A 122819-nucleotide genomic window follows, 5' to 3' on the forward strand; every position below is an offset into this window, starting at 1 on the left:
AGAATTCAGATTCCTGCACAATCTCTCCTGAAATGGGGGCACTAATACTTTCTCTACTCTTCTGGTCAGGACTCCTCATACCTCCAATGGTCCACCATAAACGAGTGCGACTCCGGTTTAGTGTTGGAGCTCTCCCTTATATATACGTTCCTGTTGGGAATGTAACATATCTTTTATTCTGTCTTTTTTACAGGTTCATTCTCTATGATAGTTTGATTATGGTGGGATCGGCCTGACTCACTTATGTGTCTCTGTAACTCCATGGTGGTCTTTAAAAGAAGGTCTCCATTACCTCTTCCCAATGCCGAGGTCTAAATTTAAGACCCCTCATCTCTGCACTATTATAAAAAGTTCTACTTCAATATCTAATATTTCTTCTTGAATTTATCTGACATAAAATATTGTCCCTTACGATAGTTTAGATGATGAAGAGCCACCGAGCCCCAGACTCTAATTACCCCAGAGAGGTTTCTCCACTAGTTACTCACTATTTACTGAGAAGACTGTTCAGTTTGGTCATTTCAGTAGATGTGTTGTTGTCTATACTCACAGTTTTTGACTTCAGTAATCCTCTGATTTAACCCCTTCCCGCAGACAGTTTTTTGTTCCTAATCAGGTTCCATTTTTCAAATCTGACGTGTGTCACTTTATATGGTGATAACTTTTGGAATTCTTCTCAAAGGATAATAGGAAACAAATGGACCTTAAAAATTATTTCCAACTACTCTTGAATGTGACAATCCCCTATATATGGTTGTACACTACTGTCTGGGCACATGGCAGGGTAAGAAGGGAAGGAGCGCCATTTAGCCTTTTGAATGCAGATCTTGCCGATCCCAGAGGAGATGAGACACAACATTTGCAGAAACCTTTATATGACAAAATGGCAGAAAACCAGTGCAGTAGAAATCACCATAAAGTGACTCCATTTTGGAAATTTTAACCCTCAGTGAATTAATCTATAGGAGTAGTGACTATTTTGACTCCACAGCCACTTTCTGGACATTAGCTCGCAGTCGATGTTGGAGAGTAAAAATTACACATTGGCCATTTTATTACCCAACACATAGTGCCCAGATTGTGCTCTAGGAGACGCACACCGTAAATGAAGAGGGTTCTTCTCACTATAGTAATGCCAAATACATGGATGATAAATGTGGTTTGGACGCACTGCAAGGCTCAGAAGAGAGGGGGAGATCTGACTGTGGGAGAGCGGATATTGCTGGATTGGTTTATGGATGAGTAGAAGTTTTTATTGGTATCATTTTCATCTACATAACATTGTTTGGTGGCTTCTTATTCCATATTTTGGAGGCAGAATGCACAAACAGTTGAACACTATGCTCCATTGGTTCATCCTATGAAGTTTTCTATTAGACTGTGAATTGTCATTCACTGTCATTCTGTCAATAAGTTGTCATTTCTACAGACATTTTAAGTAGAAATGTTCAAAAATATAAATTTCAAGGATGTTTTATTCAAAATTAATAATTGTTTTTTTTCTTGGCAGATGACTGTACCAGGAGATCAGAGGGACAGGAGATTTTTATATCAGATGAGCTTGAGATCCCACAGGATACAATTGAAGTGAATGCCATTACTCCAGATATCCCATCATCCCTTCACAGCAAAGATCTGTCATCTGATCCTATGATACAGGTCCTGTCTTCTGATTCATTACCGACTACTAAGGAAAGTCAAAATAAAAAAAAAAGAATTGAAAAACGAACTGCTCCTAAATCAAAGAAGTCATTTTCACTTTCAGAAAATGTAAATAGTTTTACCCTCGAAAAGTCTATAAGTCAAAAAATACACACAGTGGACAATAGATTTTCTTGTTCCAAATGTGGGAGATGTTTTAATTGTAAATCAGCTTTGGTTATTCACCAGAGAACTCACACAGGGGAGAAGCCTTTTTCATGTTCAGAATGTGGGAAATGTTTTAACCGGAAATTCGATCTTGTTAGACATCAGATAATTCACACAGGGGAGAAGCCTTTTTCTTGTCCAGAATGTGGGAAATGTTTTTACCAGAAATCAGCTTTGGTTATTCACCAGAGATCTCACACAGGGGAGAAGAAGCCTTTTTCATGTTCAGAATGTGGGAAATGTTTTTACCATAAGTCAGCTTTGGTTAAGCACCACAGAACTCACACAGGGGAGAAGCCATTTTCCTGTTCTGAATGTGGGAAATGTTTTTACCATAAATCAGCTTTGGTTAAGCACCAGAGAACTCACACAGGGGAGAAGCCTTTTTCATGCTCAGAATGTGGGAAATGTTTTTACCATAAATCAGCTTTGGTTAAGCACCAGAAAACTCACACAGGGGAGAAGCCTTTTTCATGTTCAGAATGTGGGAAATGTTTTTACCATAAATTAGCTTTGGTTAAGCACCAGAGAACCCACACAGGGGAGAAGCCTTTCTCATGTTCAGAATGTGGGAAATGTTTTTACCAGAAATCAGCTTTGGTTAAGCACCAGAGAACTCACACAGGGGAGAAGCCTTTTTCATGTTCAGAATGTGGGAAATGTTTTTACCATAAATCAGCTTTGGGTAAGCACCAGAGAACTCACACAGGGGAAAGGCCTTTTTCATGTTCAGAATGTGGGAAATGTTTTTACCATAAATCAGCTTTGGTTAAGCACCAGATAATTCACACAGGGGAGAAGCCATTTTCCTGTTCTGAATGTGAGAAATGTTTTAACCAGAAATCAGATCTTGTTAGACACCAGAGAATTCACACAGGGGAGAAGCCTTTTTCCTGTTCTGAATGTGGGAAATGTTTTAACAATAAATCAGCTTTGGTTACGCACTGGAGAATTCACACAGGGGAGAAGCCTTTTTCCTGTTCTGAATGTGGGAAATGATTTAACCTTAAATCAGCTTTGGTTACGCACTGGAGAACCCACAGAGGGTAGAAGCCTTTTTCCTATTCTTTTTTTTTTTAATCCAGTAAATTTTAGATTTTTTTTTCATTAGTTTTTTTTTACAAAACAAGAAACCAGTACATATGTCAGGAATATTAGAAAATATTAATATCCGGAAAATGTCCTTCCATCTGCGTGACACACATGTTCACCCCCTCCCTCACCCACTCCTTCTTCCAGCACAAAGCCCCAATTAACGCACCACTGATAAATAGTTATTCACACACGGCCAGGGAAGAAGTGTTAAAACTTCGTTAGGGAACCAAGCCTCTTGTCTTTGAGAGAGCAGGGGGTAATTACAACCGCAGGCTTGCACTCATTTACGTGTACTTGTGAAGACTAGTTCCCGAGCCTTAAAGGAAAGTTTGTAGACGAACTGACTCCGATATTAGTTATGAAATAATATGAGTTCTATAGGTCTGACAGTAACGGGACCCATATGTGTAGTGACCAAATCAGCCCCGGATTATGTAGGTCGCTTTCTAGGGCCGTAACCAACATTGGGGGGCCGTAGTGCAAGAACCCCGGAATAGCTGACTGAAGCGATGTGATGCGTGATGTCAAAATAAAGATAAAATCATGAGGGAAAATATGGCGTAGTTTGCGAGCTTCTGCGATTAACGGGCGATGAGTTATCGCCAAAGTCAGCATTTCTAATAAAAATCTACAGGCTGAAGACCGGCCCACATGATGTCACCGCAAGGGGCGTGTGGCCAGGTCTCTCCTTAGTTATAAAGTAATCTAGGGGGAAGACAGAAGCACTCATTGCTGGGGGGTATAAGAATTCTATGCAACGGGTCCTGTTCAATAACAGCATAATTTGGAGAGCCCCTCCTCCACCTATATCGAGTCGTCTCCGCGATCGTATAGTGTAAGTAATTTATCTTCTCTTTCCTCCTGTTTATTTTATGTAACTGTTTATGTATTTTAATGTCCCCTTTGTAACATCCTTGTATATATTTTTCCTAAACACTGCCTCCCTTTTTGGATTAAATATAAAATTTAATAGTTCTCTTTCTTTTGTTCTGTAATCGTTCTCCTCCCCGAAGCCATAAACGCCACCGGGTTGGTTCCTGACCCGATATCAGTCTTTTAACGGACTTGTATCAAACGAGGACTGGTGGCAGCATACCATCTGGGGGATTTGAGGAAGGTTGGCAGTGATGGTTGGAGGTGTGGATATATATTACTGGCGCGGCCAGGGAAATATATATATACCGCCCTCACTGCAGAGGGCCTCAAATACCTAGTGGGCTACAGGACGGCCTCTCCGGCGACCACTCGCTCTAGGTGCAGTACCTTGACTGACCTGAGAGGCAAGGGGTCGCCAGAGAGCTGTGCCCGTATCGTGGCGTCACGGATTAGTGACGTGTAAGGGACAACACACACCCCACAGTGTCTTCCCCCGCTGGTGGCAGCTTCCTGGCACTACTTACTCTAGGTGCAGTACCTTGACTGACCTGAGAGGTAAGGGGGCGCCAGAGATCGGCACCCACCGGCCGGCAAGTTTTCCTGACAACATACAATAATAAAATAACATACATGCATCTCTCCTATATATCCTTTCAGCTTGCCCATTACCGTCTGATAACTTGCAGTTACTATATCTTACAATTAACATTCCACATTCTTGAAATCTCTTATATAAGCATAATATTGTAATAAACATTATAATCCTATACACATATAGGTGTGCTATATCACCCAGACCACATGTTAAGGAATTCCAATACACAATGAAACATTAGACCTCGTCAATGACTCCCTTCCTCCATAAGTCAAATTGTCTCTCCAGCAATAACCCCCTTGATGGCATTCCAGGTGTATCCAACCATAAGCCTCATATTTTCTCAAATTTATTCATTGAGTTTCATTTTTTATATACCCCTTTTTCTAATCTGATAATATTATTTATCCTATTTTTGAGTTCACTAATTTCTGGGGGTGAGGGGTTAATCCATTTGGATGCAATATGTTTCCTAGTTTGAAATAAAATACGTGAAATCCCTATTAAAATTGGGTCAAATTCCATATAATCTTCTAATATACCTAATAGGCATTTTTTGGGTCTGGTTGAATATCTATTTTATATACCCTCTTTATAATAGACAGAACTCCTTTCCAGCATTTACCTGACTCCCGGCATTCCCATAGCGTATGTAATAGGCCCGCATCATCCATTTTACATCGTGGACATTCAGCATCAGTCCGGTCTCCTATGTTACATAGGAATCTTAGTATTTCCCTTCTCTAATACCAACTTAACAAAAGTATTATTTTTTACCCAAAAGGGAGTCCATTTTGATTGTGCATTAAATGAACGCCGAAACTGTAAATATCTATAGAATTGTTTGTCAACCCAAATCCCCCCTTTAATTGATCAAAGCACTTAAGTATCCCTCAGACAATTTGTTTTATATTGTATATACCCAGTGGCGTACCGCCAATGGCGGCAGACCACGCGACTGCTATGGGGCCTGTGAGCCGGGGGGGCCCTATAGCAGTCCAGGGGTGGACATACCGCCACCGGTGCAACTGCGCTGGGTCCCCACCATGCAGCTGCACCAAGGGGCCCGCAAGGTGCAGCTGCTCCCTGCACGCGGCGGTCAGGGAGCGATCCCTGCAGCTCCGCTGTTGTCAGGAGGAGAATAGCAGCGGAGCTGGAGGATTCGTCCTCTGCTTCCTCCCTGACCCAGGCGCGCGCAGCTTGATGACGTCATCATGCAGCGCGCGCCTGGGTCCGGAAGAAAGCTGCCGGCAACCAGGAGGATGCTGCAGGGGAGCGAGCTGAGGTAAGTTGTTTTTTTTTTTTTTTACTGAAATGCTGGGGAGGTGAGGTGGGGATGGTAGGGCTGGGTGGAGGAATGATGGGGCTGGGAAGAGCAATAATGGGGCTGATGGGACTGGGGAGAGCTATGATGGGGGTGGGGAGAGAAATATTGGGGCTGGGGAGAGGAATAATGGGGTTGATGGGGCTGGGGAGAGCAATAATGGGGCTGGGGAGCGGAATAATGGGGTTGATGGAGCTGGGGAGAGCAATGATGGGGCTGGGGAGAGGAATGATGGGGCTTGGGATAGGAATAATGGGACTAATGGGGCTGGGAAGAGCAATAATGGAGCTGGGGAGAGGAGTGATGGGACTGGGGAAAGGAATAATGGGGTTGATGGGGCTGAGGAGAGGAATAATGGGATGGTGGGGCTAGGGAGAGCAATGATGGGGCTGGGGAGAGCAATGATGGGGCTGGGGAGAGCAATAATGGGGACGGTGGGGCTGGGGAGAGCAATGATGGGATGTTGGGGCTGGGGTGAGCAATGATGGGGCTGGGGAGAGGAATAATGGAGTTGATGGGGCTGGGGAGAGGGATGATGGGGCTGGGGAGAGCAATGTTGGGGCTGGGGAGAGGAATGTTGGGGCTGGGAAGAGCAATAATGGGGCTGGGAAGAGCAATAATGGGGCTGGGGAGAGGAATGATGGGGCTGGGAAGAGCAATAATGGGGCTGATAGGGCTGGGGAGAGGAATGATGGGGCTGGGAAGAGCAATAATGGGGCTGATAGGGCTGGGGAGAGAAATGATGGGGATGGTGGGGAAGGGGAGAGCAATGATGGGGGTGCTGGGAGAGAGCAATGATGGGGGGCTGGGAGAGAGCAATGATGTGGGGCTGGGACAGAGTGATGATGGGGGTGCTGGGACAGAGTAATGATGGGGGTGCTGGGACAGAGCAATGACGGGGGTGCTGGGAGAGAGTAATGATGGGGGTGCTGAGAGAGCAATAATGGAGGTGGTGGGAGAGAGCAATGATGGGGGTGCTGGGAGAGAGCAATTATGGGGGTTTCGCTTTGCTTGTACTGTGAAGCCTTGTATATTTTCTGTGTGTACATAGCCTTACAGTTAATTGGGGAGAGTCACAGAGACTAAATTATTTATATTATTTGCCGGTGGAGATTATAGTTAATGGGGGGCACAGTGCTGCTTATCACTTTATATTTTGATTACTAAGTTGCTAATAGTATATTAATGGGGGGGTTACATATCTGTATTCGAGGACGCAGAGCGGGGGAGACACATGTATACATACAATATGTGACCTTGTTATTTTCTAGGCTGGGCATCATCGTGACGAGTCTTGGCTGGGAGATGTCGACATGAAGGTCTGACCAGATGGAGAAGAAGCAGCAGAAACCCGCTCTGATCAATGAGACGTCAGCGGTAAGTGCCTGGATGTAAATATTATTCTGTATCTGCACTGTGTGACTTGGAGTGATAATGTTATCTGTAAAATCCCTTAGGCCACATTCTCACATTTGTGTGAAATGTCCGTGTGCTGCCAGATTTTTTTATCGGATGGTCCACGGACTCGTAGAGTTTTATAGATCCATTCACACATCCATGAAAATCACAGATCTGGGAATGAGATCTGTGAGGGTCAGAGAATGTCCTGTTCTGATCCGATTTTGAGGATTATAATAGGATATGCTCAATGCGTCAGTAAAACAGGGCAGCACACCGACACTGCACACAGATGCAGAAATGTAGCCTTATTATGTATAGCACAGTCCCTTAGTATATAGTGTACTCACTTATTATGTATAGCGCCATCCTTAGTTTCCTCTTTTATTATGTATAACACCCTCCCTTATTATGTACCATCCTCTCTAGCTCTAGCGGCTCACAGTTGGGGGATCATACTGTGTTGGGGTCAGCATACTTTACCCTGGGAGTTGAGGTGGGGTACAGTAGGGTCATTATACTGTGCATGTGGAGGAATTCACCATGGGGGTTTCATACTGTGTTTGGGGGGCCCTTTTATTGGCATCACACTTTATGGGGCTATGAAAGAGAGATCTAGGACGTCAGCAGGAGGAAAATTACTATGTAAAGGATGGAAAGTTGTGAGATCTGGTGGGGGCAATTAGAGCTTCTGCTATGGGGCCCCATGATTCCTATGTACGCCCCTGTATATACCGTATTTTTCGGACTATAAGATGCACCTTTTGCCTCCAAAATTTTGGAAGAAAGTAGGGGGGTGCGTCTTACAGTCCGAATGTGACATATATATATATATATATATATATATATATATATATATATATATATATAAATAATACTCTGGCTGGTTGGGGAGCGGGGCACAGGAGGCAGGAGCCGCCTTCTGCAGCCTACACTGTGCTCGGTGCTAATGAAAATGACTATTCACTGCTCCCCACGCCCATTGGGGTGAATATTCATGGTCTTTAATAGCGGGCACACGCGATCGCTCAGCAGCAGTAGCCGTGCTGTGGCTACACTGTGTGCTGGCTATTAAGGATAATGAAGTCACTGCTCCCCACACACACAGTTCCGGTGTGGGGAGCAGTGACTATTCCCGCAGCTCATCTCACCTTGTGAGGGCGCATAGCAGTGAGATCAGCTGCTGGTAGACAGGATTCAGCGATGGAGCAGCGGGGAGGAAGGTGAGTAAAAGTGTTTTTTGTTTTCTTTTTGCAGCGTGATGGAGATAGGGGTTGTCATGCATACCAGAAAGAGGGACGAGCGGTGCCATGCTTACCAGGAAGAGGAATGAGGGGTGCCATGCATACCAAGAAGAGGAATGAGGGGTGCCATGCATACCAAGAAGAGGGATGGGGGGCCATGCATACCAGGAAGAGGGATGAGGGGGGTCATGCATACCAGGAAGAGGGATGAGGGGGGCCATGTATACAAGGATAAGGATGAGGGGGGCCTTGCATACCAGGATAGGGATGAGGGGTGCCATGCATACAAGGATAGGGATGAGGGGGCCATTCATACCAGGAAGGGGGATGAGGGGTGCCATGCATACCAGGAAAGGGGATGAGGGGTGCCATGCATACCAGGAAGAGGAACGAGGTGGGGGCCTTGCATACCAGGATAGGGATGATGGGTGCCATGCATACCAGGATAGGGATGAGGGGGCCATGCACACCAGGAAGGAGGATGAGGGGTTCCATGCATAGCAGGAAGAGGGACAAGGGGTGCCATGCATACCAGGAAGAGAAGCGAGGGGGGTCTTGCATACCAGGATAGGGATGAGGGGTGCCATGCATACCAGGATTGGGATGAGGGAGCCATGCATGCCAGGAAGGAGGATGAGAGGTGCCATGCATACCAGGAAGAGGGACAAGGGGTGCCATGCATACCAGGAAGAGGGACAAGGGGTGCCATGCATACCAAGAAGAGGGACGAGGGGTGCCATGCATACCAGGAAGAGGGACGAGGGGTGCCATGCTTACCAGGAAGAGGGATGAGGGGGGCCATGCATACCAGGAAGAGGGATGAGGGGGGCCTTGCATACAAGGATAGGGATGAGGGGGGCCTTGCATACAAGGATAGGGATGAGGGGGGCCTTGCATACAAGGATAGGGATGAGGGGGGCCTTGCATACAAGGATAGGGATGAGGGGGGCCTTGCATACAAGGATAGGGATGAGGGGGGCCTTGCATACAAGGATAGGGATGAGGGGGGCCTTGCATACAAGGATAGGGATGAGGGGGGCCTTGCATACAAGGATAGGCATGAGGGGTGCCATGCATACAAGGATAGGGATGAGGGGTGCCATGCATACGAGGATAGAGATGAGGGGTGCCATGCATACGAAGATAGGGATGAGGGGGCCATGCATACCAGGAAGGGGGATGAGGGGTGCCATGTTTACCTGAATAGGGATGAGGGGTGCCATGCATACCAGTATAGTGATGAGGGGGTCCATGCATACCAGGATGGGGATGAGGGGTGCCATGCTTACCAGGAAGAGGGATGAGGGGTGCTATGTATACCAGGAAGGGGGATGAGGGCTGCCATGCATACCAGGAAGAGGGATGAGGGGTGCCATGCTTACCAGGAAGAGGGATGAGGGGTGCCATGCTTACCAGGAAGAGGGATGAGGGGTGCCATGCTTACCAGGATAGGGATGATGGGGGCCATGCATACTAGGACGGGGATGAGGGGTGCCATGCATACCAAGAAGGGGGATGAGGGGTGCTATGTATATCAGGAAGGGGGATGAGGGCTGCCATGCATACCAGGAAGAGGGATGAGGGGTGCCATGCTTACCAGGAAGAGGGATGAGGGGTGCCATGCTTACCAGGAAGAGGGATGAGGGGTGCCATGCTTACCAGGAAGAGGGATGAGGGGTGCCATGCTTACCAGGAAGAGGGATGAGCGGGGCCATGCATAACAGGAAGAGGGATGAGCGGGGCCATGCATAACAGGAAGAGGGATGAGGGGGGCCTTGCATACAAGGATAGGGATGAGGGTGGCCTTGCATACAAGGATAGGGATGAGAAGGACCTTGCATACCAGGATAGGATGAGGCATGCCATGCATACCAGGATAGGGATGAGGGGGCCATGCATACCAGGAAGGGGGATGAGGCATGCCATGCATACCAGGATAGGGATAAGGGGGGCCATGCATACCAGGATTGTGATGAGGGGGGCCATGCATACCAGGATGGGGATGAGGGGTGGCATGCATACCAGGAAGAAGGATGCCATGGATACCAGGATAGGGATGATGGGGGCCATGCATACTAGGATGGGGATGAGGGGTGCCATACATACCAGGGTGAGGAGTGTCATGCATACCAAGATGGAGGATGTCATACATACGAGGATGAGGGGTGATTTGCATAGCAGGATGGAGATCAGGGGTGCCATGCATACCAAGGTTGTGGAGTTGGTAAGCCAAACCTCCGACTACGACTCCTCAATTTCCATGACACCGACTCCACGACTCAGACTCCCTTATACACAGCTCATGTTTAAGTGATGAATTTACTGCAGCACAGATTCATCTCAGCTAAAAGTCCAGACCCTTAGATCAGGAATAGGACAGACATTTATAGGACATTTCATAACTTTCCCAAATTCTTATGAAAAAATATTCCCCACAAACTGCATTGAACTACTGTACCCAATTTATTATATATCGGGTCCATTTTATTCCGACTCCACCAAAATGGGCTCCGACTCCACAGCCCTGATGCATACCAGGATGGAGGGGTGCCATGCATACCAGGATAGGGGATTGGGGTGTCACGCATAATAGGAAGGGGGCCATATACAGTATACCAGGATGGGTGATATTAACAGAATTGGGGGACATTACCGCTATAACATTGTCAGCAGCAGACCCCCTCCCCCATAACAGTGCATCATGACCACATTTTTTGCTTACATTTTATTTCTATTTTCCTCCTCGAAAACCTAGGTGCGTCTTATAGTCCGAAAAATACGGTATACCTTTATCCATCCAACTGCGAAATCCCTCTAATTTATAGGACTCAGCTTATTTATTATTAAACCATATAGCTGTATATTCACTGCAGTCTCCTATTTCCATTATATGGTTACCCCTATTCCAGACCTTGTAGAGTAGAGCAAGTGTAGGGTATATTGATTTCTTGTGCGCGAGGTCATTCAGCTCAACTATATGAATAGGAATATTCCACGGCGTTCCTGAGGTAATTAACCCCTTAATATTGTTTGGGCTTGCAGCGCTATGCCACCCACCCAAATGTTGCAGTTGCGCTGCAGTATAATATATTAGTGCATTAGGAATCGCCAATCCACCAGATTCCTTGTCACTTTGTAGATATTCACATTTTATCCTAGCCGATTTATTTTTCCACATAAGAGAATGAAACTTGCTATGAATTTTCTGAAAATCGGAATTATGGATCCAAATAGGGGCATTATGCAGAATGTATAAGAGTTGGGGCATCAATATCATTTTTAATACGTTCCCTCTTCCTACAGCCGATCATGGTAATCTACACCAAGCATCGATTATCTTTATAAACTTTTCCAGAAGAAGAAATAGATTCAGTGCAATGTAATCCTGAGTTCTTTTTGTTATAGTTATACCCGGTATTAGAATTTCTCAACCGTTTGTATTCGTGTATGTTCTAATATGCTCGAATTAGGGATATCATCAAATGGTGGAATAACCGACTTATCCCAATTAATGGACAGTCCTGACCATTCACCAAACTCTCCAATGATGATCGGAATAGGTTCAATAGACTTCTGGATATCACCTACAGTGTATATATATATATCAGTAAATCGTCAGCATAGAGTGAAACTTGTTCATCTAAGTTACCATATTTAAAGCCTACAATATCCCGACTAGCACATAACATACAGGCCAAAGGTTCAATGGCGATCGCGAAAAGGAGGGGAGACAGGGGTCATCCGCGCCGTGTGCCCCTCCCCAACACGATTGAAGCAGATAAGAGACCATTTGTTCTTATTTTAGCCTGAGGTCCAGAGTACAAAACCTGTATGTATGATAGGAATTTGGGACCGACCCCAAACCTTTTAAGAACCTCGCAAAGGTATTTCCATTCTACGCTATCGAATGCTTTAGCCGCATCGAGAGAAAGAATAGCTTTATGCCCCATTATTACATCGGATTTCTGAATATTCAAAAAAAGCCGTAGTAAATGTATTGCTGTGGACCGGTCTGGCATAAAGCCTGATTGATCCTGATGAATAATCTCCGTAATAATGCGAAATTATCTATTTGCCAGGGCCTTTGCAATTATTTTAGTGTCTACCTATAGAAGAGAAATGGGACGATATGACTCGGGGTGCAACGGGTCTTTCCTTGGTTTCAAAAGGGCCACTACAATAGTGTCATTCATAGATTTTGGTATGTGACCTGATTCTAATGCTTGATTAAAAGTATCTACACTGTGTTCCAAATTATTGTGCAAATAATATTTTCTCAGATATTCCCAAATTACCTATATGAATTGCAGTCATTGTAATTTTCCAGTCAAATAACTATTAGAGTACAATTGAAAGGTTTTTGTACAAACTGCCTATGATAACAGTATATTTTTAAAAAAATAAAAAACTCAAACTGCACTCAAAATGCATGTTCCAAATTATTATGCACAGCAGTTTTCAACCTTTTCATTTTAATAAAGAACAAAAAAATGGTCATTTTTGAAATTATAAGCATTAGCAGGTTATTACAAACTGAAATCAAACAGTTTTCAACTCAGAACTTTATTCTAGGTGATGTTCCATTTGCACATAGGACCCCTTGTTCGAAAGGAGCTTCTGAACTCTCTCGTCCATTGAATTTGTCAGGTTTTGGATGGTTTCTGCTTCATTTGTTTTGCATGAGGACAGAATACCCTCCCAGAGCTGTTGCTTAGATGTGAACTGCCTCCCGCCATCATAGACACTCCTTTTGATGATGCTCCAGAGGTTCTCAATGGGGTTGAGGTCAGGGGAGCATGGGTGCCACACCATAAGTTTGTCCCCTTTTATGCCCATAGCAGCCAGAGATGCAGATGTGTTATGTGCAGCATGAGACGGGGCATTATCATGCATGAAATGATCTCGATGGTCCAGATGGATGGAGTGGAGGATGGCTGGTTGATGGACACCCCATACAACACGGCTACGGCGCTAACAAGGAGGAGGTGGAGTAATGTTTTGGGCTGGAATCATGGGGAGAGAGATTGTCGGCCCTTTCAGGATCTCTGAAGGGGTAAAGATGAACTCCATAAAGTATGTGGAGCTTCTCAAACAGCACTTCCTGCCATGGTTCAAGAAGAAGAACCGTGCATTCCGCAGCAAGATCATTTTCATGCATGATAATTCCCCGTCTCATGCTGCACATAACACATCTGCATCTCTGGCTGCTATGGGCATAAAAGGGGACACAAACTTATGGTGTGGCACCCATGCTCCCCTGACCTCAACCCCATTGAGAACCTCTGGATCATCATCAAAAGGAGTGTCTATGATGGCGGGAGGCAGTTCACATCTAAGCAACAGCTCTGGGAGGGTATTCTGTCCTCATGCAAAACAATTAAAGCAGAAACCATCCAAAAGCTGACAAATTCAATGGATGAGAGAGTTCAGAAGCCCCTTTCGAACAAGGGGTCTTATGTGCAAATGTAACATCACCTAGAATAAAGTTTTGAGTTGAAAACTGCTTGATTTCAGTTTGTAATAACCTGCTAATGGTTATAATTTCAAAAATGACCATTTTTTTGATCTTTATTAAAATGAAAAGGTTGAAAACTCTGCTGTGCATAATAATTTGGAACATGCATTTTGAGTGCAGTTTGAGTTTTTTATTTTTTAAAAAATATACTGTTATCATAGGCAGTTTGTACAAAAACCTTTCAATTGTACTCTAATAGTAATTTGACTGGAAAATTACAATGACTGCAATTCATAAAGGTAATTTGGGAAAATCTGAGAAAATATTATTTGCATAATAATTTGGAACACAGTGTAATTTGGAGAAAAACGTTGTAACTGAATTATTTGTGCCTCTAGTGAGAAGTTGAAGTTCTATTTTTACTTTTTCCAACTCTGGGGCTACTTCATTATATTCTTTTTCGTTCTGCTTAAGGGTTAAATCCATCAGATTTTTTGTGTAGTTTAAGTGTATTTTTTTCCCAAGACATCACAAAGTTCTTATTTTTGGGAAATTGAAACATCTCTTTGAAGACTCAGAGCGCCCTAGGGACTCGTTCACGTTCCTGATTAGATTTAAGGGAATTAATCTTCCAAAATAGGCGGTATCTCCTTTTCCGCTAAATGAGTAATTCTTCTTTCCCGAACCTGGATACTGATGACCTGTAACTCATAGTTTAGGTTGCAGTTCATAAAAAACGCACCTGTGTCTGCACATAGTGCCCAGATTGTGCTCCAGGAGACCCACACCGTAAATTAAGTGGGTTCTTCTCACTATAGTAATGCCAAATACATGGATGATAAATGTGTTTTGGGCACACTGCAAGGCTCAGAAGCGAGGGGGAGATTTGACTTTGGGAGAGCGGATATTGCTGGATTGGTTTATGGAAGCCATGTTGCTTTTTAAGAGCCTTTGAGTCACTAATAATGTGGAAATCTCTGTTTTTCCACTAACAGATGATGGACCTGAGTGGGGACTTGATTATTGTGAGATGTGTAGAAGTTTTTATTCTCCTCTCCAGGGCAACAATCCCCACTCCACAAACTTGCATACCCTCGCAGAAATCTCAAACACCTTGACCTACACTCACGCTCTGAATCCCTTCTCCCTCTTACAGACATTAGTTCCTTACATGATGCAGATGTTGCTGCCACTTTATACAACACCACAACAGCTGCAGCTCTCGATTCGGTCGCCCCCCTCACACATACCAAAGCTTGCACAATCAACAGATAACCCTGGCACACCACCCTAACTAAAGAACTGCGAGGGGCCTCCAGGGTTGCTGAGCGTAGATGGAAAAGGTCCCACTCCAATGAGCACTTCATCGCATTCAAACAGTCCCTCACTACCTTCAAGTCCACACTCACTGCAGCAAAACAAACATACTTCGCATCTCTCATATCCTCCCTGTCTCACAACCCCAAACAACTATTCAACACCTTCAATTCTCTTCTCCGTCCTTCAATGCCTCCTCCCTCTCCTCTTATATCAGCTGAAGACTTTGCCTCATTCTTCAAGCAGAAGATTGACACCATCAGACAAAGCTTTTGCCTAAAGCCCCCTCAGCCCCTCCCCACACCTACTCAACCCTCCTCCTCCAAAACCACCTCCACCATTACGGAAGATCAACTTTCCTCTTTACTCTCCAAATCACACCTCACCACCTGTAAACTTGACCCAATCCTGTCCCACCTCATCCCAAATCTTACCACTATCTTCATCCCAGTCCTAGCCCACCTCTTCAACCTGTCATTAACAACTGGTGTCTTCCCCTCATGCTTCAAACATGCCTCAATCACACCCATCCTCAAAAAGCCCTCCCTTGACCCATCCTCTCTGACTAGCTATCGCCCCATATCACTTCTCCCCTATGCCTCAAAACTACTGGAACAACACGTCCATTCTGAGCTGTCCTCCCACCTCTCCTCCTGCTCCCTCTTCGACCGCCTACAATCTGGTTTCCGACCGCACCATTCTACTGAAACTGCCCTTACCAAAGTCACCAACGACCTACTAACCGCCAAATCTAAGCGACACTACTCTGTCCTCCTCCTCCTAGACCTGTCATCTGCCTTCGACACAGTGGACCATTCCCTCTTACTACAAACTCTCTCATCTCTCGGCATCACAGACTTGGCCCTATCCTGGATCTCCTCATACCTAACAGACAGGACATTCAGTGTCTCCCACTCACACACCACCTCCTCATCTCGCCCCCTATCTGTCGGTGTCCCCCAAGGTTCAGTTCTAGGACCCCTGCTCTTCTCCATCTACACCTTCGGCCTGGGACAGCTCATAGAGTCTCATGGCTTTCATTATCACCTCTATGCTGATGACATACAGATCTACCTCTCTGGACCCGATATCACCTCCTTACTAACCAAAATACCACAATGTCTGTCTGCTATTTCATCCTTCTCTGCTAGATTTCTAAAACTTAACATGGACAAAACAGAATTAATCATCTTTCCGCCATCTCATTCACCCCCCCCCCCCAACTGACCTATCTATCATCGTCAATGGCTGTCCACTCTCTCCTGTCCATTCCTTCAAACCACATATCCAAGCCCTTTCCACTTCCTGCCAACTCCAACTCAAAAATATCTCCCGGATCCGCACATTCCTCAACCACGAATCTGCAAAAACACTAGTGCACGTCCTCATCATCTCCCGCCTTGACTACTGCAACCTCCTGCTCTGTGGCCTCCCTTCCAACATTATTGCACCCCTCCAATCCATCCTAAACTCTGCTGCCCGACTAATCCACCTGTCCCCCCGCTATTCCCCGGCCTCTCCTCTCTGTCAATCTCTTCACTGGCTCCCCATTGCTCAGAGACTCCAGTTCAAACCCCTAACCATGACATACAAAACCATTCACAACCTATCTCCTCCATATATCTCTGACCTAGTCTCCCGTTACATACTCGCATGCAACCTCTGATCCTCACAAGATCTCCTTCTCTACTCCCCTCTTATCTCCTCCTCCCACAATCGCATACTAGATTTCTCCTGTGCTTCCCCCTTACTCTGGAACTCTCTAACCCAACACGTCAGACTCTCGCCTACCGTGGAAACCTTCAAAAGGAGCCTGAAGACCAACCTCTTCGACAAGCCTACAACCTGCAGTAACCACTGATCCACCACACCGCTGCACGACCAGCTCTACCCTCACAAACTGTATCCTCACCCATCCCTTGTAGATTGTGAGCCCTCGCGGGCAGGGACCTCGCTCCTCCTGTACCAGTTGCTGTCACATTGTGTTTAAGATTAGTGTAATTGTTCTTGTATGTATACCCCTTTTTCACATGTAAAGTGCCATGGAATAAATGGCGCTATAATAATAAATAATAATTCAATGTTTTTACATAACTTCCCATTTGTACGGATAGTTTAAGTAGAAATGTTCAAAAATATAAATTTCATGGATATTTTGTTCAAAAATAATAATTGTTTTTATTCTTAGCAGATAACTGTACCAGGAGATCAGAGGGAAAGCTGACATCTTCAATTTTTAAATCAGATGATCTTGAGATCCCACAGGGTATAATTGAAATGAATGTCATTACTCCAGATATACCATTGTCCCTTCACAGCAAAGATCAATTATCTGATCCTTTGAAACAGGTCCTGTCTTCTGATTCATTACTGACTACCAAGGAAAATCTAAGTCACAAAATAAGCATTAAAAAACGAATTGCTTCTAAAGCAAAGAAGCCATTTTCCTGTTCAGAATGTGGGAAATGTTTTAACCAGAATTGGATCCTTGTTAATCACCAGAGAATTCACACAGGGGAGAAGCTTTTTTCATGTTCAGAATGTGGGAAATGTTATAACCAGAAATCAGATCTTGTTAATCACCAGAGAACTCACACAGGGGAGAAGCCTTTTTCATGCTCAGAATGTGGGAAATGTTTTAACTACAAATCAGTTCTTGTTAAACACCAGAGAACTCACAGAGGGGAGAAGCCTTTTTCATGTTCAGAATGTGGGAAATGTTTTGTACAGAAATCACAGCTTATCGCACATCAGAAGACTCATACAGTGGAGAAGCCTTTTTCATGTTTAGAATGTGAAAAATGTTTTAAACATAAATCAGTTTGTGTTAATCACCAGAGAACCCACACAGGGGAAAAGCCTTTTTCATGTTCAGAATGTGGGAAATGTTTTGTAGAGAAATCACACCTTAATACACATCAGAGAATTCACACAGGGGAGAAGCCTTTTTCATGTTCAGAATGTGGGAAATGTTTTAAGTACAAATCAGTTCTTGTTAATCATAAGAGAACCCACACAGGGGAGAAACCCTTTTCCTGTTCAGAATGTGAGAAATGTTTTTACAGAAATCACAGCTTATCGCACACCAGAGAACTCACACAGGGGAGAAGCCTTTTTCATGTTCAGAATGTGGGAAATGCTTTAACCAGAAATCAGATTTTGTTAAGCACCAGAGAACTCACACAGGGGAGAAGCCTTTTTCCTGTTCAGAATGTGAAAAATGTTTTAACCAGAAATCAGATCTTGTTAGTCACCAGAAAACTCACACAGGGGAGAAGCCCTTTTTATGTTCAGATTGTGGGACATGTTTTGTGCAGAAATCACACCTTGTTAGACACCAGACACTTCACACAGGGGAGAAGCCGTTTTCTTGTTCTTAATGTGGGAAATATTTTACGAGGATATCAGCTGTTAATAAACATCAGAAAAGTCACACAATGAAGGAGCCTTTTTCCTGTTCAGAAAGTGGGAATTGTTTAACCATAAATTGATTTTTGTTATACACCAAATAACTCACTCGGGAAAAGCATTTTTCGTGTTCAGAATGTGGGAAATGTTTTAACCCCTTTCTGACATTTGTGGTAATAATACGTCATGGTGCCCTGGGCCTATTGGGCCAGTGACGTACTATTACTTCATGTGGTGATCACGCCCACACACAAGCGGTGCGGGTCGATCGCTGCTGACTGTCAGCTATTTGCAGGGAGCGGTCCCGCACCGCTCCCTGCACATTAACCCCTGAAATGCTGCATTCGAAGTCGAGGGCAAGAGGAGGTAAGCACCGATGCTTACCTCCTCTGCCGGTGTCCCACACTATCTGCAGCGGCTCCCGGATGTTATCATGATGATCCGATGTCGTCATGACAATATCTCAGTCACCAGACAGCAGGAAGTTACTTTGGTCACGCGCAGTGCATGACCAAAGTAACTTCTCCCTCTGCAGCTGTGACAGCCTGGATAGCACAGGGATGCTGCTGCATTCCTGTGCTATACAGGCAATCTGAATGTGAAAAGTGAAAGTCCCATAGTGGGACAATGTGTAAAAGTACGAAAAGGCTCAGAAAGTGAAAAAAAAAATTGTAAAAATATTTAAAAAAAAATAAAAATATACTGTACCCATAAATAAATATTATCGTGAAAACAAAAAAAACAGTAAAATTACACATATGTGGTATCACTCCGTCCGGAACGACCTGACCTATAAAACTGTCCCACTAGTTAACCCCTTTAGTGAACACGGTAAAAAAAAACAAAGCAAAAAACGATGCTTTATCATCATACCGCCAATAAAAAATGCAATAAAACGCGATCAAAATGACGAATGCAAAAAAATGGTACCGCTGAAAACATCATCTTGTCCCGCAAAAAACAAGCTGCCTTGCTCCATCAGCCAAAAAATAAAAAAGTTATAGCCCTCAGAATAAAGCGATACAAAAAAAATATTTTTTCTATAAAATAGTTTTTATTGTGTAAAAGCGCCAAAACATAAAAAAAGATATAAATGTGGTACCACTGTAAACGTACTGAACCGAAGAATAATGCTGCCTTATCAATTTTACCAAATGTGGAATGGCATAAAAAAAAAAAAATTCCGGAATTGTTGATTTTTGTTTATTCCGCCTCCCAAAAATCAAAATAGAAAGCGATCAAAAAATGTCACGTGCCTGAAAATGGTACCAATAAAAACGTCAACTTGTCCTGCAAAAAACAAGCCATCACATGACTGTTGGCCAAAATGTGGAAAAATTATAGCTCTCAAAATATGGTGATGCAAAAACTAGCCTTTGCAAAAAAAAAGCGTCTTTTCATGTGACATCTGTCAGTCATAAAAAACTGATATGGATCTGGTAACGCTGTAATCGTACCGACCCGAAGAATAAAGTGTCTTAATCAATTATACCATACGAGGAACGGCATAAAAAATAAACTCTAGGGTTGGGCTAGGGTTAGGTTTGGGTTAGTGTTAGGGTTGGGCTAGGGTTAGAGTTGGGTTAGAGTTGGGTTAGAGTTAGGTTAGAGTTGGGCTAGGGTTAGAGTTGGGCTAGGGTTAGGGTTGGGTTAGAGTTGTGTTAGGGTTGGGCTAGGGTTATGGTTGGGTTAGGGGTGGGCTAGGGTTGGTGTTGGGATTTTTTCAAAAGTAAAGAAAAAAAATGACAACGATATGGTGACTAGTGTTAAGCGCAAGTGCTCGCTACTTGAGTTTGCTTCGGGAGCTTGGGTATGCACTGAGTATAGCGGGTGCTCGAGTGACATGATTGAGTCTCTGCCCCATATGTTTTGCAGCCGTTATACAGCCAAAAAAACCTTCGGAGATTGCCTGCCATGCACGAGCTATCCCCCCATGTTTTTTTTTGGGGTGTCTAATAACCGTGAAACATGTGGGCAGGGACTCGAGCATGTCACTTGAGCACCCGCTATACATGGTGCATACCTGAGTACCCAATGCAATTCAAGTAGCGAGCACTTGCGCTCAAGAGTAATGACAACTTATTCAATATGATGACCAAATGTTATCAAATTCTGTGTCGTACCTCTGGGTTCAAAATGTTCACTATACCCCTTGATAAAATCCTTGAGGGGTCTAGTTTCCAAAATGGGGTCAATTCTTGTGGATTTCCACTATTTAGGCGCATCAGGGGCTCTCCAAAAGCAACATGACGTCCGCTAATTATTCAAGAAAATTTTACATTCAAAAAGTCAAATGGCGCTCCTTCCCTTCCGAACTCTGCTTTGCGCCCAAACAGTGTATTTTCCCCACATATGGGGTATCGGCGTACTCAGGAGAAATTGCACAAGAAATTGCATGGTGCAATTTCTCCTGTTATTCTTATGAAAATGCAAAATTGGAGGCTGAAAAACATTTTTGTTGGAAAAATGTGAAAATTTTATTTTTACGGCTCAATGTTCTAAACTTCTGTGAAGCACCTGGAGGTTCAAGGTGATCACCACACATCTAGATAAGTTCCCTGAGGGGTCTAGTTTCCAAAATGGGGTCACTTGTGGTGGGTTTCCACTGTTTAGGCACATTAGGGGCTCCCTAAACGCAACATGGCATCCCCTAATTGTTCAAGCAAATTTTACATTCAAAAAGTCAAATGGATCTCCTTCCTTTCCGAACCCTGCCGTGCGCCCAGTGGTTTTCCTCTATATACGGGGTATCGGCGTTCTCAGAATGAATTGCACAACAAATTTTGTGGTCCATATTTTCCTGATACCCCTGCGAAAATAAAAAAAATGGGGTCTAAAGTAACATTTTTGTGAAAAAAGTTAAATGCTATTTTTTTTTCCACATTACAAAAATTCCTGTGAAGCACCTGAAGGGTTAATAAACGTATTGAATGTAGTTTTGAGCACCTTGAGGGGTGCAGTTTTTAGAATGGTGTCACTTTTCAGTATTTTCTGTCATAAAGGCCCCTCAAAGTCACTTCAAATGTGACGTGGTCCCTAAAAAAAATGGTTTTGTAAATTTTGTTGTAAAAATGAGAAATCACTCGTCAACTTTTAACCCTTATAACTTCCTAAAAAAAAAATTTTGGTTCTAAAATTATGCTGATGTAAAGTAGACATGTGTGAAATGTTATATATTAACTATTTTGTGTGACATATCTCTCTAATTTAAGGGCATAAAAATTCAAATTTTGAAAATTGCTAATTTTTTGCCAAATTTCATTTTTTTCACAAATAAACGCAAGTGATATTGAAGAAATTTTACCACTATCATGAAGTACAATATGTCACGAAAAAACAGTCTCAGAATCAGGGGGATCTGTTGAAGCGTTCCAGAGTTATTACCTCATAAAGTGACAGTGGTCAGAATTGTAAAAATTGGTCTGGTCATTAACGTGCAAACCACCTTGGGGGTAAAGGGGTTTACCAGAAATTGAATGTTGTTAAGCCCCAGCAAAACCACACATGGTAGAAGAATTTTTCCTCTTCAGAATGTGGAAAATATTTTAACCAGAAATCAGATCATGTTATACACCGGAGAATTCACACAGGGAAGAAGCCTTTTTCCTCTTCAGAATGTAGGAAATGTTTTATCCAGAAATCGCATCTTGATAGCCACCAGAGAACCCACACATGGAAGAAGCCTTTTTCTTGTTAAGAATGTGGGAAATATTTTAGCCATCAATCAGCTTTTGTTAAGCACCAGATAACCCACACAGGGGAGAAGCCTTTTTCCTGTTCAGAATGTAGGAAATGTTATGTGAAGAAATCATCTCTTCTTAATCACCAGAGAATTCACACAGGGGAGAAGCTTTTTTTCATGATCAGAATGTGAGAAAAAAAATATTTTAATCAATAAACTTTATTGAACACCAAATAACATAGTTTACAGCAGAATAATTATTTTACATGTCATCATACAGTACATGTACAGGAATTGTACCTATATAAACCAATTGCTCATTCAATGTCATTCAAATAACGACCATATAGTTCTCCCGTTCCCAACCCAGAAATAACATCCACCCTCCCCACCGTCTCTGACAGTGTGCATTACAGTATAACCATACCCACACTCAAGTAGGTGTTAGTCTTAGACAGTTAGTCAAGTACATCAACCTGCTACCCAGACCGGTGATGATCATAATTTATACGATCAGAAAATTAAATAAGACATCTCTAGCCAGCTCTTCCGAAACCACAGCTGTGCACCTAATCCAGTCTCCCCATACTTTACCCAATGTACCAATCGTCCCCTCTTGATATAAACCTTTTTTTCCATTAAAATAGTAGAGATGAGAGCTTGGACCCCTTCTTCTACACAGGGTTGTCTGGTTGCCAGCTAGTGTTTGGCAATGAATGGATCTTCTAGTCTAGCAGAGTATTTTAGCAATAGCTAACTGTACCTGGGGAGATCCTCCCACCTCCCCCGTTAATCCAAACACACAGGTTTTCGCACTAAGGGTGGTTTGGATATTAAACACTTCTGCTATTAATCTATGTCAGGGTTCCACAGGGACAACACTGGAGAGATCACACAATATCTCACCGCTCTCTTCACTCTGTTAGGATTTCGTCAGGGATCCATAAGCACACGATCCAGACTACTCACTACGCAGCTATCGGCAAGCGTGCAGAAAGCGAATGGTGTCACACCTCCGGATTCCAACACATGGAATATGTGTATTCACCCCTGGACGGTTACTGCCAGCTTCGCGATAGCCCAATTATTATTATTCGTTGCCACCACCGGCCGAGTTTGAAATATAATACAGGCCTGGCCGGACGCCTGTGTTCTGGTAGCATGTGGCTTCGGGTGAGGGAATGATTACAGAGCAAAAGAAACAGAGCTATTAAATTTTATATTTAATCCAAAAGGGAGGCAGTGTTTATGAAAAATATACAAGATTTTACAAAATGGGACAATACAATACATATGGAGTTACACAAATAAAACAGGATTAAAGAAGAAGCTTACTATACGTTCGCAGAGATGACTCAATATAGGTGGAGGGGAGCTCTCCTATGACTTGACCGTTACCGAACGGGATCTGTTGCTTATAATAAATATATACTCCCAGCAATGAATACTACTCCATCCTCCGTGGATTCCTTTATCCACGGCTCAGACCGTCTGCAGAGCTCTGTTGAATTCCCGGGAACTAATCTTCCTTGGCTAGATGTACATTTATCACAAGTCTGTGTCAGAGGAATCTTCCCTCGCATTTTAATTGTGCTGGCAGCACCTAGCATTTGTTTACAAGGCACTTCTCATGTGTGTGTTAATTTTTATACAGACAGATGGTCCAAGTGTCAGCTCTTCTCTTTGAAAAATGGTGGATAAGGGAGGGGTGAGAGGGAAAAGGGGTTTGGGAGAGATTTTTAATATTTTCTCAGTATCTCCATGACACTCTACCTAACACCCCCCCTCCTCTCCCAAGTCACCACCAGTCTCGGGCATGTCCAAAACATTTGCATCAGGTCCGCATATTCTCCCCTGCAACACTGACAACAGCCACACATCATTAGGCCCATTCTATACAATACTTTGAGAATCCTATAAACTCTGTAACAGGTCTGGGAGGCGGAACCTCAGAGCTACTATACAAGGGGGCGGTCCTTGTAAGGGAGCGGGTGGCGACCAGGGAAGACGGGCAGGCAGTCACAGCAGGTGACCGGGACAGTCTCTGGGTGAACGGGCTGGAGGTCACGGCAAGTGACCGGGGCAGTCTCTGGAAGAACGGGCTGGAGGTCACGGCAAGTGACCGGGGCAGTCTCTGGATGAACGGGCTGGAGGTCACGGCAAGTGACCGGGGCAGTCTCTGGGTAAAGGGTAGGTACGACCTGTGATGGCTGAACCTCCAGGTAGGCTAGCAGGCAGATGGAAGATGTATGCTCCCAGGTGAGCAAGCGAGAGTCTCTGGATGAACGGGTGGTCACAGCATGTGACGGCGGATCTTCCAGGTAGGCAAACAGGCAGGTAGCGGAGGAGCGCTCCCAGGTGAGCGGGGAAGAGTCTCTGGAATAGCAGGTGGTCACAGCACGTGACGGCGGAGCCTCCAGGTAGGCAAGCAGGCAGGTAGCGGGGGAGCTCTCCCAGGTGAGCGGGCAGGAGTCTCTGGAATAGCAGGTGGTCACAGCACGTGACGGCGGAGCCTCCAGGTAGGCTAGCAGGCAGGTAGCAGATGTGCGCTCCCAGGTGAGCGGCCAAGCTGGTCCATAGACAGACTGACAGGAGTAGGAAGGCAGACCGTCGGACCTCAGGCTAGCAAGCAGGTAGCAGGAATATCAGGCAGGAAACAGACAGCAAACTGGCAGGACTCTGGCAGGAATCAGGCAGGTAACTGACAGGTAACTGGCAACGGGACCTGAGGGCTGAAGCAGAGTAGTGAACAGTGCAACAACATTGCTCGGGCACCTCCATTTTGGAGGAGGTGCCTTATATATGGTGAAGTCCTCCGGCCATTGGCCGGGGACTCCTTAGGACGGCGCGCGCGGCCCCTTCAAGAGGGAGGGAGCGCGCGCGCCCTAAGCACAGTGGCCGGGAAGGAGCGCGCGCTGCCAGCAGAGCGGGAGGAGGACGCCGGGCTCGGAGCAGAGAGGTGAGGGGAACAGCGTCCCTGCCTAGCAGAGGGCAGGGACGCCGACGCTACAGTACCCCCCCCTTTAGGCCCCCCCTTTTTTAGGCCAGACAGAAATTTAGCAAGGATGAGAGGGGCATGGATGTTCTCCCGGGGCTCCCACGTTCTCTCTTCAGGACCAAACCCCTTCCAATCTACTAGAAAAAAGGTCTTCCCTCTTACCCTTTTGGTGGCCAGAATGTTCTCTACCTCAAATTCGTTTTCAGCGGAAACCGGAGCAGGAGGCGTGCCTGTAGACTTGGAAAAAGAGTTAAGTACCACAGGTTTGAGGAGAGATACATGGAAGGAGTTAGGGATCCGCAAGTTGGCCGGGAGTTTCAATTTATAGGCCACCGGGTTGATCTGACTGATGACCTCCAGAGGACCGATGAACCGAGGCCCTAACTTATAGGAAGGAATCTTGAGCCGGACATACTTGGACGAGAGCCAGACCTTATCCCCTGGATGGAATTGAGGAGGATCCAGACGTTTTTTGTCAGCATGTCTTTTCATACGCTCGGATGACAGAAGGAGTGCGGACCGGGTACTCTCCCATATGGAGGAAAATTTGTTAACAAGAGATTCCGCAGCCGGATTGTCCACCGAGGTGGAGACGGGAAACGGGATCCGAGGATGCTGACCGAAGACTACAAAAAACGGGGATTTGGAGGAAGATTCGCTCTCGTGATTGTTGTACGAGAATTCGGCCCATGGCAGGAGATCCACCCAGTCAGAATGGTGGGCATTAACGAAGTGCCGGAGGTAACTGGTCAGGATCTGACTGATCCGCTCCACTTGACCATTAGACTGTGGGTGGTAAGCGGAGGAGAAGTCCAGGGTGACGTCTAGCAATTTACAAGTGGCTCTCCAGAAACGAGAAGTGAACTGTACCCCACGATCCGACACGATGTGACGGGGCAGGCCATGAAGACGGAAGATGTGGCGGATAAAGTCTTTAGCCAGCTCGGGTGCAGACGGGAGGCCTGGCAGGGGAATGAAGTGAGCCATCTTGGAAAAGCGGTCAGCGACCACCCAAATGACCGTACAACCGGCAGAGACGGGAAGATCAGTTATGAAGTCCATCGCTATATGCTGCCAGGGGGCAGCAGGTACTGGCAGAGGAAGGAGGCGACCGGCTGGCAGGTGTCTCGGAACTTTGTTGCAGGCGCAGGACACACAGGCAGAAACAAAGTCTATTACATCCTTGTGCAGGTTAGGCCACCAGTAGTGCCGGGTAATAAGCTGGAGGGTCTTTTTCTGACCGGCGTGGCCAGCTAGTTTAGACGAATGACCCCAGTGTAGGACCTTCTCCCGATCAGGTACCGATACGAACGTCTTACCGGGAGGGAGACGATTTAGACTCACGGGAGCCACCTGCATTACTCTGGCGGGATCGATGATATGTTTAGGTTCTTCCTCGAGGTCAGATACCAAAAAAGATCGGGACAAGGCGTCCGCTTTGATGTTCTTGTCAGCCCGGCGAAAATGTAGAACAAAATCAAAGCGAGCAAAAAACAAGGACCACCGGGCTTGGCGCGGATTAAGTCTCTGGGCATGCTGGAGATAAGCCAAGTTCTTGTGGTCAGTGTAAATTATTACCGGATGAAGAGCCCCCTCGAGTAGGTAACGCCACTCCTCCAATGCCAGCTTGATGGCCAATAACTCTCGGTCTCCTATGGAATAATTGCGCTCAGAAGAGGAGAAGAGTTTGGAGAAGAAGCCGCAAGTTACCATCCTCCCGGAAGAAGATTTTTGAGTAAGTACAGCTCCGGCTCCAGAGGAGGAGGCGTCAACCTCCAGAAAGAACTGCTTGTTGCCGTCCGGACGATGCAGCACCGGGGCGGAAGAGAAGGCCTGTTTTAAAGAAAGAAAGGCCTCCTCTGCTTCGGACGGCCACTCCTTGGGATTAGTACCCTTACGGGTGAGCGCGGAAATTGGGGCAGTCCGGGAAGAGAAGTGTGGTATGAAGAGGCGGTAGTAGTTGGCGAAGCCCAGGAACCGCTGAATGGCCTTCAACCCCTCCGGTCGGGGCCATTTCTCGATGGCAGACAGTTTCTCTGGATCCATTCGTAGGCCGGTCTGAGAAATAATGTAGCCCAAAAACGGAAGCGAGGTCTGCTCAAAGAGGCACTTCTCATATTTAGCGAAGAGGTGGTTCTGCCTGAGCCTGAGCAGGACCTGACGAACGTCCCTCCGGTGAGTCTGGAGATCTGGAGAGAAGACCAAGATGTCGTCCAGGTACACCACAACGCAGGAGTAGAGAAGGTCCCGGAAGATGTCATTGACCAACTCTTGAAAGACGGCAGGAGCGTTACAGAGACCAAAGGGCATTACCAGATATTCATAGTGGCCGTCCCGGGTGTTGAATGCAGTCTTCCATTCATCCCCTTGATGGATACGGACCAGGTTGTACGCCCCACGGAGGTCCAGTTTGGTGAAGACTCTAGCCCCCCTCAGGCGATCAAATAATTCTGGAATGAGTGGAAGGGGGTACTTATTCTTCACCGTGATCTGGTTAAGGCCTCTATAGTCTATACAGGGACGGAGAGAGCCGTCCTTCTTTTTTACGAAGAAGAAGCCTGCTCCCGCCGGGGAGGTAGATTTCCGGATGAATCCCCTGGCCAAATTCTCCTCAATATATTCGGACATCGACCGGGTCTCAGCAGCGGACAATGGGTAAATACGCCCACGGGGAGGAGTAGTACCGGGTAACAGGTCGATAGGACAGTCGTATGGTCTATGAGGGGGTAATGTCTCTGCCTCCTTTTTATTAAAGACATCAGCAAATGACCAATAGGGAATCGGAAGTCCAGGTAGATTAGTTGGGGTAGGAGAAGGACGGACGGGATGAACAGGAACCAAACAAGTCTTATGACAGTCCTGTCCCCAGCGAAGGACTTCTCCGGTCTGCCAGTCAAGCACGGGTGCATGTCTCTGGAGCCAAGGTAGACCTAGTAAGAGGGCGTGAGAGAGTCCAGGCAGAACATGAAAAGAGATGCTCTCAGAATGCAGCATTCCCACCTGCAGAGTTATGGATTCGGTGATGAGTTGGATGGGACGTGGTAAGAGGCCCCCATCCACAGCAGCGACAGATAATGGTACAGCCAGAGGTTTGGTGGGAATGCGGTATTTTTCTACCAGGGACTGTGAAATAAGATTCCCGGCCGCTCCAGAGTCAAGTTGGGCTAGTTCGAAATAACGATTCTCCCCGCAGATAATAGAGACTGACAGTAGCAGAGATGGAGAGGATTTATTCTTGTCTAGGTCGACCTCTCTGAGCGAACCTAGACACAGGCGTTTCCCGACCTCTCCGGGCAGGTACGGATCCGGTGCTCCTTACTGCCACAGTAGAAGCAGCTCCCTTCGGCACGGCGTAAGTCCTGACGGGTTTTGACCATCTTGGTCTGGTCGACCTGCATAGGCTCAGGAGAGTGTACCTGGGGAGAAACGGAGGGAGTGACGGGTTTCTGAAAAGTAGGAGCTAGACGTGGAAACCTCCTCTCACGGGTGACCTCTTTGGCACGCTCCTGGAACCGTAGGTCAATCCGGGTGGCAAGAGTTATTAGGTCATCGAGAGTGGTAGGAATGTCTCGACCGGCAAGTTCATCTTTAATACGGCCGGACAGACCCTCCCAGAAGACAGACACCAGAGCGTCGTTATCCCAAGCCAGCTCCGAGGCAAGGGTACGGAATCGTATGGCATATTGGCCCACGGTGAGATTTCCCTGGTGGAGGCGTAGCAGAGATGATGCGGATGAGGTCTTCCGTCCGGGTTCGTCGAAGACTTTCCGGAAAGCCGTGAGAAAGGCAGGCAAGTCGGACACCAGGGGGTCTCCTCTCTCCCATAGAGGATTTAGCCAGGCCAGGGCCTCCCCGGTGAGATGGGACATGATGAAGGCAATTTTGGCCCGGTCGGAGTTAAACTGGTGGGACAGGAGTTCAAAGTGCAGGGTGCACTGATTTATGAAGCCCCGAGCCTGAGCGGAGTCGCCTCCGAAGCGAGGAGGTGCAGAAAGCCGGGGTCCGGGGTAGGATACCATGGTATTGGTGGGCAGCGGAGCTGCCGGGTTGCGAGTCATGGCACTGGCGGTGGTTGCTGGTGTAGCAGTCAGAGTGTCCAGGCGAGAATTGACATTCCGCAGGTGACCCAGGATGGACTCCTGTTGGGACCTCTGACGGGACAGTTCATGACAGAGGTCCGAGAGCGAGGGAGCTTGGGTGCCACCGGGTTCCATGGCCCGAGCAAACTGTAACGGGTCTGGGAGGCGGAACCTCAGAGCTACTATACAAGGGGGCGGTCCTTGTAAGGGAGCGGGTGGCGACCAGGGAAGACGGGCAGGCAGTCACAGCAGGTGACCGGGACAGTCTCTGGGTGAACGGGCAGGAGGTCACGGCAAATGACCGGGGCAGTCTCTGGATGAACGGGCTGGAGGTCACGGCAAGTGACCGGGGCAGTCTCTGGAAGAACGGGCTGGAGGTCACGGCAAGTGACCGGGGCAGTCTCTGGGTAAAGGGTAGGTACGACCTGTGATGGCTGAACCTCCAGGTAGGCTAGCAGGCAGATGGAAGATGTATGCTCCCAGGCGAGCAAGCGAGAGTCTCTGGATGAACAGGTGGTCACAGCATGTGACGGCGGATCTTCCAGGTAGGCAAACAGGCAGGTAGCGGAGGAGCGCTCCCAGGTGAGCGGGCAAGAGTCTCTGGAATAGCAGGTGGTCACAGCACGTGACGGCGGAGCCTCCAGGTAGGCAAGCAGGCAGGTAGCGGGGGAGCGCTCCCAGGTGAGCGGGCAGGAGTCTCTGGAATAGCAGGTGGTCACAACACGTGACGGCGGAGCCTCCAGGTAGGCTAGCAGGCAGGTAGCAGATGTGCGCTCCCAGGTGAGCGGCCAAGCTGGTCCATAGACAGACTGACAGGAGTAGGAAGGCAGACCGTCGGACCTCAGGCTAGCAAGCAGGTAGCAGGAATATCAGGCAGGAAACAGACAGCAAACTGGCAGGACTCTGGCAGGAATCAGGCAGGTAACTGACAGGTAACTGGCAACGGGACCTGAGGGCTGAAGCAGAGTAGTGAACAGTGCAACAACATTGCTCGGGCACCTCCATTTTGGAGGAGGTGCCTTATATATGGTGAAGTCCTCCGGCCATTGGCCGGGGACTCCTTAGGACGGCGCGCGCGGCCCCTTTAAGAGGGAGGGAGCGCGCGCGCGCGCACCCTAAGCACGGTGGCCGGGAAGGAGCGCGCGCTGCCAGCAGAGCGGGAGGAGGACGCCGGGCTCGGAGCAGAGAGGTGAGGGGAACAGCGTCCCTGCCTAGCAGAGGGCAGGGACGCCGACGCTACAAACTCTATGAACTATAAACAGTTGAGACCTTCTTTGCGGTGTAATTATTGAAAGCAACTCTGGAGATTCCAGCACCTTGTTCCATTCCTCTGTAGAAATGCTACCCACAACTTCCTCCCAATTACTCCGAACCTGAGCCATGGGGTCACCCAATTCAGATTCACGCAAATCAAATTAAACTCCTGTTTCAGCAGTTTGAACTACTGATGGTTATCCGAGTATAGCTGATGCACAAATTTCAATCCCTGATTTTTCCATTCTCCAAATCCCTCCAATCTCCGCAACTCCTCTAGAGTAAAGTTATACCACATAGGCATGTACTTTGAGCAGGTATGTCATTCCAAACAGCCTTTTACGTGTCCACCAAATTTATGTATCAGTTACTGGGTAGGTTATATACTCGAGCTACCTACAAATTTGTGGGATTCCAGTATCTCCAGTAAATTCTTCCTCCCCTCCCCAAGTATTTTAATATACGCGATCCTGCTTCCTGGGCCACCTTCAGTGTCTAGCCTTAAAAGTGCTGAAATTGGGAAGCTAAGTAGTACCCCCATACAGTGGGTACAGAAAGTATTCAGACCCCTTTAAATTTTTCTCTCTTTGTTTCATTGCAGCCATTTGGTAAATTTTAAAAAGTTCATTTTTTTAACCCCTTACTTACCGGGGACGTATTAGTACGCATATTTGCGTACCCTCCGTTCAGTGAGGGCTGCTGCGCTGAGCCCTCACTGAACGGAGCACATGTCAGCTGATTCTTACAGCTGACATGTGCCCGCAACAGCCGCGGGTGGAATCGCGATCCACCCGCGGCTGTTAACCAGTTAAATGCTGCTGTCAATCTCTGACAGCAGCATTTAACGCGCGCTTCCGGGTAGCGCGTCATAAGCCCCGCCCACCGGCGACCCCGTCACGTGATCGCGGGTCGCCGATGGGCGTGCATGACAACCCAGGGTCTGCAGCAGACGCCTGTGGTTGTCATGATCTTGTCGCTATGAGCGCCACCTAGTGGTCGGCGCTCATAGCACAGGACCATTTCTGCTGCATGCAGGGGACCTGCTCGTCCCCTGTATGTAGCAGAGGCGATCGGATAGTTGCTGCTTCTAGTCTCCTATGGAGACTATAGAAGCATGCAAAAAGTAAAAAAAAAAAAGTTTTTAAAAATATAAAAAAAAATAAAAAAATATAAAAGTTTAAATCACCCCCCTTTCGCCCCATTCAAAATAAAATATATAAAAAAAAAACCCACATACACATATTTGGTATCGCCGCGTTCAGAATCGCCCGATCTATCAATATAAAAAAAAAATTATTCCGATATGTAAACGGCGTAGCGAGAAAAAAATTCTAAACGCCAGAATTACGTTTTTTGGTCGCCGCAAAATTGCAATAAAATGCAATAACGGGCGATCAAAACATCGGATCTACCCCAAATGTTATCAATAAAAACGTCAGCCTGGCATGCAAAAAATAAGCCATCAACCAGCCCCACATCACGAAAAATGGAGACGCTACGGGTCTTAGAAAATGGCGCTATTTTTTTATTTTTTTTTTTACCAAATTTTGGAATTTTTTTTCACCACTTAAATATAAAAGAACCTATACATGTTTGGTGTCTATGAACTCGTAATGACCTGTAGAATAAGAAGGGCAGGTCAGTTTTAGCATTCAGTGAACATGGTAAAAAAAATAAATAAAAAACAACTGTGGTATTGCACTTTTTTTGCAATTTTACCGCACTTGGAATTTTTTTCCTGTTTTCCCGTACAGGATACGATAAAACTAGTAATGGCGTTGAAAAGTACAACTCGTCCCGCAAAAAATAAGCCCTCACATGGCCATATTGACCAAAAAATAAAAACGCTATGGCTCTGGGAACAAGGGGAGCAAAAACAAAAATGCAAAAACGAAAAATGCTCCGGGGCTTAAGGGGTTAAAGTACACTCTGCACCCCATCTTGACTGAAAAAAAAAACAGAAATATAGCAATTTTTGCAAATTCAAAAGGAGCAGATTTAGACGAGTTTATTGTCAGCAGGGTCGCCATCAGGGCATTACTGCCCTTACTGGCGTATGGGGCCCGGTGAGTAGAGGGGCCCAGAAGGGCCCCTCCATCTGCTCACTGGGCCCCAGCGAACTGAACTTGCATCCTCAGACGCAGGTTCACTTTAAATCTATTGCCGTGTGGGAGTCTACCCGCACCGCAATAGTTAAGTCGCCAGCCAATCACAGGCCGGTAGCTGATGTCAGTGTGCACGTTGCTGGTGTAGGATGTCACTGCCGGCCTGTGACTGGCTAACGTCCGTGCTTCAAATCAACGAAGGAGCATCGCTGCTGGAGCAGCAGCAAGGTGAGGAGGAACTTTTTTTTTTTTGAGACATGGAGGCTGAATGGGAGATGACACATGGGGGTGGAATGGAGAGATATGGGGCAGAATGGGAGATGAGACATGGGGGCAGAATGAAGAAACATGGGGGCAGAATGGGAGAAATGACATGGGGTAGAATGAGAGATGAGACATGGGGGGGCAAATTGGGAGATGACACATGGGGGCAGAATTGAGAGACATGGGGCAGAATGAGAGATGAGACATGGGGGCAAATTGGGAGATGCTACATGGGGGCAGAATGGAGAGACATGGGGGCAGAATGGGAGATGACACAGGGGGGAGGGGCCCTACTACTGTGTAGGGTGACACTGTCGCTTTTTTTTCTTCATCTGGTGTAGTGTAGAAATAGATGTGTTGTTTTCTGCAGAGACGAGTCTTGGCTAGAAGTGATGGCAGTCTGTGTTGGATGAACAAGAAAAGCTAAGATGAAGGACTTCAACTAGAGACGGCACTGGTGAGTCAGTGTGTTACCTGTACACTGACACTATACACTACATACTATACTGTCACGCCATATGTGGGAAAGACTTAGTGCTACACAAAGGGAAGAGGGAAACGGAGCCCAGACTCTAGGGAAAAAAGGGGGAAGTGGAGACCTCCTAGTCTGGTTTAGTGTCACCCCGTCTCAACTACTGACCCTATATTGGCTCTTCACCAATCGCAGCACGCGTGCCTCGCCCTGACTTTCCTTGTTTAGGAATTGAAGCACAGGTCCCAACAAAATGTCACTTTTTCCCACAAAAAAAACATGCCTTTTTTTTGCGAATCTCCGGGGAGATGTATGATGCAGAGACACCCCCTAACTGCATGGGTTCCTCCACCTCCCCCAGTACTGGTTCTCCCCCAGACCGCTCCTCTGACAGAGGTACACAACCTTGACAAGTAGGCCCTGGAGAAGGTAGTCTAAACCGTCTATCCGGAAGGCATCTATTCAAGACGTATGGCCAATGACATGACAGCCTCCAAGGACTGAGGGGTTTCAAATACTGCCAAGGCATCTTTCAACCTTTCACTAAGCCCCTCACAAAACTTACTTCTAAGGGCTGAGTCATTCCATTTGGAATCCGTTGCCCATCTATGGAATTCCGAACTGTATGTTTCCACTGACCGATTCCCCTGCTGAAGGCAACGTAGCCTAGACTCAGCCAAGGCGACTCAGTCAGGGTCATCGTAGATGAGGGCCAGAGCCCCATAAAATCCCTTCACAGACTGGAGACAAACAGGGTCCTGCGGTAAAGAAAATGTCTAGGATTGAGGATCTCCCTGCAGTAGAAAGATTACAATTCCAACCCGTTGCTCCTCATTTCTGGAGGAATAGGGACGAAGTTTAACATACAGTTTACAGGCCTCCTTGAATACACAAAAACTTGTCTCTACCTCCAGAAAACCTGTCCAGGAGGGCAACCTTGGGTTCAGGCTGGGCAGGCCTACCTGCCATATTGGCGACCTGCAGCTGCTGATGCTGCTGTTGAACCTCACAGCGGAGGTCATTCACCTCCTGAGACAGAGAGCAAAACATACCAAGGGAGGAAGGAAAAAAAAAATGGTCCACACCCAAGAACACACAGAGAAAAAAAAACAAAATGTCAGTTTTTTTTTCACTTTTCAAAATGTGCTCGGCCAGTGATAATGTCACTCCAGGTGTGGGAAAGACTTAATGCTACACAAATGGAAGAGGGAAAGGGAGCCAGACTCTAGGGAAAAAAGGTGGAAGTGGAGACCTCCTAGTCTGGTCTAGTATCACCCTGTCTCAACTACCGACCCTATATTGTCTCTTCAGCAATCGCTGCAAGCGTTCCTCGCCCTGGCATATGGCTAAAGCTAGGGAAGGGAGGAGATGAGCACTAGTCGATCTCTACTAAACTCTATAGACAACAAGGGTAGACAAATGGGGAGATTGCTTAGCTTTAGACGACTTCCAGACAAATGCGAACATGGCCTCAAGCTCCAGAGAGGACGAAGTACTACTCTTGCTAAAGCCTCACAGGTAGTAATGAATATTGCCGGCACCTTCCTTTCAGACACACCAGGTATTTATACACCCAGGCAAGGGAGCGAATTAGCCAGAGGGAGGTAGCCGCTGGGTCCTAAAGACAGCCTGTAGCCTCTAAGAAGTCTGTAATGCCAAATGTAGAGATCTCCTGCAACTAAGTGCAGGGCGACTGTCTGTCGCCTGTGATACACCCATGACATATACACAGGGTTCCTGCGTATAATGTCATTGGTGATCCCTGTATTACCCGTACACTGACACTATATACAGAGCTCCTGTGTATAATGTCACTGGTGATCCCTGTATTACCTTACCTGTACACTGACACTATATACAGAGCTCTTGTGTATAATGTCACTGGTGATCACTGTATTACCTATACACTTACACTATACACTGTATATTATGTGCAGAGCTCCTGTGTATCATGGCACTTATGGTAATATTAGCATTGTGTTTTTTTTTATTAATGATCAGTATTGTAGTAGTCAGTCACTATGTCATGGTAATATGTGGCCATCCATGGTGTGGCAGTATTTGTTCCTTGTATGTGGTATTATTTGGTCAATATGTGATGGTAATTGTCACACCCCTGGCGGCGTGCTGGCATGGCTTACCATTTCCCATCATGCATGACCGCCAACTTACCTACCAGTCCAGGCTGTGCACTATGCTCTTCTACTTGCTGTGTGCATGTCTCTTGTCTGCTAGCTTAGGGTGGCAGCGCTGGAACTTCCTGATTCTTAAAGTTACAGTGTGCGCAGTCCTAATGCATCCCCAGCCTATTGCTGTGAGTCACTGGATACTTAAACCTCCTCTGCCCAGTAGGAGGGGCCTGAGCAACACTTTCTTACAGTGTGTACTGTGCAAATGTGAGTTGCCAGGTCCTGTCATGAATCTTGCCTGTTTCCGCCACCCTGGGGGCTGAGTACCCAGGTCCCTTACCTGTATCTGTGACTTCTACTCTATTTCCGCCACCCTGGGGGCTGAGTACCCAGGCCCGTTACCTGTATTTGTGACTTCAAGTCTATTTCTGCCACACTGGGGGCTGAATGCCCAGGTTCGTTCCTGTATCTCGTTCCTGTGTCAGTTCCTGTCTGAACTGTGTCCTAGCCCGTTACCTGTTTGTGTCTATGTCTGATCCTTCCCTTTTCCTGCAGTGTCTGAACCAGTACCTAACTCCTACTCGTTGTCTTTGTACTTCTGTTTGTGAGTTTTGTGTTCACTCGCTACTTCATAGCAAGTACCTTGTGTGTATCTGGTTCTGCTTGTCCCGTTTCCCTGCCTCCGTATCTACCTCCTGTGTTCTAGCTATCTTCCTGTGTTTCCCAGTCTGTTCCATGTGAACAGAGCCCTGTCCTGTCTGCCCGCACCTGTGGCTCTGCTCTGCCCTCCTCCTCTTGTCCTCTGCACCTGTGGCTCTGCTTGTTAGAAACTTGCTCTTAGGTTTTTTCCTTTGCTGGTCACATGACCTTGTTGGCCTATTTAATCCTGCTCCGCCCTTCTGGCTTTGCTGGACTTCATTGTATAACTACTTTCTAGCTAGCCTGTGCTCTGTATCTAACTCTGTTAGTTTGCTTGGTCTACGGACCTCTGTGTTCTTTATATTTTGTTTGTTCGTCTGTCTGCTACTATTTCTGTTAGGAGGTGTCCCATTTTCCTCCCAGTCCTTAGTACTTGTAGGGATTCCTTCCCCACATCTATAGGTCTCCGTACAGACTAGCTTAGGACTTTAGCAGGTCTGATCGCAGGATCAGGTCCCCTGTTACATCGTAGGGATTAAGCTGAGTTCTATCGTAGGGACAGATCTCCTCTCTTTCCTTAGCTCTGGTAGCAGAACATAACAGTAAGTCCAGCCTGCAAATTCTCTAAGGAAAGATTTTTCTGTTCCATCATGGTGTCGGTTCAGGATTTGGCTCATCGCCTGCAGCGACTCTCTCTGGAGGTGGCCGAGCTCCGTCAGCACGTGAGTAACTGTCCTGGAGCACATTTCTTGGAGCCTATGGTATGTTTGCCGGATTTATTTTTTGGTGAACACCGAGAATTTTTTTCATTTAAAAATGCTTGCTTATTGTATTTTCGTTTGAGACCCAAGTCCTCTGGGGATGAATCCCAGCGCATAGGGTTCATAATGTCACTTTTGCGCAAAGAGCCTCAGGAGTGGGCCTTTTCTTTGCAACCTAGTGATACATGCTTCAGATCAGTGGATAGCTTTTTTTCTGCTTTGGGGCTATTATATGATGATCCTGACCGTGTCTCATCAGCTGAGACTGAGTTAAGACGTTTGAGACAGGGATCAGGTAATGTGGAAAAATATTGTACTCATTTCCGTCGTTGGTCTACTCAAACAGGGTGGAACGATTCTGCTCTGAAAAGTCTATTTCTTGCTGGGCTCAATGAAAGGGTTAAAGACCTGCTAATTGCTTATCCTACACCTGAAGATTTGCAACAGGCTATGCAATTAGCTATACGGGTGGATAGGAGACTGCGTGCAAGGGTTAATGAGAGCAAATCCTCTGCTATGTCAGTTTCTGGTTATGAGAATGTGTGTACTAACAGTGGTGAACCGATGGAGATTGGATCGGTGGCACCTCGCTCTCAAGAAAAAGACCGTAGATTTTCTGAAGGCTTGTGTTTCTATTGCGGAAAATCTGGTCATTTGATTAAAGGCTGTGAGCTTCGTATGAAGAAAGAAAAAAAAATGGTCAGTCATGCCCGTATTGCCTGTTTAAATTCCAAGGGTGTATTTTTAGCTGCTTCCACGATTGCTCAGGAAAAATTAATGGAATTTCGGGTGTTTGTTGATTGTGGGTCTACTCTGAATGTAATTGATGGGGGATTCTTGGAAAGACTCAATTTAAAACCCGAACCTTTATCATCCCCCATTGCTGTGGTTTCTGTGGATGGTTCCCCTTTGAAGAATATTACTCTCAAGGTCTGTGAATTTCCTCTCACTATTAATGGTGTTCACCATGAGAAATTGGATTTGGTAGTTTTGAATAACTTGCCTTCTCCAGTAATATTGGGATTGCCCTGGTTAAAATTTCACAATCCTGTACTGGATTAGTCTACCAATGAAATTAAATCCTGGAGCCATAAATGTTATGACAAGTGTTGTAACGGGCGTATTGCAGCTTTGGATAGGGGAGAATTGCCTGTTCCTATTCAGGATTTTTGGAGAGTTTTTTCTGAGAAGGAATCGCAGGTTTTGCCTCCTCATAGAGACTATGATTGTTCTATTGAATTTGTCCCTGGAGCGACTCTTCCTAAAAGTCGTTTATTTAACCTTACTATTCCTGAGAGGAAGGCTTTGGAGGAATACATACAGACAAGTTTGGCCGCCGGTCACATTAGGCCCTCTAAGTCTCCTGTGGCGGTTGGATTTTTTTTTGTAAAAAAAAAGGACGGCGGTTTACGTCCTTGTCTGGATTTTCGTGAGATTAACAAAATTACTGTACGCAATCCTTACCCACTGCCATTGATTCCTGATCTGTTTAACCAGTTAATGGGGGCCAAGTGGTTCTCTAAAATTGACCTTAAGGGGGCATACAATCTGTTGCGCATGAAGGAGGGTGACGAATGGAAGACTGCTTTTAACACTCCTGTGGGTCATTTTGAGAATCTGGTTATGCCTTTTGGTCTTACTAATGCTCCTGCATTTTTTCAGAATCTTATTAATGACATCCTTAGACCTTTGATCAGCAAAAATGTGGTTGTGTATTTGGATGACATTTTGATTTATTCGCCGGATCTGGAGTCTCATTGGCGGAGCGTACGTGAGGTATTACAGTTATTAATGGACAATTCGCTTTTTGCTAAGCTGGAGAAATGTGAGTTCGCTGTACAGAGAACTAGTTTTTTGGGTTACATTATCTCCAGCGAAGGTTTTGAGATGGACCCGGTTAAAGTTCAAGCTGTACAGGAATGGCCTAGGCCTATTGGTTTGAAATCGATACAGAGGTTTTTAGGTTTCGCCAATTATTACAGAAAATTCATAAAAAATTTTTCTAGTATTGTCAAACCTCTGACCGATCTCACCAGGAAAGGTGCTGATGCGGTTCAGTGGTCTTCTGAGGCCATTGAAGCTTTTGTGTATCTCAAGGAGAGGTTCACCTCTGCTCCCATCCTTATGCAGCTTGATGTGACTAAGCCGTTTTTGGTTGAGGTTGATGCTTCCTCTGTGGGGGTTGGCGCAGTATTGTCTCAGGATAACGGGGATGGATTACATCCCTGTGCCTTTTTTTCAAAAAAATTTTCGTAGACTGAACTGAATTACGATATTGGTAATCGGGAATTATTGGCTATTAAACTCGCATTTGAACACTGGCGCCACTTCTTGGAAGGTGCGGAATTTCCCGTTCAGGTTCTTATGGATCATAAAAATCTGATATATCTTGATGCTGCCAAGCGCCTGAATGCCCGTCAGGCTAGGTGGGCACTGTTTTTCTCGCGGTTTAATTTCTCCGTTACTTACATCCCTGGTACTAAGAATGTTAAGGCGGATGCCTTGTCTCGCAGTTTTTCTCCCATAGTCGGTGCTGAGAAAGAGGAGAACATTTTACAAGAAGGTGTTGTGATAGCTGCTTTGGACTCCGTTTTGGAAGATGAGATTCTTAAAGTACAGGAGAATGCCCCATCTAACACTCCTCATGGGAGGTTGTTTGTGCCTGGGACCTTTAGGAGAGATTTGTTTGTTGAGTGTCACGAATCTCGGTTGGCAGGTCATCCCGGAATCTCTGAGACCAAGAGACTGGTGGGTCGCAGTTTTTGGTGGCCTGGATGGCAGAAGGAAGTCATTAAGTGGGTGCGTCAATGTACTATATGTGCTAGATCTAAGTCCTCACATACTCCTGCTGCGGGGTTGCTTTGTCCTTTGGAGGTTCCCAGTGCTCCTTGGACACATTTGGCTATGGACTTTATAACTGACCTTCCCCCCTCTGAGGGTTTTACTGTCATCTGGGTGGTCGTGGACCGTTTTAGCAAGATGTGTCACTTGGTTCCCTTCATCAAACTGCCCTGTGCTAAAACTCTCGCTAAGGCCTTTGTCAAGGAAATTGTCAGACTTCATGGCGTTCCTACTGACATTGTTTCTGATAGGGGTCCTCAGTTCGTGGCTCATTTTTGGCGTGCCTTTTGTGACAGGTTGGGAGTTCATTTGTCGTTCTCGTCCGGATATCATCCTGAATCTAATGGCCAGACAGAAAGGAAAAACCAGGATGTTGAGCAGTTCTTGCGTTGTTTTGTGGCAGACAATCAAGAGGGGTGGTCTGAGTTTCTGCCACTTGCTGAATTTGCTCTGAACAATCATACATCTTCTTCTGCTGGTTGTTCGCCTTTTTTTTGTTGTTCTGGGAGACATCCGTCGTTTGGGTCGTTCTCCAAGTTGGGATCTGCCGTGCCTGAGGAGGAGAATTTTTCCGGTGATTTGGAGAGAGTTTGGACGGATGTGCGTGGTAATCTTCAGGAGGCCAACAGAAAATCTAAAGACTACTTTGATAGGAAACGACAGGAGGTTTTGTTCGCTGTTGGTGACATGGTTTGGTTGTCCTCTAGGAATCTGCGGTTGAGGATTCCTTCTAAGAAATTGGGTCCCAAGTTTGTAGGGCCCTTTAAGGTGCTTCAGGTTGTCAACCAATCTGCTGTTAGGTTGGAGGTTCCTACCTCCTGGAGAATTAATCCGGTATTTCATGTCTCTCTGTTGAAAAAAGCTGTTGTATCGGATTGTGACGCCTCTGCCTCTGTTCCTCCGGTGGTGGAGGACGGGGAATATGAAATTTCTCGCATCCTTAACTCTAGACCGTGTAGAGGTAGTTTGCAGTATCTTGTGGCCTGGAAAGGTTTCGGACCCGAGGATAACTCTTGGGTGAGGTCGGATGATGTTTCCGCGTCCAGACTTATCAGAGCGTTTCACAGGAGATTTCCTGATAAGCCTGGTCCTAGGGGATCCGGAGGATCCTCTTAGAAGGGGGGGTACTGTTAGAACCTTGTTCTTAGGTTTTTACCTTTGCTGGTCACATGACCTTGTTGGCCTATTTAATCCTGCTCCGCCCTTCTGGCTTTGCTGGACTTCATTGTATAACTACTTTCTAGCTAGCCTGTGCTCTGTATCTAACTCTGTTAGTTTGCTTGGTCTACGGACCTCTGTGTTCTTTATATTTTGTTTGTTCGTCTGTCTGCTACTATTTCTGTTAGGAGGTGTCCCATTTTCCTCCCAGTCCTTAGTACTTGTAGGGATTCCTTCCCCACATCTATAGGTCTCCGTACAGACTAGCTTAGGACTTTAGCAGGTCTGATCGCAGGATCAGGTCCCCTGTTACATCGTAGGGATTAAGCTGAGTTCTATCGTAGGGACAGATCTCCTCTCTTTCTTTAGCTCTGGTAGCAGAACATAACACTGCTCTGCCCTGCTCCGCTTGTCCTCCACACCTGCGGCTCTGCTCTGCTCCGCTTGTCCTCCGCACCTGAGGCTCTGCTCTGCCCTGCTCCGCTTGTCCACTGCAACTGTGATTCTGCTCTGCCCTGCTCCGCTTGTCCTCCGCACCTGCGGCTCTGCTCTGCTCTGCCCTGCTCTGCTTATCCTCTGCACCTGTGGCTCTGCTTTGCCCTGCTCCGCTTGTCCTCTGCACCTGCGGCTCGGCTCTGTTCTGCTCCACTTGCCCTCCGCACCTGCAGCTCTGCTCTGCCCTGCTCCGCTTGCCCTCCGCACCTGCAGCTCTGCCCTGCTCCGCTTGCCCTCTGCACCTGCGGCTCTGCTCTGCTCCGCTTGCCCTCCGCACCTTTGGCTCTGCTCTGCTCCACTTGCCCTCCACACCTGCGGCTCTGCTCTGCCCTGCTCCGCTTGTCCTCCGCACCTTTGGCTCTGCTCTGCCCTGATCCGCTTCCCCTCCGCACCTGCGGATCTGTTCCTCTATCCCAGTCTGTACTGTTCCCTTTCCAGCCATGCCTGCCAGTACCTGCCTGTCTGTATACCAGCCGTGCTTGCCACTACCTGCCTGTCTGCATACCAGCCGTGCCTGCCAGTACCCGCCTGTCTGCACACCAGCCATGCCTGCCAGTACCCGCCAGTCTGCATACCAGCCAAACCTGCCCATTCCTGCATTCCCCAGTGTGGGTCAACACCTGTGTGACTGGGGTCTGACCTGGAGTAGCACCTGGGCCACCTCCCACGTCCCTCCTCAGACCATTAAGCCACCATGCTTCCGTGGTAAGATCTGGCGAGGCCCCTAGTCACGCCCCTACAGGCACTCCTCGGTTCGTGGCCCAGTGGGACCACTAATTAAACTCACGCCAAACAGTCCGGGCGTGAGCTTAACAGCTTGCTCAGGCCATGGTCCCCGTTGAGTCCCACGGCCCTTTGCTCTCTGAGACATTTGAAGCCTTGTCTGGCGAATACATGCACCAAGAAATTTTTTTCCCCAAGCTGAGGTCCAGGCGATTTACGCACCAGCCCAAATGGAGCTATCAGCACTCGTTCCTGCGGATCCACCACGGTACTATGGGGATCCAAAACAAAGTCGTGCATTTGTGGAGCAATGCATGCTGCATTTCAAATTCTATGCTCACTATTTTCCCACCGATCGGGTTAAAGTAGCATTTCTGATGTCCTACCTGGTGGGTGATGCCTTGAATTGGATCACCCCCCTATGGGAAGCAAGGGATCCTATCATCTCTGACCTGCAGGCCTTCCTGGTGGCCTTTCTAATGGTCTTCGATGACCCTAACCCTGAATCTTCTGATAAAGCTTCCCTTCCTAATATCCTGGAGCAGTCCAGATGGGTGATGCGTGTAGGTAGCCCACCAGTTCCCCAGCCTGAAGAGGCTGCTGCCCACGCAGAATCCACAGAGGATGACAATGATCCGCAGAATACTTCCCTTCCCAACCTCAAGAGGCAGTCCAGACGAGCAAGGCGTAGAGGTAAACCATCACGTCAGGTTCTGTCCTCCCAAAGATCTCCTGTTCCCCAGCCTGTAGAGGCAGCTACCCACACAGAATCCATGAAGGTTGACGATGTTCGTCAGGCAAAGCAGAGGCCAGAACTCAGTCGTAAAATCGGATTGCCGACCCGCTGCAGTTGTTTGGAACACCCTGACAGTCTTTGTCCAGCGAAGGTTGGAGAGTCCCAAGACATTAGGCCTGTAGGAGAGGCTGCCATTGGCGTTAGTGTTTCCTCTCCACAGATGACCGTGACTGTCTCCGTGGAAAGTGAAGTCCTCGGATTAACCGGAAGTTTCGGGCTGAAAGCTGTGAAGAGTCAGTGTCTGATCCAAGTCCGACAACTCCAGAATCTGGTTTGGGCATTGTCAGTGGTAGGACGAGCCCTACTCAGAAACAGTCAAAATATGTCTGTACAAATTAAGATCCAGATTGGAGCATTACACATGAAGAAGTTCACATTCCAGGTCCTGTCTGGTTTACCCACAGGTCGTCCAGAGCAGAGAGCTCTAGTGCCCGCTCAGGTCTGGAGATCCTGCATGGTGTTTCCTGGGGGACTGCTGAGGTACAAGGGGTGTCCAGTCCCCATATCTTCAGGACAGTCAGCAATATCTTCTTCTTCTTCACCAGATCTGCTAGTCACTGACTCGCTGTGCGCTGAGGTCTCCGAAGGAAGGGAAGCAGAGGCGATGTCCCCACACAGTCTCGACGATTGTACCAATGATATGGCTTCAGGTACTGCCGTGCCTCGTAGACTTGTCATGTCAGAGACCAGACTGAAGATGGTCCCGAAGCAAGGATCTTCCATCTCTAATAAATCTGGCAATAAGTCCATCAAGGCGGTGGCTACCCCAAAGTCTCTGCACCTCTCCTACCAGGTGGAAGATCTCCAGTTGTCCCTTGAATTCTTTGGGGTGCTACCCGATAATAAAAAATGGAGAGAGACTTTCCTATGTCCTGTTCCTGGTACTTCGTCCACTTCATCTGATGCGGAGGATGGCTCGATTGGAGGAAGCATCCTAGTCACCAAGATGGAGAGACCTTTCTCGTTCCCTCTAGTGCACAGAAGAGGTAGTCTTTTTGAAGAGAAGTCTTGTGAGTCCATTGAGAAGGATTGGCCTCCAACTTCTCTGTAGAAAATCCTTGCGGGCTTTAAGAAGAGGGGGCGTAATGTGGGGTACTGTAACATCCCTGGCGGCGTGCTGGCATGGCTTACCATCTCCCACCATGCAAGACCGCCAACTTACCTACCAGTCCAGGCTGTGCACTATGCTCTTCTACTTGCTGTGTGCATGTCTCTTGTCTGCTGGCTTAGGGCGGTGGCGCTGGAACTTCCTGATTCCTAAAGTTACAGTGTGCGCAGTGCTAATGTGTCCCCAGCCTATTGCTGTGAGTCACTGGATACTTAAACCTCCTCCACCCAGTAGGAGGGGCCTGAGCAACACTTTTTTTACAGTGTGTTCTTTGCAACTGTGAGTTGCCAGGTCCTGTCCTGAACCTTGCCTGTTTCCACCACCCTGGGGGCTGAGTACCCAGGGCCGTTACCTGTATCTGTGACTTCTAGTCTGTTTCCGCCACCCTGGGGGCTGAATGCCCAATCTCATTCCTGTGTCAGTTCCTGTCTGAACTGTGATCTAGCCCGTTACCTGTTTGTCTCTATGTCTGATCCTTCCCTTTTCCTGCAGTGTCTGAACCAGTACCTAACTCCTACTCGTTGTCTCTGTACTTCTGTTTGTGAGTTTTGTGTCCACTCGCTACTTCATAGCAAGTACCTTGTGTGTATCTGGTTCTGCTTGTCCAGTTTCCCTGCATCTGTATCTACCTCCTGTGTTCTAGCTATCTTCCTGTGTTTCCCAGTCTGTTCCATGTGAACAGAGCTCTGTCCTGTCTGCCCGCACCTGCGGCTCTGCTCAGCCCTGCTCCGCTTGTCCTCCGCACCTGTGGTTCTGCTTCTCCTCTGCACCTGCGGCTCTACTCTGCTTCTTCTCTGCGCCTGCGGCTCTGCTCTCCTCCGATTGTCCTGCACACCTGCGGCTCTGCTCTGCCTTGCTCCGCTTGTCCTCGGCATCTGCGGCTCTGCTCTTCTCTGCCCTGCTCCGCTTGCCCTCCACACCTGTGGCTCTGCTCTGCTTGTCCTCCGCACCTGCGGCTCTGCTCCGCTTGCCCTCTGCACCTGCGTCTCTGCTATGCTCCGCTTGCCCTCCGCACCTGCGGCTCTGCTCTGCCCTGCTCCGCTTGTCCTCCGCACCTGCGGCTCTGCTCTGCTTGCCCTCCGCACCTGTGGCTCTGCCCTGCTCCGCTTCCCCTCTGCACCTGCGGATCTGTTCCTGTATCCCAGTCTGTACTGGTCCCTATCCAGCCGTGCCTGCCACTACCCGCCTGTCTGCATACCAGACAAACCTGTCCGTTCCTGCATTCCCTGGTGTGGGTTAACAGCTGTGTGACCGGGGTCTGACCTGGAGTAGCACCTGGGCCACCTCCCACATCCCTCCTCGGACCATGGAGTGGATTAAGCTATCAAGTCGGATCTGGTGAGGCCCCTAGTCACGCCCCTCCAGGCACTCCTCGGTTCGTGGCCCAGTGGGACCACTAATCACGCTCATGCTAAACAGTCCAGGTGTGAGCGTAACAGTAATATGTGGTATGGTCATGGTATGACTGTATTTGTCCCTTGTATGGGGCATTATTCGCTCACTATGTGGTGGTAATATATGGTCTGGTCATGGTGTGTCTGTATTTGTCCCTTGTATGTGACATTATTAGGTCACTATGTGGTGATAATATGTGGTCTGGTCATGGTGTGGCGGTATTTGTTCCTTGTATGTGACATTATTCACTCACTATGTGGTGGTAATATGTGGTCTGGTTATGGTGTGGTGGTATTATTCGGTCACTATGTGGTGGTAATGTGGCAGTATTTGTCCCTTGTATGTGGTATTATTGGTAATTTTTAAAAAATGCATGTGACACATTCCCTTAAAGAATAATATACTTAGAATGCGTATTGGGTATTATAATAAATGTTTAATAGGTTAAAGTAGAGTACGGCCCGGCCAGAAGAGTCTACCTTGTCCTGATGGCGGCCTAAAAATCTTTTGGCCAAAACAAAAGCTGATAGCTATGTACAGGTGCATCTCACTAAATCTGAATATCATCAAAAAGGTAATTTATTTCAGTTCTTCAATACAAAGAGTGAAACTCCTATATTATATAGAGTCATTACACACAGAGTGATCTATTTCACGTGTTTATTTCTGTTAATGTTGATTATTATGGCTTGCAGCCAATGAAAATACAAAAGTCATTATCTCAGTAAATTAGAATACTTTATAACAACAGCTTGAAAAATGATTTTAAAATCTGAAATGTCGGCCTACTGAAATGTATGTTCAGTAAATGCCCTCAATACTTGGTCGGGCTCCTTTTGCATCAATTACTGCATCAATGCGGCAATGTGGCATGGAGGCGATCAGCATGTGGCAATGCTGAGGTGTTATGGAAGTCCAGGTGGCTTTGATAGCAGCCTTCAGCTCGTCTGCATTGTTGGGTCTGGTGTCTCTCATCTTCCTCTTGACAATACCCCATAGATTCTCTATAATAGATTCTCTATGGGGTTAAGGTCAGGCGAGTTTGCTGCCAATCAAGCACAGTGATACTGTTGTGTGTAAACCAGGTATTGGTACTTTTGGCCGTGTGGACAGGGGCCAAGTCCTGCTGGAGAGTGAAATTTCCATCTCCAAAAAGCTTGTCGGCAGAGGGAAGCATGAAGTGCTCTAAAATTTCCTGGTAGACGGCTGCGCTGACTTTGGTCTTGATAAAACACAGTGGATCTACACCAGCAGATGACATGGCTCCCCAAACCATCACTGATTGTGGAAACTTCACACTAGACCTCAAGCAGCTTGGATTGTGGCCTCTCCACTCTTCCTCGAGACTCCGGGACCTTGATTTCCAAATGAAAATTGGAACTCTGGGACCTTGTGCAGTGTGTCAATGACTGCCTTCTGGACATCTGTGTTTTTTGTTAATTATTCTAATTTACTGAGATAATGACTTTTGTGTTTTCATTGGCTGTAAACCATAATCATCAACATTAACAAAAATAAACACGCAAAATAGATCACTCTGTCTGTAATAACTCTATATAATATATGAGTTTCACTTTTTATATTGAAGAACTAAAATAAATTAACTTTTTGATGATATTCTAATTTAGTGAGATGCACCTGTATGTGATGTGGTGTTTGATGGGAACTGTTAATGTGTGATTGGTGAGGATGTGGTGCAGAAGTGGAGTTTTTCCAAGAGTGGGCGGTGGGACTATGGAAGGTTTGACAGGTGGACGCGAAGCTGGAGTGGAGCCTGGGGCGGAGTCTCAGGGGGGCCCAAAAATTTTTCCAGCATGGGGCCCTGAAATTCCTGGTGGCAGCCCTGATTGTCAGACTCGAAAAGGTCCCAAAACTCTCAATTGCGTCCATTGTTTGGAACAGAGTTATCCGAGTCATTAATGAATATTAATAGATCATCAGCAATCTTTTCTTCTTTGTTCCCATAATTAACCCCTTTACCCCAAAGACTGTTTGCACGTTAATGACCAGACCAATTTTTACAATTCTGACCACTGTCACTTTATGAGGTAATTACTCTGGAACGCTTCAACGGATCCCCCTGATTCTGACATTGTTTTTTTGTGACATATTGTACTTCATGATAGTGGTAAAATTTATTTGATATGACTTGTGTTTATTTGTGAAAAAATCAGAAATTTGGCAAAAATGTTGCAATTTTCAAACTTTGAATTATTATGCCCTTAAATCAGAGAGATATGTCACACAAAATAGTTAATAAATAACATTTCCCACATGTCTACTTTACATCAGCATAATTTTGGAACCAAATTTTTTTTTATTGGGGAGCTATAAGGGTTAAAAGTTGACCAGCGATTTCTCATTTTTCCAACAAAATTTACAAAACCATTTCTTTTAGGGACCACATCACATTTGAAGTCACTTTGAGAGGTCTTTATGACAGAAAATACCCAAAAGTGACACCATTCTAAAAACTGCACCCCTCAAGGTGCTCAAAACCACATTCAAGAACTTTATTAACCCTTCAGGTGCTTCACAGGGATTTTTGGAATGTGGAAGAAAAAAAATGAACATTTAACTTTTTTCACAAAAATGTTACTTTAGACCCAATTTTTTTTTTATTTTCGCAGGGGTAATAGGAAAAAATGGATCCCAAAATTTGTTGTGCAATTTCCCCTGAGCACGCAGATACCCCATATGTGGGGGAAAACTACTGTTCGGGCGCACGGCAGGGCTCGGAAGGGAAGGAGCGCCATTTGACTTTTTGATTGTAAAATTTGCTTGAATAATTAGTGGACACCATATTGCATTTGGAGAGCCCCTGATGTGCCTAAACAATGGAAATCCCCCACAAGTGACACTACTTTGTAAACTAGACCCCTCAGGGAACTTATCTAGATGTGTGGTGAGCACCTTGAACCCCCAGGTGCTTCACAGAAGTTTATAACATTGAGCCGTAAAAATAAAATTTTCACATTTTTCCCACGAAAATGTTTTTCAGCCCCCAATTTTGCATTTTCATAGGGGTAACAGGAGAAATTGCACCATCCAGTTTGTTGTACGATTTCTACTGAGTAAGCCGATACCCATATGTGGAGGAAAACCACTGCTTGGGCATACGGCAAGGTTCGGAAGGGAAGGAGCACCATTTGACTTTTTGAATGTAAAATTTGCTTGTATAATTAGCGGATGTGCCCCTGATGTGCCTAAACAGTGGAAACCCCCATTTTGGAAACTAGACCCCTCAGGGAACTTATCTAGATGTGTGGTGAGCACCCTGAACCCCCAAGTGTTTTACAGAAGTTTATAACATGGAGCCGTGAAAATAAAAAAAATCAAACTTTTTCCACAAAAATTATGTTTTAGCCCCAATTATTTTATTTTCACAGGGGTAAGAGGAGAAAATGGACTCCAAAAACTTTTGTGCAATTTCTCCTGAGTACGCCAATACCCCATATGTGGGGAAAATACAGTGTTTGGGCGCACGGCAGAGTTCAGAAGGGAAGGAGCATTGTGTGACTTTTTGAACGCAAAATTGGCTGGAATCAAGAGCGGACGCCATTTTGCGTTTGAAGAGCTCCTGATGTGCCTAAATAGTGGAAACCCCTCACAAGTGACCCCATTTTGGAAACTACACCCCTCAAGGATTTTATCAAGGGGTATAGTGAACATTTTGAACACAGAGGTACGACACAGAATTTGATAACATTAGGTCATCATATTGAATAAGCTGTCATTAGTCTCGAGATCAAGTGCTCGCTACTTGAGTTTGCATCGGGTACTCAGGTATGCACCATGTACTGCGTGTGCTCGAGTGACATGCTTGACTCCCCGCCCGCATGTTTCTCGGTTATTAGACACCCCAAAAAAAACATGCGGGGATCGCTCGTGCATGGCAGGCAATCCCCGTGAGGTTTTTTTGGCCACAAAGCATATGGGGCGCAGACTCGAGCATGTCATTCGAGCACCCGCGATACTTAGTGCATACCCGGGTACCCGATGCAAACTCAAGTAGCGAGCACTTGCGCTCAACACTAGTCGCCATATCGTCATCTTTTTTTTTTTTTTTTTTACTTTTGAAAAAAAACCCAACCCTAACCCTAGCCTAACCCTAAACCTAGCCCAATCTTAGCCCTACCCTAACCCTAGCCCAACCCTAACCCCAACCCTAGCCCAACCCTAACCCTAGAGTTTATTTTTTACGCCGTTCCTCGTGTGGTATAAGTGATTAGACGACTTTATTCTTCGGGTCGGTGCGATTACAGAGATACCAGAATCATATCGGGTTTTTATGATTGACAGCTGTCACACACTAAAAGATGCTTTTTTTGTAAAATCTAGTTTTTGCATCGTCATATTTTGAGAGCTATAATTTTTCCATATTTTGGCCGACAGAGTCATGTGATGGCTTGTTTTTTGCGGGACGAGCTGACATTTTTATTGGTGCCATTTTCAGGTACGTGACATTTTTTGATCGCTTTCTATTCCGATTTTTGGGAGGCAGAATAAACAAAAACCAACAATTCAGGAATTTTTTTATTTTTTTTTTGATGATGTTCCGCGTGTGGTAAAATTTATAAGGTAGCTTTATATTTCGGGTCAGTATATTTACAGCGGTACCACATTTATATAGTTTTTCTATGTTTTGGCGCTTTTACACAATAAAAGCTATTTTATAGAAAAAAATATTTTTTTGCATCGCTTTATTCTGAGAGCTATACCTTTTTTATTTTTCGGCTGATGGAGCTGTATGGCAGCTTGTTTTTTGTGGGACAAGATGACGTTTTCAGCGGTACAATTTTTATTTATATTCGTCTTTTTGATCGCGTGTTATTCCATTTTTTGTTTGGCGGTATGATGATAAACCATTGTTTTTTGCTTCGTTTTTTTTTTTTTTTTTACCGTGTTCACTAAAGGGGTTAACTAGTGGGACAGTTTTATAGGTCAGGTCGTTCCGGACGCAGGGATACCAAATATGTGTACTTTTATTGTTTTGGTTTTTTTTCATGATAATATTTATTGATGGGTACATTATATATTTATTTTTGGTGGATTATTATTAATTTTTTTTTCACTTTGACACTTTTTTTTTACTTTTAATCTTTGTCCCACTATGGGACTTTCACTTTTTTTATAATTCTGATCGCCTGTATAGCATAGGGATGGAGCACCATCCCTGTGCTATGCAGGCTGTCAGTGTTAGAACCTTGCTCTTAGGTTTTTTTTTCCTTTGCTGGTCACATGACCTCGTTGGCCTATTTAATCCTGCTCCGCCCTTCTGGCTTTGCTGGACTTCATTGTATAACTACTTTCTAGCTAGCCTGTGCTCTGTATCTAACTCTGTTAGTTTGCTTGGTCTACGGACCTCAGTGTTCAATATATTTTGTTTGTTTGTCTGTCTGCTACTATTTCTGTTAGGAGGTGTCCCATTTTCCTCCCAGTCCTTAGTACTTGTAGGGATTCCTTCCCCACATCTATAGGTCTCCGTACAGACTAGCTTAGGACTTTAGCAGGTCTGATCGCAGGATCAGGTTCCCTGTTACATCGTAGGGATTCAGCTGAGTTCTATCGTAGGGACAGATCTCCTCTCTTTCCTTAGCTCTGGTAGCAGAACATAACAGTAAGTCCAGCCTGCAAATTCTCTAAGGAAAGATTTTTCTGTTTCATCATGGTGTCGGTTCAGGATTTGGCTCATCGCCTGCAGGGACTCTCTCTGGAGGTGGCCGAGCTCCGTCAGCACGTGAGTAACTGTCCTGGAGCACATTTCTTGGAGCCTAAGGTATGTTTGCCGGATTTATTTTTTGGTGAACACCGAGAATTTTTTTCATTTAAAAATGCTTGCTTATTGTATTTTCGTTTGAGACCCAAGTCCTCTGGGGATGAATCCCAGTGCATAGGGTTCATAATGTCACTTTTGCGCAAAGAGCCTCAGGAGTGGGCCTTTTCTTTGCAACCTAGTGATACATGCTTCAGATCAGTGGATAGTTTTTTTTCTGCTTTGGGACTATTATATGATGATCCTGACCGTGTCGCATCAGCTGAGACTGAGTTAAGACGTTTGAGACAGGGATCAGGTAATGTGGAAAAATATTGTACTCATTTCCGTCGTTGGTCTACTCAAACAGGGTGGAACGATTCTGCTCTGAAAAGTCTATTTCTTGCTGGGCTCAATGAAAGGGTTAAAGACCTGCTAATTGCTTATCCTACACCTGAAGATTTGCAACAGGCTATGCAATTAGCTATACGGGTGGATAGGAGACTGCGTGCAAGGGTTAATGAGAGCAAATCCTCTGCTATGTCAGTTTCTGGTTATGAGAATGTGTGTACTAACAGTGGTGAATCGATGGAGATTGGATCGGTGGCACCTCGCTCTCAAGAAAAAGACCGTCGATTTTCTGAAGGCTTGTGTTTCTATTGCGGAAAATCTGGTCATTTTATTAAAGGCTGTGAGCTTCGTATGAAGAAAGAAAAAAAAATGGTCAGTCATGCCCGTATTGCCTGTTTAAATTCCAAGGGTGTATTTTTAGCTGCTTCCACGATTGCTCAGGAAAAATTAATGGAATTTCGGGTGTTTGTTGATTGTGGGTCTACTCTGAATGTAATTGATGGGGGATTCTTGGAAAGACTCAATTTAAAACCCGAACCTTTATCATCCCCCATTGCTGTGGTTTCTGTGGATGGTTCCCCTTTGAAGAATATTACTCTCAAGGTCTGTGAATTTCCTCTCACTATTAATGGTGTTCACCATGAGAAATTGGATTTGGTAGTTTTGAATAACTTGCCTTTTCCAGTAATATTGGGATTGCCCTGGTTAAAATTTCACAATCCTGTACTGGATTGGTCTACCAATGAAATTAAATCCTGGAGCCATAAATGTTATGACAAGTGTTGTAACGGGCGTATTGCAGCTTTGGATAGGGGGGAATTGCCTGTTCCTATTCAGGATTTTTGGAGAGTTTTTTCTTAGAAGGAATCGCAGGTTTTGCCTCCCCATAGAGACTATGATTGTTCTATTGAATTTGTCCCTGGAGCGACTCTTCCTAAAAGTCGTTTATTTAACCTTACTATTCCTGAGAGGAAGGCTTTGGAGGAATACATACAGACAAGTTTGGCCGCCGGTCACATTAGGCCCTCTAAGTCTCCTGTGGCGGTTGGATTTTTTTTTGTAAAAAAAAAAGGACGGCGGTTTACGTCTTTGTCTGGATTTTCGTGAGATTAACAAAATTACTGTACGCAATCCTTACCCACTGCCATTGATTCCTGATCTGTTTAACCAGTTAATGGGGGCCAAGTGGTTCTCTAAAATTGACCTTAAGGGGGCATACAATCTGTTGCGCATGAAGGAGGGTGACGAATGGAAGACTGCTTTTAACACTCCTGTGGGTCATTTTGAGAATCTGGTTAGTTATGCCTTTTGGTCTTACTAATGCTCCTGCATTTTTTCAGAATCTTATTAATGACATCCTTAGACCTTTGATCGGCAAAAATGTGGTTGTGTATTTGGATGACATTTTGGTTTATTCGCCTGATCTGGAGTCTCATTGGCGGAGCGTACGTGAGGTATTACAATTGTTAATGGACAATTCGCTTTTTGCTAAGCTGGAGAAATGTGAGTTCGCTGTACAGAGAATTAGTTTTTTGGGTTACATTATCTCCAGCGAAGGTTTTGAGATGGACCCGGTTAAAGTTCAAGCTGTACAGGAATGGCCTAGGCCTATTGGTTTGAAATCGATAGAGGTTTTTAGGTTTCGCCAATTATTACAGAAAATTCATAAAAAATTTTTCTAGTATTGTCAAACCTCTAACCGATCTCACCAGGAAAGGTGCTGATGCGGTTCAGTGGTCTTCTGAGGCCATTGAAGCTTTTGTGTATCTCAAGGAGAGGTTCACCTCTGCTCCCATCCTTATGCAGCCTGATGTGACTAAGCCGTTTTTGGTTGAGGTTGATGCTTCTTCGGTGGGGGTTGGCGCAGTATTGTCTCAGGATAACGGGGATGGATTACATCCCTGTGCCTTTTTTTTCAAAAAAATTTTCGGAGACTGAACTGAATTACGATATTGGTAATCGGGAATTATTGGCTATTAAACTCGCATTTGAACACTGGCGCCACTTCTTGGAAGGTGCGGAATTTCCCGTTCAGGTTCTTACGGATCATAAAAATCTGATATATCTTGATGCTGCCAAGCGCCTGAATGCCCGTCAGGCTAGGTGGGCACTGTTTTTCTCGCGGTTTAATTTCTCCGTTACTTACATCCCTGGTACTAAGAATGTTAAGGCGGATGCCTTGTCTCGCAGTTTTTCTCCCATAGTCGGTGCTGAGAAAGAGGACAACATTTTACAAGAAGGTGTTGTGATAGCTGCTTTGGACTCCGTTTTGGAAGATGAGATTCTTAAAGCACAGGAGAATGCCCCATCTAACACTCCTCATGGGAGGTTGTTTGTGCCTGGGACCTTTAGGAGAGATTTGTTTGTTGAGTGTCACGAATCTCGGTTGGCAGGTCATCCCGGAATCTCTGAGACCAAGAGACTGGTGGGTCGCAGTTTTTGGTGGCCTGGATGGCAGAAGGAAGTCATTAAGTGGGTGCGTCAATGTGCTATATGTGCTAGATCTAAGTCCTCACATACTCCTGCTGCGGGGTTGCTTTGTCCTTTGGAGGTTCCCAGTGCTCCTTGGACACATTTGGCTATGGACTTTATAACTGACCTTCCCCCCTCTGAGGGTTTTACTGTCATCTGGGTGGTCGTGGACCGTTTTAGCAAGATGTGTCACTTGGTTCCCTTCATCAAACTGCCCTGCGCTAAAACTCTCGCTAAGGCCTTTGTCAAGGAAATTGTCAGACTTCATGGCGTTCCTACTGACATTGTTTCTGATAGGGGTCCTCAGTTCGTGGCTCGTTTTTGGCGTGCCTTTTGTGACAGGTTGGGAGTTCATTTGTCGTTCTCGTCCGGATATCATCCTGAATCTAATGGCCAGACAGAAAGGAAAAACCAGGATGTTGAGCAGTTCTTGCGTTGTTTTGTGGCAGACAATCAAGAGGGGTGGTCTGAGTTTCTGCCACTTGCTGAATTTGCTCTGAACAATCATACATCTTCTTCTGCTGGTTGTTCGCCTTTTTTTTGTTGTTCTGGGAGACATCCGTCGTTTGGGTCGTTCTCCAAGTTGGGATCTGCCGTGCCTGAGGAGGAGAATTTTTCCGGTGATTTGGAGAGAGTTTGGACGGATGTGCGTGGTAATCTTCAGGAGGCCAACAGAAAATCTAAAGACTACTTTGATAGGAAACGACAGGAGGTTTTGTTCGCTGTTGGTGACATGGTTTGGTTGTCCTCTAGGAATCTGCGGTTGAGGATTCCTTCTAAGAAATTGGGTCCCAAGTTTGTAGGGCCCTTTAAGGTGCTTCAGGTTGTCAACCAATCTGCTGTTAGGTTGGAGGTTCCTACCTCCTGGAGAATTAATCCGGTATTTCATGTCTCTCTGTTAAAAAAAGCTGTTGTGTCGGATGGTGACGCCTCTGCCTCTGTTCCTCCGGTGGTGGAGGACGGGGAATATGAAATTTCTCGCATCCTTAACTCTAGACGGTATAGAGGTAGTTTGCAGTATCTGGTGGCCTGGAAAGGTTTCGGACCCGAGGATAACTCTTGGGTGAGGTCAGATGATGTTTCCGCGTCCAGACTTATCAGAGCGTTTCACAGGAGATTTCCTGATAAGCCTGGTCCTAGGGGATCCGGAGGATCCTCTTAGAAGGGGGGGTACTGTTAGAACCTTGCTCTTAGGTTTTTTTTTCCTTTGCTGGTCACATGACCTAGTTGGCCTATTTAATCCTGCTCCGCCCTTCTGGCTTTGCTGGACTTCATTGTATAACTACTTTCTAGCTAGCCTGTGCTCTGTATCTAACTCTGTTAGTTTGCTTGGTCTACGGACCTCAGTGTTCTTTATATTTTGTTTGTTCGTCTGTCTGCTACTATTTCTGTTAGGAGGTGTCCCATTTTCCTCCCAGTCCTTAGTACTTGTAGGGATTCCTTCCCCACATCTATAGGTCTCCGTACAGACTAGCTTAGGACTTTAGCAGGTCTGATCGCAGGATCAGGTTCCCTGTTACATCGTAGGGATTCAGCTGAGTTCTATCGTAGGGACAGATCTCCTCTCTTTCCTTAGCTCTGGTAGCAGAACATAACAGTCAGCGCTGCAGATGCAGAAGATATTTTGGTCATGCACTGCGCATGACCAAAATATCTTCCTGCTGTCTGGTGACCCGGATGTTGTCATGACGACATCGGGTCATCATGGCAACATCCAGGAAGCCGCGGCAGACAGCGCTGGACGCCGGCAGGAGAGGTGAGTATCACGATCACCTCCCCTTGCCACCGCAATGCTGCGATCGACTTTGATCGCAGCATTGCGGGAGTTAATGTGCCGGGAGTGGTGCAGGACCACTCCCTGCACATAGTACCGGGTGTCAGCTGTGAGAATCAGCTGACACCCGGCTGCAATCGTGCCTGCACAGCCGGTGTGGGCGTGCTATCGCAAAGAATAGGGCATATACGTAGAGACGTATTAATACATCTTGGGCTTTAAAGGGGTTAAAGGATCAGGGTCCTACTTGTGCACCGAAGTATACCCGGAAGTGCAGTGTTTGTTATCATAATTGCCATCTTTGTTGTGGCATTACTGTGATTGGCTGGCCTTACAGCATCATAGGGGGATATTTAAGCCCCGCTGGCGCCATCTTGCGCTCATTACATGGGGAAACAGCGTATTGCGAGCGTAGGGAGAGTGAAAGCAGCGAATAGGGAGAGTTTCTGAGTCCAAAAAGCTCTTTTAAGAGCTATTTAGAGTGAAGTTAAATTCTCTGTTAGGTTGAGATAGCGTAGAGAGATTTAATACAAGGGAGAGGGAAAAGCAGGCAGAGTGTTAGCATTGCAAGTACATGCTGCAGATCTCGGCTAGGTTGCATTGTGTATAGTGTAGGAATAGATTGTGGGAGTAGGGAGAGAGGCAGGGTTTCATATCCAGCACCATAATATGCAAAACAGCTCTTTTTAGAGCAAAATAATATTCCTCATTTCCAGCATATACTAAACCGCTTTTTTTTTTTTTTTTTTTTTAGAGCTAAATAATATTCCTGGCCTCTTTCTGAAATAGCGTATATTTATCTAGCAGTTGTGCGACTGGGCAAAGTCTGCTGAGATACGCAAACGTCACTATTTACCAGTAATTTTCCTGAGTCTGCTGATGACGTGCGTCATAAAGGTGATATACAAAAAAAATTACTCTGCTATTGGTTAAATAAATAGCGTATATTTTAGTTCTGCGACTGGCGCAAGATTCAATGCGGTATTGATTCTTGTAGCGAGCGGTGTTTTGGGTGTGCACATGTGACTCGTGGGTGTGTTGGTCCCCTATTTACAGCAGGCAGGTATGAACAATCAGTACTCCTTGAGAAAGGCTCGGGCCGAAACACGCGTTGGGGTGATGTTGTGCATCATGGTGATTTGGGCAGCTGCCACTTGTTCCTTGAGGTATGATGTGGGCTTTGCCAAGCACAATTGTTCCATAATTTGACAAGTGAATTTAGTGGTCTTAATATATGATATACGAGTTTGCTGCCTAGTACTTACTTTTCTTAATAGAGATATAATGATAGTGAATTTCTTCACATTGGTGCACCGCTTTCTTTGTTTTTAATATGTATGTATTGTCCTTTTGCATTTGCTCCTTTATTCTGTCGTCCTTATTTATAAAGATTAAAAGTTTTTTACTTTTAATAGAAGGACCTTTTCTGTCGTTTCTTGGCTCATGGCCACTCTCTTTGTCTCATTTTTATAAACGACTGGGTCTTTACCAGTTTGTCCTTTAGGCAGTAGTTTAAGATACAGTGGTGGCCAAAAGTATTGGCACCCCTGCAATTCTGTCAGATTATACTCAGTTTCTTCCTGAAAATGATTGCAATCACAAATTCTTTGGTATTATTCTCTTCATTTAATTTGTCTTCAATGAAAAAACACAAAAAGAATTGTCCTAAAGCCAAATTGGATATAATTCCACACCAAACCTAAAAAAGGGGTGGACAAAAGTATTGGCACTGTTTGAAAAATCATGTGATGCTTCTCTAATTCGTGTAATTAACAGCACCTGTAAGTTACCTGTGGCACCTAACAGGTGTTGGCAATAATTAAATCATGCTTGCAGCCAGTTAACATGGATTAAAGTTGACTCAACCTCTGTCCTGTGTCCTTGTGTGTACCACATTGAGCATGGAGAAAAGAAAGAAGACCAAAGAACTGTCTGAGGACTTGAGAAACCAAATTGTGAGGAAGCATGAGCAATCTCAAGGCTACAAGTCCATCTCCAAAGACCAGAATGTCCCTGTGTCTTCTGTGCGCAGTGTCATCAAGAAGTTTAAAGCTCATGGCACTGTGGCTAACCTCCCTAGATGTGGACGGAAAAGAAAAATTGACGAGAGATTTCAACGCAAGATTGTGCGGATGGTGGATAAAGAACCTCGACTAACATCCAAACAAGTTCAAGCTGCCCTGCAGTCCGAGGGTACAACAGTGTCAACCCGTACTATCCATCGACGTCTGAATGAAAAGGGACTGTATGGTAGGATACCCAGGAAGACCCTACTTCTTACCCCGAGACATAAAAAAGCCAGGCTGGAGTTTGCCAAAACTTACCTGAGAAAGCCTAAAAAATTTTGGAAGAATGTTCTCTGGTCAGATGAGACAAAAGTAGAGCTTTTTGGGAAAAAGCATCAACATAGAGTGTGCAGGAGAAAAAAAGAGGCATTCAAAGAAAAGAACACGGTCCCTACAGTCAAACATGGCGGAGGTTCCCTGATGTTTTGGGGTTGCTTTGCTGCCTCTAGCACTGGACTGCTTGACCGTGTGCATGGCATTATGAAGTCTGAAGACTACCAACAAATTTTGCAGCATAATGTAGGGCCCAGTGTGAGAAAGCTGGGTCTCCCTCAGAGGTCATGGGTCTTCCACCAGGACAAGGACCCAAAACACACTTCCAAAAGCACTATAAAATGGTTTGAGAGAAAGCACTGGAGACTTCTAAGGTGGCCAGTAATGAGTCCAGACCTGAATTCCATAGAACACCTGTGGAGAGATCTCAAAATGGCAGTTTGGAGAAGGCACCCTTCAAATATCAGGGACCTGGAGCAGTTTGCCAAAGAAGAATGGTCTACAATTCCAGCAGAGCATTGTAAGAAACTCATTGATGGTTACCAGAAGCGGTTGTTCGCAGTTATTTTGGCTAAAGGTTGTGCAACCAAGTATTAGGCTGAGGATGCCAATACTTTTGTCTGGCCCATTTTTGGAGTTTTGTGTGAAATGATCAATGATTTGATTTTTGCTTCATTCTCTTTTGTGTTTTTTCATTGAAGACAAATTAAATGAAGATAATAATACCAAAGAATCTGTGATTGCAATCATTTTCAGGAAGAAACTGAGTATTATCTGACAGAATTGCAGGGGTGCCAATATTTTTGGCCACCACTGTATGTATGGAATTCATATATTCATTACCTATATGCTTCTTTGCTCTCTGAGTCATTCATGTATGGTTAAATAAATAGCATCTCTTTATTTAGCAGTTGCGCGACTAACGCAAAGCTTGCTGAGATGCGCAAAGCCTGCTGAGATACGCAAACATCACTATTTACCAGTAATTTTCCTGAGTCTGCTGTTACCATGTTTAATAAAGCTGATAGCTAAAAAAAAAATTGCTAGATACAGGGAATTTGTACATAACATCTCCGTGAGGCTACTTGTGAAAAATAAAGCCAGGATTTTTTTTTTCATAACACATTCAATATGGGAAAGGGTGACGAATGATAAGGAATGGGGACGTGGTTGTGGTGGTGCCCGCCAAGGCTGTGTGACAGATCAGAAGGTGACTATCTTGTTCTAGCTTCCTGTCAAAATTCGGTCTGCATGCTACACCGCTGTCAAACCCAGACAAGTGCAAGTATGTTGTAGATTGGATAGCAGACACAGGCTCCAGTGTGTCAACAACCAGCACCACCAAGTTTTCCACACAGTCCAGCCTCATTAGCCAAGAGGCTGAGCCTCACAAACCTCAACTTGGTCCTCCTTCCTCCCCCCCATCAAGAGTCCCAGGAGACATATGACCTCAACACTGGCCACTCTGAGGAACTGTTTATGTTTCCTTGTAATTATTCTGGCCTCTCACTGTGCACCATTAAAGAGGGTCATGAGGAGGTGGAGTGCAGTGATGCACAAACATTTGAGCAACCACTGCAAGAAGAAAGCCACATTGGGGAAGGTAAATTCATGTCTGAAGAGGTGGAGGATAATCATGATGCACAGTTGCCATCAGGTCAGTCTAAAATCGCAACTCCTAAGGAGGATCAGATTGATGAATTGGAAGACGATGTGGTCTATGATGAGGCCACTGATCCAACCTGGCACAATGGCACACAGAGCGAGCACAGCAGTGCAGAGAGGGATGGATCCATAGAATGAAAACAGGCAAAAAGAGGTAGTGGTTTGACCAGAGGTAGAAATCGATCAACTGTTTCACAGAGCCCCTCCATTCGGCTAGATAACAGGCCAAGGGTACGTTGTTCTCCTGTATGGCAGTTTTTTTCTGAAAGTTCTTCAGACAAAACAACTGTAATTTGCAGCATCTGCCACCATACCAAGCTGAGAAGAGGCAAGAACACTACCAACCTGAGCACCACCAGCATGCAGAAGCACATGGCAGCCAAGCACCCCAGTAGGTGGGCGGAACGCTTGGGTACAAAATCTGTGTCTGAAGGTGAAACCACTGCCCATTCCCCTGTGTTACGGCCTTCCCAATCTGCTGTCCAGAAAGCAGGCGCTGATGCCTCCTGCCCACAAGCTGCAGTTGCACAGACACAACAGTCAGCAACCACATCCAGTTTGTTGTCCCAGCGCAGCGTTCAGTTGCCCTTGCCCAAGACATGAAGCAGAAATATCCACCCACATGCCCAAACTCTAAACGCCCACATTGCTAGCTCTAGAAATGTTGCCGTTTCGGCTTGCGGGAACTGAGTCTTGCCGCGACCTCTTGGTGGTGGCAGCCCCCCGGTACTCAATTCCCAGCCACCACTATTTTTCCCAGTGTGCCGTCCCCACATTACAGAAGCATGTGTTACACAATATCAGCCGTACTCTGGCCAATGCAGTCACAGGGAAGGTCCACCTAAGCACAGACGCGTGGACAAGTTCTTGTGGACAGGGATGCTACATTTCCCTGACGGCACACTGGGTGAACCTGGTGGAGTCTGAGATATCAACCATCTTACCCACACCAAGAATAGCGGGCCCAACTTCCATCAGGGTTTCAGTCTCCTCGTATGCCAGTTCCGGTCTCTCCTTCTCATTTCTCAGCTGGGAGCTCTGCAGCACTGCTTTGACAAAGCAGCAGCATGCCCTGCTGAAGCTCATCTCTTTAGGTGCTAAAGCTCACAACGCAGTAGAGCTATTGAAAGGGATAAAAGACCAGACCGATCAGTATCTCTCCTCGCTGAACCTACAACCAGGTCTGGTTGTGTACGATAATGGGCGTAACTTGATGGCGGCTTTAAAGCTCAGCAAGCTGGTACATGTTCCATGCATGGCCAACGTGCTGAACTTGGTTGTACAGCAGTTTTTAGAATAATACCTTGACTTGCTGGATGTATTTGCCAAGGTACGCCTTGTCAGTGTCCATTTCCAAAAGTCATCTCAGGCTTTCGCCAGTCCGGCTGTGCTGCTGCTGCACTTTAATTTGCCTCGTCACCGACTGATTTGTGACTTGCCCACATGCTGGAATTCTTCCTTTCATATGTTGGCAAGACTTAGTGAGAAGCAGAGGGCAGTGGCTGAATTCCAACTTCTCAATGCCCGTCAGAGTAAGACTCAGCCCCACACATAACAACTGCCGAGTGCGTGTGGATCGCTGACATATGTGAGGTTCTTCAAAACTGAATACTGCACCAAGATAGTGAGCGCTAATGATGCTATTATCAGCGTAACCATCCTGCTGCTCTGTCTATTAAAACGTTTGCTGCAGAATCTCAAAGAGGAAGCCTTGAATGCCAAGCAGGTGGCTATGTAGCAAGATTTTACAGTGGCTGATACCACACAGCCCAGCCTCAGACAATATTCTCAGGCCACATTGGGTGATGACAAGGAACAGGAGGAGGATCAGGAGTTTTTGGTCTGCGCTACAGAGGGGACTCCCAATCCCAGCTTAACGCCTGTCCAGCATGGATGGCCTGAAGAGGAGGAGGAAGAGGAGGAGGTGATGCCATGTGAGGAGAAGAGGATGGTTAATCTTTGTCCTCATGGGGACACTGAACGTTTGACTCGTTGTAGTCTGCCACACATGGCACAGTTCATGTCCAGATGCCTTTCCCAAGACCCTTGCGTGGTGGACCCTTTGTCCACCATTAAATACTGTCTGTGTAACTTTCTTGACCCACTGTACAAGGAGAAATTTCTTTCTCTCATGACGGAGGCAGACGTGACATTTTCAGTGCATGCATGACAGAGGGACGTTGTTGAAGAGTTGCTGAAGAGATTACCCTCAGACAACGCTGCTGGCAGAGGTACTGGCTCTTTTCACCCACAAGGATTACAGGGGAGGGACACGCACACCAGGTGCAACTCGGGGTGGGGGGGGGGTCCACCAACTGGGCCATTTTTATGAAAACATCACATCAGCAAGGGCTATCTGTGGGTATAACTATGACAAGGAGGGAGAAGTCAACCAAGATGGCGAAGAAGTACTTACGTGACCATACCAGCATCCTTCCTGATTTTGCAGTGCCGTTTAACTATTGGTTGTCCAAGCTGCACACTTGGCCCGACCTCTCCTTGTACGCCTTGGAGTTGCTGCCATGACCTGTCGCAAGTGTATTGTCTGAGCGAGTTTTTAGTTCGGCCTCTGAAATCATAACGGATAGGCGCATAGGCCTGTCAATGAAAAATGCAGACAGGCTGACTCTTCTAAAATTGAACAAGGGCTGGATTTCCTTTTGTAATCCCAATGGATGAGAGCAACCCAACGTAAATGCAGCTCAAATGTTCTTTTTTGGAAGTTGTCTTCACGTCCATCCCTTACCATCCAAACCCATTTTGTTCTGGAAATCATGTCCTACTCCTCCAGCAACAAGTACTTAGTGGTCATATACAGTGGGCACGGAAAGTATTCAGACCCCTTTAAATTTTTCACTCTTTGTTTCATTGCAGCCATTTGGTAAATTCTAAAAAGTTCATTTTTTTCTCATTAAAGTACACTCTGCACCCCATCTTCACTGAAAAAAAACAGAAATGTAGAAATGTTTGCAAATTTATTAAAAAAGAAAAACTGAAATATCACATGGTCATAAGTATTCAGACCCTTTGCATATTTGGTTTCTTGATTTATAAAAAAAAAACTAATGAAAAAAATCTTAAATTTATTGGATTAAAATAAAAATAGGAAAAAGGATTCTACCCTGTGTGGGTTCTCTGGTGCTTAACCAAAGCTGATTTCTGGTTAAAACATTTCCCACATTCTGAACATGAAAAAGGCTTCTCCCCTGTGTGAGTTCTCTGGTGCTTAACCAAAGCTGATTTCTGGTTAAAACCTTTCCCACATTCTGAACATGAAAAAGGCTTCCCCCCCGTGTTTGAATTCTCAGGTGCTTAACCAAAACTGATTTACACTTAAAATGTTTCCCACATTCTGAACATGAAAAAGGCTTCTCCCCTGTGTGAGTTCTCTGGTGTAGGATAAGATGTACTTTCCGGTTGAAACATTTCCCACATTCTGAACAGGAAAAAGGCTTCTCCCCTGTGTGGGTTCTCTGGTGCTTAATCAAAGCTGATTTCTGGTTAAAACATTTCCCACATTCTGAACATGAAAAAGGCTTCTCCCCTGTGTGAATTCTCTGGTGATTAATCAAGTCTGATCTCTGATTAAAACATTTCCCACATTCTGAACATGAAAAAGGCTTCTCCCCTGTGTGAGTTCTGTGATGGTTGATAAGATTTGATTGCTGTAAAAAACATTTCCCACATTCTGAACATGAAAAAGGTTTCTCCCCTGTGTGGGTTCTCTGGTGCTTAACCAAAGCTGATTTCTGGTTAAAACATTTCCCACATTCTGAACATGAAAAAGGCTTCTCCCCTGTGTGAGTTCTCTGGTGCTTAACCAAAGCTGATTTCTGGTTAAAACCTTTCCCACATTCTGAACATGAAAAAGGCTTCTCCCCTGTGTGAGTCCTCTGGTGTAGGATAAGATGTACTTTCCGGTTGAAACATTTCCCACATTCTGAACAGGAAAAAGGATTCTCCCCTGTGTGGGTTCTCTGGTGCTTAATCAAAGCTGATTTCCGGTTAAAACATTTCCCACATTCTGAACATGAAAAAGGCTTCTCCCCTGTGTGAATTCTCTGGTGATTAATCAAGTCTGATCTCTGATTAAAACATTTCCCACATTCTGAACATGAAAAAGGCTTCTCCCCTGTGTGGGTTCTCTGGTGCTTAATCAAAGCTGGTTTCTGGTTAAAACATTTCCCACATTCTGAACATGAAAAAGGCTTCTCCCCTGTGTGAATTCTCTGATGCTTAATCAAATCTGATCTCTGATTAAAACATTTCCCACATTCTGAACATGAAAAAGGCTTCTCCCCTGTGTGAGTTCTCTGGTGATTAACAAGGATCCAATTTTGGTTAAAACATTTCCCACATTCTGAACAGGAAAAAGGCTTCTCCCCTGTGTGAGTTCTCTGGTGTAGGATAAGATGTGATTTCTGTTTAAAACAATTCCCACATTCTGAACAGGAAAAAGGCTTCTCCCCTGTGTGAGTTCTCTGGTGTAGGATAAGATGTGATTTCCGTTTAAAACATTTCCCACATTCTGAACAGGAAAAAGGCTTCTCCCCTGAGTGAGTTCTCTGGTGAATAACAAAATCTGATTTCTGGTTAAAACATCTCCCACATTTGGAACAAGAAAATCTATTGTCCACTGTGTGTATTTTTTGACTTATAGACTTTTCGAGGGTAAAACTATTTCCATATTCTGAACCTGAAAATGGCTTCTTTGCTTTAGGAGCAGTTCGTTTTGTAATGCTTATTTTTTTATTTTGATTTTCCTTAGTGGTCGGTAATGAATCAGAAGACAGGACCTGTTTCGTAGGATCAGATGATTGATCTTTGCTGTGAAGGGATGATGGTAAATCTTGAGTAATGGCATTCACTTCAATTGTATCCTGTGGGATCTTAAGATTGTCTGATTTAAAAATCTCCTGTCCCTCTGATCTCCTGGTACAGTCGTCTGCCAAGGAAAAAAAAACAATTATTAATTGTGAATAAAATATCCTTGAAATTTATATTTTTGAACATTTCTACTTAAAATGTCTAAACACACACATCCCTGGGCTACATATTAGACACAAATCTAAAAAATAGAGGAATATTTAAAATATTCTTCTATTTTTTAGATTTGTGTCTAATAAAACTGATTTTTAAGCTTGAGGTATCTCTTCATTTTCCTGGACTAGCATGTAGCCCAAGGATGTGTTTATTTAGATTGATTTAGAAGAGGTATGCAATCTTTATTTATTTTTCTACGGATTCTTATGTTAATTGTACTTAAGATGTCTGTAGAAATGGCAAGTTATTGACAGAATGACAGTTCACAGTTTAATAGAAAACCTCATAGGATGAACCAGTGGAGCGCGGTGTCCAACTCTTTGTTCATTCTGCCTCAAAAATATGGAATAAGAAGCCACCAAACAATGTTATGTAGGTGAAAATAATACCAATAAAAACTTCTACTCATCCGGCAAAAAACAAACCCCACTCAGGTCCATCATCTGTCTATGGAAAAACAGAGGTTTCCACATTATTCGTGGCTCAGAGTAAAGAAACACGGCTTCCATAAACCAGTCCACCAATATCCGCTCTCCCAAAGTCAGATCTCCCCCTCTCTTCTGAGCCTTGCAGTGCGCCCAAACCACATTTAGCCTCCATGCATTTAGCATCACTATAGTGAGAAGAACCCACTTAATTTATGGTGTGTGTGCTGTCCAGCTGGAGTAATCTGCTCCCTGCTTCAGCCATATGGAAAGCACCGCACCCTACTAAAGCTGGAAGCATATTGCCGGAAGCTGCCAGATCCAGCCTTGTTCTCCTCTGGTTCAGTCCTCTGTGATCAGCTCCCGGCTTGTGTATTTGGTTCCTGTTGTGACCTCGGCCCGTTTACTGACTACTCTCGTGTCTTCTGATTTTGTATTTTCTCTGCCCTCCTGGTTCTGACCCGGCTACCTGACTATTCTTCTTGGGGTTAAAGGGTGATAAGCAAGACAATCCCTGGGATCTGGAGTATATAGCACCAAGCCTGTTTGTGGTGGCCATCTTTTGAGCTGCCAGGTGACCATGAACAGTACCCCCAATACATTGTGTCTGCAATATATTCCAGCAAGATCTGCATTCAAATAGCTAAATGGCGCTCCTTCCCTTAATAATAATAATCTTTATTTATATAGCACCAACATATTCCGCAGCGCTTTACAATCCAGAGGTTCATATTCAACAGTCATAAGTAACATAGCTAAAGATAATACAATAATTACAGCAAAAATAATGACGACCCTGCTCGTAAGAGCTTACAATCTACAATGAGGTGGGGGTGACACAAAGTACAATGGCTTATTTACAATGATGGTCCAGCCATCTTGAGGGGATGAGGGATAGATAAAGGCTGCATGAGCTCATCACCAGCCAGTATCTGTAGCGCTTTTGGGTTCGGTGGAGACTTATGTTTGGAGAAATAACTGATGGGCTATAAGAAGATAAAAGGACTTCGATTAGGGAATGTGATAGGCTGCCCTAAACAGGTGTGTTTTTACGGAGCGCCTAAAACTGTGTAAGTTGTGGTTCGTCCTTCTTAACCTGCCATGTGCCCAGACAGTAGTGTACAGAAGTATATAGGGTATTGTCGGATTCAAGAGAAGTTGGAAAATAATTTGTAAGGTCCATTTGTCTCCTATTATCCTTTGTGAATAATTCCAAAGTTATCACCACATAAAGTGACACACGTCAGATTTAAAAAATACAATGGGGCCGGATTAGGAACACAAAACTGGCTAAAAAATGAGTAACTAGTGGTGAAACCTCTCTGGGGTAATTAGAGTCTGGGGCTCGATGACTCTTCGTCATCTAAACTATCGTAAGGGACAATATTTTCTGTCAGATGAGTTTCAAAAAGAAATATTACACATTGAAAGAGAACTTTTTTATAATACTGCAGAGCTGAGGTGTCTTAAATTTAGACCTCGGGCTTTGGGAAGATGTAATGGAGACCTTCTTTTAAAGACCACCATGGAGTTACAGAGACAAATATGTGAGTCAGGCTAATCCCACCACAATAAAGCTATCCTACAAAATGAACCTGTATAAAAAGATGGAATAAAAGATATGTTACATCCCCAACAACAACATATGTATGAGGGGAGAGCTCCAACACTAAACCGGAGTTGCATTCTTATGGTGGACCATTGGAGCTACTATGAGTCCTGAGCAGAAGAGTAGAGAAAGTATTAGTGCCTCCATTTCAGGAGAGATTGTGCAGGAATCTGAATTCCTTAGGATTGAAAACATAATTTATGATGTGGAGTGAATCCATGAAACCAGGGCTCGAGCCATGCCACCACATCTCCTGCAGGTGTGAATAGATGTATATTACAGTTATGAAACACGCACAGCTTAGAGACATATCATGAAACAGGTGTAATGTTTTTTCTATAGTTTATCACAATCCTGTTTGAAGTTAGTTGGTTTGAAAATAAATTGAAAGGTCAGGATGAAGGGAAACTGTTGTTATTATAAAGAAATTCACACTTGGCCCTCACTGGACATTAAATGTTGTCGATCATAATAGTGAAGTTTGGTCAGAAAGACTGGACCTGGTCTTGTAGGGACCATATGAGCACATTCAGCAGCACAGAAGGGAGAGAAGGTAGATTCATCCAATATCAGGGTTCTAGGAAGCCAACAGCATCTTTATCCTCCGCTTTCTCTTCAAGTGATTTTCTCACTTGAATGCACATTCTACGTACGCTGTCATTTGGCTTTGTAGTTTACAGATCTGGGCAGGTAAAGGACAGCGTCTTCTAATCCCAGGGGGTAGGTGGATTCTCCAGTTTGTAAGTTCTACAGGAAAGGACTTTCACAATTACACATATCAAAGAAATATTGAAAATCTCTCTTCTCCTCCAAGCCACTCTTCCCTCCTCTCCTATAGTATTTGTCAAGCGATCAAGAGCTTACACTCTGAGAAGAGGCTAATATTCAAATGCTAGGACAAAGGGAGCTACTAACCCAATTAACATGCGAGTGTATTTTCTAATGGCACAGGCCTGCGACCAATATACACCTAGGTGAGAAAGATGTAGTTCATGCCTTAAAAGAATTCAACAGAAATCTGCAGTCTGGCCGGTACCGACACGAAATATGGAATATCTAAAGTTCTATAGTACCGATAATAATGGGGCCCATATTTTTAGTGGCAGGGTCAGCCAAGGATCAATATGCATAATTTTCCATAGCTGTATGCACCTATAGTTAGCGGTAATACAAAAGTACAAAATAACAGACCGCAGCTATGTCATGTGTGGTCTCTAAAGAAAGGTAAATTCATAATGGAAAATATGGTATCACTTTTGGGCTTCTGCGATCAACCAGTGTGAAGTTATCGCAGAAGCCAGATATGTTAATAAAAATATGAAAGCTGGAGCCCAGCCCACGTGTGGTCAGCACAGGAGGTGTGTGGGCAGGTTCCCCCTTCAGCATAAAAGACCCAGCTGAAGATGGATCAGTATTCATTGCCGGGGGATATAGATTCTATAAGCAAGCGATCCCGTTCGATAACGGTCAAATCAATTGGATCACCTCCCTCCCAGCTAGACTGGATCATCTCTGCAATCTGTTGAGTAAGTTCTTCTTTAAGGGTATGTGCACACGTTCAGGATTTGAAGCAGAAATTTCCTGAGCGATTTTGCTTCTCCCTGGCAGAAAAAAACGCATGCAGATTTACAAAACGTGATGTTCTAATGCCGCACTTTTATTGCCGTTACATTTGAATCCACCCCATATAATCACACTTCAATCGGTCAAAATCTGCTGCGGAGACTAGCGTGTCCGCTACAGAAATTCATATGCTGCGGGTGAGTTTAGGTACGTGGCCACAATCAGGAGCTGCTGCAGGTTTGACGCTGCGTGTTTATACATCATCAAACCCGCAGCGTCCAGATGTTACGCTATAGGGGATGGGATCTCTAGAAATCCCACGTCCACTATGCGTGCATCAGAGGCTGCGAATCACCCGTGGACAATGACATGCGGCGCGTCTTTCAGAACCGCAGCATGTTAACTTCTCTTGTGGAGTTGCTAGTCTCCACAACAGAAATTTGACCACTAGAATGTATTGAATGCACTAAATCCGCATGGTTCAGTGAATACACTGCGTACAATAGAATGCAGTGCTTTGGAAGCAGCAATTTGCGTCCAAAGCGGAGCTACGTCTGAATTATGGGAACAGAGCCTACAATTGAAAAAAAAAAATGGCGTAGGCTCCTGTGTCATTTTTATAACCAGCAGAGCGAAAGCCGACCCCTGGGGCGTGATATTAGTAGCCGCAGAATGGACCATTAGCCAACAATGTTCCCTGGCTATTAACATCAGCACACAGCTGTTTGTTTAGCCTTTACCGGCTAGATTACAGGGAGACCCCAGAAAAAAATTGACATGGGGTCCCCCTATAAAATCTAACCAGCAAAGGCTAAATTAGACAGCTGCGGGCTGATATTAATAGCCATGGAAGGGGCCATCGATACTAACCTCCTCCGCAGCTATTAATATCACCCCTCAGCAGTCCCAGAAATGGAGCATCCATAAGATGCGCCAAATCTGGCGCTTAGCCTCGCTCTTCCCACTGCCTTGTAGCGGTGGCAGTGGGGTAATGGGGTTGGGGTTCACGTCAGCCTTGTATTGGCGGCTGACGTGAAGCCCAGGCTAGTAGTAATGGAGGGCGTCTATAAGACGCCCCCATTACTAACCGCGTAGTAATGTGGTCGGCGCTTTTTCAATCAAAACACGGCCATAATAAAGTATTTTAATGAAATAAAACACACATGGTTCTACAATTTTTTTTATTACACGCCTCCGTGAAGCCCTCGATCTCCTGAAAAAAACTTAAAATACCAAACAACAGTATCCCTCACCTGTCCGCTGTCAGCGACGCAGTCCACGATCACCGCCGAGTGTCCCACGATGTACCGGGTCACAGCACTATATACTAACAGGGGTGTAAAATCACCCCCTGTCAGTATACAGGCTGCAGGAGGTCACTGGGGTTCATCAGCTGAAGAGCCATGGTGAGCTAACCACCGTGGGAACATTCTTGCGAATGATCCCAGGGTGAGCATCAGCTGATCGGTCACAAAACCGATCTGCTGATTACCGGCGTCAGCAATCAGCTGATGGTCAAGTGACAATCAGCTGATTGCTGCCAGCACTGATCACCTGATGGTCATGCGACCATCAGCAGATTGGTAACGTCAGCGATCACCTGATGGTCATGCGACCATCAGGTGATCGGTGACGTCAGTGCAGGTCCTGGCAGTACACTGCAGGGCGCGAGCCTGTACCCTGCAGTGTATCGCTGGCTGCCGGACAGATAGCATCGCCGCCGGGGATCAGGACACCGGGGGCCGCTGGACAGGTGAGTGTAAAGGTTTATTTTTTTATTTTTACTTTTTTTTTTTTTTTTTTTTTTACTACTGCGGGCTGGGAAGAGCAGACTGCTGCTCTTTCCATCCACGCTGCTCTCGCTGTTATCAGCCAGAGCAGCAGTCGGATGAGAGGAGTAGCAATCTCCTTACCCGACCCGGGTACCACCAGCAGCGCGATTCCGCCGTGGATTTGCGCCTATTGACTGTGATTGAAATGCAGCAAATCTGCATGTATAGATATTATACATGCGGGTTTGCTGCGATTTAATGCAAGTCAATGGGCGCGAATTCGGTGCGGAATCGCACTAGAAATGGTCCTGCTGCTGTTTTTGCCGCAATGGTAATCCAAAGTGGAAATTTCCGCATCATGGGCACAGCACATGCGGATTACCATTGCTATACATGGCAGACCTATTAACAAGTGATTTTAATGCGTTTCCGCGGCGGTTTTAAACGTATTAAAACCGCATCGTGTGCACATAGCCTAATCCTATTTTATTTGTGCAACTGTATATTCTATATTGTAATGTCTCCTTTTGTAAAACCTTTTGTATATTTTTTCATAAACACTGCCTCCCTTTTGGATTAAATATAAAATTTAATAGTCTTGTTTCTTTTGTCCTGTAATCGTTCCCTCCCCCAAAGCTATATATATGCTAACAGAAAGCAGGCGTCCGATCAGGCCTGTATTATATTTCAAATCTGGTAGGTGGTGGCAGCGAGTAATATTAAGTGGGCTATCGTGAAGCTGGCAGTGACCGTACTGGGGCGTATACACATATTCCATGCATGAGTATCCAGAGGTGTGTACGCCATACTCTTTCTGCTTGCTTGCAAATAGCTACTTAGTGGGTTATCAGGGTCATGTGTGCACGAATATCTGACAATCCTGAAAGAGTGATGGCAGTGGTGGGATATTGTGTGATCGCTCAGGTGTTGTCGCTGTGGATCCCTGATAAATTGGTGGAAAGCGGTGGGATATTACAGAACATCAGTGGCTGGACTGAGCAATCATTCCTGTCACTGAAAACTTGCACGGTTCTTGCCAGAACTCTGTGCAAAGTTTTAAGAAATCAGACTCAGTTTTTAATATTTTTTTATCTGAGACATTACTATATGTGTACCAGTTGCATCCCCTCCCCTTCTCTAGTTTTTCTGTCCTATCTTTTGTTTGCCAATAATGGCTAAGTGTGGAGAGCCCTGGTATCACCAGCAGTCAAAGAAAACTATCACTGCCCTCTGTGAGCTGAGACAGATTGACCCCACGGGCAAAACCAAGGCCCAACTGATTGCTGAACTGTTGCAAGGTGCCGCAGAGCCAGTCCGACAGCAGAGCCCTGATGATGGGGCGGCCAGCGCTGCAGCAGGGGTCCCACCTGTGATTGCCAGCCATACCCGCAGATGGTCTTGGAGCAGCTCGCAGCAGACGATCGTGAAGGATGACTGCAGCTGATCATGAAATTCCAAGAGGCTGAGAGAGCTGAGTGACAGGCCCAATCTGACTGAGAGGCTGCTGAGCGAGAGGCTGAGAGAGCCGAGCAGCAGGCCCAAGCTGACCGAGAGGCTGCTGAGCGAGCGGTCCAGGCTGAGAGAGCCAAGCGACAGGCCCAAGAGGAGCGTCGGTACCAGTTGAAGCTAGCCCTGATTCAGATGGAGCCATCTACCCTGCAGATCCATGAGTCCAACAGCTTTAAACCCCGTCCTGGGCATTTTCCTGTAATTTTCCTGACATATTTCTGCGAGGGTTTGAAACAGCCTGCAGGCTGTACCAGCAGCCTGAAGACCAGTCGGCCAGGTATTTAACTCCAGGGCTCAGTAGAAAAGCTCTGGAGGTCAAAGAATCATAGAATGGTAGAGTTGGAAGGGACCTCCTGGGTCATCTGGTCCAACACCCTGCTCAAAGCAGGATTCACTAAATCATCTTAGACAGATGTCTGTTCAGCCTCTGTTTGAAGACGTCCATTGAAGGAGAACTCACCACCTCTCGTGGCAGCCTGTTCCACTCATTGATCACCCTAACTGTCAATAAGTTTTTTCTAATATCTAATCTGTGTCTCCTCCCATTCAGTTTCATCCCATTGCTTCTAGTCTTTCCTTGTGCAAATGAGAATAAAGATGATCCTTCTACAATGTGACAGCCCTTGAGATATTTGTAGACAGCTATTAAGTCTCCTCTCAGTCTTCTTTTTTGCAAGTTAAACATTCCCAAATCCTGTAACCGTTCCTCATAGGACATGGTTTGCAGACCGGTCACCATTCTGGTCGCTCTTCTCTGAACTTGCTCCAGTTTGTCAATGTCATTTTTAAAATGTGGTGCCCAAAACTGGACACAGTATTCCAGATGAGGTCTGACCAAAGAGGAGTAAAGTGCGATAATGACTTCACGTGATCTAGACTGTAAGCTTCTGTTAATACATCCCAGAATTGTATTTGCCTTTTTTGCTGCTGCATCACACTGTTGACTCATGTTCAGTCTATGATCTATTAGTATACCTAAGTCTTTTTCACATGTACTGTTGCTTAGCTCTATTCCTCCCATTCTGTATATGCTTTTTTCATTTTTATTGCCCAGATGTAGTACTTTGCATTTTTCCCTGTTAAAAACCATTCTGTTAGTTGCTGCCCACTGCTCCAGTTTATTTAGGTCTTTTTGAAGCCTCTCTTCTCTAGTGTTAGCTATCCCTCCTAGCTTTGTGTCATCAGCAAATTTAATCAGTTTACCCTCAATTCCTTCATCTAAATCATTGATAAAGATGTTGAACAATACAGGTCCCAGGACAGAGCCCTGTGGTACCCCACTTGAGACATTCATCCAACTGGATGTGAAGCCATTTACGACCACTCTTTGAGTCCGATCACTAAGCCAGTTATGAATCCACCTAACAGTTGCCTTGTGCATTCCATACTTGGTCATTTTTTCAATAAGGATGGTGTGAGATACTTTGTCAAATGCTTTGCTGAAGTCAAGATATACTATATCTACAGCATTTCCCTGATCCACCCAGTCAGTGATTCTGTCATAGAAGGAAATTAAGTTAGTCTGACATGACTTGTTAGTTACAAACCCATGAGGACTCTGGTTAATCACTTCATTCTTATCCAGGTACTTACATACATGTTGTTTAATAATTTGTTCAAAGATCTTTCCTGGTATAGAAGTCAGACTCACCGGCTTATAGTTCCCTGGGTCCACCTTCTTCCCCTTTTTGAAGATAGGAACAACATTTGCTCTTCTCCAGTCTTCTGGGACTTCTCCTGTTCTCCAAGAATTTTCAAAGATTATGGAGAGTGGTTCTAAAATTTCTTCTACGATCTCCGTCACTTCAGTACTCTGGGGTGTAATTCATCTTGACCTGGAGACTTGAACTCATTTATGTTAGCTAAATATTCCCTCACAGTCTTTCTGTTTACAGATAACCTGGATTCTTCTATTCCTTTAATAGGACAGTGAAGATCAATTGATGTTACATTTTCTTTCTGAGAGAAAACAGATGCAAAATAGGAATTAAAAAGTTCGGCCTTCTCAACATCCTTTCTTACCATTTCACCATTTTCATCCTGTAAAAATCCTATAGCATCTTTGACTTTTCTTTTACTTTTGAAATACCCCCAAAATCCTTTTTTATTGCTTTTGACGTCTCTTGCAAGCCTTAATTCATTGTCAGCTTTAGCTAACCTGATATGTGCCCTACAGGTTCTGCAGACTGCATTATAATCTTCTTTAGATATGCCTCCCTCTTTCCATTTGATAAACATTTGTTTCTTTCTTTTTAGCATGTGTTTAAGTTCTGTGTTCATCCATCCTGGTTTCCTTAAATGCTTCCCATTCTTCCTACTTTTCGGGATTGTTAACGATTGTGCTTTGAGAATCTCATTTTTAAAAATTTCCCATCCTTCCTGGACATTTTTGTCCTTAAGGACATCCAGCCATTGGATCCCTCCTATACTCTTTGAGTCGCTTAAAATCTGCCTTTCTGAAATCTAACCTTGAAGTTTGAGTCTTCACATGTCTTCCTCCTCTAGTTATCCAAAATTCTATAATAGCATGATCGCTGCCTCCTAGGGTCCCAGCCACTTTTACCTCCTCAACCATTTCCTCCTTGTTTATAAGGATTAGATCCAAAGTAGCAGATCCCCTTGTTTTCTCCCCTACCTTTTGGAAGATAAAGTTGTCAGCAAGAGAGGATAAGAATTTGCTTGACCTGTTAGTTTTACTTGAGAGAGATTCCCAACAAATGTCTGGATAGTTGACATCTCCCATGACCACTACATCATATTTTTTGGAGAACTTGGTCATTTGTTTGCTTCTCTCCCTCGAGACCAAGATAAGACTTTGAGGCCATCAAGCAGGCCTTGATAAAAAAGTACCAGCTGACTTCGGATGCTTACCGGAAAAAGTTCAGAGCCCTCCAACGTGGGCCACATGATAGCTACAGTGATGTAGCAGATAGGCTTAGGACCAACTTTGAGCAGTGGGTCCGAGGATTGTCAGTCACCTCCTTCGAGGACCTGAAGGATCTGATGGTGAAGGACCAGTTTCTTCATCTTTGTCCTGTGGAAGTGCGACAATTTGTGCTCGACCGGGAGCCAAAGGATCCGCCAAAGCAGCCCAGATCGCGGATGCCTATGAGGCCAACCATACACCAGAGGTGCGGAAGTCAGCCACAAGCTGGACAGTCCTCAGCGGGTTCTGCCCCATCTTCCAGCACCCGCCCTGTATTTGACTCCCGTAAGTAACATAGTAACATAGTTTTTAAGGTTGAAGGAAGACTTAGTCCATCTAGTTCAACCCATAGCCTAACTTGTTGTGTTATACTTGTGACCAAATGGGTCACATTAGCCTTGTCTGCCTGGAGAGGCAGAAGATGAACCCCACACCTGAGGCCCCAGGACCTACTGCAGCCATTCTTTTTATGGGTGGGGCGATTGGAAGGGCCCGTGAGAACTTAAAACCGGTTACTGTGGGCAACACCATTACTGTTAGACTTAAGTAGACTGGTGCAGAATGGACCCTCATTTGCACTGAGTTCGTGTTACCAGATGAACTCATTCCTGGGAAGACCCTGACTGTCACCGGGTTTGGGGGTGTTCGCCGTCACATACTGATGGCCCGAGTTTTCCTGGACTGGGGTGCGGGGAGGGGGTTAAGGGAAGTGGGCGCTTTCGAAGAATCTCCCCACTAACGTGCTATTGGGAACTGATCTGGGACGGTTAGTTGCCCGATACATTCCTAACAGCCCTCCCAGATCTGATATGTCATGTAATGCCACTGTCAGCAATGTCAATGTGATGCATAATGAAAATGTGTGTTGTGGTAAAAGGGAACTCAGCCACATCATGCCGCAGGGTGATGCTGCTGAGGGTCCCCTAACAAAAGCCAGCATAAGTGCTATCGGCAATGGGAGCAGGCACGGACACCAGGAAGCAAGTCGCAGGTGACTAGTGTCACGCCAGATGGTGACATGGTCAGTAGAAGTTGCCCCATGACTAGCACGGCTCCAGAGGTAATGAGAAAGGATGGAGAGAAACACAGGGAACATAGGAAAGTGGTCCCGTGCCGCCGACCGGTGACACGACGGACTGTGACATGGCCAGTCGTAGCTCACCCATAGTGAGCACGGCTCCCAAGGTAACAATGAGGGGTGGAAAGGTAGGCCCCACAACCAGGCAAGGTAAAATAAATGAGTGTCCCACTGTCTGTCTGGGAAGAAGGTACCCATAGCCTGTCAGAGGGGTGGGGAAAATGTACCCCGAACCAGTCAGGGTGATCGGAAATCTGGATCCCCAGTCGGTCAGAGTGGTGGGCAAGTTGGGTCCATGGCTTTTCGGATCAGCAGGAAGGGTGGGCCTCGAGGTAGGCTTAAGGGGCAATCTGTAAATCAGCCCCTACGCTACCTCAAAGAGGGGGAGATGTCATAGAAATATTGAAAATCTCTCTTCTCCTCCAAGCCACTTTTCCCTCCTCCCCTATAGAATTTGTCAAGGGATCAAGAGTTTACACCCTGAGAAGAGGCTAATAGCAAATGCTAGGACAAAGGGAGCTACTAACCCAATTAACATGCAAGTGTATTTTCTAGTGGCACAGGCCTGCGACCAATATACACCTAGGTGAGAAAGATGAAGTTCCTGGCTCAAAATAATTCAACAGAAATCTGCAGTCTGGAAGGCACCGACACAAAATATGGAATATCTAAAGTTCTATACTTCTGATAATAATGGGGCCCATATTTTTAGTGGCAGGGTCATCCAAGGAACAATATGCATAATTTTCCATAGCTGAACGCCCCTCCGGTGAGCGGTAATGAAAAAGTACAAAATTACAGATTGCAGCTATGTCATGTGTGGTCTCTAAAGAAAGAAAGAAAGGTAAATTCATAATGGAAAACATGGTATCACTTTCGGGCTTCTGCGATCAACCAGCGAGAAGTTATCGCAGAAGCCAGATATGTTAATGAAAATACGTGGGCTGGGCTCCAGCTTCCATGAGGTCAGCACAGGAGGTGTGTGGGCAGGTTCCCACTTCGGCATAAAAGACCCAGCTGAAGATGGATCAGTATTCATTGCTGGGAGGTATAGATTCTATAAGCAAGGGGTCCCGTTCGATAACAATCAAATCAATTGGATCGCCTCCCTTCCAGCTAGACTGGATCGTCTCTGTGATCTATCGAGTATGTTCTTCTTTAATCCTATTTTATTTGTGTAACTGTATAATCTGTATTGTAATGTCTCCTTTTGTAAAACCTCTTGTATATTTTTCATAAACACTGCCTCCCTTTTGGATTAAATATAAAAGTTAATAGTCCTGTTTATTTTGTCCTGTCGTTCCCTCCCTCGAAGCCATATACGCTACCAGAAAGCAGAAGTTTGATCAGGCCAGTATTATATTTCAAATCTGGTCAGTGGTGGCAGTGAGTAATATTAAGTGGGCTATCGTGAAGCTGGCAGTGACCTCACTGGGGCATCTATACATATTCCATGTGCTGGAATCCGGAGGTGTGTACACCATACGCTTTTGATAGCTACGTAGTGGGTTATCGGGGTCGTGTGTGCAATCCCTGACAATCCTGACAGAGTGACGGCAGCGGTGGGATATTGTGTGATCTCCCCGGTGTCGTCGCTGTGGATCCCTTACAACAAAGTAATGTGAACATTTTTGGATGGAGGAAAATGTTGTGGTCTAGAGGTAAAATGGTGATCACACAATTGTGACACGACCGGTCTGCACCACCGATAAAGCAGCCACAGCCGGTGATTGAGAAGAATCTGTGACTTCTCTGCATTTAGTGGTTACTACTCACCTGGGTAGTTATATGTAGGAATCTCCTCTTTACACCGCTCATCACCCCTCACATATGTCTCTGTAGTATTAATATGGGTCAGATCTTCACTCTGAAACAAATATTATAAAAGTCACAGACAGAAGGAGAAGTCCCATCTATGATCGGCTCTAATCCTGTCATCTCCACCGTTCTCATTACACAAGTATAAAACATAATACTGGTGGATAAAATAAGACTGAGCACAAGACCTTCACAAACATCTACACATCATAGGGGAGATCTCATGACACCTTCTCTCCATCTACCTGATGATCCTGAGGAATAGTGGGATCTTCTTGTTTACAGTCCTGTGGAAGAAGAGGACGGGGACATCTCTCTGTTGTCCTCTTACTGGATAAATCTGGAGGAAACACATACAGGGACTGAATTCATTCTTTACATACAGATAATTATAGGCCGTGTGTATTTAGCCCTGTCCATTACCTGGTGATATGAGGGGTTGGGGAACCTCCATCATGACATTCTTGTACAGATCTGTGTGTCCTTCTAAATACTCCCACTCCGCCATGGAGAAATAGACAGCGACATCCTGACACCTTATAGGAACCTGACACATACAATGATACCGTCATCCCCCCGATCCCTCCATAGCGTTACTGTATAATGTCCCAGCATTCCCAGCAGTGTCACCTCTCCAGTCAGCAGCTCAATCATCTTGTAGGCGAGTTCTAGGATCTTCTGGTCACTGATGTCTTCATGTATCAGGGGGTGAGATGGAGGCCCTGTGATTGGGCTCAGGGGTCTTCTCCATCCCTCAGACACAGGGTCCTGACAGCGCTCACTAGAGGTCTTCTTCACTACTGTGTAATCCTGGTTATGGAGAGACACGTTAATAAATCTCACTACAGACATTTCCAGAGTCCTCACCTCTCCAGTTCTGTCCATCTGTTATTCCCATAGATAAGAATGATGTAATGTGACGTCATCAGAATCTCTCACCTCTCCAGTAAGCCGGAAGAGAATCTCTAGGGTGAGGTGTAATATCCTCTCCGCCATCTTCTTTCTGTCTCTATCCATTTTTGTCTAGGTAAATTATATAGATAAATTATTAGTATCTCATATTGTGGGAATCTGAGTGGATTGAAGATGAGTTGGTGTAAAATATATAAAATTCTGTGTAATAAAAAAAATCAATAGCATTGTGATGCTGGTATAAAGCAATAATGTGGTAGAGCACCTCTTACATCTTCAGGTCATACAGAGATAGCTATATGCTGTCAGTTGGGATTACGGAAGTTCTAAAATAATTCAGTCAATTCAACGATATAAAAAAACAACAGTTTTCTCCACGATAAGTTCTAGAAAAAAGAGGTCTTGTAACTCCACCGCTTATTCTACACTGTGTGAACAATTATTAAGCTATTTGTATTTTTGATGATTACTTTTATTAACATCTCCAGTGCTGTCGGTCAATCCAAAGGGTAATAAACCTGAAACCTGAATATTTAAGAAAGTAAAAGTGAGGTGTTGTCTTAGGAGAATATCTCTGTGTCCAGTTTTGTTATGCAACTATATGAAAAATGTAAATTTTCCATTGTGTTTATTTTCATCTGTTATAGTGCGAATAAGACCCAAACAACTCAATGTCCAAAAATACATTTCTGACATTTAATAAAAATTTATCAGTGACCAATATAGCCACCATTCTTTTCAATACCAGTGATAAGTCATCCATCCATGGAGTCCATTAGTTTCTTAATCTGTTAACGATCATCTTTGTGGGCAGCAGCAGGCACAGCCCCCGACACTGATCAGAGAGGGGACTATTCTCCTTCACCATAAATCTTGAGTTTAAGAAAAGCTTGAAAGTTCTCAGTAAGGTTTAGGTCCAGTGAGGAAAAGGCCATGTCATTATTCTTTCATCTTTAAGGCCTTTCCGGGTACTGAGCAGTGAAGACTTCGTTGCTGCGATTGAGCATTGTCCCGCAGAACAATCCTGTTTTTTTTTTTAAAGATGCAGATTTTCTCTTTATCTCTGTTTAAAGAAAGTGTCTTCTAAAAACTGGCAGTAGGTTTGCGAGTTGATTTTGAGTCCATATTCAACTCGAAAAGGTCCAACTAGCTCATCTGTAGTTAAACCAGCCCATAGCATTGCCCAACTCCATCTCGCTGGCATCTGAGTCAAAGTCGAGGTCTGTGCCCATTACCGATCCAGCCAAGAGCCCATCCATCTGGTCTGTCAAGAGTCACTCTCATCAGCTCATAAAACCTTTAAAAAAAAATCTGTCTTCAGATATCTTTTGGCTAAGTCTTGATGTTTGCACTTGTGTCTTGTTCAGTGGTGGTTGATATTCAGCCTTGGCCTTGTCTCTGAGCACTGAACACCTAGTTCTTCTGGGTCTCCAGGCAGGGCTGTGGAGTCGGAGTCGTGGAGTCAATGCTCATTTTGGTGGAGTCGGAGTCGGTATAAAATGGACCGACTCCGACTCCTAAAATATATAATAAATTGGGTGCAGTAGATCAATGCAATTTGTGGGGAATATTTTTTCATAGGAATTTGGGAAAGCTATGAAATGTCCTATAAATGGCTGTTCTATTCCTGATCTAAGGTTACATTCACACACAGAGTTTTTGATGCATTTTTTGAGGATACGTTTTTCAGCTGCAAAAGCACAACAGCTTTTTAAAAAACCGCATCACCTAAAAGGTTTTTGAGCTCATAGATAATGTTTTCAATAGCAAAAGCAGATTAGAAAAAGGCTGAACAAACTGACATGCTCATTCTTTGTGAGGATCTGTTTTTGAGCCCAAAAACGGATCCTCACAAAACGATGTGTCTGAATGTCATATCTTGAAATCCATTGACTTTGCTGGGATGCCCAGAGACACTGCATTTTACTGCAAAAAATGGATCCGCAAAAAAGCTGTGTGTGAATCATGGCCGTAGCCAGCGAGGGGCAGGGGGGGCAGCTGCCCCCCCCCCCCCAGAAGGAGGGGCACGTGTAGCACCCTGAGGGCTCGGTTGCTACAGAGGTATTGCATCTCAACCAGATGTGCGATATCTCACTTCCAGGTAAGGATGGAGTGTGGATCAGGACCCTGAAACCTGCATGCATTACACCACATTTCCGGGGGGCAGGGCGACCGATATGCTCCAGGCAGAGCACGACAGTCCCTGTCCCTGGCTGGAGTGGGGGGAGGGAACACCGAGGAAGGGGGAACCCTGTAGCGCATAGGAGGGAGAGGGCAGTTCCTGGTGCACCTAGAGGGAGGTATAAAAGGTGGGCACCATCTTAGTTCTGGGAGAAGAGAAGTCAGTCAGTTCAGTCTGAGAGGAGGAGTGACAGGGAGCAGAGCCTCTGCATGGGCTCTGCTCCGCAGGCAGGCCTAAGAGAGAGGCCGGAGCCTGGAGGAAGCAGAAGGAAGGAGAAGGAAGGAAGAGGAGCGGAGGAGGCTCCAGGAACAAGGAACGAAGGGACCCCAGGGGTGAGGACCGGTGAGTCGCCACCTCACGCCCGAATCTACCTGCGTAGAAGGGTCAGGCCAAAGGGGGAGACCGGTCCCCGAAACTAGTGGAGGTGGGGAACTACCCTCAGCTAGAAACCGGAGGCTGTGACATTTCAGGTGGCACAGCCCCTCGCTACACCCGCTAGGAAGGCACCACATAGGGTCAGGGAAACTGGCGCCAAGTACACCAAGAGAAGGCCCGAGGCCGCCGGACAGAAGCAAGGTCACTGGCGGGGTATGACAGGCCAGAGAAAGGACACACAAAGGGGGTCCTGTGAAACACTCCGGAGATACCTGGGAGTCGGCCGAGCCCCTCACCTGGTGAGCACAGTACGACGTGGGCAGCCGTTACCTGCAGAAGTGGTCTGGATAATAAGAACTGTGAGTAAAGACACTGGACGGCATCCCTGACTCTGTGTCGTCACTGCTACTCCTACACCATCACCCCCATCCTCCTCATGCACTGCCCTGAGGCTACACTCCTCCCGTGGGGAGTTGTACTACACTCTGCTGCACCCACAACACCAGCCTCAGCGGTCTGCCCTGCAGCGGAGGTTCATCCTGACCACAATCCACAGGTGGCGTAGTTGGACATTTTAACATCACAAATAAACTGCCATTTGAGTTGACCACCCTGAGCCACGGAACCGGGTCCCCGCCACACGAGGACTACAACCCCCAGCATTCGCAACGGGTCCAGTTCCGGGTATCCCCACACACGCGCGGTCCAGGGGGCGCGTCACACGCACCTATCAAAACTCACTGGTATGCTGCAGTGCTCCCGTCCTGCACTGGCTCCAGACTACAGGGGGCAATCTCCCCTCCTCTGTCCTGTCTTCTGCCATCTTCACCAGAGAGAGGAGGGGGAGGGGTGCCTGCCCTGTACAGGATCCGATTCCTGGGCCCCAAGCTGGAGAAAGTGAAAGTACTACTGCTCATCTCTGTCACGGGAAGGTAACTAATGCTAATATTGTAGGTGATTATTGTGTGCTCTCTGTACAATGTGTGTGAACTATATGTGCGATATGTGCAATGTACTATTTGCTGTCTGCAGCTGTCAACTGTCTATCACACTCTATCCCTCCATCTATCTATCCCTCTATCTATCTATCTATCCATTCATCTATCCCTCCAGCTATCTATCATTATATTCTATCTAAATATCTTGATTATTGTATCATAAAAATGATTAAATGTCTGATGTTCACATTGTACTACAATACATTTTTCACTTAAATATAAGCAATATATGTGGGAGTCGGAGTCGTGGAGTAGGAGTCGGTGTAAGGGAAATTGAGGAGTCGGAGTTGCAGGTTTGGCTTACCGACTCCACAGCCCTGTCTCCAGGGAGGCTGCAATTCTGGAATGCGATAGCACTGGAGGATAAGATCTTCCTGGTCACTTCACGTTGGAGTCTTCTGAAATCTTTTGCAGTTAATGTTATTCTGTATATTTCTTTTGCAACCCTGTAGACTTTTGAAGCTTCTGTGGTCACTCCCCAAAATCTGAGCAATTTAAGGAGTGCTGCATCCTTTTGGAAGACTTTTAACCATTTTTGACTTTTTAGAGTCAGTTAAAACTCATTTTGGCCCATTTTGCCAGAGGAAAAGAAGCTGCCTAATAATTCGGCCCCCTTGATAAAGGGTGTCAATATCCTACATAAGCTACACGCCCTCATTACACAAATACACATCACCTGATCTACTTCATCCAACAAACATTTATATAGCTTGCATTTGGAAAAGCTGCATAAAAACGATGATATAGTCAAAATATTAATTTGCCTAATAATTGCGCACACAGTGTATGTTTCAAAGTGATCAAGAAAACTATTTTTTATTCTCAACTGCTATAAGCTACGGGTGCAATGTCCAGGAATCAACCTTCAATATATAGAATGTGGATTCCACATCTGACCCCTGACAAAGCAAAAAAAAGTGAAAATAGTTGGGCAGTATTCTGAAGCTTGTCTCCATTGTGATTATGATATGTTTTAAGCAATATGTATTAGGGGTGCACTGTTTTATATGGTAATACAAAAAGAAACACTGGAATGGTTGCACCTAGCAGAGTGCAGTACATGCTCAGGTGTTAATTTCTGGTGTTACAAAAAATAAATTACTACAACCATGTCTTGCATATTACAACAAAAGAGAAGAACAACCCTATTAGTGGTGTGGGGAACTAAAACTATGGGGGTAGCAAAGATGAGGGTCATTACTGTATATGGCAATGAGAGGGGGGCTATTACTTTATATGGCACTATAGATAGTTATAGCACTATGTGGAAGTGGGGAAAAATGGGCAGAACAACTAAGGAGAGTAATGATAAATAAATATGTGAAAAAGACAAAATATTAAAAAACACAAACAATAAATGTTTGTATCATTCCCCTCCCTCCAAAATGAAAAAAATATTCAGTATTGCCATGCACGTAACTGCCTGAATTAATAAAATTTTGAAATTTTTTTTTCCCATGTGGTATAAATCGAAACACTAGAAATAATGTTTTTGGACACCACAATTCCACGTAATAAAAAGCTATTAAAATGTCATATTTAGTGATGAGCGAGTATGTTCTGTTAACCCTTTCGCCGAGTATGCTCGGCCGAGCACCGAGTAGTTACAGCTGCTCGGTGTTATGTTTAAATCGCTCCCGTGTGCATGATTTGCGACAATTTGACAGCTTTAATACATGTGAGGAATGATTGCTTCTTTTGCATTCCTCACATGTATTAAAGCTGTCAAACAGTCGCAAATCATGCACACGAGAGCGATTCAAACATATCACCGAGCAGCTGTAACTACTCGGTGCTCGGCCGAGCATACTCGGCGAATGGGTTAACAGAACATACTCGCTCATCACTAGTCATATTTCCTCCAAAACTGTATCAACAACAGCAAAGAAAACAAGAACAAATCATTGAAACAGGGCCATCGATGGAAGAATGAAAATCGTTACAGGTCTCAAAACATGGCGATCTCAGAACTGATGCCAATTTATTCAGTATGAATCGTTGAGTTCAGTGATTGCCTGCGGTTGTCACACACGCTAAAGAACTGACATCACCAAAGCAGCCTATAAACAAGACCCGAGCAGCAGTAGAGAGCCGGCACTGGAGCAGGGGGAAGGTGAGTAATGCTGATTATAGTATTTGTTACACAGGCTCATAGATTGTGTATATAAGATTGAAAGGGAAACCTCTTCTATGATACTCCTCTCTGCTGTTGGTCCAGGGCACATCGTGATGTTCAAAGTTGTAATGAGCCTTAGCCTGAGGACAGACAGGAATAATGATGAGATGGCCTGAGAGCAGAGAGGAACGCTGATGAGATGGTCTGAGGATAGAGAGGAATGCTTGTTGCACAGCTTCTGGATACCCACAGTTGCGGTAGAAACTTCACAGAGCAGATTACATGGGATAACAAGCTTTTACTTCTCCGAACATGAGGTAAAGGAAAAAATTCACAGTCACACAGTACTGCACCAGGAAGTAAGAACAAAACAGAAAAAAACAAGAGACTTTTTTCTTTTACAATACAGTAAACAAGGAAACTTTACACATCGCCATCTACTGTCAGATCAGCATAAAGTCCTCCTTCACACAAACAAAGAAGTCCACAACTGTTGCATATACCAACACCCAGGACTTATTCAGTCAAACCCAATTTCTTCATTAGTCTCTGATGTTTTTCAGCATTCAATGCCTTTGTGAAAATGTCTGCTGTCATATCTTCAGATGGACAATATTCTAATTTCAGGATTCCTTGTTCCTGATGGTCCCTCAAGAAATGTGCTGCTGCAACATATTCTGTTTCTGTTGACGACATCGTTACTATTGATTGTTTTTTACTAGTCCAACTAATTGGTCCACCTGAGAGAAAGAAAAGATAGCCACTGGTAGATTTTCTGTCAGTTGGATCTCCAGCCAAATCTGCATCAATATATCCAGTTAAAATGCATTTATCACTTGTAGGCAGTTTCAGTTTAACATTGCTGGTTCCTTTCAAATAACGTATTACTCTCTTCACAGCATTCCAATCCGCTTTATTTGGCTTGGACACTGTTCTACTCAGAATTCCTACTGCTGCTGCAATGTCTGGCCTTGTAACAGTCACTAGATACAGTAATTTTCCTATCGCCATTCTGTACTCTTCATTATTTGGTAACACATTTTTCTCACTACTGATCTCTTTAAGATAGTTTCCATTGGAGACTTTGCTGGTTTTGCATCCTTCAATCCAAATGTTTCGGTTAGGTCTTGAATCATGCGATTTTGATTAAGTAGGAAACTTCCATCTTCTTCTCTTTCTGTCTGTATTCCTAAGTACTGTTTCACATTTCCCAAGTCTTTGATCTCGAAATGTTGATTCAGGATTATTAGTATGTTCTCTTTATCCCTTTCTTTTTCAAAACAAACTAAAATGTCATCAACATATATGAGTACATAGATCCATCTGTCCATTAGTCTTTTTGTGTACAGGTTAGGACCAGCTTTGCTTCTTTTAAATTTTTCATTTGTGAGCACCTCCGTGATTTTATCATTCCACGCTTTAGCAGCTTGTTTTAAACCGTATATACTTTTCTGAATTTGCAAACCATGTTTGGGTTACTTTCATCTTTGAATCATGGAGGTTGTTCCAAGCAAATAACTTTGTTAAACTTCCATTCAAAAATGCTGTCTTTACATCCAGATGTTTCAGTTCCATTTGTTTCATTGCTGCAACTGCAAACAAAGTTCTTATTGTAGTATGTTTGTTTGACAACTGGAGCAAATGTTTCATCATAGTCTTCTCCATATTTTTGAGAATAACCTTTAGCTACGAGTCTTGCTCGGTATCGTTCAGCTGTGCCATCTGTTCGGTACTTTACTTTAAAAACCCATTTATATCCTATAGCTTTTCTTCCTTCTGGTAATTCTGTTAGTGTCCATGTTTTTCAGTCATGCATGGATTTTATTTCTATTTCTGTTGCCTCTATCCATTTATTGGCTAAGAAGACTTCAGGAGGTCGAGATATGTCTTCCCAAGAGGTAGGCTCATAAATTTTGCTTGTACTTGCCTTGTATGAAAGGCGTATTGGTGGTTTTCCTTTGTTTTCTCTTATTGAACGTCTTGGTTCTGTGTCTGTTTGTAGTTGCTTTTCTTCACTTTCAGTATTCTGTTTTTTTATTAATTTCAACTTCTTTTTCATCAGATATTCCTTCAGCTATATCATTGCTGTTTTTCTCATTTTTTGTTTCCAGTGAAATCATAGTGTCTTCATTTAGATCCTCAATGAATGTCACACTGTTACTCACCATAACTCCGTCTGTTTTGGGATCTAGGATTCTATATCCTTTGCAATTTTCACTATATCCAACAAATATTCCTTCCATGGACCTATTTTGAAGTTTGGAATGTTTTTCTGTTGGAATGAATACATAAACTTTACAACTAGAAACTCTTAAATGATTTACACTGGTTTCATACCTTGCCACAGTTCATATGTTTTTTTTTTCAGTTTTCTAGAAAAAAGTCGGTTCTGTAGATGTGTAGCTGTCATTGCTGCTTCACCCCAATATTTCTCTGATAGTTTGGAATCTGTCAACATACACCTTATCATTTCAGAGTTCTGTTTTTCCTTTCTGATACTCCATTTTGTTCAGGTATGTAAGGAACAGTCTTTTGATGCTCTATACTATTTTTTCTTAAGTAGTTTTCTATTTGGTGTCCTGTGAATTCATTTCCATTATCACTTCTAATGACAATTGGCTTCCTCTGAAACTTGTTATTCGACTTTGTCACGTAGTCTACTAGTTTATTGAAAACTTCGCTTTTGTTCTTGATCAAGTATGTGACTGTGCATCTTGAGTAGTCATCTATAAAAGTCACCATATATCTATTGCCTCCTGATATAGTCACTTTCATGGGTCCACATACGTCAGTATGCACCGAATCAAGTGGTCTTGTGCTTTTTGTTTTACTTTCTTTAGGAATAGATATCCTTGTGGCTTTTGATTTTATACAACATTCACATCTTATGGTAATTGAGCAGTCAGATATCAATAGATCCTTTGTCAATTCTTTCCTTTGTAGCTCCATTATACTTTCTGGATGTCTGTGTGCTAGACATCTATGCCACATGTGAACACAATTCTTGTGATCATGTGTACACAACTTCATCTGTTCATTTAATGTGTCTAGATTATATAATTGTTCATCTGCCTTGACATTGGTTATTACCTTGTTTCCTGCTAAGATGTACACTCATCATCTTTGAATTCTACAGTAAGTCCTTTAGCTGTTAGACGTTTTACAGATAACAATCCTCCTTCTAATCCTGGAACATATAACACATCCTGTACAAGTATTTTTGAATCATGCCCAAACTTGTTAGAACAGTTTAGCATTCCTTGTCCAACACCTTCTGCAGTTATTTTGCTTCCATCTGCAAGATAAATGGTTTCCTTTTTATTTAAATTAGGTTCAGTAAAGAAATTTTTATTACTTGTCATGTGACTTGCTGCTCCTGAGTTAATAAACCAACCCAACGATGACTTCTTATCAGTCACTTTAAATGTGCCATTCCAATTATTTTCACATGAATCAGAAATTGTGTTTTTCACCTTCTGTGTATTCTCTTTATGATGTAATTTCTGTAGCTCTGCTTTCCATATAGTACAGTCGTCTTTCTTTAAATGTCCTTTTTTATTACATCTGAAACATTCTTTTGTCTTTTTATTACAGGGTCTTTTTGATTCTGTAGCTTTAAGAGCATTTCCATTATCTTTTTCAGTAGAAGAATCATTTGTTTGTTCTTTCCTTCTTTGATATTCATCTAGGAGTCTGGTCTTCACAAACTCTAATGTAATGTCTGTTTCAGCTCTTGTCTCTAGTGCATTTATCAAAGCAGTATATGAATCCAGTAAACAGTAATTGCTGCTACATGGCTTTCCTTAATATCTTCACCAATTGATCTCAGCTGTGATATCACTTCCATAATAGAGAATATATGCTTCTGCATGTCATTGTCTGCACTTAGTCTCATGATGTAAAGCTTTCTTAGCAGAAATAACTTGTGATTTAAGCTGGGTTTTTCATGTAGCTTTCTTAGTGCTTCCCACATTCCCTTTGCTGTATCCTCATTCCTTATGTGGATTAATTGAGCATCATCCACTAATAGGCTGATGGTAGCTCTTGCTTGTCTATTTTTCTTATCCCATGTCTGATTATCCTCATCAGGTCTATCTGTAGTGATTACTTCCCATAAAACATCTTTAGACAATAACATTTCTACTTTGAACTTCCATAACTGATAATTCTCATTATTCAGCTTAGCTACTGTGAGTTTTAGCTCTGTGCTACTTGTCATCTTTAACCTGTCTTACTTGCTTGGAGAGAATTGTACTGAAGAATTCTTCTGCATTTACCAGGGTCTTGCTGAGAGTTACAGTGTCCTGGGTGCCTGGGGTCCTCGGTGTCTGGGGTCCTCGGTGCCTGGGCCCATAACCTGTTGCACAGCTTCTGGATACCCACAGTTGTGGTAGAAACTTCACAGAGCAGATTACATGGGATAACAAGCTTTTACTTCTCAGAACATGAGGTAAAGGAAAAAACACACAGTCACACAGTACTGCACCAGGAAGTAAAAACAAAACCGAAAAAAACAAGAGACTTTTTTCTTTTACAATACAGTAAACAAGGAAACGTTACACAACATCGCCATCTACTGTCAGATCAGCATAAAATTCTCCTTCACACAAACAAAGAAGTCCACAATTGTTGCATATACCAACAATGCTGAGGAGACAGCCTGAGTGAAGATGGGAGCGCTGAGGAGACAGCCTGAAAGTGAAAAAGAGTGTTGAGGGGATGGCCTGAGGTTAGACATGTGCACCAAGGAGGCATCCAGAGAGCTAAGAATAAAGGAGATGGTCCGAATACAGAGAGGAGCGCTGCGGACACAGCCTGAGAGCAGAGCGCTGAGCAGAGGTCCTGAAAGCAGACAGGAGCGCTGAAGAGATGACCTGAGGGTAGAAAGGAGCACTGAGGAGACAGACTGAGCATAAACAGGAGCACTCAGGAGACAGAAAGCAGACAGGAGCGCTGAAGAGATGACCTGAAGGAAGAGATGAGTGCTAAGGAGACAGCCTGAGGTTAGAGATGAATGCAAATGAGGCAGCCTGAGAGCAGAGAGGGACACTGAGGAGACAGCTTATGTGTAGAGAGAAGCACTGAGGAGACTGCCTCAGAGCATAGAAAAGTGATGAGGAGACAGACTGAGGGCAGAGAGGGGTCCCTAGGAGATGGCCTGGGAGCATAGAAGAGCACTGAGGAGATGGCCTGAGAGCAAAGATGAGCACTGAGGAGTTATCCTTAGTGTAGAGAGCACTGAGGAGACGGGCTGAGAGTAAAGAGGAGTGCTGAGGAGATGGGCTGAGAGTAATGAGGAGCGCTGAGGAGATGGCCTGAGACTAAAGAGCGCTGAGGAGATGGCCTGAGAGTAAAGAGGAGCGCTGGGGAGATGGCCTGAGAGTAAAGAGGAGCGCTGGGGAGATGGCCTGAGAGTAAAGAGGAGCGCTGGGGAGATGGCCTGAGGGCAGAGAGGAGAGTTAAGGAGATGGCCTGAGAGTAAGGAGGAGCGCTAAGGAGATGGCCTGAGAGTAAGGAGGAATGCTGAGGAGATGGCCTGAGAGTAAAGAGGAGCGCTGAGGAGATGGCCTGAGAGTAAAGAGGAGCGCTGAGGAAATGGCCTGAGGGCAGAGAGGAGCGCTGAGGAGATGGCCTGAGGGCATAGAAAAGCACTGATGAGACAGACTGAGGGCAGAGAGGGGTCCCGAGGAGATGACCTGGGAGCATAGAAGAGCGCTGAGGAGATGTCCTGAGTGTAGAGAGAAGCACTGAGAAGACGGGCTGAGAGTAAAGAGGAGCGCTGAGGAGATGGCCTGAGAGTAAAGAGGAGCGCTGAGGAGATGGCCTGAGAGAAAAGAGGAGCGCTGAGGAGATGGCCTGAGAGAAAAGAGGAGCGCTGAGGAGACGGCCTGAGAGTAAAGAGGAGCGCTGAGGAGACGGCCTGAGAGTAAAGAGGAGCGCTGAGGAGAAAGACAAGAAATGCAGAGGAGATGGTCTGAGGATAGGGAGGAACACCGAAGCGACAGCCTGAGTCTGGACTTATAAGAACAAGAACAACTTCGGTGTGAAATATGATGGGAACCTTGAGAGAAAGTTGACGGAGCTTATTATAGTCAGTGGGGACAGTCGGGCTCCGCTCCTGGGCATCTAGTCATGAATCCGTCCCCAGTCTGTTTTCCATTGCTCTATTTCTACAAAGGAACATAACTACGGATGGATTTAGCAGTAAACACAGTCTTAAAGGGGTCGTCCATTTACTTTATGTGTTCAGGGTAGAATTAAATGGTACATGAGTGTGGTTAGGGGTTAGAGGAATGGTTAAGGATGTGGCCTAAGATGCTGTCATGATGTACAATCTATCCCTCTTTATATTCTTTGAAAGTTGGGAGGTCACACAAATGTAGAAATCTAATTGTTTTTGTAGCTGAAAAATGCAATTGCAATGTGTGAATAAAGTCTATAGAGAGTGTGAGCCCCAATGGGGACGGTGATAATAATGTGTGTACAGCGCCATGGAATATGGTGGCGATATAGAGAATAATGGGGAATCTCCACATAAATAAATACCTCCATCTGCAGAACCGCCACCACATATATGGCTGTTCTGTGATTATAGGATCTGTGATGAGGTCACAGGAGGGGAGGAGTCAGGGGTCACATGATCAGGGGCCTCAGTGGATGCAGGACTCTTCTGTACCCTGCAGGATGGAGCGCGTACAAGTGTTTAGTGTGTGGTGAGCGTCTCTATTAGGTCATAGGCCAGACACTATGTACTTCACTTATCTGTGTGACTGGTGCTCTATACAGGCCTTATCCATGTGCACTTATAATACTAGGCAGCCGCCCCTCCATGAACCGTCGGTGTGTGAGTGGTTGTTTCATCTATTTTGCATCTGTGCTGCCTCCGCCTTTATCATGGGGACTGTTGTGTCCTGCAGTGTATTTGATATTGTGTCTGTCACGATTCCTCCGCTCAATGTGTCTTGGACGCAGTGACTGACAGCTCAGTCATCCAATCTAGTGCAGGGACGTGTATTTTGATTGACAGCTCAGCCATCCAACCTGAGACTGGGAGGTGCTGAGTTTCCTTCAAGTGTTCCCTGTTCCTAGTGATTAACCTGCTACTTAGCTGAGTTGTCAGTCCCAGATAGCTGCCAGTCGTAGCTTAAAGCTCAATGTGGCTTGTTCCCTCTGTGCTTTGTGCTCTGAATTCAGACATTCTTATCTTCTATTGCCGGACCTTGGCTTTCCCTATTGACTACCCATTTGTATTACCCCTTTTGCTTTGACACACGCTGACTTTGGAATTCTGACTCTGGACTGTGACCTGACTAGGCCTTTGTTTCTTCTCTCTTTTTATGATGTACCCTCCTGGCTCTTGTCCTTGAATTCCTTGACTATCCTAACTCATGGCTTGTGCGTGAGAAGTGAGTCAGTGTAACAGCGTCTTGCTTTTGGTAAATATGGCCACCTTTTTTCCGTGATGTTTTTTGTATGTGTGGTGGGAGAAAAAAAACACCAAGGTTACTTACCGGTAGCCGGTTTTTCCTGAACCCATGACAGCACACCTTGAGAGAGGGATCCGCCCCACCAAGGACAGGAAACCGTCTGAAATAAAAGGGCGGTACCCCTCCCTAGCTTCAGTTGGATTACAGAGCATTGAGAGGACCTCCAGAAAAGGTTAGACACATAACCAACACCTACAATATATATATAATCACCCAAAATGTAAAGTGCTTCACCAGGGCGTGAGAAAGACAACGGGGGGGAAACTACGGGTGCTGTCATGGGTTCAGGAAAAACCGGCTACCGGTAAGTAACCTTGGTGCTTTCCCCTCACCCATGACAGCACACCTTGAGAGAATTTTGTAGAATATGAGCAACCTAGGGAGGGACCACCGCCTGAAGTACCCTTCTCCCAAAGGTAAGTTCAAAGGAGGACAGATCCAACCGATAGTGCTTGTAGAAGGTGGATGGTACAGACCAAGTAGCAGCTTTACATATCTGGCCAATCGAGACGTCTGCTCTCTCTGCCCAGGAGGTTGCGACAGCTCTGGTGGAATGAGCTTTAATACCGTCTGGTGCCGGAACACCTGTAGATGTATAAGCTAGACAAATGGCCTCCCTAAGCCACCTAGCAATAGTTCCCTTTGATACCCCGTGACCTTTCCTACTCCCCTTAAAGGCCATTAACAAGGACTTGTCCTTCCTCCACTGACTAGTCATGTCTATGTACTGTAGCAATACCCTTCTAACATCTAGATTGTGGAACCTAACCTCCCTGGGGATTTTAGGGTTACTGCAGAAAGAGGGAAGTACAATCTCCTGATTACAGTGGAATCTGGATACAACTTTTGGAAGGTACGCCGGATCTGTACGCAGGACGCCCCGATCCTCATGAATTCGGGTGTATGGGGGATCAACAGAAAGGGCTTGCAGGTCACTCACCCTACGGGCCGACATTAGGGCCACTAACAGGATGGTTTTGAGGGTGAGGATCTTTGGAGAGATAACCTGCAGGGGTTCAAATGGGTCGCCAGAGAGTGCATTTAAAACCAAACTCAGGTCCCAGGGAGGAACTCTGAGAGCCCGAACTGGCTTAGCTCGGGAACAGGATTTAATGAATCTAGAGGCCCATCTGTTCCCAGCCAGGTTACAATTATAGAGCGCCCCTAGGGCGGACACCTGAACTTTAAGTGTTCCCGTAGCCAACCCTAGGTCACGTCCCTTTTGTAAAAACTCTAGGACTTCTCTAACTGGAGGTTTATTCGACAATGGGGAGTCTATAAAATCCAGGAATTTTCCCCAGATTCTGGAATAAATTTTAGTTGTTATGGGCTTTCTACTACCCAACGGGGTGGAAACTAGGCCTGGTGAAAACCCCCTATTGCTCAGTAACAACCTCTCAAATTCCAAGCCGCCAGATGGAAACCTTTGGCTTGTGCATGGAATATTAGCCCCTGGATGAGAAGGTCCGGCCTGTCCGGCAGGACCCAGGGATCTGAGACCGACATTAGGCGAAGCAGGGAGTACCAGGGTCTTTTGGGCCAAAAGGGGGCTATTAGAATTATCCTCGCCCCCTCCTCCCGAATTTTCTTCACAACTGCTGGGATCATCACTATCGGTGGAAACGCGTAGGCCTTCCTGAACTTCCAGGGAATGTGGAGAGCGTCTACAGCATAGGGATTCTCTGTTGGATTTAGTGAACAGAATCTCTCCACCTTCCTGTTCGCCCTGGTGGCGAACAAATCTATGTCCGGTGACCCCCATAGCTGAATAATCTGTTGGAAGACTATCGGGTTTAGAGGCCACTCTCCTTGTCTTAAAGTGTGGCGACTGAGGAAATCTGCTCTTGAATTTTCTACCCCCCGGATGAAAAGAGCACTGAGGGATGGGAGATGTTGTTCTGCTAGATGCAGGATCCTGTTTGCCACTACCATAAGGGAGCGAGATCTTGTTCCTCCCTGGTGATTTATATATGCCACTGTCGTCCGATTGTCGGACCTGATCTGGACATGGCGACCCTGTATGTGGGGAAGGAAGCCTATCAGGGATTTCTCCACTGCGAAAAGCTCTTTTAGGTTTGATGACGCTTCTTTTTCGTGATGTAGCCAGAGCCCCTGAACTGAGAGCTCTGCCAGATGACCCCCCCAGCCGGAGCCACTTGCATCTGTTGTAATTGTGTGGTTGACTGGTTTGGACCATTGTAAGCCTGCGGCCAGATTCTCCCTGTTTATCCACCAGGAGAGGGAGTTTACTGTCTCCAAAGAAAGAGATAGTTTTTTTCCTAAATGTCCGTTGAAGGATTTCTGAGCTGACAGGACCTCCCACTGAAGAAGCCTCATATGTCTCTGGGCCCATTTGACTGCCGGGAGACAGGAAGTCATGGAGCCTAGTAGGGACATTGCTTCTCTCAAGGACATCACGGGAGACCTTATGGCCCTTGAGACCAGGCTGATTATTTTGCAAACCTTGTCTTCCGGGAGGAAACAGGATTGGCGTTGGGAATCTAGGGTCAAGCCCAGAAAGATCTGAGTCCTTGAGGGGGATAGCTTTGATTTTTGAATATTTATTAACCACCCCAGGTGATGTAAAGCTGTCCTGACCTCTAAAAGTTGAGAGGAACAGTGGTCCTCCGATTTCCCTATTATCAGAAAGTCGTCCAGATAGGGAACAATCACCACATTCTTGATTCGGAGAAAAGCTGTCACCTCTGCTATAACCTTTGTAAATACTCTCGGTGCTATCGAGAGTCCAAAAGGTAGGGCAGTGAATTGGAAATGTTTCAATTGCCCTTGGATGAACAGGGCTACCCTTAGGTACTTCCGGTAGTCTGGATGGATTGGGACGTGATAGTAGGCATCTTTTAGGTCGATGACTGCCATGAAACAATTGTTGTGTAAGAGTTTCACTGCAGAGTTCACTGATTCCATCTTGAAAGTCTGGTTGATTATCAGCTGATTTAGACTTTTGGAGGTTGATAATGGTCCTTAAGGACCCATTTGGTTTTTTTATCACAAACAGGGGGGAATAAAATCCCCGTCCCCATTGTGAAACTGGAATTTCGTGAAGGACCTGCTTGTTGACTAAGTCTAATACCTCTGATTCTAGAGCCATCTGCTCCTCCCTGGACTTCCTCCTGGAGGTGATCATGAAGGTTCAGTGAGGGACCTGACAGAAGCGTATCTTTAGGCCGTTCTTTATTATATCCAACACCCAGGGATTTGAAGTGATGGCTTCCCAAGCTGGGATAAAATGGGAAAGCCTTCCCCCGACCTCTAGCCTCGCATCATTGGGGAGATTTTTTGGAACCGGAGGCTGGTCCTCCAAACATGTAACCAGAGTCCTTTTTAGATCTGAGCTCCCATCTTTTCCTTTCTCCCGGAGGGCGACCCCGGTTAAATCTCTTCCTCCGAAAATAGGACCTTTTTGTTTCCCCCGTGAACCCTGGGAAACCTCTCTTTCTGTCGCCAGCCTTCTCCAAAAGCTCGTCCAGTTTTTGGTCAAACAAAAGTTTACCATCACAAGGAAGAGAACAAAGCTTATGCTTAGATTGTAGGTCTCCTGGGCAACCCTTGAGCCACAGGGCTCATCTGGCAGCATTAGACAAATTCACCGACCTGGCAGCGAGTTTAACTGAATCTGCTGAGGAGTCGGCCAAAAAAGCAGATGCTGCTTGTAGCAAAGGCAGATTGGAGAGGATTTTAATCTCTGGACATCTTTTTATCCTTGAGCTGGTCTCCTAATTGCTGAAGCCACACCATAAGTGACCTAGCGACACAAGTGCCTGCTACTGCTGGCTTCAGGCCCCCTGCCGCTGCTTCCCAGGTGTGACGCAGGAAGGAATCTGCCTTCTTATCCAGAGCATCCTTTAGACTGCCCGAATCTTCCAGGGGTAGGGACAATCTTTTGGATGATCGGGCGACAGACCCGTCAACTTTAGGAATTTTGTCCCGGGACTCAGAGACACTATCCTCGAAGGGGTACCTCCTTTTAGAGGATGGGGGCAAAACTCCTGATTTCTCCGGCTTCCTCCATTCCCGGTCTATAAGGGTCTGAATTTGGGGATTCACAGGGAAGGAGCGTCTCTTTTTTTCCTCCAGGCCTGTGAACATAATATTTTCCAGGGACCTGGCTGCCTTCTCGTCCCTCAACCCCATGGTAGATCTGACCGCTCTGACCAACTTGTCAGTATCCTCAATAGGGAAACAGGGCCTATCACTGTCTGATGAAGAGGAGGATGCCGAATCACTGAGGCAAAAATCCTCTGACTGGGAGGATAAATCATAGAAGGAGGAGATATCTTTATGGGATCTCTTTTTCCACCTTTAGTAAGCCTTTCAGGGAATCCTGCACCTCTGAACGGATTACGGACCTCAAATTAGAAGCGAAATCCGGGGTGCTCTCCGCTATCGTTTGGTTAATACAGCTTGCACAAAGCTGATTCTGCCAATCTATGGAAAGGGGGGCATGGCATAAGGCGCAAACCCTGTGATTCTTTTTGGCCCTACTCTTCTTAGGTTCCTAAGGAATGAAGCACATAATAACTTTCCATTACTATTAAGTGACATTCACGAAGATCACTCACCCCTGAAGTCACATAAGGGTACCGGATTTGGAGGCTGCGGCGGGACATAAGACGAATCCCTTCTGGATGGCCCTGAAGCGTCCAACACCTTACTCCTCCTGCTGCCGCTGTGGTTGCTGGAGCGGCCGTCCGTGTGCGAGGTGTCCGACTGCTTCTTCCGCTGGCGTTGATGCGGTGGAGGGGTCAGCTGCTGCTGCTCCTGGCTGTCCTGGTCTGCCATAGCTGCTACACCCGAGCTTGAGTATAAGCAGCGCTTGTCAGGAGCCCCCCACCTTAAATAGGGCACATCCGGACCTCCTCCGGTCCATGTGTCCTCCCCCCTCCTGACACCCACCGGCCGATCTTTGAAAAAAACGACCGGCAAGCGTTTACAGGGCACCGCCATCTTGGTTCCGGGTGCCGCCCCCAATGTCATCGGGCACGCCTCTCCCAGCGTGCACTGCGCCGTGACGTCAGGCGCGTCATACCCGGAAGACGCTGCTCCCGGCGTGCGACCAGCCAGGAGCCTGCGGCAGGGAGAGGACAGCGCAGCGGTCTGCGGGGAGCCGGAGCCCTCCTCACCACCTGCGCCCGCTCGGACACGGCTCCAGAGAACCGCGGACGGCGCTTCTGGGACCCGGAACCCGGTGCACAGGCAGGTGCCAGCTCTTCCACACTGGAACGGGCGCAGGTAAGAAGACACCTTTCTTCAGACAGGTTCCCATCAAGGACAGGAAACCAACTGAAGCAAGGGAGAGGTACCGCCCTTTTATTTCAAACGGTTTCCTGTCCTTGGTGGGGCGGATCTCTCTCTCAAGGTGTGCTGTCATGGGTGAGGGGAAAATAAATATTTCTAATGCTGTGAGCTCTACTGGTATCATGTGCTAAGCAGCTCTGCTCTATGAGGACTGACGAAAGTTCGGTCTGAACTGTGTCCTATAGATTACAGCAAAGAGGATAAAAACAACCTTGTTACGGCTCATTCACCTGTCCAAATACAGACTACAATGCATGGACTGGCCTCGATTCTCCTGACTTGAGCATGATGACAGCCTCATATTTCTATAATTGCGTGGTAAAAAATGAGAAAAGAAGCTTTATGGTGGGCGCTGTCATGATGAACACAAGGATGAGAAGGTGGCGAAAAACAACAAACATATTAAAAGATCACAATGTGTTTCAAAATCGATCTGATATCTTCTTCGGGCCATCATAAAGCCTTTTTTCCTAATTTTTTGCCTACCTCTGTTGACTTCAACAGTGGAGAAGTAGTCTATACGAGGAATACCATTTTGCTAGTTCTCTCATCACAGTTGTTCCTGACCGGCTCAACTCCACCAGGTGGGAAGATTACATCGACCCTTCCCTGTTTCTTATCAACAGGACTTCATCAAGGAGCTGCATATACTTCTATGAAGCTGTCATGCTCCGGTCAGGAGACCCACGGCCAGTCTATACATTGCACAGACATCTAGAGGAGCCCTTAGTATTGTTGAGCACAATAACTTTGGAGGGGAACAAAGTTGAGCATTATTATTGTCTATGGTAATTCGGGAGTTGGGTGTATTACGATTACCGCAGGGCTGGCCTGGGCAAGGGGGCATCTGTCTGTTGACTCCCTCACAAGTGCTGACCCTCTGTGTGGTTACATATACTGTAAGCCTGTCTATATGTGGGTGTATGTATGGATAAGGTCTGCATATATGTATGATATATACACTGCTCAAAAAAATAAAGGGAACACTTAAACAGCAGAATATAACGCCAAGTGAATCAAACTTCTGTGAAATCAAACTGTCCACTTAGGAAGCAACGCTGATTGACAATCAATTTCACATGCTGTTGTGCAAATGGAATAGACAATAGATAGAAATTATTGGCAATTATCTAGGCACCCTCAATAAAGGAGTGGTTCTGCAGGTGGGGACCACAGACCACATCTCAGTACCAATGCTTTCTGGCTGATGTTTTGGTCACTTTTGAATGTTGGTTGTGCTTTCACACTCGTGGTAGCATGAGACGGACTCTACAACCCACAGAAGTTGCTCAGGTAGTGCTGCTCATCCAGGATGGCACATCAATGCGAGCTGTGGCAAGAAGGTTTGCTGTGTCTGTCAGTGTAGTGTCCAGAGGCTGGAGGTGCTACCAGGAGACAGGCCAGTACACCAGGAGACGTGGGGGGGGGGGCAGTAGGAGGGCAACAACCCAGCAGCAGGACCGCTACCTCCGCCTTTGTGCAAGGAAGAACAGGAGGAGCACTGCCAGAGCCCTGCAAAATGACCTCCATCAGGCCACAAATGTGCATGCATCTGCACAAACGGTTAGAAACCGACTCCATGAGGGTGGTATGAGGGCCTGACGTCCACAGATGGGGGTTGTGCTCACAGCCCAACACTGTGCAGGACGCTTGGCATTTGCCACAGAACACCAGAATTGGCAAAGTCGCCACTGGCGCCCTGTGCTCTTCACAGATAAAAGCAGGTTCACTCTGAGCACATGTGACAGACGTAAAAGAGTCTGGAGACGCCGTGGAGAGCGATCTGCTGCCTGCAACATCCTTCAGCATGACTGGTTTGGCAGTGGGTCAGTAATAGTGTGGGGTGGCATTTCTTTGGAGGGCCGCACAGCCCTCCATGTGCTCGCCAGAGGTAGCCTGACTGCCATTAGGTACCGAGATCAGATCCTCAGACCCCTTGTGAGACCATATGCTGGTGCGGTTGACCCTGGGTTCCTCCTAATGCAGGACAATGCCAGACCTCATGTGGCTGGAGTGTGTCAGCAGTTCCTGCAAGATGAAGGCATTGAAGCTATGGACTGGCCCGCCCATTCTCCAGACCTGAATCCTATTGAGCTCATCTAGGACATCATGTCTCGCTCCATCCACCAACGTCACGTTGCACCACAGACTTTCCAGGAGTTGGCGGATGCTTTAGTCCAGGTCTGGGAGGAGATCCCACAGGAGACCATCCACAACCTCATCAGGAGCATGCCCAGGCGTTGCAGGGAGGTCATACAGGCACGTGGAGGCCACACACAATACTGAGCCTCATTTTGACTTGTTTTAAGGACATTACATCAAAGTTGTATCAGCCTGTAGTGTGTTTTTCCACTTTAATTTTGGGGGTGACTCCAAATCCAGGCCTCCATTGGTTAATAAATGTGATTTCCATTGATGAATTTTGTGTGATTTTGTTGTCAGCACATTCAACTTTGTACAGAACAAAGTATTCAATGAGAATATTTCATTCATTCAGATCTAGGATTTGTTATTTGAGTGTTCCCTTTATTTTTTTGAGCAGTGTATATACACTAATTATATATATATATATATATATATATATATATATATATATATATATATATATATATATATATATATATATATACACACACACACATACACACACACACACATATACATACAGTATATGCTATATATACAAAATTAAAGTGGAAAATCACACTACAGGCTGATCCAACTTTGATGTAATGTCCTTAAAACAAGTCAAAATGAGGCTCAGTATTGTCTGTGGCCTCCACGTGCCTGTATGACCTCCCTACAATGCCTGGGCATGCTCCTGATGAGGCTCAGTATTGTGTGTGGACTCCACGTGCCTATATGACCTCCCTACAACGCCTGGGCATGCTCCTGATGAGGTTGCGGATGGTCTCCTGTGAGATCTCCTCCCAGACCTGGACTAAAGCATTCGTTAACTCCTGGACAGTCTTTGGTGCAATGTGACGTTGGTGGATGGAACGAGACATGATGTCCCAGATGTGATCAATTGGATTCAGATCTGGGGAACGGGTGGGCCAGTCCATAGCTTCAATGCTTTCATCTTGCAGGAACTGCTGACACACTCCAGCCACATGAGGTCTGGCATTGTCCTGCATTAGCAGTAACCCAGGGCCAACCGCACCAGCATATGGTCTCACAAGGGGTCTGAGGATCTCATCCCGGTACCTAATGGGAGTCAGGCTACCTCTTGCGAGCACATGGAGGGCTGTGCGGCCCTCCAAAGAAATGCCACCCCACAGCATTACTGACCCACTGCCAAACCGGTCATGCTGAAGGATGTTGCAGGCAGCAGATCGCTCTCCACTGCGTCTCTAGACTCTGTCACGTCTGTCACATGTGCTCAGTGTGAACCTGCTTTCATCTGTGAAGAGCACAGGGCGCCAGTAGCGACTTTGCCAATCCTGGTGTTCTGTGGCAAATGCCAAGCGTACTACATGGTGTTGGGCTGTGAGCACAACCCCCATCTGTGGACCTCGGGCCCTCATACCACCCTCATGAAGTCGGTTTCTAACCGTTTGTGCAGACACATGCACATTTGTGGCCTGCTGGAGGTCATTATGCAGGGCTCTGGCAGTGCTCATCCTGTTCCTCCTTGCACAAAGGCAGAGGTAGCGGTCCTGCTGCTGGGTTGTTGCCCTCCTATGGCCCCCTCCATGTCTCCTGGTAGCGCCTTCAGCCTCTGGGCACTACGCTGACAGTCACAGCAAACCTTCTTGCCACAGCTCGCATTGATGTGCCATCCTGGATGAGCTGCACTACCTGAGCAACTTCTGTGGGTTGTAGAGTCTGTTTCATGCTACCACGAGTGTGAAAGCACAACCAACAGTCAAAAGTGACCAAAACATCAGCCAGAAAGCATTGGTACTGAGATGTGGTCTGTGGTCCCACCTGCAGAACCACTCCTTTATTGAGGGTGTCTTGATAATTGCCAATAATTTCCATCTATTGTCTATTCCATTTGCACAACAGCATGTGAAATTGATTGTCAATCAGTGTTGCTTCCTAAGTGGACAGTTTGATTTCACAGAAGTTTGATCTACTTGGAGTTATATTCTGTTGTTTAAGTGTTCCCTTTATTATTTTGAGCAGTGTATATATATATATATATATATATATATATATATTATATATATATATATACACAGTACAGACCAAAAGTTTGGACACACCTTCAGATTTAAAGATTTTTCTGTATTTTCCTGACTATGAAAATTGTACATTCACATTGAAGGCATCAAAACTATGAATTAACACATGTGGAATTATATACTTAACAAAAAAGTGTGAAACAACTGAAAATATGTCTTATATTCTAGGTTCTTCAAAGTAGCCACCTTTTGCTTCGATGACTGCTTTGCACACTCTTGGCATTCTCTTGATGAGCTTCAAGAGGTTGTCACCAGAAATGGATTTCACTTCACAGTTGTGCCCTGTCAGGTTTAATAAGTGGGATTTCTTGCCATATAATTGGGGTTGGGACCATCAGTTGTGCTGTGCAGAAGTCTGGTGGATACACAGCTGATAGTCCCACTGAATAGACTGTTAGAATTTGTATTATGGCAACAAAAAGCAGCTAAATAAAGAAAAATGAGTGGCCATCGTTACTTTAAGAAATGAAGGTCAGTCAATGCGAAAAATTGTGAAAACTTTGAAAGTGTCCCCAAGTGCAGTTGCAAAAACCATCAAGAGCTACAAAGAAACTGGCTCACATGAGGAGCGCCCCAGGAAAGAAGACCAAGAGTCACCTCTGCTTCTGAGGATAAGTTTATCCGAGTCACCAGCCTCAGAAATCGCAGGTTAACAGCAGCTCAGATTAGAGACCAGGTCAATGCCACACAGAGTTCTAGCAGCAGACACATCTCTACAACAACTGTTAAGAGGAGACTTTGTGCAGCAGGCCTTCATGGTAAAATAGCTGCTAGGAAACCACTGCTAAGGACAGGCAACAAGCAGAAGAGACTTGTTTGGGCTAAAGAACACAAGGAATGGACATTAGACCAGTGGAAATCTGTGCTTTGGTCTGATGAGTCCAAATTTGAGATCTTTGGTTCCAACCACCGTGTCTTTGTGCGACGCAGAAAAGGTGAACGGATGGACTCTACATGCCTGGTTCCCACCGTGAAGCATGGGGGAGGAGGTGTGATGGTGTGGGGGTGCTTTACTGGTGACACTGTTGGGGATTTATTCAAATTGAAGGCATACTGAACCAGCATGGCTACCACAGCATCTTGCAGCGGCATGCTATTCCATCCAGTTTGCGTTTAGTTGGACCATCATTTATTTTTCAACAGGACAATGACCCCAAACACACCTCCAGGCTGTGTAAGGGCTATTTGACTAAGAAGGAGAGTGATGGGGTGCTACACCAGATGACCTGGCCTCCACAGTCACCAGACCTGAACCCAATCGAGATGGTTTGAGGTGAGCTGGACCGCAGAGTGAAGGCAAAAGGGCCAACAAGTGCTAAGCATCTCTGGGAACTCCTTCAAGATTGTTGGAAGACCATTTCTGGTGACTACCTCTTGAATAGAGATGAGCGTTGTTCTACTCGAACTGTTCGCCAATCTCAAATTCGAGCTGTTTTGGGCGGTGTTCGAGCCGTTCGGCGAACACGAACAATTTGAGAAAAATTCGGCTGTTCGAGGTTATGTTCGATAACTGTTCGTGCACCAAAATCATAACTGGATTTTTTCTCAGTAATGATGAAAATTAATGTTAATACGCAGTTTGAGTGTACAGCGGGGTGGGGGGAGGGGCAGGGGATGGATCTCTGCAGGAACAATGAAGATCTCCATTTTTTTTTCTCTTTCCCGCATTTACAGTGGGGAGGTGCAATCTGTCAGCCTATCAGCAGCGCACACACGGAGCGAAGTGCTTTTTTTCACACAAGCAAGGGCATGTGTGATTGGCAGTGTATGTCACATGTCCTTGCCCTATAAGACCAAGCCATTTTCCCTGTCGCCACCATTTTCTCACTGCTGCAGCTGCGTGTTAGACGGCACCGCTGTTGCTGTGTGCGCTATACCTTGTTAATTTCAAGCCAATTTTCGCACAAATCTACAGATAGCTTGGGAGTAGGGAATAGTTGTGATTGCAGTCCTTTTAAGGACTAGGTTACAGCATTTCCTACGACTTTTATCAGGCAGGTCTGTGCTCTTAAATAGATAGATTGTGGGAGTAAAGACTAATTGTAATTGGAGTCCTTTTCAGGACTAGGTTACATCAGTTCCTATCAGTTTTTGCCAGGCAGGTCTGTGCCAGTGCTGTGCAAGTTTTTTTCACAGCATTTGGCTGAATCTAGCAAAGCTAATCCTTTTTGGCCTATTGCAGAGTGTGTTAGTCAGTGGAGTAGCCTATCTGTGTTGCAAGATATACCACCTGTGTATAGAATACCAATTTTTTTACTGCACCTAGTGAAGTAAAATCTTTTGGGCATAGCATCATTCTATTAGTCCATCTATACTGACCTCCATCAGGTTGCAAATTGAATATAATTTTTTTCTGCATCTAGCTCTGAAAAAATATTGGGCTTCTAGCTGTGTGTGGGACTTGTTATATTAGTCCATGTATACTGACCTCCATCAGGTTGCAAACTGCATATATTTTTTTCTTCATCTACCTCTGAAAAAATATTGGGCTTCTAGCTGTGTGTGGGACTTGTTCTATTAATCCATCTATACAGACCTCCATCAGGTTGCAAACTGAATATATTTTTTTCTGCATCTACCTCTGAAAAAATATTGGGCTTCTAGCTGTGTGTGGGACTTGTTGTATTAGTCCATCTATACAGACCTCCATCAGGTTGCAAACTGAATATATTTTTTTCTGCATCTACCTCTGAAAAAATATTGGGCTTCTAGCTGTGTGTGGGACTTGTTCTATTAATCCATCTATACAGACCTCCATCAGGTTGCAAACTGAATATATTTTTTTCTGCATCTAGCTCTGAAAAAATATTTGGCCTTCTAGCAGTGTGTGGGACTTTCTCTATTAGTCCATCTATACTGACCTCCATCAGGTTGCAAATTGAATATAATTTTTTTCTGCATCTAACCCAGCCAATAGTTTTGGCCTAATACCACAGTTTGGCCACTCAGCTCTGCTCGGTTCCCATCCATTGTTTTTTTGTGCAAACAACTCCAGAGTTGTTAATTAGTTAACCACCAAAATGAGTGGAAAAAGGCCTGCTGCTGGTGGAAAGGGGAATAGGCGTGTTGGGAAGGGGAAAAAGGTTGTGTCCGTGGGGTAGGTGTTAAAGCAACAGTAACATCTGCAGAAGAAAGACCATCTTCCAGCCAAACTAAAATGTCTACTTCTTTTAGCGGACAATGTGATAAGATCCCTTTCTTACGGCCACGCCAATCGCTACAAATTCCAGATGAGGCACAAAAACAGCAGGTGCTTCAACGGATATCAAGTGCTCCTTTAAGTGGGCTCTCCTCCACATCAACTTCAACATCACAAATACTCCAGTCCTCAAAGGTGTCACCCCAATCGCACTTGCTTCCTCACAGCTCCCAAATCTCCAGCTGCCCGTCTGAGTATGAGGTAGAACAGATGGTTGAGTCTGCAGAGCTGTTTACTCATACTATAGCCTGGGAATCAGAGGTCGACTCCAGCGCTTCTGTGAATCCAGACGAGGAAATGAACTGCACTGATGCCCAGAATCTTTATGAGTCGGATCCAGGACCAGACGCAGAAGGTTCTGACCATAATGTAGACCCTCATTCCCAAACTGTAACTCCTGTTGTTGGAGACAATGAGGAAGACGATGATAAGACTCAAATACCTGATTGGAGCGACAACTTTAGTTTTTTGTCAGGGCAGGAACAGGTTGGCTCTGAGGACGACGGGTGTGATAACGCACAGGGTGATGATGATGAGGTTGGAGATCCCACTTACTGTCAACCCACAGTCAGCCAAGAGATGAGGTCAGCAGAGGAGGTGGAGGAAGATGCTAGTGACGACGAGGTCAGGTTGCGCCTTCCTGGACAGAGACGTAGTACTGGAAGCACGTCAACAACTGCATCCTCAAACACAACTCTGCCTCTCACCACAAGTCGTGGTGGCTCTTCAGGTCGCATGGGTGCTAAGCCTTGCATAGCCTGGGCATTTTTTCAGATCGATAAAGATGACCCAACTCGTGTTATCTGTAACATTTGTCAGCAAAAGCTAAGTAGAGGCCAAAAAATACATAGTTTGAGTACTTCATGCATGAACCGGCACATGGACATGAAGCATAAGTTGCAGTGGGAAGCTCAGTGTGCTACAATGCGGCCTAGCCGGCCGGGCCAACCACCGTCTGCCATATCTTGTGCATCCGCGGCCTCTTCATCCTCTGTGACTGGGGGGACAGCAGTCACACCTGTTTTGGGGCGCAGACCTGCCACCTTTTTACCCGCAACAGCCAGCGTGATTGGCAGGTCATCATTTTCTTTGGAGGTGGTAACACCAGCTGGTGTTGAGCGCTGTCCGACATCGATAGCACCACCTTTGGATCAAGGCAACCTAACATGTCCGCCTGCATCTTCCTCACAGACCGGCAGTTTGCCGGGGACACCCTTATCAACCCCGTCTAAGCACAATAGCCAGCCCTCGGTCCCTCAGATGTGGACAAGTAAAAGACCATTTCCTCCTAGCCATGAGAAAGCTAAGAGGTTGAATTTCACCATCTGCAAGTTCTTGGCTACAGAAATGCTGCCTTTCCGCCTGGTGGACACAGAGGATTTTCGAGACCTTATGTCCGTCGCAGTGCCCCAGTACCAGATGCCCAGTCGGCATTACTTCTCAAAGAAAGGTGTGCCTGCGCTCCACCAGCATGTCGCACACAACATCACCGCTTCTTTGAGAAACTCTGTGTGTGACAGGGTGCATTTCACCACAGACACTTGGACGAGTAGGCATGGACAGGGGCGTTACATGTCGCTGACTGGGCACTGGGTAACTATGGTGACAGCAGGACAAGGGGCTGCTGTCCAAGTCTTGCCGTCCCCACGAGTTGTGCGTCAATCCTCTTTATGTCAAAGTTCCTCCACTGCTTCTGCCTCCTCAACCTCCTCTCGGTCTTCCACCTGCACCCAAAGCCTGTCTGGTCATGCCACAAGCTTTCTAACTGCACAGAAGGGATCCTGCACACCTCCTTACTATGCTGGCAGTAGGGCTCAACGTCATCAGGCGGTTTTTACATTGAAATGTCTGGGAAATGTGAGTCACACAGCTGAGGAGTTGTGGTCAGCTCTGGAGAACCAATTTCATGAATGGTTGTCTCCACTGGACCTGAAACCAGGGAAGGCCGTGTGCGACAATGCTGCAAACCTGGGTGCGGCCCTTCGCCGGGGCAATGTCACACACGTGCCTTGTATGGCTCACGTGTTGAACCTGGTTGTCCAGCAATTTTTAGCCCACTATCCCAGACTAGATGGCCTTCTGCAGAGGGCACGGTCGCTGTGTGCTCACTTCCGCCGTTCGCATCCCGCAGCTCAGCGACTTACATCTCTACAGAAGTCGTTGGGCCTGCCACTTCACCGGCTAAAATGCGATGTGCCTACCCGGTGGAATTCAACTCTGCACATGTTGCAGCGACTGTGGCAGCACCGACAAGCCCTGGTGCAATACGTTCTGACGTATAGCCTGGGCCAACGAGATCCAGAGGTGGGGCAAATCACGCTGGAGGAGTGGTCTCAGATCAGGGACCTATGCACCCTTCTGCACAGTTTTGAAATGGCGACGAAGATGTTTAGTGCTGACGATGCCATTATCAGCATGACTATTCCGGTGATTTACATGCTGGAGCACATGTTAAACAGAATTCGGAGTCAAGTGATGGCACAAGAGGAGGTGGAGGAAGTAGAGGAGGAGGAGTTGTATGCGGAAGGGCTAACATCTGCAAGGTCCAGACGGTCGGCAGCACCAAGGCGGCAGGCATGTGAGGGTGGGGGAGATGGTTTTACCAGGGCACATGGTAGCAGCCAAACTAGTGAGGAAGGTGCAGGAGCCCAGGAAGAAGTGGAGGACGAACTGATGGAAGACTCATCAGATGAGGGAGACCTTGATCACATTTCTGTTGTGCGAGGTTGGGGGGAGAGGACAGAGGAAGGAAGCATGATTGTTACCTCGCCACCAACACAACAGGGACTTGGTGCTCCTGGAAGCGCAACACACATGAGTGCCTTCTTGCTGCACTACCTGCAACATGACCCTCGAATTGTGAGAATTAGAAATAATCCTGACTACTGGGTTGCCACACTGTTAGATCCCCAGTACAAAAGTAAATTTGCAGAAATTATTCCTGCCATAGAAAGGGATGCACGCATGCAGGAGTATCAGCAGAGACTGTTGCAGAATCTTACATGTGCTTTTCCACAAAATACCAGTGGTGCACGTAGTGAATCTCACAGTTCCAACTTGCCAACCGTGGGACCGTCAAGTGTTCAGCACTCAAACCGTAACAGAACCACAGTATCTGCTGGTAACATCAATTTTGCGGAATCATTTCACCACTTTTTTAGCCCATCCTTTGCAAGGCCACAGGAGACAAGAAGTCTGACACATAGTCAACGCCTAGAGACGATGGTACAGGAGTATCTCCAAGTAAACATTGAAGCCACGACTGTGTCACTGGACCCTTGCTCTTTTTGGGCTTCCAATCTGGATAAATGGCCGGAGCTAGCCACTTACACCTTGGAGATCTTGTCATGCCCCGCAGCCAGCGTTCTGTCTGAACGTGTGTTCAGCGCTGCTGGTGGTGTGCTGACAGATAAGCGCACGCGGCTCTCCACTGATAATGTAGACAGACTCACGTTCATAAAGATGAACAAATCATGGATCCGAAGCGACTTTTCTACCCCTGTGTCATCCTGGGGAGAGTAAAAGCTTGATGATTGGTTAAAATCACCCTACCAACCGTTTTAAGCTTTCAAATTACTAATCATGTTTATCTGTATCTTGGCTGGAAAATAATTTGGGCTTTGTAGCAGTGTGCAGCACTGATTCTATTAGGCCATCTATAATAAGCTCCACCAGATTTAAAATTACTAATCATGTTTATCTGTATCTTGACTGGAAAATAATTTGGGCTTTGTAGCAGTGTGCAGCACTGATCCTATTAAGCCATCTATACTAAAGCTTCACCAGATTTAAAATTAATAATAATTTTTAGCTGCATCTAGCCCGGAAAATAATTTTGGGGCTCCGAGATGCGCAAGACACATAAGTGCCTTCTTGCTGCACTACCTGCAGCATGACCCTCATATTGTCAGAATTTGAAGTAATCATGACTACTGGGTTGCCACACTCTTAGATCCCCCAAACTTTTCGATCAACCTTTTCATTTTAATAAAGACCAAAAAAATGGTCATTTTTGAAATTATAAGCATTAGCAGGTTGTTAGAAACTGAAATCAAACAGTTTTCAACTCAAAACTTTATTCTAGGTGATGTTACATTTTCACATAGGACCCCTTGTTCGAAAGGAGCTTCTGAACTCTCTCGTCCATTGAATTTGTCAGGTTTTGGATGGTTTCTGCTTCAATTGTTTTGCATGAGGACAGAATACCCTCCCAGAGCGGTTGCTTAGATGTGAACTGCCTCCCGCCATCATAGACACTCCTTTTAATGATGCTCCAAAGGTTCTGAATGGGGTAGAGGTCAGGGGAGCATGGGGGTCACACCATAAGTTTGTCCCCTTTTATGCCCATATCAGCCAGAGATGCAGATGTTTTATGTGCAGCATGAGATGGTGCATTATCATGCAGAAAAATGATCTTGCTGTGAAATACACGGTTCTTCTTCTTGAACCATGGCAGGAAGTGCTGTTTGAGAAAATCCACATACATTATGGAGTTCATCTTTAGCTCCTTCAGGGATCCTAAAGGGGCCGACAATCTCTCTCCCCATGATTCCAGCCCAAAACATTACTCCACCTCCTCCTTGTTGGCGCTGTAGCCGTGTTTGCGTGGGGTGTCCATCAACCAGCCATCCTCCACTCCATCCATCTGGACCATCGAGCGCTGCACGGCACTCATCCGTGAACAAAACAGTTTTGAAATCAGTCTTCATGTAATGTTTGGCCCACTGGAGCCGTTTCTGCTTGTGTGAAGTGGATAGAGGAGGTCGACAGGATGGCGTATGCACAGCTGCAAACCTCTGAAGGACCCTGCATCTTGTTGTTCGGGGGACGTTGGAGGCACAAGCAGCTTCAAAAACTTGTCTGCTGCTATGACAAGGCTTTTTTGCTGCTGCTCTTTCAACATGACGTAATTGCCTGTAGGAAAGAGTCCTCAAGTTTCCCTTATCAGCACGCACACGTGTGTACTGTGAATCAGCTACATACTTCTTGATTGCCAAGACACTTCATCCTGATCATCGCACAATGTTGATTGTAGTCATGCCTTGATCTAAACACTCCACAATTTGTTGCTTCTCAGCAGCCGACACATCCTTTTTCTTTCCCATTTTGGCAGAAAATGTAGGCTGCTTAATAATGTGAGACAGCCTTCTTAAGTAGTCTTGCCTTTCATTGGACACACCTGTCAAACTAATTAGCACAGGTGTCTGCAATTGCTTACAGTGATATAAAGAGCCCTGACACACATCACCATCAATGAGTTTAACTGACAAACAAACAAATTCTTCCCTTATCACTCCTAAACACTTTTTGCATAATAATTTGGAACACAGTGTACATGTGCTTTTCCACAAAACACCAGTGGTTCACGTAGTGAATCTTACAGTTCTAACTTGCCAACCGTGGTCTGTATGGAGTTGTTCAATAAAGGGCCCAAAATTAAGATAACATAGATGGGAGAGGTCTCTATGAATAGGAATTCCTAAGTATTTGATACCCTGTGAGGGCCAGGCAAAGGGAAAGTTGGACTGGATGGAATCCTATATGGATTTGGGGAGGGAGACATCGAGGGCCTCAGACTTCGCTGCATTGATTTTAAAATTTGACCATGTAACAAAGTGATCTATTTCAGCCATAACAGCATGGATGGATATATGTGATTGAGTGATATATACTAGGACATCATCAGCAAATAGAGAGCACTTGTACTCGGTGCCTCCCACCTCAATCCACCTAATATTGGGGTTATGGCGAATTGATGAGAGCAGGTGCTCCGTCACTAGGATGTATAAGAGAGGGGACAGAGAACATCCCTGCCTTGTCCCATTGGTGATTGTGAAAGGTGATGAAAATGTTCTGACGCGCCCCCTGGGCCTTGGGACACCCGGAGCCGGACCCTTTTTGGTGGATGCTGGTGGTTGTAGTCTCCGTGGCGGCAACCCGGTTCCGTGGCTCAGGGCGGTCAAACCAGTGGCGGAACTATTTATGTGGTTTTGATGTTTAAATGTCTGACTACGCCACCCGTGGATTGCGGTCAGAGTGAACCGCCGCTCCAGGGCAGACCGCTGAGGCTGGTGTTGTGGGTGCAGCAGAGCATAGCATAACTCCCCACGGGAGGAGTATAGCCTCAGGGCAGTGTATGCGGAGGATGGGGGTGATGGTGCAGGGCAGCAGCAGTAATGACACGGTGTCACGGGTGTGTCGCCACGAAGATCGTCACGATTACACAGCCTGACTTCTCGCAGCTGACTTTTTGGTGCTTTGTGTTTTTCGGCAGTGAGGGAGTTAATTCTCTCTCTCTCTGTGCTAGACGATGTCCAGCCTCGCCCAGCTGCAATCAATGCTGCTGTAGTGAGACTCCTTCAAATGCCTGCTGGTCTGTTAGGGAAGTGTCGGTGAAAGCATTTCATGCAGACTAACAGAGCGGATCGTGGTATTTGGAGTTTCAGAGATAAGTGTATTCGGAGAGTTTTTTCCCTTCCTCGCTTTATCATTTATCTCCTTTCCCGTTGGTGTTCCCTCTGTTGTAGTTGTGTAGTTTTTGTATGCAAGGTGGTTTTGGTTTTTCCCTTGTACTGTCTCGTTCGTCTAAGTACTGTGTGTGGGCATATTATTACTTGTCCCCTTTTGTTGTGATCGGGGTCCTTCTCAGGACTAGATTACTTAGGTGCAGGGATCCTCAGGAGGTAGGGGTTACGCTGGCGGCCTGGACCTCTGTACCTTTAACAGTACCTCCAGGTTGAGGGATTAGTCAGGGCCCCAGCTTAGGGTCAGCTTAGTCCCCCTACCTCCAGTATACAGAGACAGCGTGACACACGGAGTCAGTGATGCAGTCCAGGGCCTTTACTCACAGTTCTTATTATCCAGACCACGTCTGCAGGTAACGGCTGCCCACGTCGTACTGTGCTCACCAGGTGAGGGGCTCAGACAACTCCCAGATAACTTTGAAGTGCTTCACAGAACCCCCTTTGTGTGTCCTTTGTCTGGCCTTTCTTACCAAGCCTTCTGTCCGGCTGCCTCGGGCCTCCTCTTGGTAAACTTGGCGCCAGTTTCCCTGACCCTATGTGGTGCCTTCCTAGCGGGTGTAGCGAGGGGCTGCGCCACATAAAATGTCACAGCCTCCTGTTTCTAGCTGAGGGTCGTTTCCTGCCTCCACTATTTTCGGGGACCGATCTCCCCCTTTGGCCTGACCCCTCCACGCAGTTGGATTCGGGCGTGCGGTGGCGACTCGCCCGTCCGCACCCCTGGAATCCCTTCGTTCCTCGTTCCTGGAGCCTTCTCCGCTCCTCTTCCTTCCTTCTCCCTCTTCCAGGCCTGGGCCTCTGTTACTAGGCCCGCCTCTGGAGCAGAGCTCATGCAGAGCCCCTGCTCCGTGCCACTTCTGCTCAGACTTCTCTGCACTGAACTAAGATGGTGCCCACCTTTTATACTCCCTTCTCAATGCACCCAGGAACTGCTTCCTCCCTGCTCCTGCACTACAGGGTTCCCCTTCCTCAGTGTTCCCTCCCCCCACTCCAGCCAGGGACAGGGACTGTCGTGCCCATCTCAGGGGCATATTGGTCGCCCTGCCCCACGGCAATGTGGTGTAATGCATGCAGGTGTCGGGTCCTGATCCACACTACATCCTTACCTGAGAGTGAGATATCACACCTCTGGGTGAGGTGCAATACCTCTGTAGCAACCGAGCCCTCAGGGTGCTACAGTTCCATTTATCTTCACCCTAGGTGACGTATTGCGATACAGGGCCGTGATTTTGGCTATAAAAGGGTCCCCTAGACCCCTACCCCAAGCTTTTTAAGAGAATCATATATGGCGTGCCAGGAGACTCTATGGAATGCTTTCTCAGCATCCAACGAGAGTATCTAATTACAAATTTTTAACTGCATCTAGCCCAGGTAATACTTTGTGCCTAGTAGCAGGGTCTGCTAGTCAGCGGATTATCCCGGCTGTTAAGCAAGCTACACCACCTGTAGTTTGGACACTTCATTTTTTCAAAGGAAATGCTTCGGGACCACAGGATACTCAGTGAAGAGCATCAGGAGGCACCCCAAGGCATAGGGGCTCGGACTGGCAGTAGGATGCCTTGCGGTGGACAGCCGAGCTCGATCCTTATAAAAGCTTTTTAACTCCAGCAGCTTTAGTGGACGCTACTGGAGCTGGAATTACGCGGCTGCTGGCATGAGACTTGCCCTCCAATAGATCCTTGTAAATGGATTTAAAGTGTATTTATTCAAATTAGAGAGACAATTTAAATTAAAAAGCTTAGAGCTGCCTCCACCACAGGGGGGCTCGCTCGACCCACCAGCGGACAGGCACCAGTTTTGGGAGAGGGGGGCTGGCCGTCAGGGTTCACCGCGGCTCTGGCACAAACCCGGCGACACGGAGGTGGCACGGGCAGGAGCGGACTGAACGTGTCGGCTTCTCACTTTTTGGATTTTAGAAGGGCATGACATGCCTATATCTGTGTCTCCCCCTCCTTTTACTGCTCCACCTCTTTTCTTTTCTCATGACTATATGTACTTGTCACTTTTCCATGTGTTAGTTGTGTCTTCTGAGCAGTTTGTCAGCTTTTGGACACCTTTGAAGGTGTTTTCTATGTGTTTCTATGTGTTTTTGTTTGCCTGCCATTGGTTTTAACGGTGTTCGAAGGTGTTCGACGAACAGTTCGGCGAACACACGGGTGTTCGACGAACCGAACCGAACTCGAACACTACGGGGGTGGCTCAACACTACTCTTGAAGCTCATCAAGAGAATGCCAAGAGTGTGCAAAGCAGTCTTCAAAGCAAAGGTGACTACTGTGAAGACCCTAGAATATAAGACATATTTTCAGTTGTTTCACACTTTTTTGTTAAGTATATAATTCCACATGTGTTAATTCATAGTTTTGATGCCTTCAGTGTGAATGTACAATTTTTATAGTCAGGAAAATACAGAAAAATCTTTAAATGAGAAGGTGTGTCTAAACTTTTGGTCTGTACTGTATGTCTACTACAAAAAAAAAGGATACCACTTTCTCAATTACGTTCTGTTTATATGGAACAATTTTTTTAAAGGGAAAAACCAATGATGTGAATATATGTATTGTGTCTTATGATGTAAGAAAATGCAGGTTATGCAGACATAATGTTTTCATAAGCTTGTAAAAGCTTTCATAAACTCATCTCCTCTCCATCATGTCAGGTTTCCCAGGCTTCCCAAACTACCACCGTTATGATTCAGAGACTTATGTACACATTACCTATCAGATTTTTTTAGGTGAATTAAAAAAAACAATTGGTGTGTGGGGACTTTACTATGACCCTCATGTAATGTTCGCTATTGTTATCACAATGCTGCTTGAATGCAGCACAATTAGGACAGCAGTTTCCAAGCCACACATTTTTTATTATATAATTGTTGTGGTATTAATGTAGCAAGCTTGATTGTGTTATTGTATCTATATAGCAAGTATGGATATGTTATTATTTCTATGCAGTGTTTTCATTGATACCATATATATATACAGTAACCTTTCTTTTGTATAGGTATATCAGCAGTAACCTAGGTTCTGTTTCAGTCTGCTTCTAATAGACTTGGTTCTGTTCCTGTAGCTGTGTAGTAAGCTTAGTTCTGGTACTGTAGTAAGCTTGGTTCTGGTACTGTTACAAAGTAGTACGCTTAGTCCTGATACCGAATCTAGGTAGTATGCTTGGTCCTGGTACAGGATCTATTTAGTACACTTGGCTATCATACTTATTCAGTAGTTTTTTGTTTTTTTTTACCATATCTGTAGTCTGTTCAATCATGGGTATGTGACTAAATTACAAATACAATCCCAACATGCACACACAACCCCTGCTCCTTCTTTAACTCTTTAAAGGGCCAGACGACTTTCCGTTTTTACCTTTCTGTTTTTTCCTCCCCTTATTCCAAGAGCCAGAACTATTTTATTTTTCCATCCACATAAGCATGCGAGTACTTGTTTTTTGTGGGATGAGTTGTACTTTTTAATAACGCCATCCATTTTATCATGTGATACTCGATAGTGGGAAAAAAATGTGGTGAAAAAAAGTGTCGGGAAATAGCAAAAAGAGGACAATTCTGCAACTGTTTTTTTTAGGCTGTGTGCTCACTATGCATTTTTTAAGCGTTTCCGCAGCGGCAATTCCGCCGCTAAAACGCTTAAAAAAAATGCTTGGTAGAAGGTCTGCAATGTTCCCCAATGATAATCTGCATGTGCTGTGCACATGCTGCGGAAATTTCCACTGCGGATTATCATTGCGGAAAAATCCGCAGCACTACCTATTATTTTGTGTAATCGCAGCGTTTTCGCCACCATTGACTTGCATTCAACCGCATAATATCTGCATGACTACATGTGCACATGCGGATATTAAGCGATTCACTGTGCGGATGGTACCTGGGTCTGGAGAAGAGGAGACTCTCATCCAGACCCGGGTACCATAGTACCTGTAAAAAAAAAAAAATAATAAAAAAAAAAAATCTATACTCACCTTCTGATGATGGCCCCCGGTCTCCTGTACGGTGCGTCCAGTCTCCCCGGTGGCTCACGATGGTGTAAAAGGACCTTCCATGACGTCATTTAGTAATGTGACAGGTCACGTGACCGCTGACATCGAGCTTCGCGTGACCTATTACATGACTAAATGACGTCATGGAAGGTGCTATTACGCCGCTGAAGACACAGGAGAAGGAGACCGGGGGACATCGGACGGTGAGTATAATGTTTTTTGTTTTTTTTTTACCATTTTTACTCTTTTTTTTAACTTAATTTGGTCATACTATATAAATTCATGCCGGTTGCATGGATTTATATAGTGTGACCAAGTTGTCAAGCACTTTTCCAAGTGATGCTAAAATAGCTTGGAAAAGCGTTTGACAACCCGCATGCGAAATCGAATGTGCAAAATGCTTGTCCCTGGCTGAAAAAATAAATGTAAAATCCGCATGCGTTTTTTCTGCCAGGGAGATGCAGAAACGCTCAGGAAAAATCCGGTGCATTTCTGCATCGTGGGCACTTAGCCTTATTTAGAGCGTTAATTTATCAGACAGCACGATTATGCAGATACCAAACATGCATAGTTTTTGTTTTATTTAAGTGGTGAAAAAAAATTCAGAAATTTGTAAAAATGCTTTAGCTTGTGACGCCATTTTTCAAGAGTCATAGCGTTTTCAATTTTCAGAATATGGAGCTGTGAGCGGCTTATTTTTTTGCACCCCTAGCCAATTTTTTATTGGTATAATTGTGGGTAGATACAATGTTTTAATCGCCTCTTATTAAAAAAAATTTCGAGTTGTTGCAGTGGCCAAAAAAAATGCAATTCTGGAGTTTGATTTTTTTTCTCGTTACATCATTTACAGATCAGATTCATTTGATCTGATTTTTACAAATATTAGATATAAGATTTCCATACAATCCATAAAATGTGTCTGAGGGACATATGGTCACCAGGCACATGAAACTCCAACCATGGATAACAAAAGGAAAAAAGAGGAGAGAAGGTGTGCAATTTAAGATACTTTAATCAAGTGATAATATATAATTTTCACAGCTTTTTTTCTGGAACCAGAAAGGTGGATACAAAAAGAGGTCAATGCATAGCACCCACAATTGTACACTATATATTGTACACTTGATATACAGTCATAAGTCCACAGCTAATGGTAGTAAACAGAATAATGTCAACCCATATCAATTATATATTAGAACGATCACAAATGACCATATTTGTCTACAGACCACAAAGATTGTGAAACATAAAACCACAAAAGGACAGATAGTAAGTAATCACAAAGTAAGGCATGATGTTACAAATACAAAGTGTGGTTGAGGAATACCATGCCCAACTTAGGCAAAGTGTAGCGCCATGCATGGACCCCACAGTGGAAGAATCCCCCCGCTTACAAAGAATTTTACAAATGTAGCGATAAAAAAATACACATATTTGGTATTTCCTAATTTTTAATAGTGATTTGAACATACAAAAAAAATATTATATATTTAAGACTTTTTAGTCCCCTTAGGGGACTTGAACCTGCAATCATGTGATCGCTTGTGCTATATACAGCAATGCCGCAGTATTGATATGTATAGCAACAATCATAGTATCTTATTAATGCCAGCCATGGGTTGGCTTTCACAAGAGTACCGTTATGATAGGCACAGGGTTTTCAGCAGACCCCTAGCTGTCACGATGACCCATCGGTGTCCTACTCATTGGGGGAGCGCTGATGAGCAGTTAGAACAGCGCGCCCCCTGCTGACTCGTTGTAAATGCCGCTGTCACAGATTAACAGCGAGTCAGATGATGGCTGATTATCACAGCCATCATCTGCCGGCAAAGACACGGGCTTGTCTTACGAGCCTGCATTAAAGTCAGGGAGCTAGCATTTGACATACCTAGTACATTGTATTTCGTCAAGGGGTTAATAGTGGCTGCTTTAAAGCCTAATAACTCAGTTATGTTTATAAGGCAGCCAAAGGAAAATGGATTTCCCTGTGAACAAAAGAATCAGCCTTCAGAAGTCCAAAGTTTCAGATCCTTTTCTCTACAACATCATCTTATTCATAAGAATAGGAAAGCGCCCATACACATTAGACTGTTAGGTGAATCGATGGGATCGGCCAACTATAGTCCAATGTGGATGGTGACCTTTATGGATGGGCCGCTTCTCACGTGCTAGGGCTTGTAACCCCAGGATATAATGTGCCAGCTAGCCCCTGTATCTAGGCCGCCATGGATGGTTATAACACTATGGAGGTGGGGGGGGGGTGAGCAGGGGCCAAAGGGGAATAATTGAAAATTTTAAAATATATATTATATTTTTTTATAACGATAAACATTTAAATCCATCTCCTTCTTCCCCAAATTCAGAATTTTATTTTAACCACGAAATAATAATAAATTCTTCTTAATTTTGGAATCGCACCAACCGGGAGGATCACATCGCCGCTCATTCACACTGGACATTTAATGAAGTGCTTTTTCCTTTTTTTCAGTACATTTTAAAGTGAATTTAGTTCCAAATCACAAAAACTTTAAATCACCAGATGCCAAGGGGTTAAACATTCCTAAAAATTAATTAAAAACATCATTACACAGGTGAAGAAGGAGGATTTATGGCAAATGGTAAATGTAACCATGTGTGAAGAAAGACTAAGGAGAGAGAGGCCCGATGGGGACGATGATAATAATGTGTGTACAGCGCTGCGGAGTATGGCGGCGACATAGAAGAAAGAGGAAGAAATAATCCACATCTCTAATATAATCGTACAAGCAGGAGTGAGGCGTTGGAATTGGCGCATGTGCATAGCGCTATCCGACGCCATTTTACTGAAGGCACATTTACATTGAGTCTTCAGCAAAATGGCGCCGGACAGCGTGGTATGGGCACACGCGTACTCCGGCACCACACTCCTCCCCCGGCCTCCGGCAGAACGAGACACCGCACCTCTGGAGCACAGGGAAGAAAGGGGAGTATAAGTGTTTATTTTTTAGTATGTGTCCAGCGTAATAGGGAAGAGGGGGCCACTTATACCAGGATAGGGGGGGTGAGGGGACCATACATACCAGGATAGGAGGCCATATACCAATTAAAAATGCTCGCCATCCGGGCGTAGAACAGGTTCAATAGCTAGTAGAGAATAATGGGGGATCTCCACATACCTCCACCTGCAGAGCCACCACCACATATATGGCTGTTGTGTGCGCATAGGACCTGTGATGAGGTCACAGGAGGGGAGGAGTCAGGAGTCACATGATCAGGGGCCTCAGTGGATGCAGGACTCTGCTGTGCTGATTGTCATGGTGCTGGATGAGCTGAAGTTTATGTGTCGGGTCAGGAGGGAGTTACAGTGTGGATGTAGCAGAGCCGCATGTGTATGAGGTGTGCGGAGCGGAGCCGCACGTGTACGAGGCGTACGGAGCAGAGCCGCGTGTGTATGAGGCGTACGGAGTGGAGCCACGTGTGTACGAGGCGTACGGAGCGGAGCCACCTGTGTACGAGGGGTACGGAGCGGAGCCGCGTGTGTACGAGGCATATGGAGCGGAGCCATGTATACGAGGCATACGGAGCGGAGCCGTGTGTACGAGGCATACGGAGCGGAGCCGTGTGTACGAGGCGTACGGAGCAGAGCCGTGTGTACGAGGCGTACGGAACGGAGCCGCGCGTGTATGAGATGTACGGAGCGGAGCCGTGTGTGTACGAGGTGTATGGAGCGGAGCGGTGTCACTATATCACTTATCTCTAGAAATGTACACATACAGTACTGAATATATACATACTGACCCTACATCTACATTATTTACCGTATTACCTTTTGTACATTGCTGATAAATGCGGACATGATGACGACACATGGACGGAATAACAATAGGGATGAGACTCGTATGAGCTCTGCTGTGAAGGCTTTGTCCGGTCAGTTGGTGCCGGCTGTCAGGATTTCCCAGTGTTATTAGCTCTGGGCTACAAATAAATGACAAGTTCATAAGTCTGGAAGCAATAAAAGAAACTTCGGCACTCCAATCTAGATGCAAGGGATGTTTATTTCGAAAAACCCCATGAGAGATGAGCAGGTGGGGGACATACAGGCACACGTTTTATTGATGACATATTTCTGATCTGGGCGGTGTAATGCAGCGGCTTGTGGCATTACTGTAATGGTCCGGGGTGTGTTCTGGCTGACCATGTACCTCCCCCTCAGGTGACTGATCACATGACTGTGACATCAGCACAGGTCCTGTGCACACAGAAGGTCTGATTACATGACTGTGACATCAGCACAGGTCCTGTGTGTGCACTGGAGGATAAATAAACCCTGGTAGTTTTGAGACAGGGTGTGAAAGGCATGAGGTCTGTTCCCTGTGTGGGACACCGTTAGAGTGTGAGGCCTAGTGAGGCCTAGTGAAGCCTGGTGAAGTCTGAAAGGCAGAGGCTGGATCCTTATGTGTAAGAGATGCCAGTAGCCTTGGAGGGCAAGAGGCTTGGAAGACAAGAGTCCTGGAAGGCAGAGGCTGGATGTTATGTGTGTAAACATACCAGTAGCCTTGGAAGGTGCGAGGGTTGAAGACCCCCATCTGGGAAGCCGTAAAGCCACAGCTGTGGCAGAACAAATCTGAAGCAGCTAAAACCCTGCAAAGGTAAAACACTGCTTGATGTGGACATTTATATTGTTACCTTGCTGAAGGCTGTATCTGGAGCCAAGTGGACATATTTGTCACTGGAAAGGATTGTGAAATACTGGAAAGGTGTTGCATGTGTGCTATAATTGACCCGGTGAAGCGAGTGTCCCCCAGCATGATGACTAGCGCTGCCTTACATGTGGTGGAGAATGCGGGCAACTGCAGCCCGGTTGCTAGGGGCAACTACAGCCCGGTTGCTAGGGGCAACCGCAGCCTGGTTGCTAGGTGTAACGGCACAGGACGACGAGTGTGGATACAAGAATCTTCCTGTGGCTCGGCAGGGTCACGAAGATTAAAGCATCTTGCTGTAACTCGGCGGGGTTACAAAAATTGTCCTCGCACTCAAACCTGGTTTTGCTGTGGCTCGGCGGGGTCACGAAGATTAAAGCATCTGTCTGTAACTCGGCGGGGTTACGAAAATTGTCCTCGCACTCAAACCTGGTTTGGTGTGGCTCGGCGGGGCCCCGAAAATTTTCGGGGGAGAGCGGTGTGAAGTGTCTAGTGTGAATAGTATACCGCGATGGCTGTGAACGAAGTAGCAAATGAAACTGAAGCTATTGAGCGATTAAAGTTCAGGTTAAAACCACAGCAGGTATTTGAGAAACGTCTACAGGACATGGTGCAGGAATGGCAGGAGCTGTGGGCACCGTATAGAATGGCGGCAGCGAACCATTCTGTCAACTCTCTGGGGGCGCCAGTATTGTCCCAGAGTGCCCGGGGAGGTGATAAGAGATGTTGTGAACTGGGTCCTAAGACTATTGCTGATTATTTTTCTAAAAATCCCCCTACATGTGTGGGTGTCCAAAGGGGGCGGAGTCCCAAAAGGGGGCGGATTTTCAAAAGAGCATGGAATATAGAAAACCAAAATTTGTTACTGGTTGTGGGTTGGTACCGCCTAAAAATGACAATTTGACCGTTGATAACGGGGTAGCTCCAGTAGAAAGGGTTGACGTCAAAGTGGGAGGTGACCTGTTAGTCCACAAAACCATGGGGAGTGACACAGACCCCGTAGCTGATGGTGAAACTACGAAAGTAGAAGGAGAGTTCAGTCAGGAGGAGCTAGACGAGGAGAGAAAGTCCCCCTCTCGTCGTCGACGGCGCAAGGGCCACAAAAAGGTTGCTCCTGTAGTCTTTGCTGCAAGTGAAAATAAAGAAAATGTAGTACTGTGTGCCTTTTTTCCAAGTGTGGATCCTCCTTTAGAGGCAGAAGAGGAGGTGACATTGCTAGTAGCAAACTCCGGTACAGTACTGGGACAGAAGGATCAGGATCTGACAGCCCTGAAAGAGGAGGTGGCCAGTCATGACCAAGAGCTGTAGCCTATCAGGCAGCAGTGTCAGAGTGACGTGCAGCAACTATGGGAAAACCTGGAGAGCGTGTCCTCAGACCAGAGGAGCCTAGAGTCTGAACGGCAGAAAATGTACCAGGTTGTGAGGAACTTACAGTGAGAACTGGAGGGAAGCAGCGAGGAAGTTAACCAATGGAAGGAAATGTTCCAGGAAATTAAGGCGGACCGCCGCAAAACCAAGGAGGAGGTTTTTCAATTGGAGATTGACAAAGCGGAGTGTGAAGATGAGTTGTGCGAGGTGAAAGATCGTTTCACCCTGGTACAGTTAGAGCTGTACCAAGTGAAGAAAGAGCTGTGTGAATCCAAGAAGGAGTATGGTGAACTCAGTGAGGAACTGCAACAAATTAAGAGAGACTATGAGGATCTCCTCAAGGTTAAGGAAAAACTAGAGGATGATAAGGGGGATGCAGACCACATGCACCAAGTGGTTGAGACCACTCTGCAGGACACCCGTGATGAAAATGATGATCTCCGCAGAAAGACCCTAGGTCTGGAAGCTCAGGTGAAGGAGCTGCAGACGTTCTGTGATAATCTCCAGAGGGCAGAGTTGTGCCTTAAGGAAAGAATCAGCAAGATGGAAGCTGAGTGGGAAAAGATGGAGGAGTCTATCAGAGAAGCCACAGACCAGGGCCAGGAGTTGGCCACTGGAGATGGGAGGTATGAAGCAAATACCTCCTCGAATAATGCGAGCTCGGATGATTCGGTGGATGTAACAGCCGAGATCAAGGAGCTCAAGGAGACGCTACAATCACATTTGAAGCAAGAGAAGCTTGAGAGACTGGCTGTCGAGAGCTGAGTGGGCGCATTGGAGACAGAGAGGTCTGAGAGAACTCTACTGATAAAGGAGCAGTTGAAGCAGGAAGAGCTCAGAGATGGGCTGCTGAGAGGCGAGTAGCTGAGCTAGAGGAAGAAGTTTTCAAGCTCAAAGGTCGCCTGGCAAAGTATCACTCAGTGAACGAGGCCTCCTTGGAGAGGGAAAAGGGCAAACAAGTTGCACTTACTCCTTTATACCATGAGAAGGGGGACCTGAGGAGAGCTAAGAGAGTGTTAACAGAAGATAAGTATGAATTGGAAGTGGTCAAGAGCAAAATTCTTGAATTTGTAGCGGTGAGTCAGCTCAGGGGAAGCATACAGGGTGAAGAAGCTGAAAATCAGTTGTCCCTGAAACCTGAGCCAGATGATCATTTGGTGACCACTGGTGAGACAGAAACTCTCGGTACAAGTGCCTCATAGATGTACCCGAGGATTTGAGAGAAGAATGCACCAGTGAGTCCGTGCATGAAGAGTTTAAGAAGGCCGTGAGAGCCTGTAAGGTGTACTCGACCTCAGAAGCTTAACAGCTGGTGGTCCTGTCCACAACCGAAGTCACAGTGAAGAGGGTGGCTATCCTAAGTGACATGCACTGGCAATGTATTCGCACGAAGCGGTTTCTCCGGTTGAAGACAGAACAAGCCGTTAGACAACTGGAGCTTATGAGAAAAGCTCACAGTCTGCGGGAAGAAGTCATCCGGGTGCCTCATGTTTTGGTGAGAAAGCTCATTGGGAGAAACGGCCAAGCCATGCAAATGATGGTAAAGAAGTCTGGCGTGATGAAAGTAAGCAGTCCACGTCAACGTCAGGCCTGGATACAAGATGAAGACGGCATGGTGTCATTCTCCGCTGTAGGAAAGGAAGAAAATCTTGCATATATACGCATGCTGATGGAGTACCAAGTGACCTACCTGCGAGAGGTAGTACAGTTGAATCTCACAAGACTGCAAGTGGAAAGACAGAATCGCCTGAGCAGCAGAAGATGGCAGCCGTCTAGAAATTGTGAGACCAGACAGAGAAAGGGCCCTTCAAATAATAGAACAGCTACAGTAGAAGTTAGAGACTTTCCAAGATGTCCTGAGGATAGTGGGCGTGGGTTTAGAGGTAGTGAGACCTCCAGTAACTCAGGT

At 45.6% G+C, this 122819-nt stretch overlaps 2 protein-coding genes across 2 annotated transcripts in view; one reads left to right on the plus strand and one right to left on the minus strand.

The window, feature by feature from the left end:
• The window catches only part of LOC141171716 (uncharacterized), a 5620-nt gene extending 1681 nt beyond the window's left edge, over positions 1–3939 (plus strand). Inside the window, exon 5 of the mRNA XM_073655367.1 lies at positions 1511–3939. Within this exon, the coding sequence (XP_073511468.1) occupies positions 1511–2868 (1358 nt within the window). The 3' untranslated portion in view covers positions 2869–3939. The remainder of the gene's footprint in view (positions 1–1510) is intronic.
• Positions 3940–61788: 57849 nt separating this feature from the next.
• Positions 61789–118079, minus strand: LOC141171718 (uncharacterized). Its single transcript, XM_073655368.1, has 8 exons — positions 118019–118079; positions 78519–78602; positions 78210–78389; positions 78003–78126; positions 77825–77919; positions 77538–77628; positions 62958–64781; positions 61789–61835 (listed from the first exon to the last, which is right to left on the minus strand). Exons 2-8 carry the CDS (start codon positions 78594–78596, stop codon positions 61789–61791), a joined length of 2439 nt encoding a protein of 812 aa, XP_073511469.1. The 5' UTR covers positions 78597–78602; positions 118019–118079.
• Positions 118080–122819: the final 4740 nt, after the last annotated feature.

This window comes from Phyllobates terribilis, unplaced genomic scaffold (genome assembly GCF_046119375.1).
Source record: "Phyllobates terribilis strain yellow unplaced genomic scaffold, ASM4611937v1 Scaffold_12__6_contigs__length_324123572, whole genome shotgun sequence".
NCBI classification, from domain to species: Eukaryota; Metazoa; Chordata; class Amphibia; order Anura; family Dendrobatidae; genus Phyllobates; species Phyllobates terribilis.

Excerpts from the sequence above, each read along its gene's own strand:
- LOC141171718 (XM_073655368.1), bottom strand. The coding sequence starts at position 78,596 with ATGGATAGAGACAGAAAGAAGATGGCGGAGAGGATATTACACCTCACC. Across the intron at positions 77,920-78,002 it reads CCAACCCCTCATATCACCAG|ATTTATCCAGTAAGAGGACA; the intron begins GTAATGGACAGG and ends TGTTTCCTCCAG. Across the intron at positions 77,629-77,824 it reads CTATTCCTCAGGATCATCAG|AGTGAAGATCTGACCCATAT; the intron begins GTAGATGGAGAG and ends TATTTGTTTCAG.